Source organism: Homalodisca vitripennis, chromosome 4, assembly GCF_021130785.1.
Source record: "Homalodisca vitripennis isolate AUS2020 chromosome 4, UT_GWSS_2.1, whole genome shotgun sequence".
Classification (NCBI taxonomy): domain Eukaryota; kingdom Metazoa; phylum Arthropoda; class Insecta; order Hemiptera; family Cicadellidae; genus Homalodisca; species Homalodisca vitripennis.
In genome coordinates, this window is record NC_060210.1 from 197,420,497 (window position 1) to 197,557,650 (window position 137,154).

Sequence of the window (137,154 nt, forward strand, 5' to 3'; positions counted from 1 at the left end):
CTCGGCCATCGACACTCCCAACCGATAAAATAAATTCTCTTTTAAATAAATTCTTATTTTTATAATATAGTTTCTACATCATTTGTACGTAAATTCGTATTATGGACGTATTGAGTTGTTATTAATATTTGTAGGAATACATTTTTAACAATTTATACTTCGCTATCGATAGGCAGATAGATTTTATACCATTTTAGGAATCGGACTTCCTGAAGTCACTACAATTGCCTAAAGATAACTCACAATAAGATGCGTAATTTAAAAAACTAAACTTTAAATATCAACATTTAAAACACTAACCTGGTTTTCAAACGTTTTAGTACTAAACATTCCATTAAATATATTATTACAATAACTATCCAACATTGTAAATAATAGACCATTATATTAATTTGGTGACAACCATGCACATTTAAACGATTGGTTCTTATTTGTTTTAAGTTTTTTTTACTAAATTTAAAGTGTGCAACAAATAACGAAATCTAGGAGGGAATATTATGGATAAATGGGATATATTTATGGATGATCGAATCAGACGTTAAAAGTACCAAATCAATATTGTGACACAGATTGTTAGGAATTTTCCCTATTTTTCATTAATACTGGCATAAAAACGTTCAATTTTGAGTTTATTTATGCAATTCAACAAGTATCTTTTTTTACAAAGCATTAGTCTGAATTCAGCCCCATTAATGAAGCTTTTTTTGATGAAAAAATGATTATGCCATGAAATATTGAACAAGGTTCTAACATTTATTTGCGAACATTTATTAAGTCACAACAATTTTGGAAGAAACGTTTGTAGGAAGGTAAGTTAAACGGAAATGTCGATTACCAAGAGAGATATATTTTATTTACGAGGTTCGGTCAACATGATTTATATCTGAATTATTCAGCAGGAGGGTATCTGGCCCTCGGGCCTCTCTACTGAACACTGCAGTACACACGGTTCTGATGTACGGTTTGTGGAGGGGGGGGCGGTACCGTGAACCCTTAGGCAGCATATCACAGGGAATATTAAATACGGCACCTTCCAGCCCATTAATGTCGTAATCAAAGGGTATGAGTACTTACATACTAATCATACCACTGAGCTCTAGCGCACTGCTCAGCCCAAATCCGATTCTGTTCCTCGTTTGCATGTTCCATGAAGCCATAAAAGCACATCATTTTCTTAAGATTAATGGCAGGATTTGGGAAAGTTGAATGGCGAGTGATTAAACCCCCTGGAATATTTTTTGACATGATATATCGCTTAGCAGAGGTGATTTTCATCCTTTTTATTACTACAATATTATGTCGATTGATCTATATGTAATGTTTATAGTAGACTATTTAAAAATAGAAAAAAATCATGCTAAGGTCTTTTTGTTAGCCCATTCCAAACCAATCAAACTTTTCCATAGGCTTTTATATATTCTTTTATTTGATTGCCCTCTCGGGCATTTGTGATTAGATCCGAATTTTATTCTGTTACGTGATGATGATTTTATTTCGTCGCTATCAGTTCGGGGCACCACCGCACTTCACCCTGATGTGCGGAGGCATTAGTAGATATGAAATTAGAATAAGATATGATCGGAAGGTAAATTATACTTCCATACAATTTAAAACCTCATTAGTAACAATTAAAGTGTAATGGTTTCGTATATAAGACTTTGCAAGGTTTTGGGTGAGGCCAATAAAGTAGACCCCAGGAGAGGGCCCTTTCGTTAAAAGATCGCCTTACATAAACACATATCACAGAATCATTTACTTCTTTCATACTATCCAACCAGATGCGTTTTTATTTTTTCATCATACTTTACTATACGTGGTATACAAATTAATTATTAAAAATATAGAAAAAGAACCGATTATTATTTCCTAAAATTATGTAAATAATTGCGCCAATATTGTAATTTTTTCACCAAAACTGACAAAGCCAGTGTTGCACATCCATACTTGTAAAGGTCAGCAGAGGGAGATGGAACTGTATCGCGATTGGTTAGTATTTAGTTTAACCAATCAGTGGTAAATATTACCTTGAACAAAAGGATAGCAGCAGATTATCACAATTTTGGCAGCATATGTAGAAAAGCGATCTGCAATTCATATAATCGCAGATCGCTGATTAGCTGAGCATCAGCCAAACACTGCCTTTCCTTCTTGGACCAGTGACGATTACCTCGTGATTTTCAATAAAGGCTCAATACAAATCCTTACTTGTATTTTGACCACTGGGAGAATTACACATACCATCATTTCTATTCATGTACCCATTTCTCTTCATGAGGCCTGGGAACTCCTTATCAAAAATCCTCACTTTAGTACCAGATACAACCAACTTCCCCTTAAGTCAGAGACTTATCTGGGTATAATACCCGTGGTATTTTTTAATATTTTAATTTGTATATATGGTCCTGTTATAGGCCTGGAATATGTTGGTTTTTTTGTGTTTTTTTTTATATAAATTACGAATTTCTACTCAGCAATAGCCTTTCTTTAATTCATACCGTAACCCATTTTCTCGGTTATTATGTATTACCAAGTTGATAAAATCGTATTAAGAAACATTTTTATTAATTGTTACTTCATTGCATAAAATAAGTTTTTTGTTTGAAGTTAATAACAACGCCTGAGTTTATTTTCTTCTGTCTGAACTCCAAACAGTTTTCGGGCAAGTTTCTTTCTTTTTTAGTGACAGTCTATCGCCACACGCTCTTACGTTTATGTAATAATTATTGTCTTTACACCTGTCGAAGAGGATAAATATCAATCCTAGAAAAGTAATGTTATACATTTTTATAATATATAACGGTGAGAAACGTCCAAAGTCTACGAAGTTTACCTTACGGTTGGGCTCTATAGTATTTAAGTAAATACTGAGTTTTCTCTATTTCTTTCAACAACCCTTTGACGATTCTTTATACGAGTAAATATGACATTACGTCTTCATTACAATTCAATTATGGGAACATTAAACCCTTACATAAAAAGTACCAAAAATAAATTATATTCACAATGATAGACCTAGACAATATTTTCTTGTTGTTTAAATTCAATGTTTAATTTCTATGTTTTTTAAATGTTTTATTTCTTTCTCAATCAATTTTTATTATTAACTCTTGTAAAGTATTTAATTTTTAAATCATCCCTTCTTAAAAGTAACAAAGAAACAAAATAGTGTTACGGCACTAAAAGTTAAAAAAAGGCGGGATACTATGGAATATCTCAGTATATTATAATGAAAGGTAATCAATCACTCGAGAGGGTAACACCATCAAATATGATATCCATGATAGTTACTGGATTTGTGTACGTGTAGTCAGTCCCTTTTATAACAACCAGTCGGCGTAGTACCTGCAGGATTACTAAGTCACAAATTGAAGTACTGCGAAGTAGCTGTGATGGCAGTGACCAGACCAGACCATTAACCTCCACCCTTTCCCCTCTAACAGTAACATCTTGAAGAGCCTGCTGCACGTATGACTCCCCAGGGACATTCCGCCAGTCATAACGTTCTCCTAGGCCACAATTAACGCCCGAGATAACGCCGTCTATAATTGATTTATCAGGTGAACTGCGGGGTTACGGCAGCGCCGTTTACTGCCCCCTTGACGACCACTCTTCAGATTTTATTGTCTGCCCCGCGTCCTGCTCGCCGCTCCCCTCTGGACGTCTTGGTTATCACACGGCGTCGCGGCGCGGGGCGGTTATCGCCTCTTCGTCACGGTCATCTTCGCCCCGCGTCGCGACGTCCATCTTTGTAACGAGATCAATCAGGGGTTTCTCACTTGTAAGATCAAAGTACAACTGCCACAATTTTGTTATACACTCAAGTAAACTGATAGTAATTTTTTTATGTTTCACATTAAAACTTATAAATTTTATATTTTTTATCTCTAGATTTGCTTTGATTTGTTTATGTACATGCATGTGAAGAAATAATAATTTCTCCATCAAAACGAATAAAATTAATAGAATTAATTGTTGTTGTAAGTTGTTATTAACATTAATAACGGTTTATTTTAGTAAAATCGTTGAGTAAATAGTGAGCTTCATGAATACTATCCTTAAATATTTTAAAATAATAAATAATTTTAGACCTAAATAGAATTGAATACAATACAATTAGCTTTGATTTGTTTATGTACATGCATGTGAAGAAATAATAATTTCTCTATCAAAACGAATAAAATTAATAGAATTGTAAGTTGTAAGTTGTTATTAGGCCTAACATTAATAACGGTTTATTATAGTAAATTACTTGAGTAAATAACTCATTATTTACTTCATGAATACTATGCTTAAATATTTTAGGATTAAATAAGTTTCTAATACATTTAGTTGCATGCATTATTGAGTGCAATGTTTCCACTTCTTAACCACGCTTAAAAATAAAACTGAAACCTAACTTTCTGAGAAATCTTCATTTGACTATTTAACATTTATTTATACCGCTAAGCGATCCTACCCTTGCAAACCATCCGCGTACATGACAACCAGTTCAGAAGCACATTTAACATATTCGTTAAAGGACAAAGTAACAAAAGGCTTCTTAGCCCTAACTTCGGCTTGTAATACAAGATCCTTGTAATAAAATCGATATAAAATAAGAGTGGTTCCAGAGCTGAACCTTGAGAAACGCCTCTAAAAACAATTCTTGACCCACTAAAATTACGAAGACTTTTAAACCTACGGAAAATATAACTTCAACTAGGAAATGTTACTATAATAATACCAAAAACACGATAAAAAATTAAAATTTATTTAACTAAGCATCGTTTATAAACACCATTATTTTCAATCAACTTTAGGGTTTTCTTAGGTGCTTTACTAATAACTTGCTATAATTTTAAAAAGAATTAAATTTAGTATAAAATAACAAATATTTAAACCTTGTAATAGATTTAATTAACTGTATTGCCTTGTGATTTTTACTTTTTCCCGTTCATCAAAGTAAAATAAAAGTTTTGAGTTACGTGTTTTATGAATTGGAAATACCGTGTTGTATAAAAATTAACATAACGTCTTAACATCAATATACGATATAAAATTTAAAGCTTTTGGGGTTTAAATAATGTGTGTTAACAATAGTCCTATTTACGCCATCAAGTCTCTTTCACGTAGGGTACAAACGACAGAATATCACAAATTCAGGAAAGAAGCGACCAAAAACAAGCTCATAACGTGATATCAGCCCTGGAATAACGTCAAGTCAACGGTGCCGTGCTCAGGGCAGTAATACATATAAAGTCCCGAGGGGGCGCTCCACTATTGTTTCTGATGTTGTGTTTACGTCCGGCAGACGGCTAAGTGGATTTTTATCGGGGGTGGCGGAGGCGGCAGTACCACAAATTCAGGTCCGCTCCCGGACCGTCCCGGCCCCCGACAGTAACGGTTGACTTGGTTTTTACGCGGCAGTTCCACTTATTGTTTCGCTGCCTTCTGCCCCCTCAATTAACATCAGTGACAGCACTGGCCGTGTTATTGCTGACATAACCTCGCAGCAACCCTCATTAGCCCTTAATTGAAATACCGCGAGGCTGGACCACCGCCGGACGGCCGAGTCTCCAGGAAGTGATTCTGGATGTTTATGGAACTGCTTGGGTCCGGCCCCGGGGTTCCAAGCATTCTGGAACCTGCGTAACGCATTATTGGGCAATGGCCCACGTTATCTCCCGTAATGTCTCAAGTTCAGAGATGACCACATTTGCAATATATAAATGGAACTAAACAAAGTTTACTTGGTTCCAATTATTAACCATTGGTTATAAGTTCATTTTTATCGTTGTTTTTGAATTAAATTACTAATAAACTAATAAATTCATTCATTTAAGTTCAAAATATATTTTACTTCACAGTATTAACAAAATTTACAAGAGATTCATACAAAACAAAACAAAAACCAAACAATATAAAACCATCGATCATGAAATATTTACAAATTTAAAAATAATTAAATAATAATATAACCTTCAAACAAACTAAATGTAAACTTAATAAAAAAGAACTTACATCAAAGAACAAAACTCAATAATTGTGAAATAAAATAAAACATCCAATAGGCAAAAGCCCGATGAAGGATGCACATCAGATTCCATGAATTCAAAGTTTTCAACGAGTGCCGATGCTACAGATGTTAAAATCCTTGAACATCTTTACAAACTCTTCTATTATTTAACAGTTTAACACGTAGACTATGGCAGGTAGCGCACAGTCATAATATGGTTTTAATCAGTATGAAGTGCTAAGTATCTTTACATTATTATTATTATTGTCATGTCCCTCAGCCTTCAGAACGTTTAATACTCAAACGTTTATTTCTGTGTTCAAGTCCTATGAAATAAACTTCATTAGAAAATTATATTGTAGATTTTTGTGGTATAATTAAGTGCACTCCACTGCATCACCGGTGATAAACCGGTTCCACCTGTGGAAATTCAAGTAGTTTCCTTGCTACATCCTTCCCATCATAAACAATACTCCAAAAGTAATAAACCGTTAAAGAATGCCATATTGTACCAGGCGTAGTTAGGGCTAAGAAGCCCTCTCTAACACTTAACCTGGGGACCAACGGCTTAAAGGTGACTTCCGAACCACCACCAATGGCCGGGCAGGCGGGCTGCTTGCAAGGACAGGATCGCTCAGCGGTCATCCATCCAAGCAGCAGCCACGCTCGACATTGCTTGATTGAGTTATCTTGCGATAACAGCCATACCCGCTACACTGCGCCATTGCCATCTCCAAGTAATCTAGGTGTAAGCTCTAAACTGACCAAGAGTTGTGTGCTTTTGAGATGAGTAAATTCAGGACCAAATAATGGTTTCTCGAAAACAATATACTAATGCCTTTAAGACTGTAATTACATTCTAGCACCTTCAAGGTATACGAACTACTGAATTCCCTACTTACAACCTAAGTGACAGTTACAAATATTACATTGATTACAGATTATTTGTCTCACGAAACAAGTTGGTGAACATTAAAATTCCTGGATGTAGACATTAAAAACTTCATACACGATATAGAGTATCTTAAAGCCAGAACGGCTGTATATCGTTATGAGCACAAAGCCCTTCCGTGACTGATATTTAATAAACCAAAACTTCCCTCGTGATCGTGCCTTTAACGCGGTTCGGAAAGTAAGTGGAAGCGTGATAAACGAGCGGGACAAAGTTCACTGTTAGGAGTGGTTGGCAATACCGAGACATAACGGCTACATCATTAATCGGGCTGAAGGCGAGGAAGAGCAGTGGGCCCACGCCCCCACCTTGAGCAATACCGCACAACACCGAGTGTCCCAGGGCGTGCCTACGTCACCGATGTTCTTACATTAATCAGCCGACAGCTGCTAGCAGCTAGCTGCGCATTACCATACTCAATCCATCACAAGTTTTTTAATACCGGTGACACGTCGACTTGTGCAAACACGTTGCGTCATGTCAACCTGATGCTTTTTTAACTGCAACTCCTTCTTTATCGCGGAGCCTCCTTCTATTAATCTTAGTTAGGGACGCTCGCCGAGGCTCAGATCCCTGGTCGGGGATCCGTGGACATGCGCGAGCTCTCGATACCTCGGTTACCTCATGGGCAAACATCATTAGTAGTACAGAGGCCGGGTCATCCATCATCTGCGCGATACAGGAGGCGAGTTGACGAATTCATCAGATCTCATTCAAGGATTGGCTAAGGGCTATCGGATACTGGTTACAGACATGGGAATTGAGAATTGCACTTACAACCGGTATAGAAAGAGCAGTAGGAATAGAAATACAGATGAGCTGCAAATTACGTTATGGTGCAGTAGAGTTTGCAATGAACAAAAAGTTGTAAATCTTACCTGAAGATCTTACCTGCAAACAGACCTCACACACAAATTGGAGGTGGCTCAGAAGTTAAGTTTAAGCTCTTATAACTATTATGGTTTACGTATGTAATAATTCACGCCATACAAGTTTTGCCCCCCCCCTTTCAAGAACCATAGATTCATAGTTGAAATTTATTAATCTAAATTTGACTTTTACTTTTCTCAATGAAGAACGTTTAGTAACGGTTTTAATAAGAAACCTTATTATCTCATTATAGGATTTTTAACTACATATATGTTTTATTACAAATTGTTTCAACATGCTATTGATAATTTTTAGTATTTTAAAGTTGAAATTGAGCCACTAAACAAATACATGATATTGAAATAGAATAATTGAGATCTACTAATCGATGTTAAAGCAAATTAATTAAACCGATTTTATCTTACTAAAATCGTGAAAACAAACAAGTACAACTAATAAAATTGGTTATTGAAAACAATAGCTTCATTAATTATTATCAAACTTTGTGAAAATGTTTAAATTCATATTATGAAGAAAACAAGAAACCCATTAAAACTGAGATAATACTTAATAGGCAGACTGCGTAGACCTTAAGCAACACTTACGTAAATATTCATTTGGTACTAAAAAACAGATCCTATCGCAAATAAGCATGACCACTAAAAAAAATTTAAAAAGCACTTTGCCACATCACTAACAAAACAAAAATTAAATAAAAAATGCGGGTTATCTATATCTTCGAAGACGCGTTCTGTGATAAAATACAAGTTTGTTTAGCCAAACATAGAAGTGTAATAGTCCGATAGTAATGTTCTGTAGGATTTCTTTTACTACTTAGATATCTATTCTGAAACTATTTAAATTTTGGAACATGAGGTATTGGATTTAAATGGAGTTGCTTGTAAATAAATTTTATTTTTATTTATGCTTACCCAAGCTTGATAATGTTATATATAATAGTTTAATGTCCCCTATAGAAACATCCTTTATAAGACAGTTAGTATGTATTTTTTGGAAATATGAGATCAGTCTTTGTATTTTTGTTTTTTTTTAAGAAATGCTCAATTTAAATGGTTACTATGTATAATTGTTGTTTCAAAACAACGATTAGTCAGTTATAACTGGCAGTGAGGACTGTAAAATAAGTCGCATTGGTTATGCTAGCCAGAACCGTAATAAACCTGAACAATAAAAACGAACAAGATAAAGTTATTTCTCCTAAAAACTGTTTTTCATTTACATAGCCCCATTAAAGTTCAGAATTAGTGTTTAAAATGTAATCAACGTCAGCCTGCAACAGTCTTTTATCGCCGAACTCACGTCTTTCCGCTATCAAATGACCGAGAAACAGCCTTCACTCTTGGGGTAAAATAATCATTAAACCCGTCATAGGAAACTATTGTACGACCCATGAAACTATAACTTTACTGCTGAGGCAATTGACTTGAGTAGTAAACTTCTTTGTGGCCACCTACTTCTCCCCTTGTTTAACCTTTGTTCTGTGCTTGTGCCATGAATCCCTGGTACTGATCGGATAAACTGGTTTGAAAAAGTGAGGAATGTCTATTTTTATCACCACATAGCTCGTGTTGTACTTACTGGATTACTGTTGAACCCTACACCGAAATGGAGTTTCTGAAATATCCTCAGAGAAAAACTCTTTACTCGAGAAGAACAAATTACAAGGGCAACAACACACCGGCTAATTTATAACACTGTCCCGGGGGTCTACAAATGCGGTCTAAATATATCTTTAAAATAATAGCAGTTGAACCATTTTTCACTGGTTAATCTAGGAATTTGATTAATACTGGTGCTCAGCTCCATGATTAGCTCTGGCGGAGTCGTCAGTCTAGCTCAGCTGACGTGACGATTAGTTCTTGAGTGACAGCGGGGTAACTGTCTTGTCCTGACTACTGTGGCCTTCTTCTCTGGTCCTGCGCTCCTGATCATTTACTTGTCAGCATCTCTTTGCGCCTGATACATTTATAACAAGTTATATTTTCTCGAATAGTTCTTGAGTGACAACGAGCAACTTGTTGACTACTGTGGCCTTCTCCTTCTCTGGCTTTGAGCTCCTGATCTTTTACTTATCAGCATCTCTTTGCGCCTGATACATTTTTAACAAGTTATAGTGCCTCGTATAGTTCTTGAGCGATAACGAGGTAACTTGTTGACTATTGTGGTATTTTCCATCCCTGGTCCTAAGCGCCTGATCATTCACTTTTGAACATTTCTTAGCTCCTGATACATTTATAACAACAGATTTTAGTTTCTTCTATTCGGCTGGACTCAGTTTAGGTTATCGAGCAAAGGAAATTAAAGCAACATGATTGGTTAGCTTTGGTGCGTTAACCACTAATGCTCTAATGTGCACCCAACTTTATTAGGGACAAGGTAGGAGTATGGCATACCACGTGTTTCGCAACATGCTTCGCTGAGGCCGGATGCAAAATTTCAAGTCTATAACTACGTGTTACTATGTTACACACATTAACATGTCATATTATTTCCTTCAGTTTGCTTACACAATTTTTGTTCTACAATTCTCTCATTGCCATCATGGCTACCCCTAAGACTAATGTAAGAAAGTTCACTAACGCTCAGCAGAATCCCATGGAGTTACAAGCCACATCATTGGGGCTCGATATTGACTATACAGAGTATTTCAGAACACCCGTGCAGAGTCGATAGCAGCCAAACAGACCGAGCTGCATAGTTTGTTCTACATCTTTCAACCCAAAGAATTCAGTAAAATTCTTTATAACCCGGAAAATGGTCCACGTTTTTGGGTAGGGGTCATTTTTGGAAAATTTTCATATGGAAACATAAGGTCATGTGATACCTCAATTTCAAGGACCATGTACCCTAAACATTTTGGCGGCTAAAACCCAATATTATGACGTTTGTTCGTATGTACGGAGTGAGACAAAATATCTTAATTTAGGTTTTAACAGTACATTCTGCTGTTAGCCCCTCTAGGTGTACCATTCTTTTTGCACGATGTTACAAAACCCTATGAGGAAATATAGAGTGACGTAACCTTTTCTAATTAAAAAAATCACTAAACATTAATAAATTAAAAAACGCGAAAAGTAAAAAATTAAATAGCAACCTATGTTGTAAAATATACCATTTTAAAATCCATTAAAAATATTTAAAACAATTTTCTGTATTTGAAGTTTTTTATTGCCCCATTTAATAATAGCGCTAAAAACTTGTTTTACTATTTTAATAATTGAGAATTTTGTTCAAATGACATACCGCAAAAATACAAACTTATTGTTGTTACAAAAGTAACACATCAAGATGACAGTTAGTACAATTGATTCTCATACAACTATCGTTTATAAAAACCCCTAGGACATTTAATAAAATAACATTTAATTGAAAAAGATTCAATTTAAGTTTATTGAAATAGTGTGACATAAAATTGGTAAGTGGATAGATATTTTAATTCAATAAACACACCAAAAGCTATAAACGGTACCAAATAGGAAACAAGTTATTGATAAGATTTATAGAAATTGTTTTGAACCAGAATATTTTACAGTTTTCCTTATACACCTTCTTATGTTATCGCTGGCCATCAAAAACCCGAGGCTATTTGCTGCAGTTCAGGACGAGAATAAAAAGAGAGGCTGAACAAATACTCGCCGTTCAAATGCGATCCATAAAAAGATGGTGTAAAAACCGAGCTTTTTGTAATCACCCGGTGCACGTGCTCGGGCTAAATATAAACACGTCGTCAGAGTTGAGCGTTCGACACCGGCACGCGGCTGCTTCTTACATCTGGATCAGGAGCCGTCACGTTGTCTTCGGTATCAGGGGATCAGAGACGGGTAGTCAGTAATAATGTTCAGTTACCTAGCTTCACGCGGCTGCTTCTTACATCTGGATCAGGAGCCGTCACGTTATCATCGGATCTTCGGTATCCGTAGATCAGAGACAGGTAGTCAGTAAAAATGTTCAGTCACCTAGCTACTAGAGGCTGCTTCTTACATCTGGTTCAGGAGCCGTCACGTTGTCTTCGGTATTAGGGGATCAGAGACTTGTAGTCAGTAATAATGTTCAGTCACCTAGGTTATTGCGGCTGCTTCTTACATCTGGATCAAGAGCAGTCACGTAGTCTTCGGTATCAGGGGATTACAGACAGTTAGTTAGTAATAATGTTGAGTCACATGGCTTCTCTTCTTCTGTAATGTTAATACTTTTGTAACACACCAAATAACGTTGATACTATGTGAAGTACAGTAGTTACTCATACTGGCACTTAAACAATGTTAATGTTGTAGAAGTTTATGTCTGGGTACAATTAAACAGGGCAATAAAGGTGTCCTTATTACTCTCTTTTATTGGCTACATGGACTAATCAATATTTTCCTTCCGTGTCTAAGGTTCAGTCATGCTTTAGTGAGGCGATATTATAAACCTATTCTCTAACATTCAATTTTAGTATATCTTACAAGCCAAGCACCATAAATAATATCTTAGATTTCTTACGACACGCTGATAGTTTTCTGGAATTTCAGCTGGGTTGTAATTTGGAATCGTTCGATGGGTAAACATTACGAACTAGCTGACCCAAAAAAGGTACCTTTGAGGACGGTATTGTTTTTGACTAATCCTTTCTGAACTAGTGTGGTACGATGAACTAATCAATAGGGTCACGTCGAAGATCAGTTCTGACTGCATAGCGACCAGTTATAAAATGACTCACATAACTAAATTTATAGATAGGAAATCCCATTTATATTATTACTGGGAATTACGGGACAGTAAGACACCTCAGTCAGTTAAGATCCGCCCACCTACAGTGGAACGAACTCAAGTTGTACTCCATAACAATCTGTTAACCTTATTTTATTTATAATATTTTATTTTTTTATTACCACGTAAAAGGTCAAGCGAAAAAACGGGAATAATATAAATCAGAAATATATAGCAACAGTTATGGATAAAGCTTTGACCGCTGTAAAAACGATTGAATTTATAATCCTCAATAAAACGTATCGCTGATTCTTTGTTTGAAGTTTGTTTTTCAGATGGAAGAAAACAGGATTTGTCCGGACATTTCCCATCGTTCAGTGATACAACAAATCAGTAACACTATGTTTCGAAATCTACAATCTGATCCCTTCTTCAGGTAAATAACTAATATTCGATGAGTTGGTAGGTCAGTGAATAAAGACCTATTATGACCTGAATTCTGTAGTTCAATTTGAATAGTTAGTGTTGTTTTATTTTTTTATTAAGTGACCGTTTTAGAGTTAGTGAAGTTGACACACAACATGTTGTTTGTGATTCCTGTCTTAAGCGTGTCACAACGCTCTGGTGTGATTTGTTTATTTTAATCTAATTTGTAATTTAATTATGTGTTAGGTTAGTTATTTACCTGAAGAAGAGATCAGATTGCAGATCTCAAAACGTAATGTTACTGATTTGTTGTATAATTGATGTTCTCAGATGTTTCTTCTATGTTCAATTCGAACAAAATTTTAATTCTAAGCGTCAGGTTGATGTCAGAGTTATGTGGTTAAAGTTTGGTTGTCTGCAATGGTGTTGTGGTGATAAATTGACTATCCAGTGCAACATTATTCCTACCACAACATCCAGCTGAGAGATGCGTGTTTAGACTACATAGTCGTGTCCGACTGCACGGTTTGTGGAAACCAGACGAAGGAAGGCATGTCCTGCGACACTTTCCTGAAATGTGGGGTCGAGTTGAAGGGGTGAAGGGGCTATTAAGCGCTGCACCCATTAACTGACGACGTTTCAGGCTCGATGCAGCTGTCCGCGTCAGGACAACCGTGACGGCGACACGACAAACCCAGGACAACCGGATTAGGTGAGGTGTTACCCCAACCACCCTCGGGCTAACAGGAACCCACAACAACACCGAGTAAACTAACTGACAACTGAAGTAAATACAAGGGTCATGTGACTAAATCATGACACACGTCATGTAACGTTAGCAGATAGTTGCTGCAGTAATGGTAAGGTGTTCCAGCAGTCCATGGATGCTCGAAAATCAGGACAATAAGGGAAATCATGGAGGCTGCTACGCCTGTGACAGTAATGTTCCGGACTAAGAGATCCTCTCTTGAGTCAGCCTTAGGGATCTCAAAGGAGATCATTCACCAAGAGATCCAGGATTTACTACCAAGCATGTAGCGTTCAAACGGCTTTGATATACGATTTTTTACCCATATGGACAGACAGACACTAAACGAAGCGAGATTGAACATATATTCATATGAATTTGTTTACTAGTTTTTGTGTCTACTTTCATATCCTGAAGCTATGCCAACCTCTCACCAACCACCATGTATATGTATGTTGACAACAGGACAGGGATGTGCTTTCACATAATATTAGATTTAAGACATGTAGGCCACATCACCAAAGACTGAACCTATACGAAAATCTTCCATCTTATTCTGGAGGAGGCCTTTTTTTGACCAGAAATAATTAAAAATGAACAAAAGTATCGATTGTCTAAATCTAAATTAAAATCACTGCTAACAAATAGTTTGTCTTACGATGTGGATAAATTTATAGATTATTTCAAAAATTCAAAATTCAACAAGTTAATTTTTTATTCTAGCAATTAATCTATTAATAAAACTTATGTAGGCCATACTGCAACAAGAAACCATACTTTAGTTATTTTTACATTATAATACTATATTAGTTACTATTACAAATCATTCAAAATTGCAAGTGTTTGTAACATTGCTACCAAAAGTATTGTTGTTTAGACAATAAAGAATGTAATTATATGTTTTACTTATTGCTCTATGGGTCATGTAAGTTTCAAGTTGACAACCACCTCCCGTTTTGGAGAAAAATGGATCCATTTTGAAATCCTTCAAAATAATTTTAAGGTACTTTAAATTCTTAACGTTGTGATGAGAACATTTTGGACAATCGCAATTAATGTTTTTTTATAAATAATGAATGCCTTGAATTGCAATTGTTGGACAAACTCGGCGGTGACACGAATAACAAAACGGAAATATTATACACTTGCACATAATAATTCACTCTTCCAATCCATCCGAAGTACCAAAACTCGCGTTTTAGTCCATGAACGCAGAAACAAAAGTCTGCCAGTCACCACATAACGGCTTACTTGTTTAACACTGCACAAATACGCGCGGCCGATGTGCGGGGGATGTTAAGCCTGGCGGGTTCAATTTCTGCTACACTTGTCCCCTCCTCCTGGAACGACCCCTAATCTCTCTATGAAATAAGCAGCTTTCCGCTGTTCTCTATCAAAGAGATTCCCGTTTTTTACCCCTCCCCCACCCTTACCGGAACTCTCCCGACCCTCCAGATCGCGCGTAATGCGTGTAACAATAATATTATGGATTGATGGGAGCTTTTTTCCCGCCAATCTATCAGGGCACGTCGTTAGCGCCTTGGTGACCACCGCTAGTGAATAGCGCGGGGGGGGGGGGGGTAGACAATCAAAATATGATTAACAAGGAGTTGTTTTGACAGAGTGTCCTCCTGAGTCATCGTGTCCTCGTAGATTACTGTCCAGGACTGAGGGAAACGGCTGTTCTCGCGCCCTAATGTCCTTAGCTGGCAGATACTCTGCACGGTGGCGAAGAGATTTACAGAGATGTGGAAGTTCGATCGTTTATCTGATACCTAACAAAATATAAGACAGTACTTTATAGTTCAGAGACACATTGCAATGTTTCAAGCTTAGTCATACCGTATAATAAATAATTCTTTTATTGCATTATGACAATAAAACATTACATTGCAGAAGTATATTTTATATCAATCCCCTAACAATACATATCATACTTATAATATATACATATAATATATAAGATATATCTGTCACTAAAACAATTATTACATTAAGGCGCAGAAAAGGTTCATGCAAACTTTACTGTTTCATAAGGATAACAGATTTTCTGCGATGTTTCTAAAAGAAAGATAATATTACTGCGTCTGTTGCAAGACCTCCCCCAACCTCTTAAATCGATTGATCTAATAAAGTTCTGATGCAAGTATTCGATGTGCGTGACGTATGCAGAGACTGTGTCTCTTATTTACAATAATATGAGATAAAAACCTGCCTGGAATTGACCGCAGGCAAATACTTACTGTCCTTGAAAAGTGACCATCGGCGCACTTTGAAATGAAATCAACGAAAGGACTCTGCGTCATTGAGTACTGCGGTTAAATTGCATTTAATCGTCGTCCTAATATTGGTCTAGTTGGTTCAATCATCATTCTAATACCGGTTCAATCATCACAATAGTACCAGCAAGGGGGTCCAAGAGGTCCGTACCCCCCAAATTTTAAATTTCTTGAATTATTATTTACATATTTCAGTATTACTGACATGTACTGCTGAAAGATCGTTCTCAACAAAGATACGGGTCATGAACTTTTTAAGGAACAAAATGGGGCCTTACTCTCAGTCCCCAATAGGGAAAATATCAGTTGTCTGGACTCCATCTCCCACCCCCACAATGTTCATCCTGACTACCTTCTTGAATACTAGATTTTTATTTTTCCAATCCAATAATCATTAGGCTACCGGTTTAACAAAGTTTGATCGTCAGTTTGATGGGAACCCAATTGATTATTAAACTAAACTATACTGGTATCAAAATGCGATTGAACTCAATAATCGGCATCAGGATATCGCCTTGTCTCGGTAATCGATTTGTATTACACTGATTTATCGAGTTCAATCGCTATTTATATAACATTTTTTTTAGTTCAATCATCATTCTTACCAGTTTAAAGTTATATAATCACTATGTTACCAATCTATTACATTTCAAACGTCATTGTAACACGTATGTGATTAAGGTAAAATTTCGTACTGTTAATGATTTAAATAAATTATTCATTATAACCTTTCAATATTATTTCTACAGCTCAACACTTTCACTACGTTTCGTTCATGTTACCATCTAACTTCATTCATCTACTTGTTTTGGAACATCTCTCGGCAGTCGTTTTATAGTAAAACTTTGTGCCGAAATATCTTCCGAACTAAAATAGATTGTTCTTCGTTTAAAGTTTGTTATTGACGATGAAAGGTTTAAAAGAATAACAAGATTTCGGAAATTTGTCATATGTTACAAAATGTACAACGCAAATTTTCAAGGGTTTTAATTTTCTACCCTCTTCATCAGGTGGGAAGATAATTAGTACATAAAAAGTAAGGAAAAGACAGAAAAAGGGAAGAAAATAAATCAAAGATTCCTGAAAACTGCTTCGAGTCCAGTCAGGAAAAAATGAACCAAGTCTTAAATTAGTCTGGATATTTATAGGTTATTTACAAGCTTGGACAGCGTTTGATTTTGAGACAGACACCAATATAAGTGTGAAGAGGGATTAAGGAGTGTTTGGATATTCCACCTGACTACTCTAACTAAATCGCGTAAAAGCCTTAACAGACAAACACGTCATTGCCAGAGATGATCGAGGTAATTTCTCGCGATAAAGGTCCTTTGGTGGGATTCAATTAAAGGTCACCCCGTATGTGGGAGAACAGAGAGTCCAGTTACTGCATCTGTCAGGCCCAGGGGACTTTGATGGGATTTACACAAATCTGGTCTTTTAAGGGAAACTCGAGATAAACTCCCTGTTTCGGGGAAATTAGGTTATCCAGACCGGAGCCGTACTCAATCATTCATGTGACATATTGTGTCGATTGGTGGTGGCTGGAGGGGGCGAAGTGGGGGGGTGAGGTGGAGGGGGTGAAGTGATCCACTCCGTTACTCGTTAGTCTGAGCTGGACAGTAACAAGGTCTACTCTATTAGGATATACCAATTAAATTCGAATTAATTAAACAATTCCGTATTTTATATTTATTTTAAATTAAACATTTACGAGTAAATAAAGCATTCTGAACAAGCATCTCAAATGCTTTTTATTTTTTATTTTCCTTTAAGAATAGATGGCAAATGACAACAATGTTTATAAATGACAATTGATAACGATTTGTTAAAAAAAGTGAAAGTAAAGTAAAGATGTCTTATTTTACCAGGCGAAGTTATGGCTAAGAAGCGCTCTCTAACACTCAACCTGGGGACCAACGGCTTAAAGGTGATTTCCGAACCACCCACCACCAACGGCCGGGCAGGCGGACTGCTTGCAAGGACAGGATCGCTCAGCGGTCCAAACCTGGGGACCAACGGCTTAGAGGTGACTTAGAGCAGCAGCCACGCTCGACGTTGCTTGATCCTGGTTATCTTGCTATAACCGTTGTACTCGCTAAACTGCGCCATGTGGCAAATTTGTTCTGGTTCGCCTTATTTGTTCTGTTGGTTTTAATTTTCGTGTATGCTTTACCTTAATCTTTAAGGTTGTTTGGTACCTGAAGAAGAAGATAGAGTTCTTAAAACGATGTGTTCTATTTTTGTGATATTAATGACGGGTAAATGTCCGAAAATCTGTCGTCCTATCAAATGACATAAATTGCATAATTCAGGTGAAGAAATTTGTAATCAAATAAAATAAAAATTCTTTATCCTCCGAAGAATATTAGGCTCCTTTCTTACTTTTAACTGTATTTAGAAATAATAATAATAAAATAAATATAATAATGATCTACAAACTATGCAACTTATGAACAAAAAACTGTGACTCCAGCAATCGCTGTCACTATTACTGTAATATCTTTTCTTAAAGTTCCAATAAATTTTGAAATTAGATTAATATCAATATTATGGCTACGAAAGTGTTGGCGCTGAAATTCATATATAGCCTTTATTAAATCTGAAATATCCTGAAATAATATAATTTTAATGTGCACGTTTGCATTGGTAAATTCCTTTACTGATAGTACCATATCGATTGTTACACATAAAAATAAATAACTTTATGTTGTATATTACATAAAACGTGTTTTTTTTTATCATACAACGATGATAAATGTCCGAAATCCAGTTATTTTGTATAATTATTTGTTGTCATTCATAACCTTTAATAAGGGAAACCCTATGTACTTAAGGTTTTAAACATCGTGTTAGGAAGAAATACTATGACTTTCTTATCTAAAAATTTTAAAATGCGAAGACATTAATAACAGCAATGCTGTAACTTATTGACGTATTAATTTCAACCCGATTGGTACCATATAATTTTCCAAAAATGTTGAATGTCGAAACAATTGAGGGAGAAACGGCATATTGCACTTACGATATTGGTACGAATCCGGCCACCAAATTCGATAAAGGTATTATTTGACTGGTTCACCAATATTTTTCAAATACAGGTAATTTGCAAATATTGTTTTAGCACACACAGAAACTAGGTTAATTCAGATGTAGTAATAGTTATTTTTAACCTAATAACCAATAAAACACCGCCCCTTGTATTTTTATCTGTGTGTAACTTTCTAATTTCCAACTAATCAAATAACAAAACTTATACATTTTAACGTGACATACTATAGTGCGTGAATGACTACTTCTTGGACCTATATTTTGTATAGAGTTGGCTACGAAAAAATTAAAGCTCATTATAACTTTAAGCATCAATTAACTGAAACGTGAAACTGGTATTGTTACGCCTGTTTTTTGTGTTGTAGTTTAGAGGTACGTGTCATAAAAAATATTTTTATTTACTTGTAAACAGACGATTATAATTTGTCCCTTTTAAACTGTTTTGGGAAAGAACGTATCTCATTGAGTATAGTTGCTGTTTTTCCATTAAAATTTAAATATATTCTTACTTACTTCTTACTTAATTATATTCTTCTTAAATATATGTGTCTTTGGACACATAGTTTGAGTGGTCTAGAATTTAGTTTAAACCACTCCTCTAACTACGAGTTCCAACAGTATATCTCTATCTTTGCGTACCAGGGAACATCTATAAGGTATACAGATAGCTTAAAATCAGTTCATATGTTACATTTTCAAATTTTAATAATCAATCTGGCAAAAGGAAATTTTAATAATTTTTTATGTGAATTGTCGATGTATGCGCACAACTGTTATACTTCAAGTTTGAAAATAATTACGTTCACCGGCGGATCGTTTGACGAATGAAAAAATGCCTTTTAATGTTCACAATCACTCAAGCTATTACTTTATATTTAACAAGTCAACATAACTTCTTAATAAAACCCCTCAGGAGGAATGAGAAAACAATAAATTCTCAGACGAGTTCAAACGTTGTCAGAGATGTCTTAAAGTGCGGCAGCGGTTTAATATTTCGAGAGGGAATATTAAAGAATGTTATTGGTCTAATTATAAAGAAAGCAACGCTGCTGGCGATTCTGGATTAGCGTTAATGGGATAGATTGCCCTCCCCCCTCAACACCCCCCCCCACCACCACAACACCCTCTTCGGCACTGGTAAATATTTCCTTCCGTAATTCACTTCAGCGACTTTACGGCTGACAATTTTTATAATAGAAGTGCAAGTTTATGGATATTTTAACGGCCTCTTCTCCTTCCCGGCGTCGTATTTATCCCCATAAAACAAACAGAAATATAAAAAGAATGGGAATAATACATAAAAAGGAAAATGACCCGTTTGAGATAAGAAGAAACAGAGTCAGGCTTTATTAAGCCGTTCGTCGTCGTAAATGTCAGGTAGGAGTGAGTGGTTTGTAAACTGAACAGAAGATATCTTCCGGATAACGATGAGAGTGTACAGTGGTCAGGTTGTTATCTCTTGTTAAGGTAGCGCTACTCAACTTATCTCAAGATGGAATCTGTACTTCTGTTTAGGGAACTAAACAATCAGAGGAGGAAGAAGAATTGTTGAGTGAACAGAAGATATCTTCCAGATAACGTTGAGAGTGTACAGTGGTCAGGGTTGTTATCTCTTGTTAAGGTAGCGCTACTCAAGTTATCTCAAGATGGAATCTGTACTTCTGTTTAGGGAACTAAACAATCAGAGGAGGAAAAAGAATTGTTTAGTGAATAGAAGATATCTTCCGGATAACGTTGAGTGTACAGTGGTCAGGTTGTTATCTCTTGTTAAGGTAGCGCTACTCAACTTATCTCAAGATGGAATCTGTACTTCTGTTTAGGGAACTAAACAATCAGAGGAGGAAGAAGAATTGTTGAGGGAACAGAAGATATCTTCCGGATAACGTTGAGAGTGTACAGTGGTCAGGTTGTTATCTCTTGTTAAGGTAGCGCTACTCAAACTTATCTCAAGATGGAATCTGTACTTCTGTTTAGGGAACTAAACAATCAGAGGAGGAAGAAGAATTGTTGAGGGAACAGAAGATATCTTCCAGATAACGATGTAGAGTATACAGTGGTCAGGTTGTTATCTCTTGTTAAGGTAGCGCTACTCAACTTATCTCAAGATGGAATCTGTACTTCTGTTTAGGGAACTAAACAATCAGAGGAGGAAGAAGAATTGTTGAGGAACAGAAGATATCTTCCAGATAACGATGAGAGTGTACAGTGGTCAGGTTGTTATCTCTTGTTAAGGTAGCGCTACTCAACTTATCTCAAGATGGAATCTGTACTTCTGTTTAGGGAACTAAACAATCAGAGGAGGAAGAAGAATTGTTGAGGGAACAGAAGATATCTTCCAGATAACGATGAGAGTGTACAGTGGTCAGGTTGTTATCTCTTGTTAAGGTAGCGCTACTCAACTTATCTCAAGATGGAATCTGTACTTCTGTTTAGGGAACTAAACAATCAGAGGAGGAAGAACAATTGTTGAGGGAACAGAAGATATCTTCCGGATAACGTTGAGAGTGTACAGTGGTCAGGTTGTTATCTCTGTTAAGGTAGCGCTACTCAACTTATCTCAAGATGGAATCTGTACTTCTGTTTAGGGAACTAAAACAATCAGAGGAGGAAGAACAATTGTTGAGTGAACAGTAGATATCTTCCGGATAACGTTTGAGAGTGTACAGTGGTCAGGTTGTTATCTCTTGTTAAGGTAGCGCTACTCAACTTATCTCAAGATGGAATCTGTACTTCTGTTTAGGGAACTAAACAATCAGAGGAGGAAGAAGAATTGTTGAGGGAACAGAAGATATCTTCCAGATAACGATGAGAGTGTACAGTGGTCAGGTTGTTATCTCTTGTTAAGGTAGCGCTACTCAACTTATCTCAAGATGGAATCTGTACTTCTGTTTAGGGAACTAAAACAATCAGAGGAGGAAGAAGAATTGGTTGAGTGAAACAGAAGATATCTTCCAGATAACGTTGAGAGTGTACAGTAGTCAGGTTGTTATCTCTTGTTAAGGTTAGCGCTACTCAACTTATCTCAAGATGGAATCTGTACATCTGTTTAGGGAACTAAAAACAATCAGAGTAGGAAGAACAATTGTTGAGGGAACAGAAGATATCTTCCGGATAACGTTGAGAGTGTACAGTGGTCAGGTTTGTTATCTCTTGTTAAGGTAGCGCTACTCAACTTATCTCAAGATGGAATCTGTACTTCTGTTTAGGGAACTAAACAAGCAGAGGAGGAAGAAGAATTATTGAGTGAACAGAAGATATCTTCCAGATAACGTTGAGAGTGTACAGTGGTCAGGTTGTTATCTCTTGTTAAGGTAGCGCTACTCAACTTATCTCAAGATGGAATCTGTACTTCTGTTTAGGGAACTAAACAATCAGAGGAGGAAGAAGAATTGTTGAGTGAACAGAAGATATCTTCCAGATAACGTTGAGAGTGTACAGTGGTCAGGGAGGTTTGTTATCTCTTGTTAAGGTAGCGCTACTCAACTTATCCTCAAGATGGAATCTGTACTTCTGTTTAGGGAACTAAACAATCAGAGGAGGAAGAAGAATTGTTGAGTGAACAGAAGATATCTTCCAGATAACGTTGAGAGTGTACAGTGGTCAGGTTGTTATCTCTTGTTAAGGTAGCGCTACTCAACTTATCTCAAGATGGAATCTGTACTTCTGTTTAGGGAACTAAACAATCAGAGGAGGAAGAAGAATTGTTGAGTGAACAGAAGATATCTTCCAGATAACGTTTGAGAGTGTACAGTGGTCAGGTTGTTATCTCTTGTTAAGGTAGCGCTACTCAACTTATCTCAAGATGGAATCTGTACTTCTGTTTAGGGAACTAAACAATCAGAGGAGGAAGAAGAATTGTTGAGTGAACAGAAGATATCTTCCAGATAAACGTTGAGAGTGTACAGTGGTCAGGTTGTTATCTCTTGTTAAGGTAGCGCTACTCAACTTATCTCAAGATGGAATCTGTACTTCTGTTTTAGGGAACTAAACAATCAGAGGAGGAAGAAGAATTGTTTGAGTGAACAGAAGATATCTTCCAGATAACGTTTGAGAGTGTACAGTGGTCAGGTTGTTTATCTCTTGTTAAGGTAGCGCTACTCAACTTATCTCAAGATGGAATCTGTACTTCTGTTTAGGGAACTAAACAATCAGAGGAGGAAGAAGAATTGTTGAGTGAACAGAAGATAGCTTCCAGATAACGTTGAGAGTGTACAGTGTCAGGTTGTTATCTCTTGTTAAGGTAGCGCTACTTAACATATCTCAAGATGGAATCTGTACTTCTGTTTAGGGAACTAAACAATCAGAGGAGGAAGAAGAATTGTTGAGTGAACAGAAGATATCTTCCAGATAACGTTGAGAGTGTACAGTGGTCAGGTTGTTATCTCTTGTTAAGGTAGCGCTACTCAACTTATCTCAAGATGGAATCTGTACTTCTGTTTAGGGAACTAAACAATCAGAGGAGGAAGAAGAATTGTTGAGTGAACAGAAGATATCTTCCAGATACCGTTGAGAGTTTACAGTGGTCAGGTTCTTATCTCTTGTTTAAGGTAGCGCTACTCAACTTATCTCAAGATGGAATCTGTACTTCTGTTTAGGGAACTAAACATTCAGAGGAGGAAGAAGAATTGTTGAGTGAACAGAAGATATCTTCCAGATAACGATGAGAGTGTACAGTGGTCAGGTTGTTATCTCTTGTTAAGGTAGCGCTACTCAACTTATCTCAAGATGGAATCTGTACTTCTGTTTAGGGAACTAAACAATCAGAGGAGGAAGAAGAATTGTTGAGTGAACAGAAGATATCTTCCGGATAACGTTGAAGAGTGTACAGTGGTCAGGTTGTTATCTCTTGTTAAGGTAGCCTTACCAAACGTATCCCAAAATGGAATCTGCACGTCTGTTTTAGGAACTAAACTATCGGAGGAGGAAGAAGAATTGTTCATAGAACAGAAGATATCTTCAGGATAACATTATAGAGTATACAGTGGTCGCCATGTTTTATATTGTTACTCAATTTATCCCAATATGGAATCTACACGTCTGTTTAGGGAACTAAACAATCAGAAAAAGAATAATCAGTGAGCAGAACCGATAAAATGTGTTCCCATTATTACTTCACTTTGCGGAATACTTGGTAGTCGGGTGGTTAGCATCTCGGTTAGTCATCTAAGGGACCTGGGTTCGAATCCCAGTATAACCACATTTTTGCACAATTACAAAATCCTGCCTAATCTGAATTAAATAGAGTAATAAACACATCCGGGCTCGAATTTACGTTATTGTGGAAAGGGTTGATTCAATGTGAATATTGAGTTTAGCTCCAGCGTCTGAAATCTGAACCTGTTAGAGACAAGTTGTCTGAAGAGATAAACATAAAAGTCAGTGACGAAAAAAGTCAAAATGAACTTTTTTTCGTTTTGACATCAGAGCCACATCGACTATAAAATATAGTGTAATGTAGATGAAAAGAATTCTTTCAATCTTATCAGCAGCACAATTGACTACACTACGTTGGTTTAGACACGATCTCTAAGCTTGGTGGAACAACCGAGTTGTTTACACATAACCTAGCTACGGTGGGCAGGGTTGATTTAATGTGCATGTTGAGTTTAGCTCCAGTTCACATTAGGCCAGCATTCTGGATAATTAAAGTAACATAATTAAAGTAACATAAGTAATACAAACCTGAAAAAAGGTGATGGTGACAGTTTGGATACTTTTCGTATCCAGAATAATTCTAGAGTGACTTCTAAATGTCACGGCTCCGATTCTTGTATGTTCATGTTGTCGATTATGTTACGATTAAATTCATACACAAGGCAAGACATTTTTAAGTTCTTCCTGTCAAAGATTTTCCTGTGCAAAAATGTTAATTTTTTACATAATTCAATTTGCTGTTTACATAATTTATTTTCCTGCTTGTACATAATGTTCAAAATGGGATGCATTTTTTCTGAAGAATACTTAGTATTAAAATGTAATCTGCACTAAAGTTGTTAAAGTCTTATTCACTCGATCATATATTGGTTGGACATAGTTTAATAATTGAAATTAAACTATTGTTCGCAAAAAAACTCCACCTTATAACGATTTACTTAATAAGAAAACGAATAGATACGAATTATGATTTTCGTTTTGGTAATCTAGTTTATTTAAAATATGTTGAAAATATGTGTAAATGTGTATTTACATTTCTGTATATGTACAAACATTGTTAGTGTTAGCTTTTCCAAATTATCATTAATAATATCACATACATAACAAATTAAATCCACGTAACAAAAGGTTTCGCCCATTTGAAAATTCTAAACAAATTTAAAAAACTATGAAATAAAATAACTGTTTAGCTTCAAATTAGTTGTGACACACAAAAGTTGTATAATAGATTCGATTACAATAGGCACGATTGAGTGCGAGCTGCCAAGTCGCGCCTGAGCGCCGCCAAATCAAACAAGATTTGCCATAATTTAACGATAGTTTTTTATGCGATTTTCATCCCCCCGGAACGAGCCCCGGCAACTTGGACCATTAAACAAAAGACTCGGAAAATCCTTAAGGACCTCGTAACCTCTTTTATGATAATTGAACAATGTCATCAAAGTTTGGAGTTATTAGGGTCCCATAAAGCGACCCTAGATGGGATGCTAATATCCCGGGAGAGGGACATCAGGGGAGCAGAAACCCGGCGCTGACAACTTGTTACTGACAACAACAACAACAACAACTGTAAACAAGGTTCAGTCAGCGTCAGAGTCTACACAGGTGGATCACAGGTAATGGGCCACATAATTGATTGACAATATTTGTAGAAATTTCCAGAAACATTATAAGACATTACGAGAAGATTAATCCTTAATCCTTAATTTAACTCCAAATGTTTTCATTTCAATTTATGACAATGTTTACAGTATTAGCCTGAAAGACTGGCAATGATAAGTATGATCGGACAGGTTTCTTACACTACTCAAGATTTTAACAATGTACCGAATAGTTTGTCCATGTAGTGATCTTTTCTGTTGGAAGTATAAATTTTGAGTAATAAGTGAATAAGTTTTGAGTTTTAACTGAAACCATAGAAATAACTACTTCGTTAGATTTCCTGCACAAGTAGTGTTATAAAAGACTTACATATAAAGATATTTATTACATTTTGAGTCTAGCTCCAGTTCACCTTCCTCTTAGTGCAGCGTCTGGTATCTGACGCTGTCTCAGACTTGACTCCTGGGATCTGGATTCATGTTCGTCTGAAGAGATCCGAAGAAAGTCGACGACGAAGAAGCGCAAAACGAAATTGCACTCGGTTGTTTACCTGATTAGACGATGAGACTACAACTTCTCTAAACGTCTCTGATGTCGAAACGATGTAAATGTTTCGTTTTGAGCTTCTCTGTAATCCAGATTCCAGGAGTCAATTCTGAGTCAAAATATACTAAGACCTGAATAAATTACAGCGGCCATAAATATACACTTTTTGTCACATTTCCTTGATCGTGGCAACAAGACGAACTCAACAATGGTGTCGGAAATGGAATTCACTCGATCCAGAAGTGTTCATGCACGTGCAAAGCGTACGAAATTGCGGGCGAAGCCTGTCATGTATTATCATAAAAATCCATAAAGATATAAATATATCATAAAAATATCACTGCAGAAGACCAAAAAAATCGTAAATCGATTTCACTCGTTACAATATTAATTTTTTCATCCCTTCGTCTTATTTTAGCCATCTACTCCAACAGTAGCATAATTTATTTACGTTTTCCCTCTTAGTATTGGCAGGAATTTTCAATTTCAACGGTTATTATTTATTCCCTATTGAAATAGCAATGAAATTGTGGATAAACTATTAATAAAAATGTACCCTTTAGTGATTAAAATTGTGATTGAAAACTATCTAGATAAGTACTTTGTTAAAAACGGTCTGAAAATTCTTTATCAATTCCTAAGTGCCGCTGATTCCTTAATCCGGTCCGTCGTAAGTGTCTTGGGCTGTATCATTGACGGAATACATCCTTTTCATCAGAGTTTTATATATATATATATATATATATATATATATATATATATATTGTTGTATTTGTATAGTATATGGTTACATGTTAAAATCAATTTTAAGTTTAAAGCACTAATGTAATAAATTTTTCTTTATTGTAATGCAGATTAGGGGAAAGAGAAGAATCACATGACTCGAAAATGTACTTCACTCGATCCAGAAACGCTTGTAAAGCCTGAGAAATTACGCGCAAAACCGCGGGTAACTAATATTCTACCTATTGTATTGTTTGGAATGAGAACTTTCACCATAAACGGTTGATTATTTTATCCAAAACCTATATAACTTCTCTAGAAGGGAGTTTATCAGTCAGCAACTGGAATGGTTTATAGCAGCTCGCCTATCTGAGGTGAGCTTCCCTAAAACGCTTTGGTAACCATAACCGCACCGTCCGCACAGTTCTGCTGCTGAGATAACGTCTTGCGGACCCACCGCACACACACGCACATCGCCACAGCCACCGCCGCCGCCAAAACACTTAGACCCCGGCCCGTCTTTTGAAAGCTATTTATTTAACAGCTCTACCGACCGAGTTGTAAATATCAATAGCTGGAGCGCCTCAGATACCCGGCATGTTACGACTATGGGCGGTCTCAAACTTCGTGACACGATTTTATCGTTAGTTCGGTTAGGTTCATTTTCGAACTATTTTGCAATATTTCGACCACTTCTCTTATCTTTCACCTTCAAGAAAGGTAGGTAGGTATCTTTAACTAACTTACGAAAAAAATGTAAAAAAGATTTAATTCTCCCACGAAGTATGTAATCATTTAATTCATTGTTTGAAGTTTGTTTTTGAAGGATTGTGAAGGGAACAGGATTTTTCCGGGCATTTTCCATCGTTCAATGATACAAAAATCACTACGTTTCGAGATCTGCAATCTGATCTCTTCTTCAGGCAAATAACTAACCTAACACATAATATAAACTAGGATAAAATAAACAAATCATACCAGAGCGTTGTGACACAACGCTAATAATTAGTGCTGTGTTTAGTTTTTTACTAAAGCGCATATTTTAGAGTCAGTGAAGTTGACACACAACATGGTGGTTGTGATTCCTGACTCACGCGTGTCACAACGCTCTGGTATGATTTGTTTATTTTAACCTAGTTTGTAATATGTGTTAGGTTAGTTATTTACCTGAAGAAGAGATCAGATTGAAGATCTCGAAACGTAGTCATTTAAGTTACTTTCTTAAGTTACATTCTAAAAAGTAATGAATTTGGTTCATAAGTGATTAAAAAGCTCACCATATCAAAGTAGTAACTTGTACAAAAAGCTGTAAAATATTAAATTCTTATCTTCAACAAGTTCTTTTGTCCTTCCTTCCTTTATACCAAAATTTGTACATAAATTGCGTCTAAATGTTGGTAGAGTGGTCAAAAATACCATATATTGTTATGTATTCAGGTAACTTACCTGGAAGTAAAATTGCTTGAAAATAACGTAACCACTAACAATAATATCGTAATATTTTAAGATGAATAAACAAATTCTTTATTGCCTTTACATAACTATTAAAGGCAATGTTACAAACACTAGGAATTTTGAATGTTTTATCATTTTAAAGTAAAATATAAAGTTTAGTTTCTTGTACATCTACAGAAGTTTTATTAGCTGTCATTTATTTATGGCTAGAATAAACAAAATTAATTAAAGCTAAAAATAAATTAAGTTGAGTAAAGTAAATTGATTGAAAAGAGTACATAAGTAATAAATAAATAAAAAAAGTCATCCCCTGAAAATATAGCCTACTCTAAATATTTCACACTTTAATCTTTAGTAGTTTTTGATAAAATTTCCTAACTCTCATTCCTTAAATGCCTGTAATTCCTCGTGAAATGACCAAAACCTTTACCTTTTTCATTAAGGGGATATAAAAACCTAACAACAATCGATTCCACCACCTCAGCCCGCGAGGGTGCGACATATCACAGTTTTAACCCGAACCTGTAAACCCCGGTTCATGGCAGCTTAGCGATGTGCAAACTGAGATAAGAGGGGTATAAAAGGATCCACTAGGAGAACGCAGGATCCGATCCTTGCAGGAACGGGAACGAGCAGAACCGCGGGCCTATCTCGCAGTAAAGCGGGCCTAAAGAAGCGTTTTATTGGCCAACTTTTTAGTGGCGCATCAAAGTCAAGATTAGAGTCGCACAATATGCGCCTCCTGATCTAATCTGGCAGTTGCGCATAATATATGTATATAAGAGGCTTAGTGCTGGCGGAGACACAGATGCTCATTTACACCCTTACACCGGTTATGGCAGAATTACACTTTACACGACTCGGTTATTGCTGTATTCCGGTTATCTCGAGACTAAAGGTTTATTGTACTTACAAATTTTATTGGTCGAAATTCATCCGTTTTATTCCAAGCTAAGATGGGATTTCCTCTGTAAGCAGATGCGCTGTATAACGTTTAATAGTGGCTTATTCCTTATTACTGAAATACACCTTTTTGTTGTGAAGGAAGCAGGATTTTTCCGGACTTTTGCCATCGTCCAGTGATACAGTAACACAACGTTTCGAGATCTGCAATCTGATCTCTTCTTCAGGTAAATGACGAAACTAGTGCATGACTACAATCTATGTTCCAATGAAGACAGATAGAAATAAAGGTCTTCCAGCCCCTCAAGTGATAGGCTTCGATAACACTCAGCCAATAAATATTACTCAATATATCAATAAAGTTTTTCATTAACCCTTTGGACACCGCCAGTGCCGGTACTATCTAAAACCCAAAAGGCCCATTTGTAAACTTTTACAATGCTTTACATTTCAGTCTCAATTGTTCTTAGTTTTTATTTTTTATGTAAATTGAATGGCTTCCTTTATGTGTTGTAGTTTTTTAGATTGGCTATCAAATAATGGAAATCTAAAGCGCATTATGTATATAACGTATTTTGTTAGTTATATGAAAAATATTACACAAAATAATCGCTTTAGACCAAAACACCTGCACAGAAAGATTTTTTTATCCATCGAAAATATTTTAAATTTATAAAATGGCTACATCTTAATAAATACCACTAAGAAAAAATACCTTTCGAAAAATTTGAATATTTACACCATATGGTATTTTAATTGTAAAAAAAATTATGTAAACATTATTTGTAGAGTCGCCTGATGATGAAAACCTTTGGTTTCGAAAGGCCTCGTCCGAAAAAATAAATAAATTGAAAAAGTATTCTATTCGTTACATTTAGTAGTATTTATTAGTTTTTCCAATTGCTCCAAGAGTCTTCAATGGTTATATCTTATATTATTTACGAAATTAAAAAACCATTTTAAAAATAGATTAACAAGAATCATTTTTATACTAAGCTTGAAGTACAAAAAAATAGTACGAAAAACACAAACAACAGCTGTATCTAAGGTCATTAGTGATACCAAATTGATTACAGTTGCCTCTATTTAGTTCAAAACAAAACCAAACTAGCCGAAATAAATTTCAAAAGCTTTAAAAGTTAGAAATATTTTTTTCCTAAACGGCTGATCAATCAATCGGAGGTTGGCACATCCAATTGACTCGCTGTACATAGTAGGCAGATAAACATAGTTTAAATGTTGAATAATATGTTAATAATACGATATAATTTATTGCTTTCTTGCTGCCGACATAGAATTACAGCATAATTGCCTGTAATTATGTTGCTCGCTTTCATGCACGCTTTGTCACCAGACACAGTTTTACCATCTCGATCTACTACTCCAGTTTCCATGTAGTCAATCACTGAATATGTAAATAGTCGTCCATTTGACATAAATGGACTAAACTTTGAACTATTTCACATCATCTTACTGATAAACCTTATAGCATAGTGCTTTAGAGCCTAGAATCGCGTATGGTCACGTAAAACACGTTTAAAAAATGTTTGGTGCTACCAATTTTAATTTTGTTCGTCCATAGTTAATAATAAGAAAACAGTTCATCCGCACACCGAGACACATATGCGTGAATAGAAGCGAGACAAGGACAGTGAAATGCTGAGTCAGAGGTCGAGAACACTGCTGAGGGCACTCGACTGCTGCTGAAGTGGTGCTGATGCAGCGGCTCTGTATATTTACATCACGCTTTTGTGTAATAAACTTATTGCAGCTCCTAAGACATATTCTTGTTAATTAATACGATTCACAGTAAACCTGTAGTACTTAGAAATTACCAGTTATCTGTACACTACGATTATTAAGAGGTTGACTTTCTTATCAGCTGCTTATATATGTCTTAGATCGGCCATTTTGTTTTTTACATACAATTAATTTTATTTTTAATACGGGTTTACCGATTTTGTTGAAACTTGTCATAAATATTATAAACATGAACATAAGTTGTAAAAAAAATATTTTTTTTAAATCTTATGAGTATTTTAAAAATGGCGGCCATTAAAAAACGGTTGGTTTTCAAGTTATTTAAGTTTTAATATTTTAAATGGCCGCCATTTTGAAAATACATTTGAGAATTTTGAAAAAACTCTGGTGATAAATAATTTAATTTTGTTGATGTATAAATCTTATTTTAAATACCCAGGTTTCTTAAACAGAACTTTTGCACAGGGTTTTTTGGGGTAAAATTAAGAATAAATTTGCGTCCATCTAATGTTTAACAACATAATTTTTTACTAAGACAAATTTTTGCCATGACAACGTATAATTCCACAAAACCTTTCTACATATTAGAAAACCCTGACGTAAAAAAGGCTTAACAAAATTTTAATTCACAATAAATTTGCAGATAATAACTTTTGAAAAATAATTCTATCAAAGTAACACAATTTATTATTTTAACCAGCTAATATTGATTGTTTTAATGTTTCATATACCAACAAATTTCATATAAAAAATCACATATTGAAAAATCTCCATTTTTTTAGAAAGTTTAATTCAAAACCTATATATGAAATATTAATTGACATATCTGACCACGTGATACGTTTAGATTTGTGTTCATTAAATTGGGTTCCATATCAGTTTAAATAATAAATGTCTACACACCAACTAATTATTAAATTTATATTTAATGTGTTGAGACAATTAGGCTACATCCGTTAATATGTTACATATTTTAACCTCTTACGGGTGTATTGAGTGTGTTTTACAAATGTGTTGTCCCTTATATTTTCTTGTTGCCACTATGGTTGCCCATAAAACCAATAAACTTTATTCGCAAACGCTCAGCCAAATCCCATGGAGTGACATGCACCATCATCGAACTCAGTGTTCCTCATAACAAATTAAGCTTTATGCACCATTTCAATTCTTTCCATTCTTTCTTGCATCATAAAACGGACAGATAGACATACAGAAATGTAACTTTTACAGTCCTCGAGTAAAGGCTTCACCAAAGATCAGCCAATTGAAATCGTCCTTTTTTAACAATAGGGGAAATGTTAATGCACAGTCATTGCGTACTATTTGGTGTCGGTGAGCGGAACTTTCACTACTACACATTCGCGTCGTCCTGACCCAGCTAGGCCACTTAAGAACGCTTTCTGCATTACTACTTCCTACTGGAGAATGCCCACTAAGTCCTCAAAGGACTTACTGTGATTTGTCCTTTAAGTTAATATATACCATGAATTTTCCTTTTCTTTAAACACATACTGTACCGAATTATTTATATGTTACAAAATTGCAAAACAGTTTTAATTATTAATACCCTTATAATTTAAATGAAACCTAAGCGAAATGAATCTATTATCTATAATAAAATAGTGACTTTAAACACTATTGAATATTGTATAATTAGGAACGATTCAGTAGTTGTATAATTAAAAATTACGGATAGAATGACTTAGCCTCCTTCCTTATCTTGCTAATTGTGCAAGAAGATAGATTGTTCTAAAAGAATGCAGTCTCTAATAAAAATTTGCATTTAACACAGAAGATATGATTTGAATTTGGTGAATAATATTTACAGTATGTTACCTTGTAGCTACTCAGTTTTGGGAATCTGTGTCCACGAACAACGAATAGGGATGATGATGATTAAGGACAATCTTCCTTGCCATGATTTCCAAGAAGTCGGGAAAGAAAATTCGTCATAGCTATAAGTAACTATGAATGTAGAGTTTGGTCCAGTTCACCTTACTCTTAGTGCAGATTCTGGTATCTGACGCAGTCATAGACTTGACTTCTGGATTCTGGAGTAATGTTCGCCTGAAGAGATCCAAAAAGTCAGCGTCGATCGTTTCAGAAGAACATTCCAGTAGTCAATTCTGTGACAGATTTAGATTCCAGACGTTGCAGTAAGAAGAAGTTGAACTTGATCTAATTCAACATTCACACTGAACAACCCTTCCCACCATAGCTTCCCACTTTATGTGTATGAGGACCTATTAGGAAGGAAAGTTTAAATAAGTAGGATAAAGGGTATTTTTCACTTAAAAAATTGCTCTGTAACTATTAAGTTAAAGAGTATACTCAAAATTCTAACAAATTCCCGTACTCGTCTCGCACTAAAAATTATCAATTATTTACTTTTAAGGCAAAAACTTAAATGGCGAAAACCTACATCAAGGTGATTTGTTTATGGAATTTTTTGGGTGCCTCAAAGGGTACACTATGTCCATATGCAAAAGCTCTGATCCGAGCTGCCGATTGGAGGTTACTTACAAACAATAGAACGTTGGTAGTTGAGTATCTAGAGCTCTGGTCTTTTTTTTCTTCCCACCTCCAGCAAGAGCAAAAGGTCTGGTTTGCATTGCTGAACTTCAAATTTCAATACAGGGAGCATTATGAAAGTAATGAGTTCAGACTGGACTGATAATGTGATGGGGATTCTGCCCTTACATACTTGCCCAGTCTCAGTTCCCTCCAAAGTCTAAGAGTGGTAGGACGTGTGGATGATAGGATGATTTCAAACTTAACCACGACAATGCTCTGAGCCACACGACCCACTACCTAACCCATAAAAAGACCCCTGTGGTGCCCTAGCCTCCTTACAGCTCTGAATTGGCTCCGTGTAAAATTTTTTTTCCCCTGGCTGAAGAAAGAGTTGAAGGGGAAGCACTGGGAGTTACAAGGTTCCGGAGAGGCATTCCAGTCCAGTCGAGGAGTTCCAGGGCGCTTTCCAGGCGTAGCAGAATCATCTATGCAGGTGTATTGATGCAGGAGGAATCTATTTTGAAGAGTTTAACTATTTGTAAAAATTGAATGAATAAATCTATTTTTCTTAGAAGATGTGCAGATCAAGCAACGTTGAGCGTGGTTGCTGCTTGGATGGGTGAGCGCTGAGCGATCCTGTCCTTGCAAGCAGCCCGCCTGCCCGGCTATTGGTGGAGGTTCGGAAGTCACCTTTAAGCCGTTGGTCCCCAGGTTAAGTGTTAGAGAAGGCTTCTTAGCCCTAACTTTGCCTAGTAAAATAAGACATCTTTACTTAACTTTTAATTACATAATGTACCCTATATGTCCTTCCTCGTGTTGCTTGATTTTTGTAAGATTCGTCCCAAAAAAATAAAAAAACCCTAACATTTTTCAAATATGGTATAAAAAGCAAAATAAATTTTTGAAATTATTTATCACCATAAAACTTAGAGAACCTGTTACAGTATGCACTCCAGATAAGTAGACATTAAAAGATAAAAAGTTTATTATGGAACGTAAACATTATTCCCAGATTGCAGATTGCAGATTGCCTGATAGCCATAAACCGTGTAACAATCCGTTATCAAATTAAAACCTCGCCCTGGAGGCACACACTGACATAACAACCCCGCCTCGAGCCATATCTGAGCGTTTATGTTCCTCGAAATCACACCAAGTACAAGAATAAAACAGCGATGAATCTGCAGTAAGAAAATGTGTAAGGAGTAATAAATCTGGCGCTGGTAGGCTATATCAGCGAAGGTGTAAAATTAATCACTGCTTTACTACTGAGGCAAGGTTATGCGTTACCGCTGATGACTTCTTCGTTTCCAATCAGATTGTCTCACAAATTAAACAAAAGTGGCGGCGTAAAAGAAGCACATTAATAAAACTCATTTGTTTACCACGATTTATTATGTTATGTAGCTTTTGACATGCAAATATTTTATTTTTAATTGTTCATTTTGGTGGCTGAGCGTAATCGAAGCCTATCACTAGAGAAGCTGTAAAATAAAAATTGGGAGGATGGCGATGATGCTACATTCCTAGGAATTTACCTCGATTTCTGGGCTGACTTGGAGTGATCACATCGACGTACTATGTTCCAGAGTTTCCTATGGTGTTTTTACTCTGCGGAACCTAGCAAAAAAAAGTTATAAAAATTTCCTTTACCCACACTTTGTTATGGAATAAGATTTTGAGGTAGCTGCGCAAAATACAAATTTGAAAGAACCTTTCAGCTCCAAAAGAAGGCAGTCAGAATAATTTCAATTTAAACTTTAGAGTTGTGTAGAGATGCCTACAGGAGTTTGGGATATATATATATATATATATATATATATATATATATATATATATATATCCTGTATTGTCTATACAAATGTAATTTGACACAGTGTGTATCTCCATCTCCTTCCATTCGCACGACATTTCTAAAACCAAATGACTTGCAGGCTTGACATTTTGATTCAAGCTTTATTTCTATATGAGCAACACGGAGTTCAATGATGATGAAAATGTCAGTCCATGGGATTTGGCTGAAGCGAATATTTTTACATTGGTCTTATGGGTAACAATGATGACAACGAGAAAATAGCGCAATAATTAAAATAGCGCTATGACATAACATTATCATTCGTAGAGCAAAACGACAAAAAATAATAGAGTGGAATGTCAGTGTTAAAAGTTTTTGATATCAGCACACTCCTGTGCCCTCACTAAGTTATGGAACTTTTATTATTAGAACACTACTATGAAACTTAACGAACAAAAATTTGAATTTATTATGTGGCAAGATATCTCGAAAGCGATTTCATCCGGGGACTTTTAATTTTTAATGGAATTTCATGTTCACGTAGACAAGAACATGTTCTATGACGGTGCATGACTAACCATAGAGTTTAGCTAAACGTAATTTTTGTGTCAATTTCTATTTTTATGACTGTCTGTCTTTCTACCTGCCATATAGAGAAATAAATGAGTTATGGATTAAAATATTTGCATGCAACCTCAGCGAAGCGTGTTACGCGAAACGTTTGGTGGCGAATTCCAACCTTGTTTTTACTAGAACTTAATTCAGTGTTTGTATCAAGAGGTCACTGTGTATTTTGGCAATTGGATTGAATTAATTTTTTACGTGGGTTAGAAGCCTAAAGTTACGGAGAACAATGACATTAATTTGAGAATTTAACTAGATTTGTAAATATGCTTTAAAGAATATTAATAACGATATGAAATACGTTGGGTATGATAGAATCTTGCTCTGTTTGTAGCATTTATTATTAGCAATAAATAAGTTATGGTGAAAAGTATTTCACCTCAACTAACCTCACCGCTGACTTATTTATAATGGACAAGATACTCATTTACCACTGATTTGTATTTTTAGCTTACACCAAACCTTGCAAAGTAGCCTATTATTTCCAAAAGAGTAAAACTGTAATCGTTATTACAGTGTGATCAAACCGGCTTCATATTGTGCGGAAGTACAAGAATGGTAGTCCGGAGACTTTCCGTCCTTATCTTATCTACAAATGCCTCCAGCCATCAGTGCCCACGGTGATGGCGGTAAAAAGATCATCCTTCAAGATAACGTCTATCACGTAACATAATACAATTCTAAAGGTCTGATAAGGAATGGCTGATAAAGCAATCAAGTATTAAAATTTAGTCAATCATATAGCACAGTTTGATGTGGGCTATCAAGAAATATCCCAACTATGTTGTTCAATAGCCAAAATACACGAGTAAAATACACGACAAGAAAGAGGAGGTATCCAACAACTTTGAGATTTCGAGAATTATCGAGTTTGTTTTTAGGAAACAAATGGATATCTATTCAATTCTTCAAGACCAAAGACTCAACTCAAGGAGAGTTATAGGTAACGAGTTCCACGGCCTCCTCGAGGCGCGCGGCGGTCGTCGATAACTCGGAACAATCCCGGCCGTAAGCTCGTAAACAGAAACGCTCAGCTTTATATTTGTTTACCGGCCGCTTTATATATTACGATACCTTTTGGGGTGCTTTATCCAAGAAATCCCCTTTTATAGGTTGTAACAAGATCGGTCCAGCAGGGTTTATGGTTTGTTTCGTTTGTTCATCAACGAATATTCATCACTATAATACGGAAATGAGATCTTTATTATTGCATGCAATACCATTGCTTACATATACACAACGTGGTGTCTTAGTTTAGCATTCGTAAACAATAAGAGTTTTGTTTGAAAAACGTACTTATGTATTCTTTTATTCACGTACCAATGGCAATCTGGTGACAACACGTAGATTAATAATTAAATAGCAAGAAGAGTAATACATTTGAAACAATGTGGTTGTCTCATTAGCTGAATAATCAGCAATCAATTTCCAATAGCAATAATAACCAATAAAAATAACTCTATAATGATATAAATAACCAATAACAATAATAGTATAATAATAACAATACAGTATAATAATAAACAATAATATTAACAAGCAATAAGCTTCTAACTTGTATTACCAATATTTGTATTGTATCATATGTATTACCAACTATCATACAGTGTGTACATATATAGTCAGTATGGAATATACGATAAAGGATAACATTGACTTACTATGACCAGTCTAGTATTTCAAATAAATAATCTGTGAATACATAATCAAACTAGGAATATTTGCTAAAATGATTTTTCTATAATGATTGCAGAAAACACATAGTGAAAACATACCTGCATGATTATGAGACAAGTAAAGGTATACATATTATCCTTTTAGCATACAACATTTATTCTCTGTTTGGCTTTTGGTTTTTAGACTTGTCGAACTCGGGACAAAAAATAACTAAAAATCCTACGTAAAATGACCCATTTTGGAAGGAAAAAGGGAGACGAATATTCCAAACAAACGAAATGTAACTTTTATTATATCAACAGTGTCAACACATATCACAAATTAGTTGGTAATTCTAAGAACCTGTCCTTAATTTACGTAAAAACTACTAAAATAATTACTATAAATATTTCATTCGAAATACTTTATCTTTTGTTTGTTTTGTGTGATAACGTTCGGTCCTTAATAATAATCTGGTCTAAAGAAGTAATTAAACATGGAAAAAACTCTTCGTTCCTGTAGTTATAAGTATAATGTGCGTACAATCTACAAAGGAAATAAAAGTTATTTACCATTAATTAGCAAGGTAAATGTTATCTATCCTCAACTGACTTTCTATGTCCTGCGTCTTTAGTTTTTACGTTGACGGATTAGTTTTCTACCCAACCGTTATCCGTTCGTCAAGTTGACATGAAAAACATGCCCCTGTAGGCTACATGTTACAAAAGATGAGACACGCATCCAAACAACAATGACTACAAGCAATTAACATAAGCAAACACAGTAATGGCTCAGGTACAGCTGTGAATCAGCTGATATTTCACGGCTGTCACTCACCGAAGTAATTACAGAATAAACCAGGCTTAGCGTCAACCTAAGTAAACACCCGAGAGTTGTAGAGCGGGGCGGCGCTGCGGATAACCACTATCCGAGTTACCTGCCTGATTGCAGAAGCTGGCTTACGAACTTCTTTGTGTTATCTTTTGTTTTAATTAATCTTAAGCTGTCAGTCACAGTGGGGAGAGTTTTTAATCCCTCGCAAGAACAGCCCCCGAAGGGTGGTTTAACCCTTCCGCTCAGAATTAGCATATCCGAGACTGCCTTATCAACGACGGTTCTTATTGACTTTTATTTCTTTTTTAACGATGATTAATGCAAAGGAAGTCCAAATACAGCTGCTGAGGAAGTGTCCGATAAATCTTTGTTTCCCTTCCGGGATTTAACTTAATTAACGGAATCGCCTGGTGAAAGATCTTCTTTCAGTAGAGATGTGCGTTTTTTCGCTGACAGGCCATTGTGATGGACTCCTGCCCTAAACATCCTCTGTTTCATTTTCACACGCATATTACTATGGTTCGTTCTGATAAGTGATGTTTCTTAAGATTCTTATGACCATTGGACAGTAGTTACTTTACGGGGACCTAGTGCCTTTGAAATAGAAACTCGTGTATTTTAAAAGGATATTTTTGGTCAGGTGAACCTTTTTTAATTTGCAGTCAAAACATTTTAAGATTAGGCCTTATCTGAAGACAGGAGAGATAGAACAACCTTTTAGACTTGCATGAGGATATTTCAATTAGTCAAGTTTGGCAATTTTATTCTCAGGCTAAATATATAATGGCTGTACGTTTTTACTAAATGTGCTTAAATAGTTACTTAAAGGTGTGACATGTTTTTGATGTCCTATATATTAATTAGAGTTTTAAAATAAATAAGATTTTATATCATGAAGTTTTTAACTTAAATCTTACATAATTTTAATATAATTTACACTCCCTTCATCTTTCAGACATGTACTGTGTAAAAATGTGTTTTATGTAGTCTGATTTCAACATGCCCAAACTATAAACTTGATGTTTACAATTCTTCTTGGAAAATCGAAAACATTTTTCTACTTTTTCTCTCTTTAGAGATACTATCTTAAAAGACTGTGACTAAGTTCTAAACATGAACTCGGCCGAGTTCAGAATACACCATCATTGCAAATCCAGCGATGAGCTCCCTACATGCTGGGTATAAGGCTGTAACTCATGTAGCAGAAGAATGATTGGTGTATCACATATGTGCAATAAGGTTTGAGGGGGGGGGGTCCCTGACTTTAATTTGCACTTAGGCAAACAAATTAAAATAGTATATACAGCGTACAAGCACAACCAAGTCATAGTTTTATAAAATTAATTTGCTCTTACTGTTTCGTCCCATTACAATAAATGATCTCCCCTGTACTACTAGATCCTCGCAATAATCATCCAATTAAATGTGGTTTTTAGTTAATTAAGGCGACTGAGGAAATATTATAAAGGAGACAGATGAAATAGAAAACTCGTATATAGTTAATATTTGGTTAATACCGTGGTAAGTTGTCAGTGAAGAGGTTTTTAACGAACGACGTACCCGTACTTCGTGTTAGAAATGAAAGTAAAAAAAATTAATAGGCTAAAATTATTTTCCATAAAATACACCTTTGTCTAAATGGATGTGTTGCCTTCTCGAAACTGTTGAATAGACCTCAGCGTTATTTTTCCTACCGGCAAATCCTTATTCAACCAGATATCATGAATCAACTGCAAATCTGACTCAAGTGGAATCCCTTAATTAGAAGGAATCCAGGACACGACAAAGGTGTTAGACGCCCGAGAGAGCGTGAAGCCAGACGTTGCTGAGCATTGTGGGTAAGGCAATGCTGATAACAGGAACCATTGTTGACTCAGCCAGGCGCTGATAGCACCATTGTTGATGCCACCTGACTGCTGAAGCCATTGTAATTAGCCTTGATAGATGTGCCAAGACGTAGTGAGCGCGAAATTGAGTTGGCCCCACGAGGAGAACTTGTGACTTCAACCCTTTTGTGATTAGCATGCTATAAATCAAACCCCCTCCACCCCGCCAACCCCACAAGAGATAACAGCCATAGAACCATTTAGCTCGGCGCGTCAACTGTCAACGCGTGAAATTAATCAATCTCGCGGAAAATCCGAGTGTGAAATACTTGGCCAATTTCATAACATCCCCGTTATACCCCTTTGAGGCCGGTTATTTGCATATAAACGAGCGTCGTCGCAACTAAATCGGAATGCGTTGTCAACCTTTGTAATTGTGAATTAATTATTATTCAAAGCAATTTTTGGTGCGGGCCCTCCAGGGTCAGTATTTTACTTTCTCGAAAAAATATAGATAGTCAATTTACTCCATGAATAAACTTGTATTTTACATATTTTGTAGCCCATACCAAACCACTCAAACGTTTCTATAGGTTTGTACAAATTCTAATATACCATTGCTCTCTCTGGGGAGTTTGTGATCAGACCCTCTAGAATTGTATTCTGTTACGTGATAGCCACTATCTCGAAGGGTGATTCCCTTTCGTCGCCATCAGTGTGGGACAGCATAGAGCATTGATGGCTGGAGGCATTAGTAGATAAGATAAGATAAGATAGGGACGTCACCCGACTCTCAAAGAACAAGGTAAATGATACATAAAAGAGAACATAAAACCTCATTAATAACAACTACAGTGTGATATTTTCGTATATAAAACTTTGCAAGGTTTAGTGTACTGACTTCCACTCTCCCGTCCCACTCTACACTCTGAACTACTTCCTAAACAGAGTAACGACTTCATTGACTTCCGTTGAATACTCAGCGATAATTGACCCAATCAGGACGCAACACATACTAGCAGCCATTTTGCTTGTTGCAGAGAAGCTGCCTAATAGCAGGGAACATTATCGCACCTACTAGCCTGCCTGTGTGGGGAAACAAAATAGATCCCATTAATTAAGTCACTATACTTTTCGTCAAAACAGGTGTTTTAGGAAAAACTGACTACTTTCTCATAGGTAATGGAAATGGATAGTGGAAGAACAGTAAATTCATGCCGATGTTGAATTTAGCTCTTGTTAACCTTACTCTTAGATGCGGCATCTGAAATCTGATGCTATCGCAGACTTGTCATATTCGTCTGAAGTGATCCAAAAACAGTCGGCGGCGAAGAACGAAGAAGCTCAAAATGAAACCCCTCTCCATCGTTTTGACCTTCTTTGTTCTTCGTCATCGACTATCTTGTAATCCCCTCAGACGAACATGACTTCAGATTTCAGGAGTCAAGTCTGCAACATCAGACTTCAGATGTTGCACGAAAGAGGAAGGTGAACTGGAGCTAAACTCAACATTCGCATTGAATCAACCCTTCCCACCATGGCCACGTTGTGTGCAGAATACAATAAGTGCTTTTGCATACCGATGTAGATAAATAGGTGCTTATAAAATGGTAAAACAAAAAAAATTTAAAACTTAAATGTTTATCTTTTCTAACTTTTTGTGGAAATTAATTGTTTATCCATTCAAACATAAGTGGGTTATTTAAAAACGTAAACATCCTATAGAACTCTACCCCTCCGCTCTGTGTCTATGATAACAACACTTGCTCCATGGACGCTGTGTTCCCACGTGAGAGCACCTGTGGCGAGCAGGTGTGTCGCTAATCCCCCGCCCAGACTCTATGTCACGAGGAGCCCAGATAGCCGTGATAGTGCACGCTGCAAGCTCTGTCAATACGCTGATACTAGATAGATCAGATGCAAGCCGTCTGCTCAGCTGGAGCTCGTCTTCTTATGCAATTCTCTGCAAGCAGAGCTAGTTTACATAACAATCAAACTTCTGTCGTTAGTTCCTATACTCAGTGTATCATCACGTTATCTCAGTCTCTATCATTCTTTGTTATATTTTCTTGTTCCAGAAACGAACTGTTACGTTGGTTCAATACGTATTATATATATAAATAATTATGTTAAAGATTTTATCACCAGTAAGTAACTGAAGGATAGTTTAATAATTTGTACACTCTAGGATTATATGGTTTTCTATTAAGTTGAATTTATAGTTTATTTAATTTCTTTATGCACTTGATTTTGTATTATAACTTTTGTTCAGGATTCAGTGTATAGAATTGACATTTTAAAATGTCTAGTATAGTAAGATAAACTTAATTAGGAAAGAATTGTATCATCAAGTGAATAGCAGTTTTATAGCGGGATAGTTTGGGTCGAATTGAAACGTGAAGCTTGTGAACCGTGTTATAATAATCATGATTTAGGCTTTAAAATTAATGAGACTTTAATAGTTGTATCTCTTTTTGAAAATATTGTCTCCTACTTTTTTTATAAAGTGGTCCTAAATTTTATTAACGAGAAATATAAATTACTTCCGGGAAATTTGTTCGTATGAAAAACAATATAAAGAAAAACATTTATTTTGTTTCTACACTTTTTAAATGTTTTTATTACCCACTTAAGTTTCCTTAGAGTAATCTTACTAAAAGTGTAATAGATAGCCAAAACAGATGCCACGTTAAAGGCTTCGATATAGATAGAATGAGGGGCACCTCATGGATCTGTATGTACTGTCATTGATCGCGATTTTGCCCTTCTAGAAATGAAAACTTAGGTGAAATTTTAACTCTATAGCCCATTTAGTCCTCTAGATATCCCTATGAATGAAAGATTTCGATAACGCTCAGCGAAATCCCAGGGTCGAACAAGCACCTTAATCTAATTATATCACTAAGTAAAGTCTTATTTTACCAGGCGAAGTTGGGGCTAAGAAGCCCTCTCTAACACTTAACCTGGGACTAACGGCTTAAAGGTGACTTCCGAACCACCACCAATGGCCGGGCAGGCGGAATGCTTGCAAGGACAGGATCGCTCAGAGGTCAACCATCCAAGCAGCAGCCATGCTCGACGTTGCTTGATTCGGTTATCTCGCGATAACCACGTACCCACTATACTGCACCATTTTCAAGCAGCATAGCATAAATACCTATATAGAATTGAAATTCATTCAAAGTTCAAATCTATATTTCATATCGGTTCCAATATATTCTGCAGACAGTCTGGAAGGAAATAAATTGCCAGGCAGCTGAGCGATAGGGTTCGATAAAGTTCTATGTATCTGTTAATGATTTAGAGATAGTTTAGTTACTGAAATTAAATTTACAGCTAAACCATATCGCTCACTATTAATGAACTGACTGTATATACGGTAACTATAAAGATTTCAAAACTAATAGAGTGTTTAACAATGTTATCTCTTTCATAAGCCTTGTCTAGTAAATGTTATAATAAGGAGGTCGTAACTTTTATACAGTATAATTATAACGATGACAAATGACCTTAATATAACAGATAACTAAGAGATCGTTATTCAATGAATAACTTTTCTCATTTCATTGAATTCAAGGCGAGGCAAATTTTTATTAGCTTTGCAAATCCGATTATTAGCTTTACGCCCAGAGGAGCTTAAAATATAAATCAAGAAAAATCAAGGATTACCATTATTTAAGCAAGTTTTGTCGCGGAGGACTTTAACACCCTCAGTAATTGTGTCAGCTAATTTATTTTTACTGCTGAAGCACTTTTAAGCTCTGAACCAATAAAGAAAAGTTCGTTTTTTTCACAGGAATGCTGTTGCAGAATGCTGGTTAATTTGAGTCAATTAACGTTTTTAAACATAATGGTACACAATATTTTCGAAAATTGTTTGATTATAATTAACAGAATGATAATTGATAACAATAACACTTCTATTTCACAATTAGGGGCTACATTTAGAACCGGGGTATCTATAACGACTCAAAAAATGTAGTACGCCTTGTAAAAATGTAGACATTTCATAAGTCAAATCACACGCGGATTTGTAAATAAATTTAAATAATAAATTCATATCATAATATAATAATGACGAGGGCTATAGTAGAGTTGATATTAGGTTGTAGACCTATGTCTTAAAGTACTTCCATATGTTAATATACCGTCAATGAAAAATAAAGTTAGATTTTTAACTGATTGCAAATAATTATTTTATTAAGTTTAAGTGAAAATTTGCATGCATGTTAAAGATATTACAACGGAACTTTTACACTTAGTATGAGCCTGCGAGCGTAATTTATCAAAGTTTAAAATTGTTATCACTACTTTTTTAAGTTTGTTTTGACAATAGAGAGTTAGTGAATGTACCTGGTTTTTTGGAGAGTTGCTGTTCTCTTAACAATGTTTATGTTTTACATATGTAACAAAAAACAACGTGATAAAAAAGGCAGAAAAAGCAGCCCAATATATGACTATAAACTGCAAGGAAAAAGAGGAAATTTGTTAAGAGAAACAGCAGTCTGAAGGTGTTAATTATAATGCAGGTTCAGATGAACTATAATGGTTATTAAGACTATGATTTCAAAACTGTTTTGTTACAGTTTTAAGAAACAAATTTAAAATGTTTAATATTTTGAATGGATATATTTTGAATATAATTATTTTATATAGGGAGGGTGAGTTTTTTAAAGTGATCCAATAGCTAACTTTTTAATTACACGACTTAGCACCACACTTTAAATTTGGAACTTGCTCAATTTTAAGTTTCACTCAGGGATACACTTTCAAATTTTTTGAAGATGGCCGCCATTTTCCAATATGGCGGTCAACTTTAAAATATTTTATGGAACACCCTGTATTTTATGTTGTTTTTATATTCTACACTACAAAATAAGACATTTTTGCATTTTAGAGTTTTTCTATATCTCTAATGGTTCAGGAGCTACGTGGACTGCAAGTTTTTATCATCAGTCCGAAAAAATCCGAAAACTTCCAGTCCACGTAGCTCCTGAACCATTAGAGATATTGAAAAAACTCTAAAAAGCAAAAAATGTATTATTTTGTTGAGTAAAATCTAAAAACAACATAAAATACAGGGTGTTCCATAAGAGATTTTAAAGTTGACCGCCATATTGGAAAATGGCGGCCATCTTCAAAAAATTTGAAAGTGTATCCCTGAGTGAAACTTAAAATTGAGCAAGTTCCAAATTTAAAGTGTGGTGCTAAGTCGTGTAATTAAAAAGTTAGCTATTGGATCACTTTAAAAAAACTCACCCTGTATATATATATATATATATATATATATATATATATATATATATATATATATATAATCCTGCAAATTGTAGGATTGTAGGGTTTATAATTTTGTTGATGCGCCTCAATTAGTTGCGTATGCGGGGCACAGGGATTCTCGCAATCAGTGAGACAAGGTAATGCAGGCGATTGTGAGCTCAATTATACAGGTGAATAGGTCCAGATTGGCTCCCACCTGTGTCTGAACTTGGTAGTTTGTAATTAATTAGCTGCTACTCGGGCTCTGTCAGCTGGCAGTGTCACTAACATCGTAGTATTTACAACACCTATTAATTTATTTAATAAATTAATGCAGGTTAACGAATCAATTGGTGTTTGGTTGGAATTTGTTTAATTAGTATTTACAAGATCTATTCATTTATTTAATAAATTAATGCAGGTTAAAGAATCAATTGGTGTTAGGTTGGATTTTTTTAAAATTAGTATTTACAAGATCTATTAATGTATTTATTTAATGCAGTATACGGTTAAAGAACCAATGTCATTGGTGTTTGGCTGGGATATCTTTTTAAATTAGCATTTACAAGATCCATTCATTTATTTAATTAATACAGTATACGGTTAAAGAATCAATTTCATTGGTGTTTGGTTGGGATATTTGTTTAATTTTAGAATTATTTACTTCCCTTTAAGATTGCTTCTCTGAATAAATTAGAAATATATTTTTCAAAATTTTGAACTCCATCAGGATTTAAAGGCATTTTAGGTAGGATTTTGTGTATGTTTACAATCACATAGAACATAGAAACCTCAAGAACAGCTTACTTCGCACTGTCTGAGTCGCAAATACGGTATGGGGCATCTAAAGAAAACCTCCACAGGGTACTGCTTCTTCAGAAGAGGGCAATCAGGGTATTGGCCAAACTGGGTTTTCGAGATTCCTGCAGGGGGGTTTTCAAAAGACTGAAGCTACAGACAATAGCCGCCCTTTACATTAGTGAAGTAATCATCTGCGCAATTAAGAAAGAACCCCCGCAATTCTCAGAGACACATCATTATACTACCAGACACAGAGGAAACTATATATATTTCCTGCACATCACTTCACTGGTTTTGAGAAAAAAACCTTCCTACATCGGGGCTAAGCTCTATAACATCCTACCAACAAGACTGAAAGAACAGAGAGGCAAGAGGAACTTTAAAGAAACTCTTATTGACTGGCTGCTGGAGAGAGAGTTCTATTCCATTGAAGAATTTCTGGATAGAGCAAGATCACCACAATAATTTATACGAACCCAAGAAAAACTCTAACGCCATGACTGTACTCTATGTCCGTGTCAATAAAGAGAATTTTGTCTTTGTCTTGTCTTTTGTCACATAAAAACGACTGTAGGTTATGCCTTTTACATTATTGATATAATTTATTCTTCAGAGAATATCTTGTTATTCTAATCAGTCATGACACAAGAAAATATAATTTGTAATGAAATTCAATCTAAGAGCGGAATTATTAATGCACTAAACATTAGAAAATTATAGGTGAACAAAATACGGTTCTATAAAATAACATACATTGTATAATATTCTTCTTATTGGAATAGATTTCTTAATTTCAAAGAAAACATCAACAGGCCCACATAAAGGCATCACACGAAAAAATTTAGTGATTATTAGTGTTTTTTTTTTTTTTTTTTTTTTTTTTTTTTTTTTTTAATTCAGTGATAAAATATCATGTTTATAACAAAATATTGCTTAAAGAAACAATATTATTTTATGAATAAACGTGTACTACTCCATGCAGTTTTTCTTATGCGTACTATAAAAATATTTATATCAATTTCACGTCATTTCCTGTGGTCCTCACTACAAGATAATTTAGAATACTAATATCATGTTGGCATGACCAGAAATGTTTTCTTTTTTTTTCAGAAAAGTATCAGGGCTCATACTGAATAATTTATAACATTGTAAAATATCTATCTCAATCGGACAACGAGTTTCGTAGTTTTTGTGGAATCTGAGGGAAAGAACCAAGAGGAAGAGATTGGAATATCATAATTTCTTCCAATGACACTCATTGGTGAAATATGTATTTATAGCTCTCATCATCCGGCATGAGTCCCTATGACGTCATGTGCTTATTATAGACTAAGAGTTGTTCATGCCTTAAAATGTAAGCTCGGTTGTAGATATGTGATTTCCGCGAGATCAGGAAATTAATTAATTTATTTCTTTATTGATACCACAAAACAGAAAGTCCCAATTACTTTTCATCATTTTACATGTAATAATCATTACAAAAAAGTATTAAGTTCGTACACACATAAATAACATATTATATTAGCTTTCATAGACATATTGACAAGGAAATTTAAAAACAACAGAAAAAGATTTTTTTTATAAAGAATTAAAAGTAAATGAACATCTACTTACAATACAATAAATCAACTGTACTTTGTTATAAAGCGTACAATAATTTAAATGAGTAGATTAAATTAAATTTCACGCATTTTACAAGAAAAAATGTTCTAATAGACGTGTTAATTTATAGGCTGTAATGGCCAGTGCAACAATGTGGCATTGTATTCAGTGCATCAAAAGTTTCTTAATTAATCTTTTACCATTTAAGTTCAAATACTATGATTATAAGGATTTAAAAAAGAAAAAAAAATCATTTGCCTCTATATGCACCCCAATACATTACTTTTAGTTAGGTCTTGCATAAATTATCTTCATGAAATATGTGAAACATCAATATTTACACAGAGCACTAAAGGAACTTTGTTCAACAATTGTTTATTAGTAAAGGAGCAGAAGTGTCGAACACACAGAGTGCACTGTTAAGTCTTAATGGAGATCCAAAGGAAAAGCGAGAAGCGTTGAGTTTTCACTCTTCTAATTTTCCACGGTGAGGTTTTGGCAGAAGGGTTTGTTGAGTGCTCCCAAGACTTTACGCCACAGTTAACACTTTGACTTTAATTGGTGGAACTCAAGACAGTTAACTGCCGGCTTTATACGGCCTCAGGCCGGCCAACCTTACAGGGCTCTCGTCTTCTCTCTCCTCGTCTTCTCCTAATTGTAAACCAATCAGTGTGAAATCAAACCTGGGAAATCCTTCAGGGCTGAGCTACGGTTTGGAGCAGCCCCAATCTCTGCTACCACCATCTTCCCTGAGGATATTATTACACGAGACAAGATGTTGGTAATTAATTAAGAAAGATAATTGGGAAAGTTCTGCTTTGGCGTTGGTTAAAAATATCGAATTCTTTGTATTTTTCGAAAAAACTAAATTACTAATAATTTCACTTTGGGAAATTTTGAGTTCAGCTCCATTTCACCTTTTGCTCAGTGCATCGACTGAAATCTGACGTCACAGACTTGACTCCTGAAATCTGGAGTCCACGTCTGTCTGAATAGATAAAAAATCGTTGGCGACAAAGACGCTCAAACAAAGGTATTTTTTTTTTTTAAGGAGAACCGATCCCCTGTTATGCCTTATTTTGCCCGTCCTCATGGGCCACTGGCCTGTGCGAGGATCTTATCAAACAGAATAAGGGGGAGAGTCGATACAGTACAAGGTCGTGTACTGATAAAAAGTGCAACGGTCACAGACAGGATTTTGAACCTGCGCTATCTCTAACTCAGATTCAAAGTCCAGCGTCTTAGACCGCTCGGCGATCGGCACTCCCAATTTTCATAATATATATATATATATATATATATAGGTACGTTGTGTGTAGAAAACTCCGTAGAAATATAGGTAACGTTGCTCCGTCGTGATTTGGGCTCGTATTTAAATTATTTCAATTATACACCTGATAAGACAATTAAATCTCTTCACCTATTTAACACTATATTTTATAGTATTGGTGTTTCTGATATCTAAAGATATAAAGAGTTCATTTTGAGCTTCTTCCTAGCCTTTTTTGGATGCCTTCAGGCAAACACAACTCTAGATTCCAGGAGTCAAATTTGTGACAGCGTCATATCCAGATGCTGCACAAAGAGGAAACTGAACTAGAGCTGAATGCAACACTCGCAACACATTAAAAAATACATAATTTTAGAACACAAAACGGAGCTTCTAAAATAATTAAACAGAACGGGTGGCCGTTTACAAGAGCGATAAACGTGCTATTGAAATTGTAAAACTGGACGAATTGTTTTTGTTTTAAGTGGTTCGGTCTATCAGCAAATGCTTCTCCATTATAAAAGCTTTCCAGAAACAGTCGTAAAAGTCCATCGATATAAATCACACCCGACCGCTGTGCTGTACCAAAACTGTACCAAAACCATAAAACAACTTCCTAGTTTTTCCAAGTCTTTTATATGACGTTTTAGTATATCCATTAGATGGATTAATAAACTTCTATTAAATCATCTCAATAGAAACGGTATACGGTTTTAAATTTCGTTGTAATTATTTTATGTATGATTGTATATTTAACAACCAGCCTATTGTATTAAAATGTATTCATACGTCCAGGTTTTATTTATCGTGTCTGTTATGATCTGATGAGCACTACAAACATTTAATTGACAGTCGGGAATTTGATTGTCTTTAATTAATTATAATTTTAACCGTCTCCTCCCCCTTTTCATTCTTTTCTGATACAGTTGTTACTTTCTGTCATTGTATGCTTAAAAACTTCAGCAACAATACATTTGTAATGTTTAACTGCTAACTCACTGAATTCATATATACATATTTTATTTGGCTAAAAATTATACATTTGAGTAATCTGTGATGTATACATCTGTTCATAAACACTAAAGCTAGTTGACATTGATTACTTGTGCTATTTTCCCTAAATATATAATCTATTTAAAATGAAAGTGGAATTCTAACAATAAAATAAATATCGGCACTTCCTGCGGTCTCGCGGCGTGGCAAGATAATCAGTGAGGCAGGAAGGTGATAGTCAAGAGGGAGAGGGGTAAAGGCAGCAAGCTACGGCCCTATGGGTTCTAGACCTTAGTGCCATGGTGTGTACTAATTTTGTTGGATGAGGTTTGTATGATTATCTTTTTAGATTTCCTACTTTGTTCTTTTTAATATTAATACCCAATGTGGCATAACTTCAACCAATGGTTGACTTAGCAGTTGGTCTGCAAATGTTTATGTATGAAGCTTTTCTTTCTTTTTTCATGTACTAATTTATCTTCTCGCCTGAAGAAGAAGGTAGATTTCAATCCTCGAAACGTTGTGTTATACATTTTGTAGCATATGAGGATGAAAAATGTTTATATATCCCATATTTGATGTAGTTATATGTATTTGATGTAGCTGTAACTAATAAATGTTGTAATAACAATATTTTAATTTCATGTGTTAGTAAAAAACGTTTGAATTTACTGATTGGTGTGCTTTTTAGCCAGGCTGCAATTAAACTAAACCAACATACACGACGCGACGTAACGAAATGAATATGGCGTTTCGTTTAACGGAACTGTTACCCAGGACCGTTCCACGGCTGTCGCAAACTCGCTACAGCAGTTCCGCGTCTGGAACGGTTTGGCACAACCTCTTATTTACGTCAACAATTTACTGCAGAGAGGATAAGACGAAGCACAAATATTAAATATGACGTCACGCCACCACTCACCGGACATACAGCACAATACTGAGATCGTTCAACATCACTCACTTTCCGTTGACGTCAACAATTTGCCAGTCGACTACGGTACAAAGAAGATGAGGATCCAAGGTGACGTCATGTCACCACTCTCCGCACAATAGTGACGTCGGTAAGGGCAATCAGTCGACCTTACACAGAAGGGTGGCTGTTTAACATATTTCCAATTACATGTGATTGGTCCCTACACACGGTCGGCTGGGTCTGTCTCAGTACACACAAGCTGCCGGTATTGTGTGCGGTATTCCTCCCCTCACCGCACGTAGTCGTCACTTTACTCCAGTCCAGTTTGTGGTTTGTGACCGCATTTCAACGGCCAAGGGACCAGGAAGACGACTTCCATACGGGCCTCATTCCTTGAGTTGTATGTTCCTAGGAAAATGTGACATTATTACAGACCTTGTAACTACATAACTTTATAACTAATTGGTGAAGTACGGAATAAATTACACGGTAACACACGGAGAATAATCAACTGGAATACCGTGTGCTTCGTCTAGAAAATCAAATAACAAGGAAACAAACTTTGCTAATTGAGGGATACTTCCAATAAATTTGAGAATATAACAGGTGTTTTGACATTTACCATTGTGTTACAACAGTAGAACACTGTGTTCTTGGAGTGGAATCGATCCTCTTCATGTACCAAAATCACCTTAAAGTGTAATTCAAATTTGACAACATAATACGTTTTATCTTAATAATAAACCTTAAACAAGTGAATTTGAGTGAATGAAATAATTATTTTGTACATCTTTTATTTTAAATATTATCAACTAAACCAAAATATTCCGATCAAGGGTGGAACATTGTACAAATAAAGTTGGGCAAATATAATTATTTTTATTTTAACTTCTCAATATGTAGGCTACCATGCAGCAATTATAATACCAATATGTGAGAGGATTCTTTAGACACTAATGGCAATAAAATACGTAGAAAAAGTGACTGTCAATGGTTGTATAGTTTGTGTCTAATTTGATTGGAAATTATTAAAATTTAACTGTAATTAGTTGACATAAATATTTAGCTTCAAATTCCCTTATTTGTATATAATGGCCAGTAAAACAAAGGAGCTCCTCCATAGATCAAAAATAAATAATTACATGTTATTAAAATATTGTTCAATGAAATTTTAAATTTTTCATGAAAACAGTAAATATACTAATAAAGTTTTTCATGCATTTTTTTGCAAAAAGATTTGCGCAGTCGGTAGGACTCGAACCTACGCTCCCAGAGGGAATCTGATTTCTAGTCAGACGCCTTAACCACTCGGCCACGACTGCTGCTGAAAGGAGAAATGAAAACTACACTGATAAAAAGCACATAAGAGTAAATACATAGAGGAGTGTTATATACAGTATGTTTTAATACCCCAAAGGACCCTTTTAAAACCGTGTCCGTGTATCTGCCTCTCCATCTCTCTGCCTCTCCATCTCTCTGCCTCTCCATCTCTCTGCTAGAGACTTCAAACTTGGTACGTAGGTTTGGTCCGATGAAGAACTTTACTGGGGTTAAAAGACCAAAGGCAACGAATTTGCCCCTGGAAGGAGATGTTTTGTGCCATTTTGGTTATCACATATCGATATAGTTGGAATGCTCGTATGTATGAATGGGTTCGAAGTGTCAAAGGGCAAAGTTGCCCTCACAGTTCAGTTATAAACAGTTCGGTAAAGTCTTTCTTGACTTTCTCTTGAATCTATCAATATCCGTTTTATTGGCTTATTTACCGTACCAGTTTATGATAGATAAATAATAATTCTTACTTTTATCCGTTATTTAAAATTTTATTTTATTATCTAGACTAATTATTTAATACTGTTGTCGTCGTTTTTTTATTTATTTTTTTTCATTAAGGTCGGTCCTCTTTTAAGCCTTATTCTGTCCGTCCTCATGGGCCACTGGCCTGTGCGAGGATCTTATCTAACAGAATAAGGGGGAGAGTCGATACAGTACAAGGTCGATGGTACTGATAAAAAGTGCTTCGGTCACAGACAGAATTTGAACCTGAGCTATCTCTAACTCAGACCCAAAGTGCACCTCTTAGACCGCTCTGCATCGGCATTCCCAACAATAGAGGAAAATCTGGAACTTATAGAATGATTCTATAGAAATTCTAGAGGTCTGAAGCCGACGACATGCTGGGCCCCTGGGCTCCACAATGAAACGTATATAATGACAGGCTGTTTCCATAATGACAATTCCAATTTTCAACGATGAGCAGTGACGAATCAATGGCGTGCGTTCACCACTTGAACTGTCGGCCTAATGTGACCACTTCCGGTCCTGTTGTGGTCAGCCCATAACTAACCGGAAGTGCTGAGGCGTCGCTGCCGCCATAGATCGCGCGCCTAATGTCCCAGCTAACCCGCGCTCTAATACCCTCTTAATTGCGAAATGTTTATTGCCAAAACATAACCCCGCAGATTCGCGCTGATTTAGCCGGGTTTTATGCAAATCGGGAGCGGGCCAGGCCGGGGCATGTGTGAAAACAAGTGAAATTACTGGAGTGTTAACAACTGTATTATCCACCACACCCCTGTGGACTTGTTGATGTATGGCGTGGAGTAGACTACCCCTTCCTTACCGTTGTCTGCACTGCATGATGCATGGCTGGGGTGGCAGCAGCACGATCCTACAACAATAGCGTATCAAAAGTAACAACAAATATAAATAATAACAAATATGCAACAAAGTAAAACAACATGCGTAGCAAAATAATTAATAAGATAATAATAATAAATTTTTTATTGTCTTTACAACAATATTTTTAGTAGTAATGTTACAAACAATAAAAATGTTGAATGTTTTATAATAGTTAATAATAAATATTATAATGTAAAAGTAAAAAAATAAAGTTTAGTTTTTTTGTAGCCTACAGAAATTTTAATTAATTTGTTAATAGGTTTATTGCTTAGATACAAAAAATTTAAATAATACAAATTTAATTCGAAGTTCAATTTGAATTTTGGCAATAATCTATAAATTTATCCACATCATAAAACACATTATTGGTTAAAGTGATTTTAATTTGCATTTTAACAATCGATGATTTTGTTCATTCCTTATGTTTTCTAGCAAAAAGTTAAAAAGACATCCTCCAGAATAAGAGGAAAGATTTTCATTTAAAGAAATTATTGCTTTTAAAGTAACTTATTCAATATTGAAATCTTTAAAATGTATCCTACATTTAAAAGAATCAATGTGCACACACATTACATACATGTTTAGTTTTTTTTAATCAGAAACAAATATTTGTTATTTTCAGTGCTAACAAAAAATGTAACAGTAAAGTTGTTTAGTAATAATTTTGACTATCGTTAGTGTTACCATTTTAAAGATCTTCAATAACAACATTTCACGTAATGGTTACCGATTACATGTTTTACTACTCTAGTGGTAACATTGTATAATTATTCAGGATGAAAGTAAATGAAATGTAATATAACATGTTTTACACAAGTCTTGCATGGTGTAAAACTCTTGGGCTGAAAAAAAAAACAATGTCATTGCTTCTCAACAGTCCTAATTGGTGTTCTCTTTATCGCATCAGGTGCACAATTAATTGAGATGCACAATGAGTTCAGGTGCACAGCTGAGACATTAGAACACCGGATGGCGGCTGGGTTAACAAGACTCTTTTGTAGTCAAGGTGTCTCAGACGATGCAAGGAGTTCGTTTTGAACCTCATCGTTGCTGAATTGTTGGATCTCTCCAGACGGACGAGGACTCCAGATTCCAACACTCAAGTCTGTGCCATTGTCAGATTCCAGACGCTGCACTAAGTGGAAGTTAAATTGGAGCAAAAACTCAACATTCTCACGATTCACTTAGTGAAATCGTCAAAATAAACTCCAGTAGTTACATCTCAGAATAGGATCGTAATGTATTGTGGTGTATTGTGTTTGATACATGTCTCATAGTATCGGAAGTATTGTGTATCATACATGTCTCATAGCATCGAAAGTATTGTGTATCATACATGTCTCATAGCATCGAAAGTATTGTGTATCATACATGTCTCATAGTATCGGAAGTATTGTGTATCATACATGTCTCATAGCATCGAAAGTATTGTGTATCATACATGTCTCATAGTATCGGAAGTATTGTGTATCATACGTGTCTCATAGTATCGAAAGTATTGTGTATCATACATGTCTCATAGTATCGAAAGTATTGTGTATCATACGTGTCTCATAGTATCGAAAGTATTGTGTATCATACATGTCTCATAGCATCGAAAGGAAGTTCTCATTCATACTCAATGAAGGTGAAAATCTAGCAAACATTTTTAGCCGTTGGGAACAACAGGGTCGCAGGTGGTGGAAGCTATAGCCTGGCTCATTCATTACAGCATGCAAACAAGCGTGCAAGCCACCAAGAAAACTAATTAGCCGATATGATTAGGCAATTGTGGTCCGGGGTAACCAGGGATAATTAATAGAGGGTTGATTGAAGGGGAGTGGTGCGGAGGGGGGGGAGGGGAGATGAGCACCTGTTCTGTTCACCGATAGGTTAATCAATCCGTTCTGCGAGCGGTGTCGACGACTCGCTTTCCCGTTCGAGGGTACGAGAACCTTGGGAGCGTAAAAACCGTTTGTTTTTACACCCCAACTCTAACCGACACTTATTGGCCTATAAGTTTTAAACTAACATTCCCATGCTTTTCAAACTGTTAAATTAGTCCCTCGCTCCGAGTGATTTGTTTCTTTTCAAACGTTGAGTGGTTTTGTTCTACTGTTTCACTGCTTCAATTACAATGACGTTTGTTGGGAATCCAGTTTCACGTCGCTTTGGCGAATCGAAGTTTTTCTGTGGTATGGAGCATGTTAATATGTTCTAGTGTTTTATTTGATGTCAAAGAATAAGCCTCACAAAAGTACAGTAAATTGATCACGAAGAGTTCGCGTTTGCAGGATAGAAAACTTATTATTAAATTTAATGTATTATATAAGGTTTGGTTAGACTTTTTCTATCTTTATTATTTTATATTAGTTCATATTTTCATTGTTCAATATTGTTTCTTACGTAAATAAAATTTAGATATATTTAGTTAATGTTCCACAATGTAAAAAGTTTGAAACTAATGTAAATGAATCAAAAGTTACATTTATATCATATTGCCAACTTTGCCGAAGGTCGGACTCGATTAGAGTCGTAGGTATATACATACATTTTTATGTACTACTAAATTACTCCTACTTGGATTATGTTAATATTAACACTTTAAAACATAGTAATAATAAAAGTAGGCTAGAAGCTTTGGTATATGACATTCTTTTACACTTCCTTAAAAATGGATGTTTGTTGAGTTAACAAATTTCAGCAGTAACCAAATAAATCACATTATTTCCGAGGTCAAAATGGATATGAAAAGAAGAATTGTAAAAATGTATAATTTATCTCTGTATAATCAATATCCATTTTGGATTGAGTAGGCTAAAATTGGTTTTTATGGTACCTTTGGTTTTGTCTCGTCAAGACCCTTAATTTGAGGTATTACTCGAGGGGTCCTCCCACAATTTTGGGGGAGACAAATGTAACTTTGAAGGCTATCAAACCATAAATTACTCCACATAATGTGAAAATCTTCAACCCTAGAACTTTGTGGTGGGGCAGTAGAACATTTATGAAACCGTTTTACTTTGAAAAACTAATCTGTCACATCAGAACTTTGGTTCCTCCACCAGTCCACAATCCATCATTGGTTCTTCTGGTGTCAACTCTTCAGCTAATCGACGCCGCCAGCACCAGGAGACAGCGGCTCCATCACTCGGTTCGCTACGCTCGCTGCTGCCGATGGATGGATCAAGGGCTGCCGGAACCGGCAACGCGTCCTTCTGTCACTGTGATCCATCTCCCGGACTCCCGCGCTCGCCGAGTCACGTGACCGGTTGACAAGTGCTTTAATTGATAGTCTCGGTGCCCCCCCCCCGCCCCACCGCGCTGATACCGGGTCAGATTTGTCTGTGTCACTGTTTAAATAATGAAGCGCCCATTGTTCGGAGCAGTCTTGTCGCACAAGCGCCTGCTCATCTGTAATAGAGAACATTAAATGGATCGACATGTCTTTCAGATTAACACAGACATGAGTGATTTAGGAGAGTTCAGACTGATAATGAAGTTCCTTCTACCAATCTTATTATATGTTCATTGTATACCTGCCAGTATATATTTGTTTGTAAATTATTTAAACGTATGAAGGGATACTCGCATTTCTACCAGCTCAAAACAGAAACATGTACTATCCTGAACTATGGTTTGGTGTATTTGGAGTATAACAGCAGAACAAACAACATTATTGTGTATTCTTACCAGCAAACTAAAATTCGTCCCTTTATAAACAATTCTTTTACTTTAATGTACTTCTCTTTTAATTAGATAACCAATATAACATAACATTTTATAGAATCTTAATACTATTTCCATTAGTCTAAAATGTCCAGATATAAATTATGTTATTATTATAAATTGTATTGGTAAAATAAATTAGTTAAATATTAAAGTCTTCAATATATTAAGAGTTTCATAAAGTTTATGTATATTTAAACATTGACTAGTAAGTAAAAATAAGGTTGACAACAGTTTAAATTGATTAAATTATGCTCTTATCAACTTAATGTATTTTTCTTTAAAAGGTTAATTTTAGTTAAATATGGTGAGAAACTTTTAATATTACCACAATGATCTGCACATCAGGTCCTTATCAGAGAAGACCGGACTGTTATCAGACCTTTCCTTGTCTATTGTTTAGTTTTATCTAACCACGCAACTAGTTAATGTGGTTAGATTATATTCCATAATAATCTTGTTTGTAAAGTCTGTATTTTTTCGGAATAAATTTCATTATTACTCAAAACATACTGAAATCATTACTCATTCATCATTACTTTCATTTGTCATTACTTTTATATAGACAATACTGATATCTAAGTTGTTGAATGTCACTTTATGGGACTTGGCTGAGCGTTAGCAAACATTTTTTGCTGGTGTTTAAGATAACCATCATGCCAACAAGAAAATTTCAGAATAAATAAATGTGAAAACAATCTGAGTACAGTCCAATTATTTTAACGTGCCATAGTAACACATGTGGTCTAAATGTCCGCAATACATGTTGAGAACGATTTCATAAAGCTCCCACCATATATGCATTACAAGAAGAGTATTACTATGGTGCATGCTCACCATCTGATTTGGCAGAGCGTCATTGAAGCCTATCGTTCAATTTATCTTTTGTCTGCAGCAGGATGTAAAAATTTCTTTTATGGAATCACTATCTGTCAGTCTTTCCGCAGGAAAACTCAAGAATGAAATGAGTTATATACTTGACAGTTTTGCATTAAATTTCAGTATGTAAATTAGTTACCGTGCTGAATTATTTTAATTATACTTTTAGTCAGGACTGACTGGTATTGTCGACGTCACTCTGCTAACAGACCCTGACTGTTGTACCACTCAGGGAGGCAAAGAAGACACGCCCAGGGCACCGATACTTTATGTGAACTTCCCGCCTTCCTTACGATCGGCAAGTGAGATCTTCTCCTCAATCTGTGGCGTGGTGTGAAGAGAGATCGATTCCCGCTCGGTAGTCTGCACTCTCCCTGTGTTATGTCTCATATAACCCCGGGTCGCTGTAAATCGTCGTAATAACGCGTTCCCGGTCCAAATGAAAATCGATTAATCGCGTAAGCTTGTCGCAGTTTTACGAGCGGACATCGCGGGATGACGGAGCGGCCTGTCACTCACTCACGAGGGAGAGAGATAGAGAGAACACCGCCGCCACGCCACGCTGTGAGAGCGACAAGGAGGGAAAGTCTGATCGCATTTGTCACGCTCTGGGACACGTGTCTCTTACTTGATTGATTTTCCCAAAACCGATCTTTAGTGCGAACGCTTGTCTCGACAAACCGATTTTCTTCCCCCAGATAATTATAAGCGTGATATTAAATGCTGTCTATTTCTCCTCCCCTCGGAAATAAACTCTGTAGTAACTCCACCTCATGTACTTTATGTTGTATGTGGGAATCGTATTTACTTAAGCTTACAATACAAATACGGTAAAACATTTATTTAACACCTTCACTGCTAGAGTGTACTGAGGGAGACCGTCTACTCTTAATAGACCCTTTCTGCCACAAGGCGTTCTCCGCAGTCAACGGGTTAATTGAAGTGACCCTTTACTCTGTACTTTAAAATTCACCCGAGGCATCAAAAACTCGTTTAAAACGCTTTCAGGTGTCAATTCTACACCGTTGACGAGTTTCTGGAGTTTAACTGGGAAACCGCCCGATTCAATGACTGACTCCAGCGCTTGAAGTGGTTGAGATGGGCGAAGGATGAATTAGACTTGAATGATGTAAGTTTGGATGTGGTGGAAATGTGGTGTGAGAGTTCAAGATTTTAGAATAAATTACAATGTTTGCCATATACAATGTGCAATTGTTACGAGCAATTAAAGATTTGATTTTATGACTGGAAGTGAATAATCCAGTTACTTATTGGATAAGTTTATAAGGACGTTGAGGTCAGATTTTTTGGAATGTCATCTGCTCTGACTCCTAGGGTTTTGTAAAAAATATCCAGGTGATGATGATGAGGTGAAAAGGTATACTTCAGTATTGTAAATTGGTTTTTATTAACCAAAATACGTAGCCCAGATCGAAATCCACACGGTTCGAATTCCACTTTAAAAGGCAGGAGGTACGTAGTTGCTAATCATCCTTGAAATCTTAAGGATGATTATGTAGTAAACTTATTTCTTAGGTTTATCCAACCGGTATTCCGTTTAAAACGTTATCGAAACAATGCGGACACAGGTATATAACCAAGTTTCGATTAAATAGTATCGATTGGCTCCCCAGAGCAAAATATCTCAAGATTATAAATAGCTAGCAACGTCTCCTCCATGACTCGTTACTATCCCATGCCTTTACCTTAACGGAGCCTCAATTTGCAGATACATTTAGAAAATGAAGAGTTTCCTTTAGTAGAGATGCATTTTACTGCAAGTTTAATCCTTTGTTAATGATTAATAATGATGTATCAATTTCATCATAAGTTCCTCATTAAATTTCTTCTCTCTAGTGCACTATGAATAAATAGATACAGAATGTGTCTATTTATGTAACACCAACATCTATAGTTATAAAGTCTTACATACGATGAAATATTGTATAACTTGGGTCATTTTAATGTAGTCTCTCTTTATACCACACATTGCACTTAGATAGACATCTTGAAGCAGTAGATTGGTGATATTTGAGAACTGCATATTGCACTTAGCACTTAATTGCCTGAAAACACGCAAAGTAATCAATTAACCGCTGAAATGAAACAACTCTGTCGAGGACAACAAACAGAGCAAAGGAGGGAGAACGTTAATACAGAACTATAGCGATCTATGTACGCGACACTCCTCCGCAAAGGATACTAAGCGTCCTGAGGGATCGCTTAGATGTACCTAGATCTGTGATAAGATATGATCGGTTTTCGGGTTAAGAAGTTGTCTGATTTCCGAGCAGCTGGGTTGTCATTTAATGCTATACTCCATGAGCACCCCCCTATATGTTTATCAGGCTAGTACACTAAAATTAATTGTTTTTTTGATGTAACTTCCTATTACAAAGTTGTATTTTGTTCAAAAACTATTGTGATTTGAGAGATTACTGGTTCGTTATATACTTTTGCTTTCGTTTCACCGTTCACTACCATTTACTACTTAGACAGTTTGTATTTTTAATTCTGATTGTATTCATTGTTTTATGACACTTTGTATGTAGGCCTAGTGTCTCTTTGTTAATGACGAACAAATTAATGAGTAATGTAATATAAATTTCAATATGCTTGTTTAATGTTTGGGAGTATTTTCTTTTGTTATCATAATGAAATGGTTTTATAAATGTGTTACTGTTTATGCCTATTTGAAATGTTTTACATTTAAATTGCCCTTCCACACAGGCTTGGCCTTGGAGGTACATCTTTATTTTCTATTCAAGCTTTTTATGTGTTTTTCATGTTATTTTTATATTAGTATATTCGGCTACATTGTACTAGTCAGACTTTGCATTTAGGTTAAGTTAAGTTAGTAGTAGTGTAATATTTATGTACTCTTGTAGGAGTACATAAACATATCAGAAAATAAAAATATTATTATTATTATAGTTATGCCTCCAAACAGGCTCAGCTTTGGAGGATGTATTGTATGAATTTATTCTGTCTTTCTTTTGGAATTATAATATTTTATAGGACCTCATAAATTGTTGTTATTTATATATATATATATCTATTTTATATTTATATATATATATATATATTTATATATTTATTATTTATGTTTTATATATATATATATATATATATATATATATATATATATATATATGTGTGCTGCTGAGCACAAAAAAGACAAAATTGAAGATGTTATAACCTTAAAGGAATTAATAAGGTCTTCCCTTGTCATGAAGAAAATTTAAATAGATTAAAATTAAAAAATCTGGAACAAGCACATCAATTACTTTTAAAAATCAAAATACCCAAATGGTCTAAATTTTAAGATAATTTTAACTTTTCCAAATTTCCATCTGTGCCATTAATGATATATCAGCTGGGTTTTTGAATGTTTTAGTTGCGTATTTACATTTTTGGTTATTTTATTTGTTGTGTTTCTTGTTTCTTGTTTTCTTCATTTATATTATGCTTCCTGAAGATGTGGGTATTAAATCCCACGAAATATATAGAAGCCTTGTAATCTTCGTTTTTCATTTCAATAAGTGAAATAGTATATATATATATATATATATATATATATATATATATATATATATATATATGTTGTTATTTGTATATTTATATGAAATCCTTGCAAAATGTTCATAAATATTCAATATACAATCAATAATATTTGTTAAAGATAGATATTTCAAACACCCATCCATCTTACTGATTGCTATCCATATAACTGAAGGAAAAATACTAACGAAGCATAAAGAGAAACATGAAGCATAAAGTAGAACTTTATAAAAAGGTTTAAATCGTGTAACGGCCAAGATCTTATAACAAATGTACAGATATTTATTGTACATGTACTACCGCATTGAAAGGATGGTCGCCTATAAATTTCGCCCTAGATCAACTCGGATAATGATAAAGTTTAAGACTCGCCGATCCGAAAGGAACAGGACCATTAAAACTTCCTGCAGTGATAGTTGTATCTGGAAGGTATTTTACGATAGTTCCAGTGTCGTTAATACAAGTATTACACTCCAGCGCCCTTCCACTAGATGCCCTCCAGCTGGAGCTGGAGCTGGAAGGATTAAGTTCAAGGTTTATCAGTCGAGTTTCTAGGTTAATACGGCTACAAGTTCCATTACAAGCCAATAGATGCTCCAGGAATTGTGCTTTCTATGTTAGTTACACAGGACGAGTTACTGCACTTTGTTAGTTATACGGAATGAGATAGTTATTGTAATAGTGGGTATTGCTATTGAGATACTCGGCTGCTTGGAGACTGACATTTGTAGTTTCTGTTAGTGTTCAGTTATGGTACGATACTGTGGATAAGTGTGTTTAGTAACTAATATGAACTTGTTATTTAATCTATCTTATGTGAAATAAAGTAAAGTAATGTCTTAAATTACCAGGCGACGTTAGGGCTAAGAAGCCCTCTCTAACACTTAACCTGGGGACCAACGCTTTAAAGGTGATTTCCAAACCACCACCAATGGCCGGGCAGGCGGGCTGCTTGCAGGGACAGGATCGCTCAGCGGTACCCATCCAAGCAGCAGCCACGCTCGACGTTGCTAGATTCTGTTATCTCGCGATAACCGCCGTACCCGCTACACTACGCCACTGGCAACCTATATTATGCTGAAATATGCTACACTTATACTATTGAGTTATAAAAAGATGATTTTAATATTATTTTTGCTAATTTTGGGGTGGAGGAATATAAGTCGTAATTCATTGCTGTAATTTGTGACTCTTTATTTGTTTTTAAATTTTAAAGTCGACTTTCGATAGTACAGTTTTATAAATTAAAGATGCCAGTTAGTTCTTAGCTTTATATTTTACGTAAATCATAATTATTGCACGTTTTAGTATTTATTTAATTTAAACATAAATCGTGTATTTTCATCTAATTTATACGTCGGTTGTGCAACAAGGTTAAATTCATGGCCTTAAAATATTTGAAATTATGTAATCTAAAGTACGTACATACAAGCATGTACATACAAGTATATACATTGTCCTATAACGCCCTCTATCTACCTATATTACGAGTTATTAAATATTTTAATTATACAAATAGAGGTTTTGTATTGAACCAAATTTCCCCTACCCCAAAGTGGAGGCTGGAGACAACTTAAGAAGTTTTAAAAGCCCATTCTCTACATTTCCACCTATTTAAAATGTTCTAACTCAATTCTCTTTCTTACATAGGTTACATTATTTTAATTCTAAGTTAAAAATTTGAGTGACAGGCTTCCGGAATGTATAATAATATGTTAAATGTAACCCTATTGTATTTAAAAAGTTGAATACAAATTTTAAAATATGAGCTCAAGGTATGGTATACTAGTCTTTCACCATCACTGATATTCATTTATCACCTTTATCACTGAGCGAGCCAGTTTACGCTGAGTATTCAAATTGCTCCCTGAAAAGCTGAAGAGAGGCCGTATTAATTTTGTGGGGGTGACAAGAAAAATATTTTCAATTTATAAACAAAACGCCCGGCAATTCATTATGTATTCAGAAACCATTTGAAAGATTGAATCTTCCCTCGGGAGTACACAGGAACAAAAATTTGAAATATGTTTGGCCGCAGTGGTGTTTTTTATCAGTAAGATGACATATGAGTTGATATGAGACTGTATTAGGGTCCACCCCAGTAATGCCAACCTTACCCGCGCTCTGACAGGCTGACAAACCTTCCAAACCTCATTACCCTTGCTTGCCCATATATCCCAGGTCTTCTCTCTTTATACGAGTCCATTTCGTGTTATTTTTCACAGTTTGTGTTTATATTGACTAGGTATGTGATCAGTTATATTTCCTTTATCTATCTATGTTGAATAGATACAACAGTAACAAACCATTTTCAGAAGAGCACGAAATATTTTAAAAAAATGTATAATTTATTATATACGTATAATTTTAAATATTCACGATGAGATTTATTTTAAATCGTAACATATAATAATACAAATAAAAATTGTTTTAAATCTCTGTGACTTTTAAACAGTCCCAATCTCTCCGTTCATTAATTCATTTGTGTAGTCATGCCCTATCTGTTACAAAAATATAATAAAAATAAATATAATATAATATAAAATACATAAAATATATAAAATATAATATAATTTAAAAAAAATTAATTTACTTGGAAGTCATTCTCCTCGCATCGTTAAGAGCCTAAAAGTACTTTCACGCAATTTTGGTAGCCAAATTAAGGATATGTTTGATTTGAAAGAACTTATTAATATACATACTTACGATTTTGACTTTTTCTTGCATGTTTTATGTATTTTAAAAATCAAAATGGTAAAAGACAGAAAAGTTTGGATTTTAATTTCTGAATAACCCACAAAATTTTTAAAATATAGAAGCTTTTGTTTGCTTATTGGTTTCATTTATATTGATACGTTTGTATTCCAATTTTACATTATTCTCTGAAGATTAAAATAAAAGTGGGGCCTGTGCGACCAGCTCTTAATATATATAAACCTTGCTTTAAAATATACCACAATAAATTTCTGCTTAATTATGAAAATTAAATGGTCTAAACTGGTGGAAAAATTCTTTTATAATTGTCCTATAACAGAATATCATACTTTTAAATTCAAGGAAAACAATTATAGTGTAGAAATTACACGTTATAAAATATTACAACAAAAATGATAGTAGAATAAAATTCATTGAAAGACTTGTAACACTGTTTATAACAATAAAATCAGTGCAACCCCACACACATAGCGGCAAAGAAAAGTTAGAGAAGGGAAGAGGGACTGCGTAGCATATCAAGTAACATGCCCTTAACAAGCGGCAATCCCCGCCACACACCGGAGTCGTGCGGGATTGGCCGCATTCAGGGTGAAGGGGCAGCGACTACCGCGGCTGTCGCCGGCCCGTCCCGCGTCCCCGGGGACCCTATGATTGATAGCTCACACACGCACACACACACGCACGTACCGCATTATGCGCGCTCTTCGATCATCTTGTCTCGGTGAAACAAATCGCTTTTCCATATTTATGTAAATCCCGCACATAAACCTTCAGCGGAGGAGCCATCCCGCTTATTGACCGCCCTCCTCAATACAACCGCGGGTCTATCTAGAGCAGATAAGAGTTAGATACCTTCAGTGGAGGAGTCATCCCGCTTATTGACCGCCCTCCTCAATACAACCGCGGGTCCATCTAGAGCAGATAAGAGTTAGATACCTTCAGTGGAGGAGTCATCCCGCTTATTGACCGCCCTCCTCAATACAACCTCAGGTCCATCTAGAGCAGATAAGAGTTAGATACCTTCAGTGGAGGAGTCATCCCGCTTATTGACCGCCCTCCTCAATACAACCGCGGGTCCATCTAGAGCAGATAAGAGTTAGATACCTTCAGTGGAGGAGTCATCCCGCTTATTGACCGCCGTCCTCAATACAACCTCAGTCCATCTAGAGCAGATAAGAGTTAGATACCTTCAGTGGAGGAGTCATCCCGCTTATTGACCGCCTCCTCAATACAACCTCAGGTCCATCTAGAGCAGATAAGAGTTAGATACCTTCAGTGGAGGAGTCATCCCGCTTATTGACCGCCCTCCTCAATACAACCGCGGGTCCATCTAGAGCAGATAAGAGTTAGATACCTTCAGTGGAGGAGTCATCCCGCTTATTGACCGCCCTCCTCAATACAACGTCCATCTAGAGCAGATAAGAGTTAGATACCTTCAGTGGAGGAGTCATCCCGCTTATTGACCGCCCTCCTCAATACAACCGCGGGTCCATCTAGAGCAGATAAGAGTTAGATACCTTCAGTGGAGGAGTCATCCCGCTTATTGACCGCCCTCCTCAATACAACCGCGGGTCCATCTAGAGCAGATAAGAGTTAGATACCTTCAGTGGAGGAGTCATCCCGCTTATTGACCGCCCTCCTCAATACAACCGCGGGTCCATCTAGAGCAGATAAGAGTTAGATACCTTCAGTGGAGGAGTCATCCCGCTTATTGACCGCCCTCCTCAATACAACCTCAGGTCCATCTAGAGCAGATAAGAGTTAGATACCTTCAGTGGAGGAGTCATCCCGCTTATTGACCGCCCTCCTCAATACAACCTCAGGTCCATCTAGAGCAGATAAGAGTTAGATACCTTCAGTGGAGGAGTCATCCCGCTTATTGACCGTCCTTCTCAATACAACCGCGGGTTCATCTAGAATAGATAAGGGGTTTTTTAGATGTCCAGGTTTTGTAGTTGTTTCGTGGGCTATTAAACTTGTACTGATCTCCTGTTCTCCAACATGTTTGGTAATGTTTAATGCATTAATACTATTTATCTTTGATACTTAGGCCAATTATATTTAAAAAATGTTATACTATTTTATCTTGGTTTTGACCCAAAGGAAATTTTGAGAGGAAGTGGATTATTATTAAAAATTATTATTGACAGTATCATAAATTACTAAAAATGTATTTTTAAAATTTATATCAATAATTTTAATTTGTTAAATTATATAATTACTAAGTATTAAATTATAAATGATTATTATGAAAATGAAAATCATTAAAAATTGAGATTTTTCAAATTACCATCGTGATCAAAATAAAATCAGAATATCGGCAATATAAAATATTTTATGAAACATTAAATTAATAATTATATTGAAAAAATATTGATTTTGTATTCATAAATATTAAAAGTACATAGCGATATGAATAAATAAATAGGTGGCCAACCCTAAATTGTGCTAGAGCTTTGTATGTGCTGGACAAAACAAATAAAACTCTGTAAAATGTCGAGGGGGGTGGGGGGAGGGAGTGGACATACACACGTGCCCTGAGAGATAGTTCCACATACAGTAGCTCTGAGCTGGCCCTGGGAACCCCGCTCAAAGGCGTCACGTGACACAGGTCCGTGATAACGCGCGGGTTGGCGGGGCGGCGTTTCAAAGCGTTTAGTGATAACGGTTCTCTGTCCGTTTTACTGATCACAGAACAAGTGCAATCGAGTATATCGAATATTTAAATTAATATTTAAATAGCGTTACAAATTCAAACATTCTCTTGATATATATTCCATCAGTTACTAAACAAGAAATAATACATTTAAACATATTGAAAACAAAGTAAACCAAAAAGATGACAAACAAGAATTATACAAGTAATCTCGAGTATACAAAATTTACTGTAGTGACTGTGAAAGCTATTATATTGGACAAACTGGCAGAAATTTTAATAAAAGGTTAAAGAACATATACAAGCTTTGAAAAAAAAACATGTCTACAATTTCGCTGAACATTTATTAGAAACTGACCGTAACTACAAAAATATTGAGAAGAACATGGACATTTTGGATATCGAAAGAAAGGAGAAAGTTTAAACACGAAAGAAAAAATTACATATTTATCTAAATTATAACAAAGATCCTCACATCATATTAAATAGCAATCTAAAAAATAAGGCAAACCCTATCTTTGAAAATATATTAATACAGAATACTAATCAACATTTACAACTGTGTAATATAAATTTAACATCTGTTTAAATAGACCACATGTGTATATTTAGTTATTTATTGTTTATTATTTAGTTAGAGGTTAATATTCACACTGATGATGGTTTAATACTGAAACAAGTGTCTGAAATAAAATAATGTTCCAAAAGGTTTTTAGTTGGCTATTCATTATTCTAATATAAAGATAAACCTGTAATGAGGAGTTAATAAAATAATTAATAATAAACTTTGAAATTAAAAAAAAAATGTTTTTAGCAGGCAAAATTAGGGCCATGCGATTCTTCTCTTTCCCCTAATCTGCATTATAATAAAGATAAATTAATTGAAATTGTGCTTTAAACGTAAAATAGATTTTAACATATATCAATCAACAACTAAAAAACTATTTTATAACAAAAAGTAAAAAGCTTTAATTAAAAGGATTTATTCCGTCAAGATACAGCCCAGAACACTTACGACGGACCGGATTAAGAAATCAGCGGCACTTAAGAATTGATAAAGGAATTTTCAGACCTTGTTTAGCAAAGTACTTCTCTAAATAGTTTTATATCAACATTTATAATCACTGAATAGTTCATAGAGTTTTTTAAAATAATTTAATCACATTTTCACTACTATTTCAATAGGGAATAATAATAACTGTTGACATTTCCTTTAAAAGGTATATCTACCAATACTAAGAGAGAGAACATAAATAAATTATGCTACTGTTGGAATAGTTGGCTAAAATTATAGAAAGGGATGAAAAATGTATCGTAACGATTAAAATAGATTTACGAGTCTTTTATTGTTAACTAGCAGTTTCCCGCGGCTTCACCCGCAAACCTACGAAGGCTTTGCACGTACACGACCACTTCTTGTTGGAGTAAATTATATTTCCGACGCTAATCTTGAGTTGGTCTTGTTGCCACAATCAAGAAAATATGTCAAAAAGTGTATATTTATGGCGATTGTAATTTGTTCCGATCTGAGACTTTTTGCGCCATACTTGATTTTGTTTTGTTTCACAATAAAATAAAAATATATACACAGGCAAAGGTCTGAGAAGCCTACTTCTGTCAAATGACATCTAATAAAGCTTTTACAATGGTCTTTAAATTACGTAATGGATAATAGTAACTTTGACTTTTATATCTCCATTACAGCACTGACCAAGCACTGTAAACTTATTTGCTAAAATGTACAGTTAAAAGTATATATTTACTGAAAATTGTAATCTTTTACTTTGTGCTTAATAGTGATTTGCAGCAAAGCTCGAAATAAGAATTGTTGTTATTATCAAGCTTACTCTATGCTTTCAAGACTATAAATGTACATACATAGAAAATAGTGTTTAAATTAAATAAACGTATTTTTTTGGTGTCATAAAACAATCTTTAGACGGAACAGTTGATTATATTTCACTGTCTTTATCACCCTATACTATTGTATACAAATCTCTTTCTTTTTCTATTTACCTGATTTATCCGTTAACTTCTGCAATACCTTAATAGTTATTCTGCTATTTAGGGCGGAGACGAATCCAACAAATCAGAGATGATTATAATCGGTACAGCCATTCTTGTGTTGTAAATCGTGTAACCTTACCCGACTTTGTTTTATGTACGTAGATGATCTCCTTGAGCACCAGAAATTCAGTTTTAGAAAAATACACTTCAGAAAAACTGTAAGTACCAACTGGGCAGTGTCACAAAATTGTAATTAATCATATCTTACAAAATCTTTGGAGGCTAAAACCTCTCCATAACAGGCGCGTTTTTCGTAAATTATTACTCGGTCTACCGGTTACGAAATGCTCGTCATTATACTGCACATATATTTGCCTACCAGCGCCCTTTGCAATATTTCAGAAACGAGTTCTTCCCAATTTTAAACTTGTTTAACTTTCACCAGTGAAACGGAAGTTTCTCAACAGTAGCATTATTGTCGGTCAACGCAACTTGCGTGCAATAATAACGACCCAACAGAGGCTTCTTGAACTCCTATCGTAGGCAATCATCTGTGCAATAAGTCTAGAGATATGAATCTTGGTAGATATGTTCCTCTTGGGCAATGGAAGACCATATTGATTTTGAGGTCAAAAGGTCAAAGACCAGTCCGTCTGTCCGTGTACGTTTGTATGACAACTCTTGATATAAAAACTTAGAGATTTGAAACTTGGTAAATCCCAAAAAAGTATTTTAATAAGTATGGTTAAGGTTGAATATCGATACATCAATCCGTTTCAAATATATATCTAGGCATATCGGGACTTAAATACATAAGGGGTTACTTGCCCATTAATTCTGCTAGGAACTTCGTAGAGATGTGTTATTCATATCAATGTGTTTCTATTCAATTTACCATTAAAATGATATGTCACAAGATAGAGGTTGCAGTTCGATAATTGATACTTATCCCCCTCGCATACCCCTTTAAAAAGAGGAGAGGAAATTTCTTTATCACTGAAAAAAAAAAAAAGTTTTTAATAAGTATGGTGAAAGTTATACATCGCTACCTCAAACCGTTTGGGATATATCCAGGTGTATCAGGACTTAATTTACACCCTGAGATGTAAGGGGTAATTTGCCCATAACTTTTTCTATTCAATAGCCCATTAAAATGATATGTCCCAAGATAGAGGTTGCAGTTCGATAATTGATACTTATCCCCCTCGCATACCCCTTTAAAAAGAGGAGAGGAATTTCTTTATCACTGAAAAAATCAAAAAAAGTTTTTAATAAGTATGGTGAAAGTTATACAGCGCTACCTCAAACCGTTTGGGATATATCCAGGTGTATCAGGACTTAATTTACACCCTGAGATGTAAGGGGTAATTTGCCCATAACTTTTTCTATTCAATAGCCCATTAAAATGATATGTCACAAGATAGAGGATTGCAAGTTCGAAAATTGATATTATCCACATCCTCGCATTTTACCCCTTGGAAAAGAGGAGGGATTCTTTATCACTGAAAAAATCAAAAAAGTTTTTAATAAGTATGGTGAAAGTTATACAGCGCTACCTCAAACCGTTTGGGATATATCCAGGTGTATCAGGACTTAATTTACACCCTGAGATGTAAGGGGTAATTTGCCCATAACTTTTTCTATTCAATAGCCCATTAAAATGATATGTCCCAAGATAGAGGTTGCAGTTCGATAATTGATACTTATCCCCCTCGCATACCCCTTTATTTCTTTATCACTGAAAAAATCAAAAAAGTTTTAATAAGTATGGTGAAAGTTATACAGCGCTACCTCAAATGGGATATATCCAGGTGTATCAGGACTTAATTTACACCCTGATATGTAAGGGGTAATTTGCCCCATAACTTTTACTAGGAACATCGTAGATAAGTTGTATTCATATCATTATATTTCTATTCAATAGCCCATTAAAATGATATGTCCCAAGATAGAGGTTGCAGTTCGATAATTGATACTTATCCCTCGCATACCCCTTTAAAAAGAGGGAGGAATTTCTTTATCACTGAAAAAATCAAAAAACAATTTAATAAGTATGGTGAAGGTTGTACATCGATATCTCAATCCGTTTGGGATATATCCAGGTGTATCAGGACTTAATTTACACCCTGAGATGTAAGGGGTTATTTTATTTGCCCATAACTTTTGCTAGGAACATCGTATAGAGGTTTTATTCATATCATTGAATTTCTATTCAATATACCATTAAAGTAATACGCCACAAGATAGGGGTTGCAATTCGAAAATTTATAGTTACCACATCCTCGTTTTCCCTTGGAAGAGGGGGGGGATTTTTTATCATTTAAAAATAAAAAAATATTTTAATGAGTATGGTGAAGATTGTACATTGTACATATATTCAAACTGTTCTGCCCTAGTGATTTCAAGGTTAAAATGTCAAAGGGAAGTCTGACCGTCCGTCTGTCTGTATGATTGTAACTCTTTATATAAAGGACCTAGAGATTTGAAACTCAGTGATATATTCTTTCGTCCCCTTCAATACTCTGTTATATCGGTCTATTACAATCATTGATTAATGAATTCCTCATGTATTTGTCAGTATGAGACACTATGTTTTAAACCTCTGTATTTTTTTTTTTTTTATAAATAAAACGTGAGATGTCTTACAAGAGTTCTCCGATCATTTTAAAAGTTTCATCTCTAGTTAACAACGCGTGTCGAAGTAAACAGAATCAAGAAGCGGGTAAGCCTAACAGAACTCATTAAATATCTCCGAATACAAAAACACTACTGACAATGGAACATGTGGGCAAAACTGTGACGAAGGCAGTGTGAACAAACGCGCGAAACCTCGTCTCCCTCGCGTGTATCTGACATCTCCCGCACTTGTAAAAATACCTAATGACAAATCTGCTCGGGCGCAAAGCCGCACATCAAATAAACAGGCAGAGTGGTGCAAAAATATCGACAAGTGTCGGGGATGAATTATGTTCGGTGGATTGGCACCACTGCGCCGCTGTACTAACAGTTGGCAACAATGGCTTGACAGCTGATTGCCGCCAGTCGGTCGTGGTGGTGAGCGGGGGGGGGGGGGTGAATCCACTGAAACAATACAGCACTCGAGATGTATTAATTGAGTAAACACTATTAGCATAAGACGCGTCTCGGCCGAATGGCAGCCCAGATAAAGCTGCTCTTGTCGCCGTTCCGGGCCTCAATTAGTGCCTTTTCACCGCGAGGCTTCAAGATGTTGGCCCAAGACAGGGATGTTTGTTTAGGCACGACTGGCAGCACTGATAGTAGACAATGATGGACTCTTGAGGGTTCGAACAGCGAGGCAGGGGATGTTGTGTCAACCCTGAATTGTTGTTGGTTAATCTTAGGTTAGAACACAATCACTTCTGTCAGAACAAAACACAAGACGACTCCAAGTGAACAAAAAGGATAGTTTATGTTTTACTAGCAGTTACCAGCGGCTTCACGCCCAATTTTCAAAAACGAAGGCCATAGCTTTCTTAGTTGAAGCATTTACAATGTAATATGATGGAGTGGCTTTGTTGTGTGAATATACACATACAAGACTCGAAAATCTAATTTGGTCTAAAAGAGTCAAATTTCGTCTGTTTGGATTAATTTTTTATCTAAGGTATTTCAAGTGCCATAGTTGAGTTTGACTTATACTCTGATCAAGAAAATATATACCAACAAACACCAACTTCAATAAAAAGTGTCCACTTTCGGCTCTTTTAATTTACTTTCTGTCTAAGATTGTTCATGTGTCATAGTGATAGTTTGTTTTATTCCGATAAAAAAATAAATAACTTACGTATGACTGAAAATTTATTACGGTCCAAAATATGTGGGTTTTGGAATCACACTTAGGTTTAAAAGCGTTTAATTTGCGGTCCGCCATGTTTCTGGTGCTATAAGTAATATTGATTTTTACCCCACTCCATGAAATTAGGTTCGGAAATGCTAATAAAAATGTAAACTTTAAAAGACAATAATTGCTATTGTGAGATATTCTTTGCAGATAAATATATGCCACCGCCGACCTGTAATTTTGAAATTTACAATTCCGTAGCACATTATATTTTGTTAGAAGTCATAAGGTTTAGTTAGTATTGTCAATGAAAGCGCTAAAAATATCACTTTTCGCATTATGCAAACTTTTCTTTACATTCTACGAGTAAAATATTGATGTATCATACCTAGGAACCTGCCCTAGTTCATAACGAAGCAGACAGTGGAAACCGTATCAAAATCCGTTGAGTAGTTTAAAAAATATCGATGCATAAACACACCAACACAAGAAGCGATGATGTTATTAAATTATGAAAGTTATGATTCTCGTAAGATAATACTTATCCTTTTTCCTATTCCTACACAAGATTGTCTTTTGTTGTCTTTTGCAGTTGAAACCTCAGAACGCAATGAGTGTTGTCTGTTCAAGCAATTTTCATTATGTACCTTACTACGCGTTATTTACAGAACTTAATTAAACGATACTTATCGCCAACTCCTAGTTACATCTAATCATACAGAAATTATTTGTTGTACTAAAAAGACAATATTCGTTGCAAAAGAAAATCATTAATGTTCAATAAAAAGACATAGTTGTTAATAACTCAACATAAACTTATTTTAGATATGTAATAGTTAAAAATCCATGACGGCAAAATTGTTGAGTAATACAATGAAATAATAATAAGACTAATTTTAGGTTAACTCAGATAATCTCATACATTTATGATTAATCAATAACCACATTTTTATTGATTTTAAACAATATGGATTGTATTCGCAGCTGCATAAGATGTCATAATTGAAATTAGTTTTTAAGACAATAAAAACAATATTAACAGAATAGAAAGAACATACCTCTCTTTCTCTACCATAAAATCTCATTCATACCTACAATAAGTACAGTCCCATATTTCATACATGATTTCAGTATCAGTTCCGTTAAACCGTAGTTAGTGATTCCAGCGGCGTTACATAAACTCATCTAAAGAGTAAAACGCCTCTGACAATAAAATGTCTTTTTACCGAGCTTTTAACTGCTTTTTACTGTCTAACTCTGTAATGCTTTCAGGGAGACCATTGATTAGTCTGACACCAGCTTGTGAAGGAATCTTATTAAGTACCTGTATTGTACTCTGTTGTACTCTAATAGCTGTCTATGCTCTAGTGAGTACCATAATCATGGACGTCACTACCCAGCATTATTTACATTGAAATCTGCAAATGTAGAGGCAGGCTATAGTCATTAAACCAAGCTCCCTGAAAGCAAATCGGCACGACTCTCTTGGTTAACATTTGATAATATTTGTTTGAGGCTTAAAAATATTATTAGCTTAATCTAACTAAAGCACATTCGCCTCAAACGCGTACGCCGTAGGTTAGATGCGGATATACAACACCAAAACAAGCCATCCTTAAACACATAAAGAGCAAAAAATGACCCAGATTCGTCAATGCAGAAATATTTAAAGTAACCTTTGCTTAAAATTGATCTTTCTAGGTCAATCCTTTGTCAACGTACAGCTTCAGAAATAGAGTAGATCCCACGTTCTCTAAGAGACCATCATCTACCATCATAGCGGATCGAACCTCGCTGTCTTGTTATATATGGGAAAATGTATATAATCTGATTTTAAATTGCTAGTATGAAGATCGTTGGAGAAATAGTGAATACACGAATTTATTTCAACATATCTCAATGATATAACTAATCTTTCTTAGAAGCAGTTAGTCGCTTAATCCGCATATTGGATTACTATTCAATTTTACATCGATGCACCAATATCGTTTACCTAATCCAAAACAGTACAGGGCGAAGGATAGATCCCTGGGGGACCCCTTGGTGATTTGGGATCTATGACAGAGCATTAGCAATCTCAAATCACTGAAGACCATCTCAGCCAATCAAGTGAAACCCCAACAACGTGTCCAACTTTTAAATTAAAAATATCTTCTGCCAACCTTCCCTTACGCAAAGCATAACTATTGAATGTTGGATTGGGAGTGTGCTATAATCATAAAATTTTCAAGCCCAAGACTACAGAGCTTCTTCATTCGGTGCAATTCTAAATCCTTCATAACTTCAAATTGCCAGGGTTGCCTTTCTAGATTCGTTTTTAGCAAGCAACTGCGAAAGACACCTTCCAACCCCCCACCCCACCCCACATTCCAGAACCAAATCGTATACTAAACAACCAAATCTGTTGGTTGGGGACTACGTTAATATTAGAAAATATTGAAGCCTCAGACTCAGAGTATCTTCATTTGAAGAAAACATTTAACAAAACACCATTAAGGTATCCTAGAATTCTCTGAGAAGGTCAAGAAATCCCTCCGATCCCTAGGTTTCTATCGACTGTTTCAGAACGTGTCACTACATAGGTGGAACCCCTTGGATACGCCACTCTGCAAATACGAGCTCTGCCCCTGAACCCATCGTTATCGTGAGTGCCGTGTGACCGCAGGTGTTAAAGGTCAGAAGATAGGAGCAGGCGATCGACTCGTTAGCGATATCTGAGGAACGATCACGCTACAATATGCGGTGATGTGGTGATCTCCGGAGATAACCGCACCATCGTAGCGATACCGTGTTATTACGGACACCATGTTGTTTGTTCTGCCCTCAGATTGGCCGTGAAGAGGGGCGAACTGGAGGTACAGTCACGGTCACGACACTCGGTCACGTGACCGTCGGAGTGGACACTCGGAAATTGATCGTATCGATTGAGTAGATTGATTGAAGTAGATTGATCATAAGTAATTTTTTTGTATGATCGGGTGATCCACCTTATTTATCAGATTTGGAAGGTTCTAAATTGAATTAAATTCTGAGCCGAATTATCGAAATTCTTAAAATAATTTATCAATATTTTTAATATTTTTTAGAATTTGTGAGTGACGTATGTTTATTTTATCCTAGATAAACGTATACTATTCTACTCATAGCGGTAGCTAAGCGAAAACTTCGGATAGTAAAGACACTTAAGAAACCCCAGGTTAAAAGCAAAATAAGTTCATATAAATTATTCAAAATCACGTTTAATTAAAAAATCTACAAGTAAACCATTTAAACACACTTTTTATAATACATCAGTATTTGGTTAGAATCTAAATTTAAAATCCAATATGTTATAATTTTTATAGTCCAAAAAAGAAATGCGTTTTATCTTAAATTGCATGTTGTGCCAGGGAAAAAAAGCATGTTGATGGTCATTACAGGAAGGACGTTAGCAGCGAGGGGGTCCTGGGGTCTTGACGGGGCACCTCCTAAATTTTCATCTATTTATTATTATTTAAATACCATTTAGTATTACTGACATGTACTGCTGAAAGATCGTTCTCAACAAAGAAAGAAACGGATTCAAGAACTCTTTAAGGAACAAAATGGGGCCTTACTCTCTGTCCACTATGGGAAAATATCAATTGCCTCGACCTCCCAAATTTTTTCTGGCTACGTTCTTGCATTACAGTAATGTTGATGAGAACAAATCTAGTCTCTTGTTACGCATTTTTTGTTACACTACACGGCGGATAGTAGAAGTGTCCAAAAATTACCATTAAAAGTTAAAAGTATTAATTGTATATAAATTATAACAAATTTTTCATGAAAAACAAATTTTAATCACGTTTGATTATTTATACAACGTGGTCAAAATATCTCAAGATCCTTATTGTGTTAGCGAAGTTTCACCGTGGTTGGTCCAGTAGTTGACAGTTATTTACAAAGTCCGTGACAGATTTTAATAACTTAGACCAGTTGTCCTCTTCTTTTCTTCCTTTTCAATTCTTTGAGATAATTTTGGGGTGCGACGTGTTTAACTTAGATGAAATGTCGTTGTTGTTGAATACTTAGACAACAAATTTCGGAATTGGCGACTACGTAAGGTACTATACTAATTATATTCTAGGTTCTTTCTCTCTGGTGGAGTAGTCTTTTTAAGAAATTTTAGATACTAGGGTGGGAAGCCTACCATAGTATGGAACTACTAAAGTTATGATATTGTGTTAATCTTCAATCAAGCCTAATTGATGAATAGGCTATATAAAATTCCTTGCAAGTGCTTTTGATATGTAGAAATATTTCAATCCCAATTTTTTCCAATTTGACTATCTGCTTAGGAGTGAAAAGGTAGAGGCTGAGTTTCCTCATCTAGTGGCTGTACCAAATTATCTCTCAATTATCTTTCTGATTGTCTCCTTTTATTGCGGGTGTTGAGTTTAGCTCTAGTTAGCGCCTGTAAATCTGAGACTGTGATTGACTTTACTCCTGGAAGCTGGAGTCACGTTCGCCTCTCCTTTTAGAGAAGAGATCCAAAAATTGGCACAAAATAAAATCGTTTCAGCATCATAGACGTGGACATAAAAAATATAGTGTAATCTAGGTGAAGGGGTATTCTTACTGTCTCATCAGGTGCACAATTGAGTGCGTTACGACGTTTTAGGTAGGATCTTTAAATCATGGTGGAGCAACCAAGTCCCCTACACATAAAGTAAAAGTAAAGCTTTATTTTTACCAGGCGAAATTTGGGCTAAGAAGCCTTCTCTAACACTTAAACTGGGGAAAAACCAACGGCTTAAAGGTGACTTCCGAACGACCACCAATGGCCGGGTAGGCGGGTTGCTTGCAAGGACATGATCGCTCAGCAATCACCCATCCAAGCAGCAGCCACGCTCGACGTTGCTTGACTCTGTTATCTCGCGATAACCGCCATACCCACTACACTGCGCCACTGTACAAACCACTCTACGTTATGGGGTGGGAAGGGTTTTGATTAAACGAGAATGTTGTGTTTAGCTCCAGTTCACCTTCCTTTTAGAGCAGCGTCTGGAATAAACTTAACACCTGGAATCTGGAGTCGCGTTCCTCTGAATAGATCCAATAAGTTTGGTGACGAAAAAAGCTCAAAATCGACTGTATACATATTTTCAACATCAGAGAAATCTAAAATGAACAATATAGGTAATCTAGGCGAAGACGTATTACACGATCTTTAATCACGGTGGAGCAACCGAGTGTTAAACATATAAGGTAGCTTTGTTGGGAAGAGTTGATTCAATGTGATTGCTAAGTTTATCTTCAATCTCACTTTAGGTGTGAATGGCTCAAAATATCAAACTGAACCCCAGAACCAATATTCTGTTGAACCAGATACGATAATAACACGTGGCTGCTACTAGCTGTATCGCCGATATCTGTGTCAAGGCTACTCGAACACTTTCCTCTCTTTTTGGTGTTAGGCTTGTGTCACACGGCTGCCACAGGTACCCATGCCCGGAGAACGGGCAATGTTGAAATTCTGATTACAAAAAAAGTAAAATAATTATTGTTTAGGTCAACTCGACATAAAAAATAAATGAATTTTGATAGTAACCAATTTAACCTTTATCGCTTAAGTATTATTATTTATTGGCCAGTATAGTAATAAATGTCATTATAAGAGTGTTTTTATTCAATTATGCTTTATATTATATGAAAATAAAATTCGAATCATGTTGATTCGGTTAGTTAGCATACAATGTGTCACGAAGGAATACTATGCGAAGTGTATTGTTTTACCAACCAATTTGTCTAAAACAAAGCACAGTATACTGACATAGCGTAAGATTAAAAACGAAAGTGAAGAAAGCTATAAATATCGGAGAGCTTTAATTTAGCGAGCTGATTCACTTGGCAATGCCCGACTCCAATTAGCTCCCAAGCGCGAAGAAAGCGTGACTGAATTGGCAAAGCTTATCGAATCTGGCCAATAAGTTTGCAAGTATTGGCTTGACCGATTGGGCCCCTGTGATGCCAATGATACACGGACATAACTAATGATATCCAGTACAATTAATTTGGCTAGGATAATTAGTGTATTGACAGGTCATGTGCAAGGTTGTGTGATTGAACCAGTGTTGTTTTTGTTTATAACAACTGATTTTGTGGATTTAGAACAAGAATTCCCGGACTGAAGGTCTTCTGCTTTATGTTTTTATTGGCTCTGCTAATTATGATTACTTAGGTATTTCCATCCATGGAAACTTTACTTCCAATGAATAATTTATCAAATACTAGCAGTTACCGACGGTTTCGCACATGTTTGCATAGGCTTTGAACGTGCATGAGCATTTCTGTCTGGTTCCAGTGAATTATATTTCCGACGCCAATGTTAAGTTTGCCTTGTTGCCACGATCAAGAAAATACGCCAAATAGTGTACATTTATAGCCATTTAAATTTGCTTCGGTCTTAGAAATTTTTGCGTGATAATTGATTTTGCCTCGTTTCCTTGATAAATAAACTCATACTCGTATACAAAAACAGGGAGAACCCTATCCCTGTCATAAGACAACCAAGATAGGTCTCATAAGTTTTTAGATTTATGGTAGTAGTTAGATAGTAAAATTAGATAGTAATGTTTTTCTTTGTTACCTGCATTAAATTACTGAGCAACAGGGATGTCAAGTTGTAATTAACTAATTTTTATTAATTAAATTAAAAATGAGGAGTGGTGTTTATTATTATTTTTATTAGAATTTACTCAATAAATAATGTTTAATACTTTTCTGTAATGTATAAGCACGGTTTCTTCAGTTTGCCTCAAAACAGTGCGCTACCACGTTTCAAGTAGCAAGAGCTTTTAGCAAGAGCTACAACGTCTTTTCGTGGACAGTTTTGTAGTCAAAGATACAGCTGATTTACTCGTATAATCTCTTTGTTTGCAAAGGTGTTGTATAGTACCATCAATGCTACCATAGCGTAGCTATGAAACATTCTGTAGTTCCTTGAGGCTATGTGGAATTATAACCTGAACCACATAGAAAAGAAGAATGCTGACGATTTTCCCACTTTACACGTTGGAACTAATCTCAACATTCGCAATGAATCAACCCTTTCTACCACAGGTACGTTATGTGTAGAATGGCGTATTCATGCAGTAGAATGAGTAGAATGAGTTAGCATAATCTTTGATGAACAGTACACAGTACTTTATAAGCTTTTTATAGAGAACAAACTGTAGTTGTTATTGTCTTTTACTATTCACTGAGCATGTTATAGGAGGAATGGGAGCAGTTACTATGAACTGTTAATCATTTAATTACTTAGTTACACTATAAAGTTAGAACCAGCAATACCATTTTGGCAGCTCTTTCAAGCCCAGCTACGCGTCAAGGCATGTCAGCCTGATTAGTCGAACTTTGACATTTTCAAACTGCCATGTAAATTTCTCTTTTGACACATAATTAAGTTGAGTAAGGTCGCCAGTTTGCCCTTTATAGAGAGAGCTATAGGTCCTATATTTCATGTCTACGAATCTGTCTCTGTTCTCTGTGTCCATAAATATTATCGACTTGCGTTTGCCTTATTACAACTCATTAGAGATCCAGAGGGAAATCCACTGATGTTATTACAAATCGTAAGATTTATTTGTGTAACTAACATCCAACTTCCGTAAATTCAGTGATAGGTACTTTACATTGTAAAATTTAAAATTTAAATATTTCTAGGATACGTAAGTTTATTTAAGAAAATCAATGTAATTGGCCGAAAGGTTTTGTACTAAATTCCATTATAGGCTACTAGTCATTAATAATATTTCTCAGTAATTAAATTCAGCTAAAAATGTGTAGAAATATATCGTGTAGCCTACCCTTAGTTTTCAAGTTGTAATGAACAAAGTTGAGGAGATCCAGAGAGGTAGTAAAAAAAGTAGTAATATTTTAATTTTTCTTCACAATCAAAAAAGAAAAATATTATCTCTATCTTCAATAAATTAGATAAAGTTTAATAAAAAGAGACTATGTACAAACAATTATGAATGGAGCAATGTTTATAGACCGTTTTTTCTTCATTTCACTGCAAAAATGGGAAGAATGCGAAAAAATACACAGATAATAAAAAACAGATTCCCATTTCCATACAATCACAACATTCATAATTTATTTTATTATTCAAACTGTGTTTCAAACAACTAACAACATTAACATCAACATTTAATCACTTCGTGCACAGAATTTACTCAATTAAACATACGATATTCACCATAATCGCACTTTTCATGTGGATGTGTAGGTCTAAAACGGAAATTTCCCATCTCTCTAATCGTAATAATTAGTTATAGTACACTTTACACACATTAGTACACTTTGTTATAGTAATACTGATATAAAATACCGCGAAGTGACGCAATACAGAACGCACTCAGTACGCGACGAGAGTGAGAGGGATTGAGAAGGAAGGTGAGGTTATGTTGGCCAGCCTGGCCGCCATCAGCTGATCGCGAAAGCGAAAGTCCCGCCATTGTTGTTGAAAGTGTTGCGTCGACTAAAGCTGACCGCGCGTAATCCCAGATGTTTGTTTATTTATACATTCGCGCTGTTCGTAAGTGATAGTGTTTTTCATTCGGGAATTGTACAAAGTGTGGATTTATATTTATACAATGAGTACGTCTGTTTAGTTTGGTAAGTTAAAAACTATTATATTTTCTTTTTCGTATAATAATAAGTATATAACCTTTAAATGCCTACTCATGCAATCCAATTAGTAAAAGTAATTTGAAGTTTACTTTATTAGTGAGACTATCGTTTATAGCTGTACAAAGTACACTAAAGAAACAATAACTGACTATTTCATCACTCATAACAGACGTAATAAAACAATTAACATAATTAGGTTTATGCATCCTTAAATCATGTAAACAGCAAATATATTTCAAAGCATCAATGCTTTGTAGCTAATGAAAAGTTTTTACTTAGCTTCGATTTTGGAACAGATTAAGTAAATGTAGAATGTATTAACTGTACTACAATTAATGTTGTTAACGTTTGAAGACAGTCATTGAAACTTATCACGAATTTCAAAGTAATTAAAGCTGAATTTGACCAAAAACAAGAATATCTTGAAAAACATGAATAACAAAATAAATAATCCTAGATTAGATTTTGCTATTTGCTATATTACTTATCCGTAATCATTATAAACAGTACTTTACTATAAGTAGCATACTAGTAAGAACGCTTAGCAATTTCATACGTTAATTGGATTAAACATGTTTTTATTTATCTTCAGTTCATTATTTAGGAGTGATAAATCAATTAGGGTCAACAGGCCCAATGACCTTTTCAGACTCTGTTTACAACTGATAATTCAAAGTATTTTCAAATACATTAGTAGGAAATTATCAGGAAATGCTGTGTATACAGTCTGATTTGCCAATAGGTCCCGGCCTACGAACGCATCCACAAAACGCCCACACACCTTTATGTTCATGATTGGTAGTATCGTAGGGCATTAATTTTCTTCGATCTGCAATTGTTGTTTTGTCAGTTTTTACAGCGGTTTTACGACGTCAAGGCGTCGTAAGAGAATTTAATTGTAAAATGCAGCAAGAAAGACTGTTGTTTACTTTGTCTATCTGTAATAATCTTCTTGTCGTTTGATTAGGCCTATTGAAAAATAACGTATTTTCCTTTAAGGTGAGTAAAATTCAGCAAAACAAGTTAGAGGATTTTTAAAAACCTCACAAACAAGGTTTTCATGGGGAGGGCCGAACTGTTTTTTTTTCGGGATCCAAGAAAAGTCAGCAAATACTACGCATTGTTTGATAAATTTCAGGGGACAATAAAGTAAACTAGCTTTGTTTACCATAAGAATTATACCTACTCAGCTAAGAATGAAGGGTTTCAAACTAGTATAATTGGTTGATTGGTCGGTAATCAATGGTTTCCCCGAAATCAGTAGTAATCCCCGAGTCGTTGTGTGTTGTGTGACCTCTCACTGATAAGAGCCGAGCTGTAGTCCACGGCCGTGGTGTAACATGGTTGGAGCGTGTCACAGGTAGTCTTGGACTTTCTCCTGAACCGCGCCTCATCTCAGTCTGCCATGGACTCAGGGCTGGTGCGTCTCCTGATAGTCGCCGCGCTGTTCCTGCTGCTGGCCGGGGACTACAGCAGCATCCTCAGCCACCTGTCCGGCGTCTTCGGGGAGGCAGAGGGCGAGGCGGAGTCCACCCCCGAGGCCGAGGAGTCTGCCCAGCTAGTGCTCAAGGATACAGGTACGTCTACATCCCTTGATACACCCTGAGAGGTCATCCTTTACAGAATCACCAGCAGATTTGTTGGAATCATCCTCTCATATTGTTACTTTGGAACTGAGTGAAGTTCACTGTTTGTAATTGTCCTGATCATCATCAGCAGATTTGTTGGAATCGTCCTCTTATATTGTTACTTTGGAACTGAGTGAAGTTCAATGTTTGTAATTGTCCTGATCATCATCAGCAGATTTGTTGGAATCATCCTCTTTTATTGTTACTTTGGAACTGAGTGAAGTTCACTGTTTGTAATTGTCCTGATCATCATCAGCAGATTTGTTGGAATCATCCTCTTATATTGTTACTTTGGAAACTGAGTAAAGTTCACTGCTTGTAATTTTCCTGATCATCATCAGCAGATTTGTTGGAATCATCCTCTTATATTGTTACTTTGGAACTGAGTGAATTCCAGTTTGTAATTGTCCTAATCACCATCAGCAGATTTGTTGGAATTCTTTGCTTGTATTTTCCTGATCATCATCAGCAGATTTGTTGGAATCATAATCTTATATTGTCACTTTTGAACTGAGTGAATTCCACTTTTTGTAATTGTCCTAATCACCATCAGCAGATTTGTTGGAATCATCCTCTTATATTGTTACTTTGGAACTGAGTGAAGTTCACTGCTTGTAATTGTCCTGATCGCCATCAGCAGATTTGTTGGAATTATCCTCTCATTTTGTTACTTTGGAACTGACTGAAGTTCATTGTTTTTAATTGTCGTGATCATCATCATCAGATTTGTTGGAATCATCCTCTTATATTGTTACTTTGTAACTGAGTGAAGTTCACTGTTTGTAATTGTCCTGATCACCATCAGCAGATTTGTTGGAATCAATCTCTCTTATATTGTTGCTTTGAAACTAAGTGGAGTTAATTGTTTGTAATTGTCCTAATCATCATCAGCAGATTTGTTGGAATCATTCTCATATATTTACTTCGGAACTGAGTGAATTTCACTTTTTATAATTGTCCTGATTATCATCAGGCACTTCACAAGGCAATCAGGCACTTCAGGCATTGCTTGTTATTCTCTTTAGATGTTATCGTTGTTACTCTGTTGCACTGCTTGTTATTGTCTTTTTATTTAAACAATTGTTACTCTGTTACTGCATCTGTTTTGTTTTGTTGATAATTATTTTATTATGTTCATCTTCACATCTAATACGGTTATCGTACAATAATGTTGAATCATTAGTTATACTATGGCATGGCAAAGTCCTTCTGTTGTGGTGTTTGTATTAGTGTTAAGTATCATGCATGCAAGATTTGTCGATTTAAAAAAGAACTTTTATTGAAATAACTTAAGCCAACTATGTTAGTAAGCTATTATGTAAAATTGGAGGTTTCCGTTAGAATAAAATAAAATAAATAAATTCACCATTGTAAACCCATTCAATTTTCAACTATATTTCAAGCGTCGATATGAAATATTTTGAAAACGTTTTGAGTTCAGGTAAGTGGTACCGCGATTTTTCACTAGTTGCGAAATTCCCATCTTGAGTGTATCTATGGGACTCGTGTGACACTTTAGTGGTAAGTTTAATGTTTTAACAATACTGAATTTGATAAAAGTTAACATTAAAGTTAACGGTTCTTCGTTGATTTCCGTGGTTATGCGGCGAATGTTCCAAAAATATTTTTTGGTGATCGCCTAAGAGTTAAGAAGCACATGCGTATAGAGTTCCATGTAAATCAGTTCTGCAATTTCGAAGATTTCGTCATATGTGTTTCAGTGGTATTTTATGTATACAGATGTAAATTTCATTGAACATGCTACTTTAAAAAAACACAAATCTAAGTTTATTCGTGTACTTTGTAATGGTTACGACGCTGGTTCTGCTTCTCTATTGTAAGGCTATAGTGACATCTCACATTGCTCTGCAGGTTTTCACAAAGAGCAAGTTTTGAAACTTAAATAGGTCAGATTCCGTTATATGCCCCCAACGCTTAAACTTTTTTCAATGAACTTAGAACGTTATAAAAAGATGTAGTTGAGTAACAGAACTAACATTATGCTCACAACAATAATTTTTCATTTACGAATGATTATAATGAATTGCAACTAGTTACCAGCTAAGAAAAAAGGGTACTTACGTATTATATCGACCACACCCCTAAATTTCTCCAAACACAAAAATTCAACAAAAACAAACATTGCCAAACAAAAACTAAACTCTTTATTGAAAAAAACACACAAAACTTGTTTTTATTCTTGATCAGATTCCGCCACCCAAAATGCGAGTGCCTCCGGCCATCAGTGCGGGCTTCGGCAGCACCGCTGCCCCGCGCTGATGTCGACGACAGAAAAACATCCCTCGAGATAGTACCTATCAGTAAAATATCAAATTCTAGAGGGGCTGATCAGAAATATAAATTGAATTGTAATGGAAAGGCAATTATGTACCGTGTAAAAAACTTAAATAATCACGTGATGCCGCGCGGCCTGCCGTAATCGGGATTCTCGAGAAAGATAAGATAACAGCGACAACAATACCGACCGCAATACTTGGAAATGCCTGTTGATTGATGGAATGTTAGTTCTGTTACTCAAATACATCGTTTTATAACGTTCTAAGTTCATTGAAAAACGTTTAAGCGTTGGGGGCATATAACGGAATCTGACCCGTAAATATTCTATCAGATTTTGGTGTTGTATAAGACGTGTATGTCGAGCTTCACTACACTTGGGACAGTATGTCACCAAACGCCCAAGTATGTCACCTTGGTACAGTCTGATATGGCTGACTGAAAAGTGTAGCAACTACCGCACAGTAACTTGCTTCTGAAGGGCGTAATAAGAAAGGCATCTGCTACTTCCAGGTTTACCTAATAGAATAACGTAGTTTTAAATAAATTAAACACTTTTTTATTTTTCTGACAAGTATCAACGTAAGTATGTTGAAAATTTGCTCACAATGTCCAGGGAATAGACTTGTTGTATGAAGGTTGTTTTTTTGGATAGAATCAACTCATAAATAAAGTTTTTTTTTTTTAGTTTTGGAACGTTTGAAGTTCCGCACCTTTCACACCACACAGAGGGTGTTCTACTTAGCCGAGTTCCGCCTTTGCATATTTTATACATTCAAGTCAACTAATCGTCTTCATCAAGCCCTTATTTCCTGGATAAAACCTAAACAAACACAAAAAACGTAAATTTAACAAATAAATGTGATACATCTTTATGACTGAAAATGGGTATTATAGTGTGCTGAAGGCTCTTTAAGACACTAAGATTCCAATTCCAGAAATTTAGTAATGTCCACTTAATGTACTAATTTACACGTAATACAAACTTGAATGTAATTCAAAGTTAATGAATTCTGTAAACCTCGAATTGTTAATTTTATTATTGTAAACCTTGTTGGTGACATGGACATAAAACTATTGTAGTCGTATTGTGTTAATAAACGAATTTGAATTTGATAAGGTCTTTAGATTTTGTTTATTTTAGTATTCTTATCAGTTGGAGAAATCTATATTTTCTAAAAGAAAAGTCAGTTTTAGAAAGTAAGTTTTGGATACAAATATTGGACTTTTAAAATTCTGAAACATCTCTTAGTAGCTTTTTATTGAACGGATTGGCGCCTTAAAACCAATACGTACGCAGAAGAGGGTGGACGACATATGCTCTACACTTAGTTATTGAAATTAGTAAGTTTTCGGTGATCGCAAAGAGTCTTGCACAACTGGTGAGTGTGCTCTGATTCAAAACAAGGTCAGACAGGTTGGTGTGACAATCGCTGTGTCCTCGCCGAGGACATTCACTGCGTGTGTTGGTCCTTTTAAAAAAACATTGATGGCCGCCGCGTCACCAAATCTGCGGAAGCCGCCAAAGCGTGTCTTCGACCTTAGGAGATATTGTTTCACCTAGGACAAGAAGTTGAGTAAACCTTCACGCTCGTCTTCGGAGTGAATACTCAGGATATTGAGGTTGGGTAACTTGGTGTTAGGGACCGCCTACTTTCAAGATCCCATGAGGAGGAATTGCGGGCTCAATACCTTAGTCACCTTCGAACGATAAATAAATAAAAATGCTTTTTTCTCAAGACCGTTTTTCAGCAAACAACTGTTTTCAAATCAACTCAGGTCAACAATAAATACTAACTAAAACTACTTAAATCACAGCACCCACAGACTAGTTGGTGTTGATTAAGAATTCCTTCAGCTTATCTTTAAAAGAAGGAACAAGATAAAATGCTTGTGATATGTTCGGGGAGGCCATAGAAGATGCTGAAGAGAAGCCTCTTTTTCCGACTTCCAGCCTCACTTTCGGAAAGTGAAGCCTTCATCTTGGCGAGAGACCTCCTCCGGACGCAAGAGTTTCTTGCTGAGGGTACTGTGTTTCTTTAAGTTTGAGAGCTTTGTGGACCACGTCAACAGCCTGCACACTGCCTTTATGGGAAGAAGAGAGAAATGATAAAACCGTCTCTGGTTGGAAATGAACCTGATGGCTGAGTTTTGCAGCTTTTAGATTCTACCAATGTCCTCTCACGATGGGAGTGTAGCTCTCTACTCAAAGCGGGCAGTAGATAGTACTCCCTGGAGTTATTGCTTGCAACATTAAGCGTGTTCCACTCACTCCAAAAGTCATCCTACACAGTAGACTAGACCTCTCGATCAACCCGTTACCCCAATATATTGACATTGGTTTTTGTGGTCGCCTCGACATACATAAGGTTCCTCGGATACAAGTGACACATCTTTTTGTGCTGTGCCCAGTTCAACTGGAAGGTCTAGTAGACTCTCATAGTGGTTAAGGAGGCATGGTAGCGAACTTTTCTGTTTGGTCCTTTAAAAAACGTAAATATCTTTCAAAAGTGTGATTGTTTTTCTAGAAGGCGATACTTACCCATTGAAAATGCTCGCTCCAAGGAAAACTAACTCTGAAACCCCGTTGTAAAGGAATGCGTTGGCATGACAAGCAGTACGCGATGGCCTTGGTGTGGGACAGAGGCTGTTGTTGCCGTCGGCCTTGGAAAAGATAACGGCCTAGAGCCATGGCTTGTCCTGGGTTACTTCCCGTACCGGTGCGCTGCTCTGGTTGTTACGTTAACCGGTCTTTTCTGACACCCTGTAACTTTACCTTATCATGTCAGTTAAATATAGTTGAGGAATGACCGTCAGGCATTCTTCATTCCCAGCCTTATACAGGGTGTTCCACGAAGAGGTTTAAACGTATGATTCTGTATTACTTGCCCATTTATGCACCGAACATTTTCAAACTCTACAATATTCATTAAATAGTTTTTAAAAATATCCTGTAAAAATTTCACCTCTCTAGAAATTTGTTGAAGCAAATTGGTGACATAGAAAATTTTACCATTTTGCGTCCTATAAGAATTAATTTCTTGAATTACATGATTTGATTTCTGCGTTGAAGTTTTAAAGAACAGCTGTTTAATAACGCTCATTGTTGAAAACGGCTGTTTAATTGAAGAATATTGCTTTTGCTATAAAAAAATATAACCTAACCTTCTCAATTATTACATTTTTACTGATATTGAAGTTCGAGATATAGCTTTTAATGTTGAACAAAAAGTTTTGTGCGTCGGCTATTGGGAACATTACTGAAGCAATTAGACAATTTCAGGTTGCCTACCCAGGAGTTGAACCACCTAGCGATACAACAATAACTAAGTGGAAAAATCTTTTGTTAGAAACTGCAAGTTGATATTCTGTTTTGTTGTATATTCTGCAAGCTCCACGTTTACAAATGTTTATTACAGGTGGAACAAAGTGCAGAGGTATTCGTTGATAGGACTTCCAGTCATACAAGATTAGAGAAAATAAACATGATAGCTAGTGTAAGCTATCCAACGCGACATTATAGATAAGAAAGAAAGATAATGATAATCACTGAAGATAAAATAGCGTACTTAGCAATAGATAACAGGATTTACAAAATATGACAGATAACTGGATTCACAAAATTTGTCAGGAGCTTTTTTATTTTTAAATCCATGTAATAGTTCCTACACGTAACGTAGCTATGGTGGGAAGGGTTAATTCAATGGGAATTTTGAGTTAACTCCAGTTCACCTTCCTCTTAGTGCCGCGTCTCAAATCCGACATTGTTGTCACAAACCTGATTCCTGGAATCTTGAGTCATGCTACGCTAAATATATAAAAAAGTCGGCGACGAAGAAGCTCAAGATAGTCCTTACATCGTTCCTCTGATGCACTTAATTGTGTACCTCATGATGCAATTAAAATACATCTTTACGATAGATTTTAGACTATATTTTGTAGCCTAGATGTGTCTGATGTTGAAAGATTATAAGGTTATAATTTTGAGCTTCTTAATCGTCAAACTTGTTTGGATCTCTTTAAACAAACATGACTCCAGATTCCACGAGTCAAGTCTGTGACAGCGACAGATTCCAGACGCTGCACTAAGAGGAAGGTGAACTGAAGTTAACTAAACATGAACATAATAATTCTTAATAGGTTTTGAAGTTTTACTTGGTACACCAAACCACAAAACCTGTTGTATTCTTCTAATGTTTGATTGCTCTGTCAAGCATTTGTGACCAGACACTCTAGAGCATATGCTGTTACGTGATTAGCTCTATCTCGAAGGATGTTTTCTTTCATCATCAGAGTCGCACCACATCCGGACAGTTAGCCGAAGACATTAGTAGATAAGATAGGAACTTTATCAGACTCCACTCTGGTAAAACATGGTATATTGTATTTCCGCAGAATATAAAACCGCATTGGTAACAATTACAGTGTAACTGTGTCTTATATAAGATTTTAACAGTTTGCCAATGGCGCAGTGTAGCGGGTTCGGCGGTACAAGATAACCAGTAGCCAGTAGTCCTCCTCCGTAGACTAGTGGATACAGTCAAGGCTCTCTAATTGAGAGATCACGGGTTCAAATCCCGGGAAGGGCCCATCAGGAATAAACATGATTCAGTGTGTTCAATGAAGCTGTCATAGCTTAAAGCTGAGGCTTAAAAAAGAGGAAAAAAAAGATAGTCAGATGATGCAACGATGGCTGCTGCTTGGATGGGTGACCGCTGAGCGATCCCGTCCTTGCAATCATCCCACCTGCCCGGCCATTGGTGGTGGTTCGGAAGTCACCTTTAAGCCGTTGGTCCCCACGGCTTTAAAACTTCTTAGCCCGAACTTCGCCTGGTATAAAAAGAAATCTTTACTTTACTTTTTACTTTACAATAGAAACATTTGATATTAAAAACTATACAAAATCTATATTTCCCATATCATCTCCCTTATGGCTTATGAATTAATTGTTCCCTCCCCCAACAATAATAAAACCCTGCATACATCACTGTTTGAGTACTGGCTACTTTTTTGGCTGTTATCTTATGAAATAAGTTTTACCTCGCTATTTATTTTCGCTAATACAAAGTTTGGCTGTTTGCCCAATTCAAGAAATCTATTCTCAACCTCCTGGTACAATTCCATGTGACCTTGGGAAATGCAGTGCTGCCACAAGCGATTAGTCATAACATTGATCAGAATTGCCAACCTTCATTTGTGATCGATTACTACAGTTTTCTTGCTTGAAATGTCAGTGTAGTTTGACGGTGGGGAGAGTAATTATGCAAATTTCATTACGTACCCACCTGAATCTGTTTCTTAACACCTTCATTGCGATACGAGAAATGTCCGGACTTCAGGAGAACAGGTGTAGTAGTAATATGAAAACTCCGCAGTCAATGTGTTAAAATAACAATTCTATATGTGAAGCTGTACAAGTGTATTATCTGAGTAATTTTACTTGCAATCGTTGAAAAATTATGACGTCATTTATAAAGCTAGAGACTACTTAATCTTGTATATACCTATATCTAATTTATATAAATATTAATGAAGAATAACGTTTTACACGTATTTCAACAATTTCATATATTGGCTTGAAGAATACGACGAGACATTTTTAACGTATCGTCTCTAAACATAATTAATTTGTAAAAAGAGTGTGTATTATTATTATTATTATTTTACAACGTCCAGTATGGGCTAATCTTGGTTTAAGCCCCATAACAAAATATTAAACTCCAAGCACTCTTCCAATCTTAATTGCATTGGTAGAAATATTTAGTAGTCTCATTTGAATGATAAATCAATCAGTACATATCCAACAGCTTTTTATGATTATGATTAACTATAATTTGATTAGTTATTCGAAAAAACACAAACTGTTGTGTACTTCATCGTTTAAATAAATAAAACGATGTACTCTTTACAACGGAAAATAAATTCTATTATATGTGTGTTGATCACGTATTTAATATGATACGTCCTGTATAATTCCACAATAGCGTATGAAATTTAGTATGATTGTTTTGGGTCAAACTGAACTTTGGTCAATTCAGTCGGTTTTAGAAATAGTGTGTAGATCTGTAGTTATTAGCACACAATATACTATTTACAACGAAGCGATAACAAGTAGCAATTAAAATGGGTGTGGCAATTTTCTCAACAGATGGTTCTCCAGAACTTTAGGTACATTTTTGACAAAACATTATCGTAAAGGAACAGGACTTTCCGAACATTTGCCATCGTTCAGTATCAGGAGTTAGATTACTCTTGTGAAGTGAACTTCACCTATATGTTCTTACAGATTATGGATACAAACTTAACAATCGTTCCTCCATTTCCCCATAATGGTGATACGAACTTGGGGTTTTATGATTGTTTTAGTGTAGAACTGTTTATCTGACAACTACACCCGGCGATATAACTCATGACGCCCACACTCGGCGCGGCAGAGTACATTATAATTGAGTTTGTGCGAGCAATAACAGTAGAATAATCCACTCAATCCATAGTTGGACACGCGACACGCGTGATTTGTTGGTTTATGGATGGAACTGCAATCACTATGGACGATACTGTGTTTGTATAGCAGGTGTGTTTTGTGCTGCCAATAAATAGCGTATAATCTCATCACACCCCCTCCCCCTCCCCACCCGCGTCTCACCACCGGGTGTCATCAACGTCCATTGTTTTCATAATTTATTCCCAACTGGTGCGTTTCGTGTTTTACCGTCGTTCTAGATGGAATTGTGTTCATGTCAGGACTTGTTTGATTGTCAGTGGGATATGTAAAACACCATGAAAGCTTTCTGTACCTGCGCCAATGGCGCAGTGTAGCGGGTAGACGGTTATCGCGAGATAACCAATTGCTGCTGCTTGGATGGGTGACCGCTGAGCGATCCTGTCCTTGCAAGCGGCCCGCCTGCCCGGCCGTTGGTGGTGGTTCGGAAGTCACCTTTAAGCCGTTGGTCCCCAGGTCAAGTGTTAGAGAGGGCTTCTTAGCCCTAACTTCGCCTGGTAATATAAAACATCTTTACTTTACTTTAAATTACAGCAATAAACGAATGGTTTCGTGAAAGTATTCGAGAGTTGTCTGACATACACGATTATCATTGTAATATGTTATTATTGCTTTTGATTATAAAAATCGATACGAAACCAGAGCCAATAAATCCGGCTTTTGTAATGTCAATGACTCTTCATGAGATGGCAAACCAGAATGAATGGAATCCTGTACTCTGTCCGGATATCCATGGTACCTCGGCATTACGAACTACAGTCCACCCAAGCGCTCTTGTTCGTGCACTTACAGTTCCAGGGGCCGCACTGTCCTTTCAATCAACTGTATCTCTTATGCACCTTATTCATGTATATTCATGTCATATTCATGTATCCTTATGTATGATCGTTTTTATTAATTCTTGTAAGTAAATTTTGCATGCAAAAACAGCCTATTTCAATTGTCATGATGGTAGCTCTTAAGAAAAATTGCAAAATAACCGAACATGACTCCTAGAACCCAAAACCACCCCCCAATTCTAAAATTCACGTATATTTATAAACTTTTGAATTGGGTTTTTTTTGGATTCTATGAGTCATTTTCAGTTATTTATATGCATTGAGAACTGTGGTACACAAGAATTCTAAGACCGGAGTAAATGCAATGGCCATAAGTATGAACTTTTTGACACATTTTCTTGATCGTGACAACAAGGCAATCTCAACAGACTGTATTATGTGGCAGCCACTAAAAGCTTTTAAAAATTAACTACTCCATTAGAAGCGTACAGAAAAAGCAAAAAAGTGTTCTAAGAAGCTTATAACATTTCCGGAAATTTTTGTAATGAACAATTGTTTTCATTTCAAAAAGTTCCCGAGATACTGATACGTGTAAAACCCATAACAACTTTTCTATCACCAAGAACTGGTTATAGGAATTCTGTAACAACTTGAAATATGTACAAAGTACAAATATATTTCAGATACCTCGACTAAGTTCGGTGACCACCTTGCGGATGTCGACTTGTTGAATACATGTGAATCCCATAAAAATAAATTAATAATGTTTAATTTGTCATAAAATCGACTTACTTTTTCATAATAAAAGAACTATTGATACTTATTTTATTGATTTTTTGGGCAAATGTCGTATTTTGTTGAATTATTTTAATTAATGTTATAAAAAAAATTATTTCCTGTACGCAATGGTATCATAGCAGGAAGTACGGATTGAGTCAGCCACCTGATGGAGTGTGTGTTTAGTGGAGTGTATAATAATTATGGGCTATGAGTGCCAGCATAAAGTATTTCTGAAGACCGAATATTAAAAACGCTATTGCATAAAATTATGTTTTATTAAATATCCAAAGCTCAAAATCTACACGTTACAACTGCAATAAAGGGCCGTCTAAATGTAATTTCTATAATATACTTCATCGTACAAAATATACTGACATACTGAAAGGATGATTCCCAAAACGAACTTTATAAAAATATTAAAATGTAAACTCACCGATTTGATTAGGAAATACTACATTGTTGCGGAAAAAAAAAACGCGACGGATGAAGGAATTTTCACTTTAGCCATGGATTAGGCTACGCCCACATCATAACGATTGTGTGGTAAACGACAGTAAACAGCGTAATCTTCCATTGTGTAAGTCACGTACTTCACTCATATCTCTTGTAGTAATTGTACATTCTTATAGATTGGACATATAATGTTTGATGTCGGTAATGAGTGTACTAGCATAAATCTTGGAAACAGTTCTGAGTCAATATACCGGTTATAAACTGTTATATTGTGCCAAAGTACTCAAGTCACTGCCGGTGTTCATGTATACAATAATAAGTTTATTCAACTACATCTCGGAAAATTTTGAACTAGATTTTTAAACGTAAATCGTACTTAAATCAATAGCTTTGTATTTATTCATAAAACTTGTATTTACTAATACAATTTTTTTTAACAATCCAAAGTAATTTTTATAGTTTGAGGTGATCAGGTTGGTTTATATTTTTCAGCCCGGTTGTATCAATTTATGTGTTCTTGGAATACAAATATTTCACTTTTAAGATGATAAATAACAACCAATTTACGTGTATTTAAAAAGGAATACGAATTCTCAAAACCATAAACAATATCAGTGTACATGTACATAATATTACATTCAAAAGAAGATGAAGAACATTAGTTTACATGTACTTGAAAAGGAATACGCATTCACAATACCATAAACAATATCAATTTACGTGTACTTGAATTTATGATATTACATTCAGAAGACGATGAAGTACACCAATTTACGTGCACTTGGAATAGAGTACGCATTCTCAAAACCATAAACAATATCAATTTACGTGTACTTGAATTTATAATATTACATTCAGAAGACGATGAAGTACTCCAATTTACGTGCTCTTGGAATAGAGTACGCATTCTCGAAACCATAAACAATATCAATTTACGTGTACTTGAATTTTAATTTATACGATAGTACACCAATTTACGTGCACTTGGAATTGGAAAACGTATTCAGAAAACGAAAAAGAACACCAATTTACGTGCACGTGCACTTGGAATAGAGTACGCATTCTCAAAACCATAAACAATATCAATTTACGTGTACTTGAATTTATAATATTACATTCAGAAGACGATGAAGTATTCCAATTTACGTGCACTTGGAATTGGAAAACGTATTCAGAAAACGAAAAGAATACCAATTCACGTGCACTTGGAATGGAATACTCATTCTCAAAACCATAAACAATATTAATTTACGTGTACTTGGTACTGTAATATTACATTCAGAAGACGATGAAGTACTCCAATTTACATGCACTTGGAATAGAGTACGCATTCTCGAAACCATAAACAATATCAATTTACGTGTACTTGAATTTGTTAATGTTACATGACGATGAAGTACACCAATTTACGTGCACTTGGAATTGGAAAACGTATTCAGAAAACGATGAAGAATACCAATTTACGTTTACTTTGAATGGAATACGCGTTCTTAAAACCATGAACAATGTCAATTTATGTGTACTTGGATTTATAATATTACATTCTCTATACGATGGATAATACTAATTCACGTGTACGTGGAATTGGAATACGCATTCTAAAGACGATAAACAACACCAATTCACGTGTAAGTGGAATTGCAGTATTACTTTCTGTAGACGATGGAGATCGCCAATTTACGTGTACATGAAGCTAGGGTTGGTTGACCAGAGCAGTCCATTTATAACGCAAACCTTAATTACAAATTTGGATTCTTTCAGAGAAGATGTAAACTAAAAGAAAAATTGTATGGTTTTTTACAAAATCTATTTTAAGGCGTTTAATAGTTAGCATAATGTTAGAATACGAGTATATATGCATAGCTGTGACAAACACGGTTAGTCCAGAAGAGGTAGTGGATCACGAAGGACATCTGGGCCATTAGAGGTGAGGTCGGCCGTCGCCTCGGAGGAGTTTTCCTCACAAACAACATCATCTGTGAATGAGGAAATGTCATTGGACGTTTGTGTGGCCAGTCGTCTGCCAAATAAATATTAGGCTCAGACTCGTGTTTGTTCATACTGTTGGAAATAATAACTAATATTTCATTTGATATTGCTTCTTATTTTCAAGAATTGGCTAATCATTGTACTCAATTAGCCATACCACCGTAGTTAATTGTTACGTAATGTTGTTGCAAATACAAGGTAAGAGTACGCCCGGCGTTACAGGCTTCACTCAGTTTACATGCAAAATTTCAACTTAGCCCATTTCATTCTGATAGTTCGGCTATACTATGTCTTTTTAATGTTTTTTTTTCATATTCAAACTGTTTTATTCAAGAATAACCATTTCTTTACAATGCAGTTTTTTATCCCCTCTAACCGAAGCTATTGAAAACGAAACATATAAACACATAGCCTACTACAACTATGGTTTAAAAATACAAACTTGGAGCTGAAAATCCGTATTTTAAATTTAAATTCCTAATACATTGTATAATTATACATCAACAACTTGATAAATAACCAAAACAAATATTATATATATATATATATATATATATATATATATATATCAATAAATATTTATTGATGTTTATTTGTATACATGTAACAACACATAATTTTACAATTAGGCATATTATTTACATAACAGAAAACCCAAGGAAATAAAGCGTAAAACATCTGAGAAATATATAAAGAAAACTTTGATTTTAAAATAGAAAATTGGTTAAAGCCCTTGGTCATCTTAAATAACATCATCATGACTGGATTGAGGCGATTTTCTTGTTGCCATCACGATTACTCATGTGTTGACATTGCACCATAATCGAACTCGATGTTGACTATACTGTATATAAACCACGCAAAATGTCGTCTATAGGTCACTTTGTTCTCATGTAGGGTATGTATGGAGAGACATAAATGGAATTTACCACCACCTCGAGTGATAGGCTTCGCTAACGCTCAGCCTGAAATGAAAAATGCCTGTATTAAAGAGGTAAAATTAGGCCTACGAAACCCTATATTACTATTCAACATAATATCTAAACATTATTTAATACAGTTTTACACCGCTATTCTTTAGTCCCGTTTTCAATAATTTATAAATAACCTGCAGTTACTCGCAGCTTTGCACGCAATTTCGCAGGCTTTGCACGTCCATGCGGACTGCTGATTGGAGTGCATTATGTTTCCTAAACCAATATTGAGTTTGCCTTGTTACCACAATCAAGAAAATATATCAAAAAGTATACACTTATGGCTCAATAGAGATCACTCAGTGCTCGATAGCGGTTAAATAAAACGGTCAAAATAAGAAGTATTGCTACTGTCAACCTTACCCTATGCTTTCACATTATACATGCAAACAAATGAAAAATAGTGGTTAAAGTACTGAAACTTGTGGTTGTTTTGTCATAAAACAGAGCAGTTGCTTACATTTGACGAGCTTTTTCAGTTCATATTTTGCAACTTTAGAGACGAATTTGAGATTTTGCACTACTTTACACATCATTGGGGCGTGACTCGGAGGAATTTTCGAAATAAGAATAAGCCTATATTCATCGCAGTGACCGTAAGAATGTCTTTGTGAAATTCAGTACAATCGGTTTACGCGTGAATTTATAAAATTATTAGGATTATTATTAGTGTTTAGAGTGCTTGTGTTAGTGATAGTGTGCATGGAGTTGACTCAAACGTGTTTGTTTTCATTCCTGACATGCACGTCAGAGCGCTGTGGTATGTGGTTAGTCATCCACCTGAGCGTAAGATCAGACTGCAGATCTCTAAAATTAGTGTAATTGAGTTCTTATATCATTCAACGATGGTGTAATGTTCGTTAACAACCTGTTTCCCTTCACAATCCTTCCGATAATTCCAATAAATAAAACGTTAGATTTTGATTCTTTGTATTAATTTAAATTGATATTATAAAAGTAAAGTAAAGTAGTGTTATTTTACCAGGCGAATTTAGGGCTAAGAAGCCCTCTGTAACACTTAACCTTGGGACCAACGGCTTAAAGGTAACTTCCGAACCACCACCAATGGCCGGGCAGGCGGGCTGCTTGCAAGGACAGGATCGCTCAGCGGTCAACCCATCCGAGCAGCAGCCACGCTCGACGTTGCTTGATCCGGTTATCTTTGGATAACCGTTGTACCCGCTGCACTAAACCATTGCCTATATTGTCATAAAGAGATTAAACACTATTATTTTGCAATATCAGATTTTTAATATCAGATTTAAACTGTATCTGTACAGAATCTTGAGAGACTTGGTCTGAAGCATTGTTTTATGCTTTGAGTTCAATTCTGAATACAGTCCTCATCCTAAATAAATGTATTTTAAAGATTCGTAATGTATTCGCTGGCTTTAGATTGACTCTGGATAGACTCCTACTCCGATCAGGAGTGTTCTTAATTATTTCATCTGTCGTTCCTAAAATGAGTATTCGACGGCAAAGATAAAATGTTAAGGGTCAAAGAAGATCACTTCAGACACCTGCACCCCTACACTGTCAGAGTCAGTTCTCACATGTCCTTGACATTTAATGTGACACTCCTGGAAGGACTTGTTTCGTCATCCACCATGAGTGTGTCGAGGGAGTTGTGCAACAGCCATTACAAATCAATAAAATCACGGATAATTTTCACTCCGCGCGAGCTAAGGGGAAATTAGATTGTTTCACTTTATTTCAGTTGTATCAGTTGGCAGCACTGGCCGTGACGTCACGAACCTTGACTGGAGCTTGTGTTGGCGAGGTCACGGCCCTAGCTTACTTCTATTCTCCTGATCTGACATACTTTTTGGCCCTTCGATTATGTAATGGCTCTCAATCATTTAAAAAATGCTACGTGGGGTTAATATATGAATTCGTATATACCAATTCAACACGAGAATGCCGCTTGATCGTCATTGAAAAAGAAGTCGTCGCCTCTCTTACAGATCTTAGCGGGATTATGACATCAGGTGTTCTTCAGTGCTGAACAAATTTCTAGTGCATCAATTCAGTAGGCATCAGATAAAGTTGCATCCATCGTATTTGCGACTAAAGGTTGTTGCTACCCTGGACAAGAGGAAGTGCTTCTTCTGTTTGCTTCGACTGGGAGACTGAAACAGAGCTGGCCTTTCCTTCTTCCAAGGTTGCATACAGCTTCTAGTCCTAACCTAACCCATCCTGAATATCCTCGTGAAGCATGCATAAAGGTCCTTTAATGACTAAGTGCAATGAGAAGTTTCTCAGCTTGTCTTAAATGAACAAAGCAAATTGTTTGGCAAAGCATAAAGTAACTGCAAGATCTCGTAACCAGACATGCACCATATGAGTCGAAAGTGATCGACTGATTTAACGATCATATTCCCATTAAAGATAATTCGGGTGTCTGGCCCCCCTCCCCCCGTGGTCTCGCTATTGCCATTTACCCATCAGAAGTAGGTCTTGGCCCGCTCGGTTGCCGAACTCTGTTGCATCAGAGCCGCCCGCCCGTGAGACACGAACGTTGAGACACCGTTCTACCCGTATGAGATACTGTAGAGGAGTGGCTTGGGACAGGGAACGTGCTTGTTAAGTTATGTATTGAGTACATCAGAAACTAAACTCACCTGGCTGTCTGAGGAGAAGTGGATACAAGGATTGGGATGTTGCACCACCGAAGATTCATCAAGTTACGAAAGATTGTTGGTAACAGGTGTCAACTATTACAACAAATGGTCTTGATGGTATTTAAAAACAGTTGTAGTCGGAGGAATAATAGGATGAGATAGTCGTATCTGAAACCAACTAACAGCCAGTGTCCAGGAGATTGGATATCTTCAGCGAGAAACAGTAAGAATCATAAAGAGGTTCGATAATTTCATTATGTTGATTACTACTTGAAAAAGAAAATGTTATGTATTGTTGCTAAGAATATAACACAAAGATTAATTCAAAGTTTGGCCTCCTCAGTTAATACATAAAGAAGGAAGTGCAGTCAGTATAGTGTATTTCTCATGATTTTGTCAGGTCTAAATGTTAAAATGGAAAATGTATACAAAACGTGGTGAATTTTACCTCAAGCTGAAGGATTTTGCATTTTTTGGGACGTAGTTTGTGAACAGCAATATCCTTTATACCTAACTAAAAACGACAAATTGCGACTATTACTACTGGTTTAAATGTTTTCTAAAGGTCCTGAAGGTTAAATTGAGTTTAATTTAGATGCATTTTTAATTCCAAGGTACGTGTAGTATTTAATTTAAAAATATTGTGATATTCAAATTCTTTTGGGTGAATTTATTGAAATGATATGCAGCGAAGACGTTTCTCAGATCGACATACTCGACTGTAATTGGTAGGTTATATAGACTTGCTAGATAACATAATGTTTAATTATTGCTATAATTGTAACCAGCTTTCACGCAAACCATACTAATACATCTAAAGAACAGAAGTCTGCTGAAGTATCGAAGAATCAATATCACCGCTGGTATCAGCTGCTGTGCTGCTGGCTGCTGAGTTTGAAGTCACGGGCGCGGAAACGAAAGCGAAAGTCGATGAGAAAGCGAGTCCCATTGTAGCTCGATGGTCCGTGGCAGAGGCCTTCAGAAGTCGCAGGTTGCCTCTGGGACTTCCGGTTATCTCTGGTCTCAGGACCCAAACAGTGCTTAGCCAGTAACTGCTGCTTGGATACTAAGCCATAGGCTGTCACCATTTCGTAACTCATGCAATAATCGTGCTGCTGGATACTAAACCTTATCCTACCACCCTTTCGTAACTTTTGCCATAATCGTGCTGCTGGATACTCAGCCGTATGCTGCCATCCTTTCATAACACCTGTCATAATCGTGCTTCTGGATACTCAGCCGTATGCTGCCATCCTTTCGTAACACCTGTCATAATCGTGCTTCTGGATACTCAGCCGTATGCTGCCATCCTTTCATAACACCTGTCATAATCGTGCTTCTGGATACTCAGCCGTATGCTGCCATCCTTTCATAACACCTGTCATAATCGTGCTTCTGGATACTCAGCCGTATGCTGCCATCCTTTCATAACACCTGTCATAATCGTGCTTCTGGATACTCAGCCGTATGCTGCCATCCTTTCGTAACACCTGTCATAATCGTGCTTCTGGATACTCAGCCGTATGCTGCCATCCTTTCACAACACCTGTCATAATCGTGCTTCTGGATACTCAGCCGTATGCTGCCATCCTTTCACAACACCTGTCATAATCGTGCTGCTGGATACTCAACCGTATACTGCCATCCTTTCATAACACCTGTCATAATCGTGCTTCTGGATACTAAGCCATATGCTGCCACCTTTTCATAACTGCTACCATCTTCTTGTTGCTGGATACCAGTACCAACCACTGGAGTCGAGAGAACAATTCTGTTTCGCGCGAACTTTTTCGAAGTTTCCATCCGCAGTTAGTAGATAGAAAGAAGACCCTTTGTTGTTGCTTGGAAGAAGCAGGATGTCTATAAATTATACTGCACTTTTTACGTTTAGTATACACTTTACCAACATATTGCCGCTCAAAGTTTTAATTGCTTTGGACGAACGGATAAAGAAAAATAACAATTTCCTTTCTTAGCACCTTGCTAGTAATTTTAAGAATTTATGTGATACATTTAAATTGTATAAAAAACAAGGGTAAGTAATAATCTTGACTTATATGTTATTGTATGTTATAATACTGTTGTATCTTTTAATGAAAGGATTTAAATTAAAAACACTAATACAAAAAATTGTTAGTGAGTCCAACGTTTTATATATTATTATTTATATTTAGCAAAGGAATTAATATAACGTGTGTTGTACTTTTAAAGTATACTGTACTAAAATGCTACATGAAATCCTTATAAGATAATTGCTTATTCTGAGATAATTAATAATTGTCTTTTAAAGATTTATTTCAACTTAAATATACATGTAAATGGATTTATATTATTTAAAAAATATTAAATAATTTAAATTGTATTGAATTATATTAGTTAAAAACGTTTAATAAGAACGGATATTTCAAAATTAAGCGTATTATTTAAAAAATTATCTAATCAAGCCAAGCATTGTTGCAAGCAACTCCTGCAATATCATTTTCATTTCATTGACTAAAACACATGTAAGCCATAGTCCCTTTTAATGACTAATTAAACTCCTACAAATGATATTTTAGTTTTATAGGCTATGGTCTCTTAACAGCCAAACAAATTTCATAATGATATGTGTAACACTCCCACTTCATAATTACCATTCTTTACCCTTTTTATTTGTCATAATAGTTGCAATCAATTCTACGTAGTATAATGTATGTATATGTATAAATTTTTCTTGAAAATTACCTTTCTTTACTGACAAAAGACAAAAATGTCGAGTGTATAGCAATTGTGAATATATCCCCTGCAGACGTGGATACTTCAAAGCGTTCTATATTGTGTGTTAAAAACGAGTTCGACAGGATGAAAAAATGACTGGACACAATATTAGGGTCCCTCAGGACCGCCGGGAGAACGGCATTCAATTTCCCGTCTCGTCGAAATGCGCTTAGGTGTTAAAATAGGTTTGAAATTCAATTAACGCGAGCGCGGGTGTCACATTTTTCCCGTGCGTTGATTAAGAAAAAATATGGGACAAATAACCTCATTGAAGGGCTGTCTGTATGCAAACTTCGTCAGAGCGGAGTAATCAAATAGCCAGGGGACAGCGTGGTGGCGGGTGGGGAGTGCAACAGTTCGGGCTGGGGAATATCTGACCTGACCTAATGATGAGCGGCTGCGTTAAGTAGTTTGTACGCTGCGAGAGAGGCCGAGTACCTGGCCGACTCTGTTGCACAACTTAAGGTTGATTAACGATCATTCCACTCCGTCGCCATTGAAAGTCATGCACGATTTGTGTAAATATGTTTATCATGTAATTTTAAGTTCGAATTTGAACCTTAAATAAGCTGTATCAATGTGTGTACAAGTTTAAGGAATCTGAGTAAAAACTGGATTTAGGATTGAGAGTTAAAAAAGTGGCTACACACATGAGATTCCCAAAAAAGTTTTTTTTTTTGCTCTCAGAGGCTTTATGTCAAGGTTATTCAAGACCTCCCCACCTGTGTAGTGCTGGAAATTGGTTGTAAATTGTGGATATTTATTTCTGTTGAGCATAAATTAATGCCCACGCCTAGTAGATAACAATTTCGGTCGTTGACTTAATTTTACCATAACATATGCATTATAATTGCATAGTTGTAAATATTCTTGTGTAAATTAATTTTACAGATTTAAAAATGAAACTATAGCACATTGATAGATACCAGATACACGTATTAAAACATACCAGTCTGTCAATCAAACACCATCACTGATTGGTTTATAAAACGAATAACTTTATTTATTGAGGTAAAAGAAAATATTTTTGTGGTTTTAAATTACAACTCATCTATATACTTGGAATTTTGCATGAATTTCGAAACAGGCAATACCGAGTTCGATGATGGAGCACATTACTCCATGATATTTGGCTGAGCGATAGCAAACGGGTTTACATTGGCATTTATGGGTAAACGCGATGGCAACGAGAAAATCGTAGGATAAACAAGTTTGTTAGCAAACTGAGAAGAATAATTTCAAATTTTAACACGTAACTTGAAATTTGGAATGCAACGTCAGCAAAGCCTCTTACGTAATACTTAATGTGCATGCTACCTTGTTGGAAAGCACTACAGTGTGTAGTGCTGGATTTTAGAGGAAGATCTTGCACAAAGCTAAAGAACGTAGACGGTTTTGTTATTGTGTTTTGTCCAAGGACTTATTCCAAGGCAGGACGTCGTTATAATCTGTGTCAACCGCTTTCTCGAGACACATCCCTACCTTAACAGGGCACCAGGTTGTCTGCAGTTGTTCCATGTCATGCAGCATTGCACAATGGTTGGCGTTATACCAACAATAGGTGTGACGGTCGAAATCTAGGCTAAATCGTTATGCCTAGGCATAATTATGTGGTGGAAGTTCTATCTTTAGGCGTAACTAGTGTAGATAAGGAAGACGTCCTTGTAGTTTTACTGCTTGTCTGTAAACAATAAACAATTTTAATGTGAATGTCTGAATTCCTAAGTAACTGACTGCCATTTGCGCACATTGTGGACATAACCAAAGTTATTATAAATTAAGCTTTTGATAAGTTTTTTTTATTGTCTCTATTTTAAATATAAAAATAAATATAATTCAAAAATTTGAATAATGAATTTGTGAATATTCTGTTTTATTTAGTATTTATTGATAATACTCATAAAATTGTTAGGATTTTAACCTGCGTTGTATATGAATGAGGTTTTAGTCCGGTTAACTCCAAGGAAAATAAAAGAAACGAAAGAAAACGTCTATTAACCACTGAGGATGACATAAAAAACAGTAGATATTTCAGAAGCGTTATAAAAAAATATGCCGGAACAGAAAACAACAAAGAAAACTGGAATCAAATAGTCAGTCAAACGTAAATACAGCATACTGAGCGTAGAGATTTTGAGTTCAGCAAAGCAAAAAGAAATGAATATCGCAAGATTAGAATACGGTGAAGTTGCATGCAAAACTTCTAATCTATAACTAATTGGGAGTGCCGATGGCCGAGCGGTCTAAATCGTTGGAATTTGAGTCTGAGTTTGAGATAGCGTGGGTTCAAATTCTGTCTGTGACCGTTGCACTTTTTATCAGTACCGTAGACCTTGTACTGTATCGACTCTCCCCCTTATTCTGTTTGATAAGATCCTCGCGCAGGCCAGTGGCCCATGAGTACGGGCAAAATAAGGCTTAAAAGGGGATCAGTCTCTCCTTAAAAAAAAAAACATTAAAGAAAAGAAATTAACAAGAATTAGGTTTGTCCAAACTCCATAGCTGGACATGCAGCAGCACATATAACTCATTTTTTTCCATGTAGAACTGAAGTCTAAATATGAAATCTTTTCCGACAAGTCTTGCCGAATGTATATTTACATTTTTCATTATATTTTTAGCAGATTCCAAATAATAATAGTTCCGGTGCTGTAGTAAAATTAAATCTTGCTACCGAATTTTGACATTGACATGGCACTCTATTATTTTTGCTTTCTTTTACTCTATTAATAATAAGTCACATTTTGAAACTTCAAATAGTTGGATTCAGTTTGTACAGTTGGGGGAATTTAGCTGTGCTCGTGCAGCCCTAATACTACCCTTTCAACAAACACTATCTGTGTGGCGGGTTGCGTTTACGTGCTAGCCTCTGAGATGAAGGCGCAACAATCGACTTTAAACTCACGATTTCGATTTGCAGATTAGTATTGACAAATACGCTATTTTCAAAAACACTTAAAGAATACTATAACAACTGAAAAACAAGGATATGTCCTATTATGTGCTATTATTTGGTATTCTCTTATTATTTATTTACAATCACTTTCAATAATATTTAGTTAATTATAATGCTGGAATATAATTTTCTAATAACAAATGTTACTTCAATCCCACTCAAATTGTCCTCCACTTCTAGGTCACTGTCACTGCTGTCTGTATCCGAACCAACTGATATAATAAGGGATTCTATAATATTGTCAATCTGGGGTTCTGCGGCTGCATAGTCCCTTCTCTACGTGCTTGCACTTTACTGACCACTCTTCTGCGCCCTTACTTGAAATCTTGTCTTCGCGTTGCATGAGACACTTTATCATCACTTTAGCTTGAGACATAGTGAAAGATTTATTTCTCATAGCCACATAACTTTTGACTTCGGCCAAAATTAACTCAATGGGAATGAGGTCTGGGTGGTAGGGCGGAAGTCGTAAGATGTCGTGACCCTCTAGTTGAACAGTTTCGTCCAAGGCGTACCGGACATGCCTTGGTTTATATAGCTGCACAAGTTTGTAGAGTTCAGGTAAAAGCTTATCGTCGCAGAATGGTATTCCGTTTTTTTAAAGCCACACCTTCATATCTTGCTTTCTACTTTTTGAAGTAGGGGCTTTATCAATTTTTATGTTATGGTAGGGCGCGTTATCGACTGACTACCAGTACTGAATTTGGTTCCAAATTCGGTAACACTTTTTTCCTTTCTCCACTTCATAAATATGTCCCCCATTCACGTTGTCGTGGTGGTCTCCACTATGGTTGCTTGCTTTCCTACAGGTAAAAGCATTGGGCACAAACCCTTCCTCTCCACCCGCATGGATAATTATTAGTCTCTCGCCCTTGGAAATCGGCACGTGTAACCCTTCATTTGAGCTATCCGACCAAGTTTGGTTAGATACATGAGACGATATAAGATTCGTCTAAATAAATTATGGGGCGTCCTTGCTCCATGTAATTTTCAACGCTCTCAAGTATGTTATATACTTTTCTCTCGGACTTCTGGCATTTCAATTAATAATCTCCTATTGTTTGCCGTCCTTCTCCAAGTAAATCCCGGTCCTTTAATAACCACCTTAAAACTTTTCTCACTACCCTGGAAATTTACTTTGTCTCTTAGCGCCTCCCTCAATAGTTTTGCACTCGGTATTTGATGTTCTTCAATATGGAAATTGTACACTAGTCCTCTCACTACACATTTATCGAAGTCATCAAAATGAGTAACTGTTCTACGTTAACGGTTTTTGTTTGGTGTAGTAAAACTTGCCTCACACAGGTTACTAAACCTTAAACTTTTCAAGTTAACTGTTTATTTTAGTCACAACTCGCTCTGACACTCCAGCTGCTGCAGCAGTTCTTTGGCGAGCCTTTTGACAACGGAATTTTAAACAGTTTGATAGGTCTGCCTCCTCCTTCATAAATATATAAACATTACTCAAAATTTCGCGAGCCTGACTATGAATAGTTCTGCCTTTGACTTTAACTCAACAGACATTATGGGTAAAAGCGAAGCACAAGCTACCACCACACTCAGCACTGTCACAAAAACACAACGATTTTAAGCGAGTATGATCAGTTATTTGGGCCAATACGATTCCTGAAAGGAGGGTTTTTTACCCCAGGACGTAGGAAAATAGGAAATGTTTTCGGGACGCAGCGCATAATGCAACCCCGCCAACCCCTCCCCGCACATCACCACACACTCAAGGTCACGCGCACAGCTAAAGTCCTCGAACTGTATATTAATGTATTTATTCTATTTTTTCTCGTTCCCACCATGGTTACCCATGACACCAATGTTTCACTAACGTTCTGCCAAAACCTACCGAGTGACATACACCATCATCGCACTCAGTGGCCCTCACATGGAACTGAAACTCTATGCACAATTTCAAGTCTATCGGTCAGTTCGCTATCGAGATATCGTGCATACATAAAAGTAGACTGGAATGTAGTTTCTCCAACCCCACGAGTGATAAGCTTCGCTTCAGCTCAGCCAACAATTCACTTCATGGTGGTCATAAAACAGCGTACCTTGTAATTTTCAAAACTAAACAGTTAATATAAAACCATTTTTGAACAGCACCATACTACCGAGTTCAATTTATGTATAGAAAATAAAACTATAGAAACAAATCAGAATTTAGCGAAATTCTACTGCTAGTATTATACGCTCGACCATTACAAAACAGCTCGCCAGCGGATAGACATCTGGGCGCGAAATTGCCCTTACTTTCGGACCATTGTTGTTCAGCGTTTTCTATGCTAATACAGCGTATTCAGATTTAATATAATGCTTTTGGGTTCCTATATTGGATATGTTTTCAAAATGAACTTTTCCCCTAAGAAAGGCTTTCATTTCTGTTTGCAGATTTCGTCTCCCCAGGAAATAAATTTTGTAAACTTGTACTTACTTAAATGTTAAATTTAAATTTATTTACTGTTGGGCATTGTGTGTATTGCTTATTTCGAATTATAACAATATTATAGGTTAAATATAATATGTTCCACATGAACCGTTGGTTTTATTATTACAATTTTGCTAACGAAAACTGTATCACACACCTTAATGTGGAAGAAATGTCATTTTAAAACTTGAACCACTTTTTGCCAAAGCAATATACATATATTGCAAATCTTACAAGATTGTTCCAAAAACTGTGTTTGGATTGAAAAAAGTCAGTTACTTTGGAATTAGTACTCGCAAATTTTTCAATTTTGTTGCAAAAATATAGCGGAATAACAGGATTTTGAACATTTGACACCGATATTTGTTAGAAAAATCGAACACTAAGTTTCGAATATTATGTTCCACCTCCTTCCTCAAGTGCAAAAAACTTTATGCATTCAGTTATTGTTATGCAAGTAAAGATTAACACTGTGTGGTGGTAAACTCGCCAAGTTAAACTTGACAACAGAACAAGTTACACGTCATTAGAGTTCAAACATACATCTGAGAATCTAGACGGCCTTAAGAAGCACAAACCATTTTAACACCTGAAGAAGAGCATAGTAGTACTTCTCGAAACGGGGTGTTCTATTTTTGTAAATCGCCCATCATCAATAAAAAGTGTTTAATAGAAAACAATTATTGCTTTTATAATATTAGATGTTTCCGAATTTTTCAAATTTAGGAAAGGACCATAAAATAAAATTCTGTATTATTAACTTCAGCAAATGTCTAGCTCAGTATCACTTAAAGACGACGATTTTTAGAAGAAATGTAATCTTCACGTACAGAAAGCTAACATATATTTACGATCTAGCATAGAGCGTAGAACGTAGGCGTTGGCTATAATGATACGTTTACAATGTTGAGCTACGTGTACGACACGTACAGTGGTGTGTGTGCATCGTACTGCAAAAACAACGGACACGTTCGAACACATCAGCAGCGGCATCTGTTCGAAGTAAATTACACACTGCATACCCAAGTTTGTCAGTGCACCTCCTTATTTGCCCATCCTGGAATCTCCGCTGCTAAAAGTTGGCTGTACTGGCTGCCATCTTGATTTTAATCGCATAAGAACAGCGATAAATATAAAAAATCTTTCAAGTCCTTAATTTAGGTCTTATAAATACTAAAAAAAGTAAAAGTGTAAATTGTACAGTTAAAAATTAAAAAAGTGTTGGATGCGGTATAATAATATATTTAAATGTTTCTATAACCAAAACTAAGGACTTAAACGTGTTTGAATTTTAACATTATTGTTATGGGTTGAAACTCAAGTTAAAGTAAAATTAAAGTAAAATCGATTGTTGCGAAAACAAGCAAAGCATCGGACTGAGAAAGGAACCTTGCGGGAATATCTCATTTTGATTGGGTTTGAGGACCTGGTTTGCAAACTGAACTCAGTCTTATTTTAATCCGGCTCGAAGACAAATACAAAAAATTTCCAACAACACGTGTAAATACCACCCTCTGCCTAATACGAGTATTTTAAGTGACCCACAATTTGTGGTTCTATAGGAATGTATTAGTTTATTAATTTTTTAAGGAGTACATTACGAATTTTATATTAATGTACGGATACTTTCATTATGACTTTTTAAAAGAAGTAAGAAGATGATTTATTTTGGTACATTCGAGTAAAAGTGATTGTAGTGTCTTTAGAGGACTATTTCTTTTTATCCAAGACAACAATATTATGTAGTGATTTTAATGGCCATATTTGTGGCAGAGACGATACATCTTTTATTTAAAGTACACGTTCCAAAAGTTCTCTCTATTATGTGTCCATAGATAATATAAGCTTTATTACTTAAAGATTATTTACTTCTCATGCGTGCAAATTACTTACTGTATTTAAGATTTCTTAATGATTTTTAAATACATTGCATGGATATATTGTGTAATAATTATATATTTATATAATTTTTGTTGATACAAAAATTTCATACTCGTGTTGTTCAAGTTAAAGTTGACTTAAAATAGCGTTATTCCCTAAGCTATTTGTTTAATATTTCAAACGACATGTTTGTTTACTTATTATACTAGGGTTAAACTGCCCTAATTTCTCATTTATGCTGTCTCCAAATTAAATATATTGTTTTATTTATGAGATCACCATTTTGATTCTGAAGCTTTCAGTAACAGAATAAAAATTAATAGGACTCTTCAAAGTGGTAACCCTACAATATTATAATTATCTCGACTCTAATACACTTTCGCTAGAAGTGCTTGTAATCGTTAAATCACATATACTTTTTGATTGATGTCTTGGTTGCCCAAGAAATTTTAAATGTATTTTCACATTACTTTGTAAAATATTATCTAAATTTCCACTACTGCATTTTCAACCATTGCAGTAGAACTAAGATCCTTCTGTTGTTATGTACGCAGGACGTGCCGCACGTGCTCAGCTCCTGGACGTGATGAAGAACTCCTGTCTGCCCAAGTTAATCTGTGAGCTGAACGCCACACCGCAGAAGGAGAAGTTGTCAGAAGCGGAGAAGGCACTGCTTTCCCTCATCAGGTCCGTAACCTCGCCATTCCGCTCTGGCTAGTGTTTGGTCAGAGTCCCAAATTTTAAACTTCTAACTTATTCTATAGACAAATAACGATGTAAAACTACCTATGTAAGAATTAAACCAAGAAAAAGCAGTTTAACAAGTCTGTCCAGTTTCCGAGTCATCAGACATTGATACATATATTGTAGCTATGGTAGGAAAGGATTGATTAAATTTGAATGTTGAATTTAAGTCCAACTTCCTCTTACTGCAGCGTCTGGTATCCGACGCTGTCTCAGGCTTGACTCCTGGAGTCACGTTCGTCTGTAGAGATCCAAAGAATGAAGCTCAAAACGAACCTTTACATAGTTTCGACATCGGAGACACCCCTCTAGTTGGGCACTTAACGAGACAATGAGACTGTCACTTCACCTAAGGTTTGTTTTCAGCGTTATTCTTTGGATCTCTTCAGACGACCATGACTCCAGATTCCAGGAGTCAAGTCTGAGGCAGCGTAAGGTATCAGATGCTGCCATAAAAGGAAGGACGCTGCACTTCGGTGCTACCCCGCACTAATGGCGTCGAAAGAAAAGCATCCCTCGAGATTGTGTCTCTCACGTACCAGAATAACATTCTAGAGTACCTGGTCACAGAGAGATCAACTGTTATTTGCGTAGTTGTTTTAGTATTGAAAATTAGAGTTCCAAGCCCGGCTGACTAGTTGCAAGTCCCTTATCTGTATAGTGATAAGACGTTTGATACTTTCACTGATGCAAAAAACCAGATGTTCTATCTTAACTGGTTTTATGGTCAGATTCCGCTATATACCCCAAACGCTTAAACTTTTTTCAGTGAACTTAGAACGTTATAAAACGATGTAGTTGAGTAATTGAACTAACATTCCATCAATCAACAAGCATTTCCAGGTATTGCGATCGGTATTGTTGTCGCTGTTATCTTATCTTTCTCGAGAATCCCGATTACGGCAGGCCGCGCGGCATCACATGATTATTTAAGTTTTTTGCAGGTACATAACTGCCTTTCCATTACAATTCAATTTATATTTCTGATCAGCCCCTCTAGAATTTGAAATTTTCTGATAGGTACTATCTCGAGGGATGTACCTTTCTATCGTTGACATCCTTTGACACCTTTGGTGCTGCCCCGCGCTGATGGCCGGAGGCACTCGCATTTTGGGTGGCGGAGTGTGATCAAGAATAAAAACAAGTTTTGTGTGTTCCTTTTTTCAATAAAGAGTTTAGTTTTTGTTTGGTAATGTTTATTTTTGTTGAATTGTTGTGTTTGGAGAAATGTAGGGGTGTGGTCGATATAATATGTAAGTACCATTTTTGCTTAGCTAGTAACCAATTGTAATTCTTTATAATCATCCGTAAATGAAAAATCAGCGTTGGGGGCATAATGTTAGTTCTGTTACTCAACTACATCGTTTTATAACGGTCTAAGTTCATTGAAAAAAGTTTAAGCGTTGGGGGCATATAACGGAATCTGACCGGTTTTATTTGTGAACAGTGTAGAATAATGTGTCAACTTGTTTTAGATGACTACTTGTGTATAGTAGAAGTTTGACGTTTGTAAATCAATTTAATTTTACTTATTCGTGAATGACTTTTAACCACAAAGTTTCTTAGTTATAAAGTCAAAGTATAATGTATGTTAATACATTTCTTTAATTACTGTTTATGTTACACAAACTATGACCAGGCACTTTCTTTTTCTATTAACTATATTTTTAAATATAGAGTTTGTAATTTGGTATCCTCCTGTTGAAAGTTGTTATTACGGTCACGAGTAAAAGCACTCATTTCCTTATTATTTTAGAGTGAACTAACAAGTTAGTTTTAGGCTATACTAAAACAAGTTTGTTATTCCATGTTTATTATCATTAATGAGCTAGTTGTTCTATGATTATGTTTTACCTGTGAATTTTCAAGTGTTGCAAAAGGTGTAGTATAAATAACAAATTTAATTGATTTGAAGTCATCACATTTATAGGTGCTTTTGGCCTCCACTGTTAGCTTTAATAATAATTTATCTTTTAGAAAATGCACCCAATTTATAATATACAATAGAATAATAAATTAAAATATTGGTTATTTTGGGATAACAACATAGTAAAAGTTATAGTTAAAATTTGTAGTAAAACTTAGATCAAACTTTGTCTTTTATATCTAGTTCTTAATATTTCCTAAAAAAATGTAGGCCTACAGTTAAAAGTACATAATTAATTACTCTATTTAAGTGTTTGTTTCTTTATAAACTGAAAAATATTTTAAATATTTAGAACATTTAGATGTGGAATTGGTAAATTAGTTCAAAAGCACAGTCCAACAAACCTTCATGTAGCATAGTTTTTGCTGACTGCTTCAGTTTCCGGAGTAAAATTCGGACCCTCCCTAACTTTTAGAACATTGTCTAAGGTAGAGCACTTACCTAATCGCTGAAACCTAAAAACTAATGGTTACTCCTCAGAGATTTTACAAACTATATGTAAACAAATTTAAAACAGTGGTTAAACTAACATATTATTGTGCTGTCATAAACAGTTGAACAGGAGATTGTTCAATTAATATTCCACAACTTTAGAGCTCAAGATGGGATTTTCATGGCTTTAAAGACTATTGAAGCGTAGACCGGAAGGATTTTCGAAATAAGGAAATGCCTATATTCACACCAGGGACCTTAATGAAAAAACTTCAGTGCAAACAAAGGCACTTTTGCATTTACAATATGGGTCTTTTTCGTTTAAGGGCCAGCACAAAAGACCCTAGCTTGCCTATTTAAAACTCAGATCACGCGATGCTTGCCCGCTGCGCAGCGCTTTGCGCTGCTTTGTTCTTATAGAAAAAAAAAAATTAACTCGAGCCTTTGCAAAGTCCAAGCCCAGATCAACTCACCATGCTTAATTGAACAAGAAAAACCTAAGTACAACTCACTCATACGCAGGTTTCATTACAGGCAAAAGATAAGCGGCGCGCGTTTATCACTGATAAGATAAGACGAGTTTATACTAGAAGTAGTACCTGGACTACTGCCCTACGAACTAATAACACACACAAAAAACGATTAAATGCAGTGTCAGTCAGGTATAGTATGTTTGTAAGGTGCTGGCCCTTAAACGAAAAAGACCCTACAATATTATTATGATTATGGTAGTAAATATCATATCTACGAGGGATAATTTCTTAACAGATTTAAATGTATAATTAATTATTGATATTAAGACTTGGTTGTCATACTCAAACTAATGATGATCCATGACATTGCTGATTATACTGTTTCAGCGACACGACCATCAGCACGACTGCCGAGGTGACCTCCAAGTACCACTTCGCTGCCCACATGGGTCAGCTGATCAACGGGGTAGATGGAGCAGGGTGTCACAACTTCTACCCCTCCTGCCCCTTCCCGGGAGTCCAGGTCCTCAACATGATCAAGTCCATCCGGCTCCGGCAACCATCCTAGTCCCGCCAGCCCCCAGCTGCAAAATTGTCTGTGATCTTAACTGTGTTTAATTAATGCTATAAACCGCTCAGCGAGTTTCAATGTGTTTGGTAATTGTGTGTGTTCGAGGGACGTACCAATGTGTTTGGTAATTGTATGTGTTCGTAAGACGTACCAATGTGTTCATAGTTACCTAATGTACAGTTCTGCGCGTGCAGGGTAGTGTAGTACCTAGACTTACAGTTAGTGCTAGTTTGTTTTAGTGTTCTCGTCGATTGCCAAACTCTCAGCTGTGTATAATAATAGACGATTTGTTGCATAAGGTAACGTTACCGATGGTGAGTCACGTAATTCGTTAAGTTGCTACAAAAATGTACGCTGAAAGTGTTGTCAGTTTTAGGTTTTCAATAAACAAGGTATGAAATATCTAGATGGAATTCAAAGTGAATTTTTGCGTGAAGTTCGATCAATGTTGAGGGTATTTCTCATAGTTTATTAAGAGGAACTATGAAATTTGGAAAATAGAACACAAGAATGAGATTGACGTTGGAGTTCTTTCAATATTACGTCCTGAGTTCCTGAGTTCTTCATGAGTACCATAAATCGCCCTGGAGACGTCCAGCGAACTTGATCTCTTACCATACTATACCGTTCAAGTCTAAAAATACGCATCGTCATAATGCTCGTATATACGAGCATTATGACGATGCATATTCGAACATTTAACGAATCATAGCTGCGATTGAATCAGTTACTCCAGAAGTCCTGATAAAAGTACAGGAGAAGATCAAAGTTCGCTTGGACGTCTGCAGGGCGATTCATGGTATTCATGTCGAGCTCAGATACACTGACGTAAAACTGTTTAAAGTGCTCTTTAATCCTATTTTAACCTCATTCTTGTGCTGTATATACTTTTGTAAATAAAGTTATTTAAAAGTCTGACATAACTTTGTGGAAACACTGTATTATTAACACTTAAAGTACGGCGTTATAATCAGTCCACGCCCTAAAAAACGAATGATTTTATACTAATGTAATTTTTGTAAATTTGCTCTGACTTTTGAACATGTACTATATGCATATCTTCTGTTTCTAAATTCCAAAATTTTGCGGGAGCAATGGTTCATAATATGTTAGGAGACATATTTTTACTTTAGTTGTTTTTCATCATAACAATAATTGATCTTAAGAGTATTACGTCAGCAAATGTTGTATACAAATCGTAATGAATGAATAAAAAGGTTATTTGTTTTTAGTTTAAAAAACAACTTTTTTATAATACCTATATTTCAATAAATTATTTATAGACTGCTTGTGGGCAGTGGATAAGACAATTGTATTTAACGTAATTAATTGTTCTCTTTGTATATAAGTGCAACGGTCAAGTAAACCAAGTAAACCAGAGGAAATCATCGTGTAAACTGAAGGAAACTGCGATATATTTTATTTCCATTGTATTGTTCTTATCACGAAGCTGGGTTGTTGGATTTCTGCAGCTGGTTATGCGTAATGTTTTGTACTGTGGCATCCTTTTTCAAAATGACAACTGAACGTCTCAATCTGGAATGTTTTAGGAAAAATAAAAAATTTGTATTGTTATTTAACTAAAAAAGGGTCGAAAAATCGGTAAATTAATCACATCTAGATGATAAGATTGAATACAGTTTCAGTTAAATGTCTAAGATATAAAATAATCTTTTCTCAGAAATTAACTCGTAGACTCTAAAAAAGTTGTAGTAAAGGAAAGCTGTTACACTTTTACGAGATAAAGTAAGTGTGACTTCGCAAATAGGCTGACAGGAAAGTTAAGTTGGTTTAACAATTTTGAATTTAGAAAATACGTTTGCTAAGAAATTTATTATCTTTTAACTCATAATGTACCAAATGCTTCTCCGAAGTAGACGATATTTATTTCTATTTGTAAAATTACATGTATTTAAAAAAAAGCAATTTTGTTAGCAGGCCTAATTAAAAATGTGAAATTTGTACATATGTGCATAATTTACAGTTTGAGAGAATGATATGTTTTGTATTCATTATGACGTTAGGATATTGTATTTTTAAATTAAGTATAATTTAAGAAAAGTATGTGTTTTATAATATTTGTATAGAAATTAAACTTTATTGCAACATACCTTATAAACGATCAGTTCCAGAAGAAGGTTGTGTGATGGTGTAGTGAATTATTTATGCGAGTACTAATTGAGAGTTTTGTATTATCCTTCTGGTAGTTTAAGAAAGGAATTTTTTTGTAAACATCAAAGCCTTAAATATCCAACATACAGAAATGTTATATACATACAGGCATACTACATGCATATTATGTAACACACATACAGAGATTTAACGTACAAAACGTCCTATCTAATGATTTCTATCTCTATAAAAATGTCGTACAAGACTGTGTCTTATCTATAAAAAGCATCACTCTTTTTGAAAAGACTAAACTTTTCTTGAAGCAGAGCAAGTACTTCGTTCTAGAGCTAGGAAATTCCCAAATTCTGCAGTAGGCTGTGCATTAAGTCATGTCCTTTGGCTTCTCAGTCCAAAATAACAGCTAAAGATCTCGATCTGGAAAATAATTATAATTGGTATGTGCTCTATAATTTTCCTTGTTTATTTTCGATTTCAATTTTACATAGTAACACGTTATACAGCGTTTGCTTTTTCTGCGTAGTTATACTTCTTCAGTATATTTCTGAGGATTTTATATTTGTTTGTATTAACTCGTGCATTTGTCTTTATTTATGTTTTCTGTGTTCAGTTACTTATACAAATAAGTTGTAATATTATTTTTAATTGTTAATGTGAAGTTATTACTTCACTTAAAATTAAGTTTATTGTTTTCCAAAATACCAACACAAATAATGTTTAATTTCAGATATCATATAGAAGAAACTTGGTTTATTAACACACGTTTAGTTAGGTCGTTGAATTTTCATTAGTCGTATGTAACAGTTGTTTTTCTTTCAAAAAAAAAGATAGATAAACATTTTCAACAACATATATTGAAGTAACCAAGAACGTAGCCAGGAAAAATTTGGAGGGGGGTCCAGACAACTGATATTTTCCTGTGGTGGACAGAGAGTAAGGCTCCATTTTGTTCATTAAAAGGTTCTTGGCCCGTTTCTTTGTTGAGTACTATACTTCAACAGTACATGTCATTAATACCGAATTATTTAAATAATAAGTAATTGAAAAGTTTGTAAATTTGGGGGGTCCGGACTCCTTGGATCCCCTCGCTGGCTACGTCCTTGGAAGTAACTTCAGTTGCTTCAACGTCTCCTATCCAAGTAGGAGTTAGTAGGAGTAATCTAGAAGACATCGTCCAGTAAAGGAATTTGTTCGTGATACGTTCCCGAATTCCTATTAAATAAATCCTTAAAGTAATATGCGTTCTAAGGGTGAACTCATTAAAACTAAACATGAACGGTAACCTGTAAAGTTACAAAAGGATAAGATGTAACGATTGAAAAACGCACAATTATAGGACACAAGAACACGGTTTACCAACAACGTTACTTGCAACAAAAAATAAAACTTTGCATGTTACTACAACTGATACAAGTATGAATTTTACTACATTTTATTATCTACAAGAATATGTAAGGTTATTCGATAATGTTAATTTATCACGTATGGCTTATGGAGAGGCTAGTCCAAGATTGGGGGAAACGTTTTTGGAACCGGTAAACAATGTTAATGCACGAGGAATGTAGGCTATTGGTTTATTATACATACTTGACTTATCGATTACAATCGTTTATTGAACATATTTATTTGTTACGGGGAAATTCCATTATCTGGTAGAATTAGAAATGCAAACCATGAAAAACCCTTCACGATTGATTTTCTTGTTACTGAATAGTCTGACATAAATGTCTGAACTAAAAACATACCTCGAGATAATGTCTATCACGCAACATAATACAATTCTTTAGAGTCTGATCAACAACTCCTGGAAGAGCAACATCAGCACTGACTCATTTCTATGGAAAAAGGCCAAGCCCGAATGACCAGTTGCAAGTCCGTTATCTTTATAGCGATAAGACGTTTGATTCGCATAGTTGCACTGATAACGCCTCAAACCTGGTTCTTAGTAGTCACTTATAGTGTAGTATAATGTATGAAATTCATTTAGCGTTAAATAAACACACAGGACAAGAGTTTTAAGATTTGGGGTTTCTGACGCAATTACACTATTAGTGCTAATGCCAGGATTCCTAATACCCGTAGAAGATTCAATATCACTATTGCAGATCTTACTGGAACAGAAGAATTTGGAAGATCCCCTCGTACAAACTCGTACAGATTTTCTGAGGAATTTTATACAGGGTGTCCTGTAACTCTCTGGACAAAGGTATACCACGTTATTGCTCAGGTCAAGACAAACATATTTCACCATATGAACATGGGTCTCCGATTCTTAGTTTCCCATCTGTCTGTCTGTATGTGTTTTTTATAAAAAAATTAAATATTTTAATAACTAATAAACTAAATTGTTCCAAATTAGGCTCAAATTTCTATGATAATAAAGTTAGTTGCTGAAAAATATATCATGAAATTATGTTTAGTAGGCTATCTTCTAGATGGCGGCTATTCAAACCTTTAAACTTTAAATGTCCTAAGAACCTGCAGTTTTTCTCAAGAATTACAAGAATAACAAATTTTAGAGGATTTTATCTATATAAGAACTGTCGCTTATTTAGTGTTTATACTGTGGGCTTTTCATTGAGGACCTCGATGTGGGTCATGTCTTGTCACAGCAAATCTGCTCTAAATTATCTATTATTCGATTTAAATAATTTTTGTGTCCTCAGACTTGTGAAAAAACCATATAAAACTGTTATTCTTGAGAAAAATTGCAAGTTCTTAAGATATTCAAAGTTTAAAAGCGTTATTAGCCTCCATTTAGGAAATAATAAAAATAATTTCATGGTATATTTTTCAGTAGCTGGCCTTGTTATCACAAACATTTGAGCCAAATTTTGGTGTAGTTTAATTGAATTTTTAGATATTATTTTCTCATAAAAGACACATACAGACAGACAGATGGATGGGAAAGTAACCATTGGAGACCCATGTTCATATGGCTGTCTTGACCTGAGCAATTACGTGGTATACCTTTGTTCAGAGAATGACGGGACACCCTGTATAATGACAAAATGAGCTTGAAATATATTTAACTCACTTTCATGCTAGGCGGTGGCGTTTCAATGCCCAATTGCGTTGAATTTAGTGAACTCTGTTGTAATCAGTTATTTTTAGGGGCAGGTATACGGTATTTGGAAACGTGATTAAGACGCGAAATAATTGTTTGACCTTCAGGATAGGGGGAAATATGTCAATATCAAAACCAACAACGCCACAGCCTCCAACAGACTAGAATATTGTACATCAAAATTGACAACGCCACAGCCTCCAACAGACTAGAATATTGTACATCAAAACCAACAACGCCACAGCCTCCAACAGACTAGAATATTGTACATCAAAACCAACAACGCCACAGCCTCCAACAGACTAGAATATTGTACATCAAAACCAACAACGCCACAGCCTCCAACAGACTAGAATATTGTACATCAAAACCAACAACGCCACAGCCTCCAACAGACTAGAATATTGTACATCAAAATTGACAACGTGGGCTTACGATCCTCGACCTTTGAACCCTGACGGCAACACTTGCACTGATAGCGGCACGTCTGCTGTGCTGTCACACCGGCCACAGGGCAGCGCTGATAACACTATCGGCCTCGTCACTGTCTGACTGTGTATTGTGTTGTGTAATGTCTGATAAGCCGTGTTACAAAAACCTCCAGTATCGTGTTTGTGTCAACGTTCTATTCCTGGACGTCACAAAGGGTGTGGTTTATCTTTGTAAACACTGTAATTATTATGGTTGATTCTGTATATCACAGTTTTTATGTTTTATGTGTGCAATAATTATTCATCTTTACGCATTTGAACATTTGATCTTCTAAATAATTATTTAGACAATTATTTAGAAAATTACTGCATACTATTTGGATTCTGAATCCACCCGATTCTGTCTAGACCATCTTGAATATCCACGCCCAGTTTAAGGGATCAACAAAGTGGCATTCGCTCCTTCCAAAAGCACATAATTCAACCTTTTACCAATTTGTAAAAACTGAAATTTATCCAAACTAGCTAATCTTCACTAACTCAGAGCATTTAGATCAATTATGAGGCACCTGGTTATTGATTTATACACATCAACCATTAATAGTATTAATGAAATGTATATTTTATCATGGCAGAAAACTGTGAAGTTTTTCTACGTGAATTACTTGAGTTTTTCAATTATGAAACTGTAAATTATATTATAACTACATTATACAAAATTACGAATAAAAAGCTTGTCGACATAACATTAGTTTATATTACAAGTGCGTAGGCATTTGTAAATTAATGTGATTTATAGATATATAGGTATGGTAAATATATATATATATATATATATATATATATGAGTTATTACATGTGCGTAACTAACTCATAGTAAAACGTTTGCCAGTTTGGAAGATAAAAACATTAATTTTGTTGAGAAAGTAAAAAATTAATTAAACATTTAAACAGTAGTTCTGCCAGTCAGAAAGATCATTTTAGATGTTCATACGAGCTGAACATAAATTTATAAGTGCTAAATCATAATAACATCATTCATCACGTCAAATTCTATGAAATTTAAATGTTGAGTTTAGCTCCATTTAACTCTTAGTGCAGCTGTCACAAACTACAATTCTGGAATCTGGAAATAATGTTCGTCTAAAAAGTCCAAAAACACTGATAACGAAGAAGCTCAAAATGAACCCTTTACATCGTTTTGACACCAGAGACACTTAAGCAGTTTCCAGACGCTGCACGAAGAGAAATATGAACTGGAGCTAAAATCATCATTCACATTGAATAACCTTCTCACCATCGCTACTTTTAAAAATTTAAGTTCATCGTTATTTTCTTTCAGTATTTCCTTATGTACCCGAAAATGTAGTTTTTTACAGATTGTGTACGGTTTTCAATGTATTACTCATTCCTAAGAAATTAATTGCTTTATAGATTTAATAACAAGCGTATAAATGGCTCACTCTTCCTAAGAATAAAACATTACGCGCTTAACTGTTAATTTAAACGATTTATTTATCGTTATTCTTAATTACTAGTTGTATGAAGGGTATCGTTAATTGCTTTACCTAATTAGCTTGCTTTATACACTAATAATGACATATAGGCCCTACTATTGTTCAGTATTCATGGAGAATTAAAAGAACGTGTTGTGTGTTTTGGACCTTTCCTGAAATTGTGTATGTTGATGCTATGTAAGTAACTTGTAAATAACTTCAGGCTATATTTTTGATTACCGTTACTGAGAATTCACATTTTTTTAAGGGTCTAACGGTTTTACTAAATTATTTACATTTCGAAACCCTATGAAATATTAGCCAATGAAATGATAAACAAAATCATGGTACAACTTATATCATCATAAAATTTCAGGCGTTTTAAAAGATCAATTAATATTAAGTTAAATATAATGTAAACTATTTTAATAGAAAACAAACTTGTCTTGTAGACCTTACTTTCAATCATCTTTATTTATATACAAAATTTGTATTTTAGGGCCCAACACAGTTACAATCCACATTTAAACCCCAAAATAAAATATTTTATCAAAGCATAAAATTAAATTTACCTTGTTGTGTATGTCATTTGTTATTTCATTATTTCAACTAATAGATTCGATTTTGAACCAACTGAAAACCTTACTTCAAATTAAATCTATTTGTTTTTATCATTTTTTAGGCTTTCAAATGGATTTTGCTGACGATATTTTTTCAGTTTTTATTCATAATAAGTAGTCTCATAAATTTACTTTGGATACAGTAAAAATATGTTTTAGTTTAGGGTTCATTTTGAGGCTTTATATTTGTAGCCTTTACGTTCGCTATTTTCTAGCACAAGGAGGTCTGTACTCTACATGCAGGTGAGGTAAGTGGCTATACTTAGAGGAGAACTTTGCTACCCGTAGCAGAATTGCAGACTCACTCAGGTCATTAGTTACTTAAGTTCTATTCACTTTCAATTAGCTAAGCGCACACAATAGCTAGTGTACCAGTTACAGTAACTACAGCTCTTGTTAGTTCAGTTAACTGCCGCTAGATGGCAGGGCTCGCCGGTTACCACACGGTCACTTGTCACTTTCACTTCAGCTGACAATGACCCTGGCTCTGCGAGCTTGCGTGATCACTTTGGCAATGACTTGCGAATTCAGCCTGAAAGCACTCGCTCGCTTTCACCTAAAATTGGCGGTTTTGTTGGCTTTCAGAATCCATTTCTTACGCAAGCTCGGTTATGGTTCACGGCAAATGGTCTTTTTAAATTTAATGCAAAATGTGAAGAGTTTACTCGAAAACATTCGTTTTTCTCTTCACGTCTCCTTCAACATTAACTGCTTACTGTAAATAGAGATCAAAGTCAAACATAATACAATTATAAACATAACAAAATTTTAAAAATTATTTACTATCATGAATTCGAATTCTTTGATTCTCTTCCAAATAAAAATAATAAATTGTAAGTGCATCCTAGCCTGTTCAGTGTTCAAACATCAGTGTTTCTGAAATCAACACTCTTCTACAAAAATATTAAAAACTAACCGAAATCGTTATAGGAAGCCAATAAATCGGTACAAAAAAAGAATTTCCACATTTGGTGATAGAAAAGTATAAAAGTACATAAACAAAACGAGGAAGAAGTCATAATTATTGTTATTAGCTGTTAAATCAAACTGCTTTTTTTAATAGGACATCTCATCTACACGTACATTCGTATGAGATTTCTATTGAATTATATGGCACTGTACATCCTGTCACATTTTCTGCAAAATATCAAATTTAATAGAATTAAAATCTTTAGCGTTTGGGATTGGAGAATGACCTGTGTTTATATATAGACTATGTTATCAATCAATATGAATAAAAAAATATTGTTTAACAAATCAAAGTTATGCCCTATCTTAAAGATTATATTGGCTCAACAAGAAAGTCTCTTACTACAAAGGTGACAGAAAAACAGGTATGCATATAAACATAAAAAGACTTAGCAACCTGTAGTGGCACATGGCTTAATACATAATTTAAATTTCGAAGAAACATATTCATTGAAACTAATTAGAAAGATATCACAAATTTTAAGTACAAACAGTCTTAGGACCATGGTACAAGCCCATACACCTTTCAGCTCGTCACCAAATCTAAATTTCTAAATGGATTAAATTTAAGTTGACTTAGTCAACAAAGTTAATGTATAAAATATTATAAATAAATTTAAAACAAATCTTTATACAACTAAGGTATATAGAACAATTTTTGACGTGACAACGTCTTAAATTAGGTTGCGGCTCGGAGTCACTCATGAAAAAGTGTAACGCCCGGTAACGTTACGATGCCCGTCCAGTGGGTCCGCCGCACGGGATCCGCACGGGATAAAGCAGATAACTGTGGGTCCGCCGCACGGGATAAAGCAGATAACTATGTTTATTCGTGAAAGTGTGGAGTGCTTAGATTCGTCATTTACAACAACTACAACAATAAAGGTAAATAATTGTACACTGATATTTCATTATCGTAAACTATGATTGATTGATTAATTGTTAGATTGACACAAAAGTTGAGAAACTGAGTTTATAGGTTATGTCATACTATTGACAAATGTTGATAGTGTTAAGTAAATTATTAGTTTAAATCACTCTGCAATCAATCGTAATTCAGTCGATTGAGAAGAAACAGCGCGTATTGCTAGTCAAACATTTAAAATAACAAATTATAACCTCTAACCTGTCATAACAGTGCGACCAAACAAACGAACTAAACCGACCAATCACCACGCGCGGAGTTAGAATTTAACTGTGTTTAGCAAGAATTTCAAATTCCAATTTTAGTAAATGTTTTATTCAACTTTACCATTTACAATAACAAATTTTAATTAATTTCAAATTATGTACAATGTTTTAGTAAACAAAATATATTTCTATAGTTAAAATTTGTGCAATTCTTATTTTCATTCAATTCCTTGTTCCTATTGTGCAATTTAATAATATTCATATCAATAAATATTCTACCGAGAAAAAGACGTTGTCACGTAAAATCTTCGCCCGTAAAACCGACTTTACAGGCAACCATAATTTTTTTTTTGTACAATTAAACTAGTAATTTATCTTCTGTTTCGAGATGACAGCAACAACGACGACATCTACCTTTCTTCCGACTAAGCTGGAAGTCATATTTAACATTATTTATCATATTTAACATTCCAGATAGGCTTTAGGGAGTATTAAAACAACACTTAATTATATTTCTAGCCACTCAAAACTAATCTCTATTAATTTTTCAAACAGTAAGTATATGCATATAACGTAGCTTTGGTAGGAAGGGTTGATTCAATTGAATGTAGAGTTAAGCTCCAGTTCAACTTCCTCTTAATGCAGCGTCTTGTATCTGACACTGTCTCAGACGTGAGCTCAAACCAGTTGTGTACCTGATGAGACAATGAGACTACCACTTCACCTATTTATAGTGTCTCTGATGTCGAAACGATGTAAATGTCTCGTTTTGAGCTTCGTCGTCGTCGACTTTCTTTGGATCCCTTCAGACGAACATGACTCCAGATTCCAGGTGTCAAGTCTGAGACAGCGTCAGATACCAGACGCTGCAATAAAAGGAAGGTGAACTGGAGCTTAACTCAGCAAGTATAAAGTATAACTCAAGTAAGTATATAAATAAAAAAAACCTAAGATGTAAACCTCTATTAATAGATATATTCAATTAAAACTGTTGGATTGGAAATAATTGTTATTATCATATATTATTAAAACTAACCAATAATAAGCTTTCGTAATATTAATCTAATAATTTCATTATTTATTTGTTTACAGAGAAAACATGAAAAGTTCTGACATTCAACTCATTGAATAGATTTAATTTTCTTTAATGCGATTTATTATTAGAACATATTTATTTTCAAACTAAAACTTATGCTAACCGAATTTTTTTTTAATGAGCCATTTATTGTAATAGTTTTCTTATATATTCAGTTTTTGAAAGGAAAATGTAAACATAGTACCTGTATACACACAACAAACCTGGTGACGCTAAAGTATACAAACGTTTACAGGGGCTTCATGTTGTATAAATTATGTCGCGTAATTGCAACAGAGCTGATACAATGATATTGATTTTTTACGGTATTACAATCAAGCTTTTACACAATTTTAATAAGTTTGTGTGTAAACATTATAATGAGCAACGCACTAAAATTTTATCCATTTATCCTGGATATTCATATATTTATTAGAAAAAGTTCGTTTTATCCTTTTTAAACTCTTTTACTATTTCGTATAATTAATGAAATTTCACGATTAACAAAAAATAAATTATATCCTGAAAATTCGTTAATAAATACGTAAAAGAATAACAAAGGTCAGAATAAAAAAGGCCAGATAGTGCTGAAATTTTCAGCAGATTTCTTGCTGTACAGTAAGTTACTAAAGTGTCAGATACATACATTTCCAAACTTAGCTGGAAGGGTAGGTTTTACCACAGATACGGTCCCTGTATTGAGGGGACTCTCCTTCATGTAACATTGTAGAAAATATAATTTTGGAGAACACCATATCATCTTTATGAGTTTATGATGTATTTTATTGAAACTTGTTGTGCTATGGGGTTTTAGGAAGTTTGATTACATGATAATGTTAAGGATACACATGGAAATAATAAATAGAGTTCATAAAACACAAGCATCATTGATTCAATAAAATTCATAATAGTAGAATAAAATAGCTTTATAATTTGTAATAACCCTAAGTTTTACGTGCTTTAGAAATTTTAAAAATGTATATGGTTCTGGAATTTTGAAAGTAACCATCTCTAATTTGATCAAAGCTGTGATTTTAAGTGAAAATAGTACAGAATGGACGAAACACATGGGGTTGAATACCGCTGATGTCGTAGTAATGAATACTCGATTTGCAAAGTTTACTTTTATGTTCAATTGTGGAAAATAAACATAAAAGTACCGCTTCTAGATGTTAAAAATAAAATAATGTATTGCCTCGATGCTGCCAAATAGATTGATCATGAACTAAATGATATAATGTGTGTGGGCCTAATGGTTCCAATGTTCTATGGGAATTTTGCATACGAACTTAATAATAATTAAAACTTTAAAATTGACTTGTATTCACGTTGATGTCTACTTACAAGCGCGGGCGTCAGCATCTTGGCTCGACATCGCAGCTGTAGTCGGAAAAGGTGAAGATTATAGTAGATTAGAAATCTAAAACATAAATGCTGGAAGCACTTGAAGTTAAATTCGCCTAAAACAAAATCATATCGGTATTAGTTATTTATCGAGACAACTTAAGAGTCATGACACCGTGGTCTCGTCAGAAGGACATCACCACACTATTATCAATATCAATCTGCCAAATAAAACATCAGCCAAGGTAAGTTACTTTACTATGTACAACATTTCTTTATATTACATTAAAAATTCTATGTCTCGCATGAAAGGGCTAATTTATAATACGAAAAAATAAACGGACAAGGCGCGCGAGGTGTTGCTCGGCAGCAAGACGGTCAGCCACAAAGTTCACGATAGAAAACATTAATACGTGTGCCAATTAGGTTATTAATCCGCCAAGAATTTAGTTCCAAGAACATCGGATATAACTGTATTAACCAGTAACGAGAACAGGGTTGTGAAAATATGTATTATATAAAATACAACTAAATAACGGTACAGATTGATTAATGTGAGAGGGCTTTCGTTTTAGGACCAAGTATAAAACTAGACAATTATGTTTGTAAGTTGATTTTATGAAATAAAGTGTATTTATGTCACTGCCTTAAGTTTATACATTCTACCGAATAAAACGCTTTCACTACTCCATAGGGCATATTTATCAAATCATATTAAAACTTGGTATGTATTTGTATAACGTTGTGAATGAAATAGGAATAGTAAGTTTATAAAACCTGCGACATTTTGGATCTTCTCCATAAGCGTTCACGACAAAATTGTTTTGGTTGTGTCCCTAAACTTTAAATGCCCTATTTACCTCTGATACAGTAAAACTGTTTATAAACTAATAATTGCGGCAGTAGATTTAAATTGATTAGGGGTTTTTAATCGATTACCATTTTCTACACCTGACAAAGAGGGTAGATTTCAATCCTGGAAACGTAGTGTTATACTTTGTGTAACATATAATTATGGTAAATATCCAGTATCTTGTTATCCTTTCAAATCATCCATCTTCAATAAAAAACTTTAAACAAAGTTTTTTCCTTTAAAATAAGACATTTTGGAAAACAGTATGGCCTACGGCAAAGGTGTGCAATGGCTGAAATTCAGCATAGTTTTCATGGAATGAAAAAAGACGCCACTGATTCATCTGGCTCCTTTTGTCATAGATTAAGTAGTGGGGAAGGGGGAGGAATAGCTAAGATAGGGGAAGAACGTTACTCAGTGCAAATGTATCCCAACAGTTTAAAATCAACTCACGTGCTCATCAGTGAAAGCTTAATCTCGGATAAACATACAAATTTAATCTTCTGACATTTTCAAACTTTGTGTGAACCAATCAAACTAGATATAGTATTGTACAGCCAGATAATGCAAGCTTATACACGTACAGCTGTTTGTTTACAGAGAGATAGACGCCCCTTTTATTTTGATCTGAAATAGTTCCTGGGTGTCCATGCAGAATTCGGGTGTTTTGTTATCGTTTAACTTTATGTTCTACGTATTTTCTTGCAATCTTTCTAGTTTACTAGTTAACAAAAATTTGTTCCAGGTGATGTTAATTGACTTAAAGTTTGCCTTACGCAATCTTGTAATAGTACCTACCCATTCCATAATAATTATACCTGTACTATGGAGTTCTTTGTCAATTCTAAATAGATAAAAATGGCTAGTCGTAACTTTGTAGAACTACAAAATAAAAGCATTAGACTTTATCGCTACTTTAGCCTAGATTGGCACCAGTGTTGTGGGGAATTTTGGATTTTTGGAAGTCAACAATAACGTGCTCACGTCACTAGAGCTTGTGAAAAGAATTTTTATCCATTGCTGTATCAATAGGGATTCGCCATAGATAACGTTACAAAAATCCCAACGTTTCGAGGATGCGATTCTATCCTCGTCTTCAGGCATAAAAACCATAAGGTATTCATTTTTGACAATAGGAACAGGGTACTACTGTACATCTCGCCGGTCACATTTGCAGTAATCATTACAAATGGTTTTACCCCATTTTGGACATTGAACAGACACCAATCACTATCTTTTACTTAAATTTAGTAAGTATTCTTCAGGTTACAGTTTTTTTTTAAGTTGAGCAAATTGAAATTGAAATACATCTAGAGGAAGAAGAGTAACGCAGATTAACGCTTATTGATACTGATTTATAGATTTTAATGGTTTTAAGCATTTAGATTGTAATCAAACCTGTCAATAAAGTAGAGTTTCAAATTAAAATATCCTTTCCGGTGTGACAGGAAGAACGAGATTCATATATTTCCATGTTTCTGGCTCGGGCGTGTGGGTATATTATTTAAATAAACAAATAGGTAGGTAACTTTGTGCACTAATCATGTACAAATGTTACAGCAGTATTAAAATATACACTTATACAGAAAGTTGTATTTAAGAAATACATGTTGCCACACCAGTGACAAGCCAGCTCATCATGCAGGAATTTCATGAAAGAAATCGCATCACGAATTAGGATTTTTTTTTCATTTTACAGCAAAATTACAATTTGTGGCCAAGCAAAGCGACAAGCCAATCTGTACATGTTAGAAGTTCTTTACAAATTCTGGACTCATTTGCATATTGTATAAACACTTCCCCGTAACACAGTAATAATGAATTAAAAAATGTATAATTAATGTACATGTATGTGTTAAAAGGTAAGCAACATGTTGTTTGACCATGTTGGTCTTTTATAAAAAAGACTGTATCCTTTTTACTGGGTTTTTTACAATAGGTAAAAAATTAAAAAACATCCCGCTAATATATGTCATGAAGGCAATGCCTAAGAGATCTCTTAAAATGTTACTTTAAAAATGGAAATGACCAACCTTGGCAGGGATTGGGACTGCCTGTGCTTAAAACAGTTGCCGTGCATCCACCACTGTTACTAGAACCAACAGCAATGGCTGCAGTGACACTGTTATGCGCACCCAGGTTAGGGCATTACATGGTACTAGGGCCAGTCCTTGGGCAGGTCGTCACCCTTCTACCATGTAATACCCCCCTCCCTTATTAGGTTGGAGAATTAGAATATCTCGATTTACGTCACGTGTGCTGCTATCTACCGCAAACTATATACATCTACACGACATGATCTGTAAAAAATATTCAATGTGAATTATGGAACTTTATGGCATAAATACTTTATAACAGCGTTTTTTATTTTCAGATTATAGATTTTTTAAATTATTGAGTAGTCCGCGCAGATTTACGCTAGAAAATATGTTTTATATAACAAAATCCGGTTGAGATTACACGAAAACTGATTTGATTCTCGGTTACAATTTAAATAATATAAATAAAGACGCTACGCCGTATGATTTTTAGGTTTTTGTCCTGTAGTTTAGCCAAATTGTACCGAATCTTTCAAGTGCACTATGTGCTGACTTGAGAGATATATTAATATTATTGTAGATAAGTTTAATGTTGTATTAGGATACCGACCTTTTAAGCAAATTAATACAGTTCACAACGGTTCAAGGCGACTAAACACTGAAATCATTCTAAATGTTGTTTCTATAGAAACACTTTCGAACAATGCAGTTCATAGATTTGTACCGAAAGGACGAAACACATGGGGTTAAATACTGCTGAGGGGCCAAGTAATGAATACTTGATTTTCATATTTTATTTATATATTTAATTGTGGCAAATAAACATAAACACACGACTTCTATATGTTAAAAATAAAATAATGTATTGCCACGTTGCTGCCAAATAAAGTGATAATGAACTAAATAATATAATGGATGTGGGCCTAATGGTTCCAATGTTCTATGGGAAATTTTGCATACCTACGAACTTAATAATTATTTAAAACTTTAAAATCGACTTCCCTTCACGTTGATGTCGACTTACAAGCGCGGGCGTCAGCATCTTGGCTCGACATTGCAGCTGTAGTCGAAAAACGTGAGGATTAGTAGATTACAAGTTGTACTTATAGTTAAAATCAACTCAGAGATTCGAATTAAAATAAGAGACTCGGTTGAACTCGCCTAAAACAAAATCACGACGGTATTAGCTATTATCGAGACAACTTAAGAGTCACGACAACGTGGTCTCGTCAGAAGGATATCACCACACTATTATCAATATTAATTTGCCAAATAAAACATCAACCAAGGTAAGTTACTTTACTATTTACAAATTTCCTTTATATTACATTCAAAATTAGATGTCTCGCATGAAAGGGCTAATTTATAACACGAAAATATAAATTTTACTTACGGACAAGGCGTGCGAGATGTTACTCGGCAGCAGTAACGGCAGCTACAAAGTTCACGAGAGATAAAATTAATACGCGTGCCAATTCGGTTATTAATCCGCCAAGAATTTAGTTCCAAGAACATCGGATGTAACTTATATTAACCAGTAACGAGTAACAGGGTTGCGAAAATATGTATTATATAAAATACAACTAAATAACTGTACAGATTGATAAATAAATGTGAGAGGGCTTTCTATTCGTGACCAAGCATAGAACATTAGTTTTGTAAGTTTATTTTATGAAATAAAGTGTATATATGTCATTGCCTTGGGTTTATGGATTCTACCGAATAAAACATTTTCATTACTAATACGCCATATTTTCCAAATCGTTATAAACCTAGGTTTGCATGTGTATAACGCTCTGAATGTAATAGTAATAGTAAGTTTATAAAAACTGCGACATTTTGGATCGCCTTCATAAGGATTCATGACCAAATATTTTTGGTTGTGTCCCTAAACTTTAAATGCCCTATTTACCTCTGACTCAGTGTACCGAATGACGATAACACAAGGGGGTGGTGACTTCTGAGGTCGTAGTAATAAATACTCGAATTGCAAAGTTTACTTATAAGTTCAATTTAATTAATTAAACTTACAAGCACCACTTATAGTTGGTAAATTAAATGTATGTAATGCCACTTTTCTGCCAATTAGAGTACAAGAACTAAAATGTATATCTGATAGGTGGGCCTAAAATATCCAATGTTCTATGGAATTATGCCTACGATATTTTACTTCCCTTCGCAATATGTAGAATCACAACCCGGGCGTCGGCGTCTTGGCACGAGACATTGAAGCTGTAGTCTAAGAAGGGTTATTTCTAGTCGGTAATTACTAGAAGAGGAGTAGAAGTTATGAAACTGGTAGCGATCTACTCAAATAATACGTGAGCTCGCCTAAAACAAATTCGCGACGGTATTATCCATTTAATGAGACAAAAAACTTATCACACCGTGCTCGTCAGAAGGACGACGCCACAACTTGTATCCATTTCAATCAAGCAAATAAAATATCTTCAATGGTAAGTTACTTTACTATTTACAACTTTACTTTACGTTACATTAATTTTTATATGTTTGGCATCAAAGGGCTAATTTAATAATACGAAAATATAAATTTTACTTACGCACATAGCGCGCGAGGTGAAATCGGTCACGTAGTTGGGCTGCTACTAAGGGTTACAATAAAATATTCATACGCGTGCTAATTAGGTAGTTATTCCGCCGATAATTTAGTTCCGGAACATTGGATAAAAAATATTAAGTTGTACTGGCTAACTAGGTTGTGAAATGTTGCATTATATAAAATGTAATTAACTAACGGAACAACACTAAACATGTTCATAAACTCTTTATTCCGGCAGTGGAGTGATATTGATTAGGGTTTCTTTAATTTATTAATGATTGTACAGCTGAAGAAGAGGGTAGATTTAAATCCTCGAAACGTTGTGTTATACTTTGTGTAACATATAATGATGGCAAATGTCCAATATCCTGTTATCCTTTCAAATCTACAACAGAAAAACGTTAAACAAAGTTGTTTTAACTTTAAAATAAAATACTTTGGAAAACACTATACCCTACGGCAAAGGATTACTATGGTTGAAATTCAGCATAGTTTTCATGGAATGAAAAAAGTGGCCACTAGTACATCTAGCTCATTTATCATAGATTAGGGGAAAGGGGAAGAAGAGCTAAGATGGGGAAGAGCAATACATACCTACTCATTCCATACAAGTTATAATATGGAGGGTTGGTATATTCTGACTGTGGGATTTACACAAGTTTAGATAGTCAACAAGAACGTGCTCACGTAGATACATAGTAGTGCTTATAAAAAATATTTTCATACATTGCTCTAACAATAAGGATTCGCCAAAGATAACGTTACAAAAATAGAAACCAACGTTTCGAGGATTGAATTCTATCCTCTTCATCAGGTATAAAAACCGTAAGGTTTCTTTTTTTACGATGGGAACAGGGTCATACGCCGGTCACATTTACAATTATTACAAATGGTTTTACCCCATGTTAGACTTTCATCAGACACCAATCACTATCTTTTACTTAAATTTAGTAAGTATTCCTCAAGTTAGTTTTTTAAGTTGGGCAAATTAAAAATGAATTACATCTAGAGGAGGACAGTGCCGCATAGTAGCACCTAGTAAGTAACGCTCATTGATACCGATTATTTATAGATTTTAATGATTTAAGCATTCAGATTGTGATCGGGCCTGTCAATAAAATTGAGTTTAAAATAACATCTTTTTCGGCGCCCAAGGAAGGACGAGATTTTCAAGTCTCTGGCTCGGGCGTATAGGAATTTTATTTAAATATACATATAGGTGTGTAACTTTTTGTAAGAATTTTGTGCAAATTTTTACAGCAGTATGAGAATATACACTTAATACAAAAATTGTACTTCAGAAATACATCGTCATGCAGGAATTCCATGAAATAAATTACACCACAAATTTGAATTTGTTTTCATTTTTACAGCAAAATTAGAATTTTTGCCAAGCAAAGCGACAAGCCAATCTGTCCATGTAGGAATTTCTTCACAAATTTACAAATTCTAAACTAATTTGCATATAGTATAAAGATTTTCTCATAGCACAGTAAAAAGTAATTTATGATTAGTGAGAATATTAAGAAGGCCCCCATAAAAATATATCACAGATGAAATGGCTATTAAAATATTATTTTAAATTTTGAAATGACCAACCTTGGCAGGGATTGGGACTGCCTGTGCTTAAAACAGTTGCCGTGCATCCACCACTGTTACTAGAACCAACAGCAATGGCTGCAATGACACTGTTATGCGCACCCAGGTTAGGGCATTACATGGTACTAGGGCCAGTCCTTGGGCAGGTCGTCGCCCTTCTACCATGTAATACCCCCCTCCCTTATTAGGTTGGAGAATTTTGATACTTCGGTTTACGTCACGTGTGCTGCTATCTACCGCAGACTACATACATCTACACATGATCTGGAAATTCTCTATGTGACACTGAACTTTATAGCACAAATAATTTATAACAAGAGTTTTTTATTTTCATATTATAGATGTTTTTAAATTATTGAATAGTCCGCGCAGATTTGCGCTAGAAAATGGGTTTTATATAAAAAAAATCCGGTTGAGATTACACGAAAACTGATTTGATTCTCGGTTACAATTTAAATAATATAAATAAAGACGCTACGCCGTATGACTTTTAGGTTTTAGCGATGTGAATTTTGGAATTACAGTAATTGTACCGAGTCTTTCAAGTGCACTATGTGCTGACTTGAGAGATATATTAATATCATTGTAGATAAATTTAATGTTATATTAGGATACCAACCTTTTAGTAAAATTAATAGAGTTCACAACGGTCGAAGACGACTAAATACTGAGTTTATTATAAATTTAGTTTCTATAGAAACACTTTCGAACAATTCAGTTCATAGATTTGTACCGAATGGACAAAACACATGGGGTTCGATACCGCTGAGATTAAAGTAATGAACACTTGGTTTTCAAAGTCTACTTATATGTTTAACTGTGGCAAATAAACATAAAACCCCCACAGAAGTGGAGTTTCTATGTTTATTTGCGATGTATTTACGTATGTTTATTCTAGAAAGATGTCCAAAATAAAATAATGTACTGCCACGTTGCTGCCAAATAGAGTGGGCATAATGGTTCGAATAATCTATGGGAATATTGCATACGAACTTAATAATTATTTAAAACTTTAAAATTGACTTCACGTTGATGTCAACTCACAAGCGCGGGCGTCAGAATCTTGGCTCGACATTGCAGCTGTAGTCGGAAAAAGTAAAGATTAGTGGACTAAAAGTTGTACTTATAGTTAAATCAAACTCAGAAATTCGAAGTTGAAATATGTGACTCGGTTAAACTCGCGTAAAACAAAATCACGACGCCATTATCGAGACAACTTAATATTCATGTCAACGTGATTCATCACCACACTATTATCAATATTAACCTGCCAAATAGAACATCAACCAAGGTTACTTTACTATTATTTATACTTTATATTACATTAAAATATTATATGTGAAAGGGCTAATTTATAATATGAAAATATAACTAAGGAGATAATAATAATAGATATAATATAAGGAGATCGGCTTCTCCTTAAAAAAAAAAAAAACAAAAACAAAAAAAGAAACTGTTACTTACGGACAAGGCGCGCGAGATGTTACTCGGCAGCAGGAACGGCAGCTATAACGTTCACGAGAGAAACATTAATATGCGTGCTAATTAGGTTATTAATCCACCAAGAATTTAGATCCAGGAACATCGGATGTAACTTCTATTAACCAGTAACGAGTAACAGCGTTGCGAAAATATGTATTATAAAAAATACAAGTAAATAGCGGTACAAGGAGATAAGTCTTATCGGTAAGAGAAGCTTTTTATGTTGAAAAAAAAACTTAGCTAGTAGGTAATTTCTAAACACAGTTCAAACTTTTGTTTGACTAAGGCAAAGTTCTAACCAAAAGAACCGGTGACAGTTTGGGTTCTAGACAGGTAGTTCCGTTATACCGGTGATCACGGGAAACGTTCCCCGTCACCAACTAAAATTAGGCACTGTTACATCAGAATTGAGTCACTTGTTTTGGAACTTATTGTTCGACTCTTGTTACAGCTTATAAATAAAACCTTACCAGAGGTACTTTCTTGTTTAGCAACAAGGGAAAGGTATTTCCGAACCTTAACGTGCCGGATTATAGCACATGACAAGGGTTGTATTATTCCTGAACTTTAACGTGCCGGATTAACGCACATGACAAGGGTTGTATTATTCCTAAACTTCAACGTGCCGGATTATAGCACATGGCAAGGGTTGTATTATTTCTGAACTTTAACGTGCCGGATTAACGCACATGACAAGGGTTGTATTATTCCTAAACTTCAACGTGCCGGATTATAGCACATGGCAAGGGTTGTATTATTTCTGAACTTGAACGTGCCGGATTATAGCACATGACATGGGTTGTATTATTTCTGAACTTTAACGTGCCGGATTATAGCACGTGACAAGGGTTGTATTACTACTGAACTTTAACGTGCCGGATTATAGCACGTGACAAGGGTTGTATTACTCCTGAACTTTAACGTGCCGGATTATAGCACGTGACAAGGGTAGTGACAAGGGTCGTTTACTCCTGAACTTTAACGTGCCGGATTATAGCACATGACAAGGGTTGTATTACTACTGAACTTTAACGTGCAGAATTATAGCACGTGACAAGGGTTGTATTATTCCTAAACTTCAACGTGCCGGATTATAGCACATGACAAGGGTTGTATTATTTCTGAACTTTAACGTGCCGGATTATAGCACATGTGACAAGGGTTGTATTACTACTGAACTTTAACGTGCCGGATTATAGCACGTGACAAGGGTTGTATTACTACTGAACTTTAACGTGCCGGATTATAGCACGTGACAAGGGTTGTATTACTACTGAACTTTAACGTGCCGGATTATAGCACGTGACAAGGGTTGTATTACTCCTGAACTTTAACGTGCCGGATTATAGCACATGACAAGGGTTGTATTACTCCTGAACTTTAACGTGCCGGATTATAGCACGTGACAAGGGTTGTATTACTACTGAACTTTAACGTGCAGAATTATAGCACGTGACAAGGGTTGTATTACTCCTGAACTTTAACGTGCCGGATTATAGCACGTGACAAGGGTTGTATTACTACTGAACTTTAACGTGCCGGATTATAGCACGTGACAAGGGTTGTATTACTCTTGAACTTTAACGTGCCGGATTATAGCACGTGACAAGGGTTGTATTACTACTGAACTTTAACGTGCCGGATTATAGCACGTGACAAGGGTTGTATTACTACTGAACTTTAACGTGCCGGATTATAGCACGTGACAAGGGTTGTATTACTACTGAACTTTAACGTGCCGGATTATAGCACGTGACAAGGATTGTATTACTACTGAACTTTAACGTGCCTTATACGTGCAGAATTATAGCACGTGACAAGGTTGTATTACTACTGAACTTTAACGTGCCGGATTATAGCACGTGACAAGGGTTGTATTACTCCTGAACTTTAACGTGCCGGATTATAGCACGTGACAAGGGTTGTATTACTACTGAACTTTAACGTGCCGGATTATAGCACGTGACAAGGGTTGTATTACTACTGAACTTTAACGTGCCGGATTATAGCACGTGACAAGGGTTGTATTACTCCTGAACTTTAACGTGCCGGATTATAGCACGTGACAAGGGTTGTATTACTACTGAACTTTAACGTGCCGGATTATAGCACGTGACAAGGTTGTATTACTACTGAACTTTAACGTGCCGGAATTATAGCACGTGACAAGGGTTGTATTACTCCTGAACTTTAACGTGCCGGATTATAGCACGTGACAAGGGTTGTATTACT

At 35.4% G+C, this 137,154-nt stretch overlaps 1 protein-coding gene and 1 non-coding gene across 2 annotated transcripts; one reads left to right on the top strand and one right to left on the bottom strand.

Moving 5' to 3' along the window:
* Positions 1-52,502: 52,502 nt before the first annotated feature.
* Positions 52,503-52,584, bottom strand: Trnas-aga. The gene has a single exon. It is a non-coding gene; the product is annotated as a tRNA-Ser (tRNA).
* Positions 52,585-82,904: 30,320 nt separating this feature from the next.
* Positions 82,905-115,049, top strand: LOC124360863. The gene is made up of 4 exons (XM_046814826.1): positions 82,905-82,926; positions 83,288-83,504; positions 110,534-110,666; positions 113,943-115,049. Exons 2-4 carry the CDS (start codon positions 83,333-83,335, stop codon positions 114,121-114,123), a joined length of 486 nt encoding a protein of 161 aa, XP_046670782.1. The 5' UTR covers positions 82,905-82,926; positions 83,288-83,332; the 3' UTR covers positions 114,124-115,049.
* Positions 115,050-137,154: the final 22,105 nt, after the last annotated feature.

Bases quoted from the DNA above. Each gene is read 5' to 3' on its own strand.
- LOC124360863 (XM_046814826.1), top strand. From the start codon at position 83,333: ATGGACTCAGGGCTGGTGCGTCTCCTGATAGTCGCCGCGCTGTTCCTG. The intron at 83,505-110,533 runs GTACGTCTACAT...TTATGTACGCAG, and splicing joins GCTAGTGCTCAAGGATACAG to GACGTGCCGCACGTGCTCAG. The intron at 110,667-113,942 runs GTCCGTAACCTC...ATACTGTTTCAG, and splicing joins GCACTGCTTTCCCTCATCAG to CGACACGACCATCAGCACGA.